This window comes from Ammospiza nelsoni, chromosome 6, assembly GCF_027579445.1.
Source record: "Ammospiza nelsoni isolate bAmmNel1 chromosome 6, bAmmNel1.pri, whole genome shotgun sequence".
NCBI classification, from domain to species: domain Eukaryota; kingdom Metazoa; phylum Chordata; class Aves; order Passeriformes; family Passerellidae; genus Ammospiza; species Ammospiza nelsoni.
Window position 1 is genome coordinate 25,343,316 of NC_080638.1, and position 117,949 is coordinate 25,461,264.

Here is a 117,949-nt window from a genome sequence, read left to right on the forward strand (position 1 = left end):
CTGATGTCTGTCCTTTCCAGACTGTGAGTCTGAAACTAATTAGACCATTTGGCTTTTCTTATACTGTTTTCCCCCCAGGAGGGCTGAGTTATATGAGAAAACTGAAGCGTTTCATGTCACTCTGCAGCAGGCTCAAGGTCAGGCAAAACCCATTGCTGATAACTGTATTGCAAGAGTTTGGCAGCATAGAGGAGATCTAAGAATAGCTGCCCAACAATCATCTGGGGCATGAAGCAGACAGGGCGCTCCAGGTGTAGGCCTTAGGGCTTGTGTGTCTTAGGGTAACAACTGGGGGGAAAGTTGTTACAAGTAAATCAGCACAGAACCCTTCATCAGAAGCCTATTTATTCCTGTAAATCATAGGGGCATAATTGTGTGGTTGTTTCTTGTACAGTCATTAAAGCAAAGGAAAACATGAAATCAGTGGGCGGGCAAATAGAACAAAGACCACACAGAGGCACACAAGCTTTTTCTGTTTCCCTGCCATCAGTCACCAATGAACACACTTTCAGCACCATGTGCAAGGGGAAGAGGAGGAAGTGAGAGAGGAAAAGAGAAAGAATAACACTTCAGCCAATAACACTTCTTTTCCCTTGAAGAAGAACCACTTGCTTGGGCAGAACCCAGCCTGAAATCTGGTTTTGTCATGTGCGAGTCCTGAGCCTCATGCAAGTGTAGAAAAGACACTATATTAATGTTAGAGGTAAAATCACTGAAGTACAGAATAAGTGTTGAACACTTATCTCTAACAATCTAAGTAAGGTCCTTCCACAATGCCTTGTTAGGTAGAGAGCTGGAGGGCTTAATAGAAGTATTTGGGTTCTGCTGTTCAGTGATTGCCTCTGTGAAGCAAGAGAAGTGAAAACCATTTTCTTGAAATCTGAAAGAAAGGGGAATGAGAAAACACAGAGGGAGCTTGCCTTCAGCCATAGAACTGGGGAGACAAATATTAAACAATTGTGTGTGTTTTCTTTTAATTTGGATTTTGATACACCTACACCCTGGAGGGGGGCAGACCTTTTGTATAACTGACAGGGATTTTAGCATAGAAGTACAGCTGGATGATGGGAAAGAAGCTGCTGGTTGCTGCAGCTTAGCTTGATAGAATTCATCAAGGATGACTTTGCTTCCTGTGATGAGTAGGCACAGGAGACATTTGATTGCTACTGTGGGGACTGTTTTTAATTCACTGGATACATTTGGGTTAAAAGGATGAGCTTTATGGGCCATCATATTAAAGCAATTTGGAACAATAATCTGAAGTATTACAGGGGAAGCTAGGTTTAGAGTGTGTTGATAATCAGGAAGAAGTGTTGTAGTCAGCCTCTGTAAAGTTGTGGTCGGAGTAGTAGGCATAGCTTTGCATGTGCACTGCATTGTATGCATTAAGCTGGGTATTTTTTAGTTTAGTAGAACAATTTTGCCTTTAAATTATTTAGCTTTAGGGCATACAAGCATGAATTTTTGGGCCGAATTCCCAAAACTGTTAGGTATAACAAAGATGCATCCAAAAAAGGCAGATAGTGGGAAATGCAATTAATTTCCAAACAATTAGCAGGAGTGCAGATATCCAAGAGGTGTTATCTAGAATGGCCATAATGTGGAAGGACTTTCTTTCAAGGTATCAGTTATTTCTTTAGGAAAAACTGATTTTTTACTAAGAAAAAGTTTTACAAGGCTTGCATTCAATATTAAGTACTTAGCATTCCAGAGGAATACCAGGTTCCTTGTCACTTTGAACAGTGCACAATAAAAGTACAGAAACTTTAATTTCTATCACTTCCTTTTGTATGCAATCTCTGCATGCCTAAATTACTTAGCAAATTGTACAGCTAGTAATCCAACACTGTGTGATTCACTTGTGAGACTTCAGGGGGATTGGAGCATACTGGGTAAGAAGTTACACATTAGAATGTGAATGTTTGGGATCTCAAGAACTGTACATTTTCTAAACAGCTTAATGCAAGGAAAGAGTATTTACGTAGTTAGAAACTACCAAATAGTAGAAATCTGATCGAATTTACTTTTCCTATAGAGAAGCAGGGAATGGGAGCAGAGTTGCATAATGAGAGTTTCTGTCCAATTATGTATGGTATTTAGAAGGAAATGGAATACAGTTTTGTACACCAATATTTCTGCTCAAAGGAGTAACAAGAAAAGAAAATTACTCATATATTATAATGAATTGAATATGCATTAGGTTCAAACTATAATTTCAATTAGACATGTGAATATCAGGAAAATATTTTTATTCTAACAGCAAAGTTTGGTGTTTGCAGACAAAGGACCTGGCACAGATGGAAAGACAAAAGTACCTTCTTCGGTCTGTTGAGTTATAGACATATAATTTAACACAGATGGCAGTTGAGTAGTATTTTTTTTAAGGAAAATTACTTTTTGAATGATAAAACCAACTTGATGTCATCTTCCATAGCACCTGTCTCAAGAGTGACAGAGAAGATGGTTTCCAAATGTAGAAGTTGTCTTCAAAATATATGCTGTTCATTTCTTTTTTTAGAATGAGTTGAGGACACTGCTGCTCTGTGATCACTGATTCTTTTCAGAAACATACATAAAGTAAATGGCTTGGACTTTGTTATAAGGGTTTGGGCTTCAGTCAAAGTTGGCTTTAACAGGGAATGAAAATAGGAGGCTGCTATTTTCCAACACTGTTTAAAATAAAAAATAGTGAAGAAATCATCACTCAAGAAATGAGACTTTATGGCTGTGTTCTGTTGAGTGGGCAGGGTAGTGTAGATGGGTGATTTATTGCAGACACTTCTGTTGTGTCATAATTCACTCAAAATAATGTGACTTATCACACATGCAGACTGGTAGCTTATTTCAACAGACAGTTAAGTGCTAAGTTGAGAACCATGGAAGTGAAAAGGCTATCTCAAAGAGCTGGGGTGTTTATATATGATTATTGGCTGTGCACAGATTTCAAGAAAGGGGATTTTACTGACACTTAAGACAGTTGAAGGAACTACCTAAGCACAGCCAGGTTTATATAAGCCCTGTGAAGAAACCCAGCACAGTGTTTGCAGCAGGCTGTGTATGTGCTTGAGGATGCTGGCTGACAAACATTTCTTCTACTGCCTTAGGCTGTCTTTGCCCATGTCCAATTTCTAACAGATGCCAAGGCAATCATTTGTGGAAATGCGCAATGAACAGAACCAGGAACCTCATCCAGGTGATGAATTGCATTTCTTTTCTTCTTTCACTATTTTTCAGACGTATCCATTTCCTAATGTGGATTTACCACATGGCAGTCTATGTACTCATTCAGAAATATTTAACAACGCAATTGAGGGGCAAGAAAAAATGTAAAAGGTTGGAGGTTACTGCTCAGACCACTGCTGTTTACATTTGTTCAGTTATATTCACAGAGGTTCACAATTTCCAGGCATGTTGTTATTGGTAAAAATAGCTTGGCAACGTGTTTGTTCTATAATTTCAACTAATAAGGAGAGTTCTTAAATCCCAAGGATGCCTGAAGGAGAGCTGATAGTAATAAAAATGTGTCAATTTACAGAATTTTAAAAATGTGAAAACTCAGACACACATAGAAATGAGGAATATGTTGGATTTCCGAGAAAATGCAGATTTTCAAATTGAAACATTGAAGAACTTAGTTACTGAAAAGATTGATCAACCCTGTAAAGATTTTTCTCAGCTTCTTTGACACATATTCTGATTAATCTCTTAGAGTGAAGATGAGGGTTTAATATTCAGATTTTTAGAAACACAGCTCAGAGATGAAAAGTAATTTTAGTTGTTGTGGGTAAATGCCCACATAATTCAGAACTTAATTCAAGGGACATGGAGGAAAATCAGAGATACATAGATATAGGTACACACTGTGGAAAGAAATAGTTCAAAATGGTTTTATTATTAGCCTAAAACAGAGAATTATATTGTCCTCATTTGGATATTAAAGATAGTTTTGTAAAAAAAAAAATCAGTTTTAATAGGCAAATTTTATTATCACTAAAAAACCTTTGAATTAGCTGTCAGTGGATACCATTTAGTTAAAATATTTACACATTAAGGAAATAATTGCTTCTCTGCTTATGTAGCTACCATCTACAAATTCTAGGGATTTATTTGGGATTCTGAATAGATCCAACTACAATGGTATTGTTAAGGTTTCCTGCTTGCATATGCTAACTGATCCTCATCTTTAGAAGCTGATTCTGGGTCAGTATTATTGAATATAGATATTAAGGTCTTGGTTATGATATTTAACTTGTATTCTAGTGATATGTGAAAGGAATAAATTTTCCAGAATATTTGTAAGGAAAAGGACAAAGACTGCATGAGGAAAGGGGAAAGCCCATACCTGTAAAAACGGTTTTCTTCTTTGGTGGTTGGATAGGAACTAACTTGTCGTTAGGCAAACTGTTTTAAAGTGATTTTCATTTGGGTTTCTTTTTGTCTGTTTGCTTTCTTGCTTGTTTCTCCTAACTGGATGAGACAGATTTGATTGTGGTGTCAGGCGATCTCTTGTTGAGTTTATACAAGATCTGTATAAGTGTCTGCAGGTGTCCCAGTGGAATTCAGAGTTGTACATCTCTCTGACATATGTCAGCTTCCTCAAACATAAAGGAAAATACTTTGTTTCTTCCAGGAGAATTTTGACATTCTTTTCATATTTGGTCATTGTGAAATGCTTGTCAGGACTTTAAGTTTCATGAAATTATACCACACCTACCTTCCCACAGAGGTTATGTGAACTATAAACATTCTGCAATTCCTATGTTGTGGGTGATATCAAAATTCTCTTTATCATCAAGAATTGTATTTTATTATTTTTCTTCTCAGGATCTAGGAGATAAACAAGTGAAATATTTCTCTAAATTATTTGACACCTTATTATGTTCCATGCACTGAATTCAAAATATATTTTTCTACATTCTTTTGTTGTCAATTTTTTGTGTGCCTGGCTGCTTCTCTGGTGGAAAGATCAGCATTTGTGTCTGTCATGTGCATCAAAATTGCAGCATTCTGCCTTGTTATCACTGTGCTGTTGGTTTCATCTGTCCTTTTTTTTTTTAATGGAGTCACCAGCAGCTATTGTTCACCTTCTTGCAAGAACGTCGATCAGATATCTCCTGAATTTTTCTGTTACATATTGCCAGACAAGCTCCTCGGTAGGTGTCTTGCTGGGAGTCTAATACCTATTCAGTAAGTTGATTGTCTACCAGATATTTTTTCCAGTCAGTCACAAAGGTTTTCTACATTCTCCTGGAGCTATTTTCTCAGTGGTCCCTGCCAGTGCCTCCCAAAGTAATCTTTCAAGAAATATTAATCTTCTCTCACTGTACACAGAACTGCCCTTCAATCACATGAACATAACTTAGGCTGCATTTCTGCTGGCATGCACCACATGCACCCAGCATCTCTTTCAGCTGGCAAGAAAAGGAAAACCCAGCACTGACCAGAGCTGTTGTTCCTTCCTCATTCACAAACATGGCACAGAACTGCTCCTCTAGAGACGTGATCATAGCTGCCCTCTGATCTACCTTTCCAAATACTCCAAATTTCAACACAAGATTTCTCTACACTTTGTTTTCTGCCATTACAACACACTCCAGACACCTGATATGATCAATGACCCTCAAGGCTCAAGCTTTAAATTCTTCTAAGGGAAATGGTACACATATCTCTCTTAAGTAGGCTATTCAGAATTATAGAAACCCAGACCATGGAAAGAAACAAACCAAAACAAAGCTCACCAAATCCCTTCAATTCCAAGAACAGTATTTGCAGGTGGGGTCTCAAAAAAAGCATTTTAGTTATTCACCCATGATAGTCATTAATTATGTCCTTTGCTGTTGAGAGACTCCACTGTAAGTCAAGTGATAACATCTGCTAAGACCTGATCATTCCATTTCCAGGTTTGTAATAAATAAGTAAACAGCAGCATCCTAATGCAGGATTTCTGACACATGGACCACCTAGGTTTATTTCTTTTTGCCTTACACTGTCCCACTATAAGTTGGTTTACATATTAGTGAGTCTTTACATATTCTTGAGGTGTTCTTTTTAATCCTTAGGCCTGTTTGAATTACTACTTACTCTGATATTTTGTATCTTTATAGTGATACAATAAAGATCAAAGCTTTAAAATATGGCCCATATTTTTTAACAAGGGTACAAGCAAACAATAAAGCAGGTAATAAGGAATATGCATACATCAACACCAGAAGGTCTGGGCTCTGATACAGTCACATCAAAGATGGCCCATCACTTTTCTCTCAACAGGAAGGCAGCAATAAAGATACCCAGAATGGGAAAACAAAGCTGATGGGCAACAGCCTTGCCTAAGATTTAGGGAGGACGAAAAATGCAAAACTGAGGTCATAGTCATGCCATGACATCTTGACTCACAGGGGTCATAAAATTGTTTGTCCAGATTGTGGTTTCTTATGCCTGATGAAAACAAACCTAAAAGGCATCCCAAGGACTCAGGAGCTTCTGTCCCCTGTCCTCTGTGTCACACACACCCATACACAGAGCCATGACCTCACACACACATATCTTGTGGCTTATGACTATGAGTGAATGTGTGAAACAGGAGTGAATGAGTACAAGTGACTGAAATCAGTTTCATTTTTAAAAAATACAAGCATCTTCTTTTACAGTCTTGAACTTTATAACACTGATTCTTATACTTTCAAGGCTGCCATTTATTAATGAGTTATGCCATGAGAATTTTCAGAATACTAACATGGAAAAGGCATTCCAATGCACCCATGGGGCTTCATGTCCTTGTGGGAAGGACTATCAGCTGCAGTGAAGGCAACAGTATGAGGTGGGACTAGAAGCTCTTTTTCTGCTCTCTGGTTTTGGGAAGTGTATTCCTTTCCCCCCACAAAACCAACTTCTCCTGCCTCTTTCCTGGGAACCCACAGATGAGGCAGCTCTGCTCTGTTTTAGCACTTTTCTAAGGAGATATAGTAAATTCACTAGCTGCTGCTGGATAGAAGAACAGTTGTCTTCTCAGCCCTCTGCCTCTCCTCAGCTGGGGCACAGGAGGCATGTACTAGCATTGCCCCAAGGAGAGAGAAAATCTGTCTGGCAGAGGCAGAACAGAGCACAGCTCATCTGGACTACACACAACAATGCAAAATATATATCTATATTATAATACTGTAGTATCTTCGTACTCAATTACTTTGACCCCTGTGGTAACATAGATATTTAGAAGGATAGTTTATCATACTGTTCATAATTACTCATCACTGCTATCATTGCTAGATGATTAAAAGGAATACATTTGTCTAGTTTATGTCCAAGATGAGCATTCTCATATCCTGGGAGTCAGTGGTCCATTCATTTCTCCAAAAGCAGTGAACTGAGTGTTGAGTAATCTGTCCTTTGAAATGTGTAAAGAAGCTGTTAAGAGAGCACAAAATCTGTTTAGCCAGCAGTACCAGCTGGATGTCAGCCCGTCCAGGATATACTCTGCTCAGCTGACAGCTGTTACCAGACCCACATGAGGGTTAGTCTCTAACTCTCTTATGTCTCATTCTGCCTGCCTTTGTTTTGCTCTGTATGAAGGAAGGAAAAAGATATAACATGGGGACAATGCAGCACCTGGTGGTACAGAGACAGGGATGATTTGCAGGGCGGCAGGTATTTAATATGATATGCACACTGTGTTAGACAAGAAGTAGGAAGTACTTGTTATGCCATAAATTGCATCCTCGCCCCAAAGAGTAAATTTCTTTCTGGTCATTCCATCTGTCAGTCCTCTTCCTCTCAGAATCTCAGAAGAAAGTTTTGTGTTTTCTTTTATTTCCCCCATTCTCTGTCTGTTGTAAGAATCAGCCTTGTGACTGGTACGTGTCTTATGTGAAAACTGATTCAAACGTGTTTGTTGCTGCAGCAGGAGAAAGTCCTGGTGCCACAAGAGGGTAAGTGGCAATGGAGATTGGATAGCAGAGCATGCCAGCACGGGGCAACAATGGCTGGACAATGCACAAGGGGAAACATTACCAGGTGCCCCATCGGTATGCTGAGTGAGTACACTGGCATTTAAATTCCTCCCGTAGCAAGTGGGTGTTGAAGGGTAAAAGACCTTTAGTGTTGGAGAGCCAGAACGTTTTTTAAACATTCACATCTTTAAATCTTCTTTTTGGAAGTCAACATTAGATTTTACAGGTTTAATAATAAACATGCTTTACAAAACTCCAAATTTGCTCTTCAACTCAGATCAGGAATGTGAAAAGCCTACTATTTTGCTGTCAGCAAAAATCAGTGGCAGCCTTCAAAGGAACAAGTAGTAGCCTTCTTGTTGTTAGGTGATGATCTAAGGCAAGCCAAGCTTTCTAGAGAGAGATACAAGCTTTTGATAAACCAAATAACACAGCTGGTCTATAGACATGCTTTGGGACTCAGAGATCTCCAGAGCAGAAGGTCAGACATGAACATGATCTTGGCTAGCCAAAAGCCTGTCGCTTCCCCCAGTCACATCCTTTGGTCTAGCTAAGGCTGTTTCCTCTCCCCCATCGGCCTGGCCGAGCACGGCCGGCGTGGGATCCCCGTCCCGGATGGCTCAGCCCGGGACTGGAGGGCGCTGCGCTGCCGCCCCACGCGGTCTGGCCGCTGCCCCGTGCCCCGGGCGGTGAGCTCGCCCGCCGGGCTCAGCCGCCGCTGTGCTGAATGAAGGGCATCGTCCCGCGGCGCCCGTCCCCCAGCGCCCTCTCCTCCCGGGAAGGCAGCGGGGCGCCCGGCCCGGCCGTGTCACAGCGCCGCAGCCTCGGTCACCCCTGTCCGTGCGGCGCTCGCACGCCGCCCCGGCCCGCAGCGCCCGCGGGCGCCGGCGCCTCCCGGAGGCCGCCCGGACTGCGGCGCTGACGGGGGCTCCGAGCCCCGAGCCCCGCCGCCCCCTCCCCTTCCCCGCTCCCGCCCGCCCCCGGGCCCTCCTCCCGTCACTGATTCGGCGCCGGAGCCCCGGGTGCCCGAGCCCCCCTCCCAGCCCCGGCCCCCGCCGCCGCCGCGGCTCCCGAGCTGTCAGTGCGCAGGCAGCGCCGCGGCCCCGCTCCGCACCGCGCTCCGCACCGCGCTCGGACCCAACGCCGCGGAGCCGCCGCCGCGGGGCGCAGCAGGTACCGTGCCGGGGGAGCCGCCGCCGCCGGGGCCGGCTGCACCTGCAGGCCGGGCGTGGAGATGGGATCCCCCGCTCGGACAGGGGCGATGGGAGCGGGGCCGCGGGCGGGCCTGGCCCCGGCGGCTCCCCAGGGGCGGCCGCCGGTGCGGAGCGGAGGGACCGTCGGGGCTCTGGCTGCGGCCGCCGCGGTTCTGGAGAAGGGGGGTGCGCTCGGGGCACCCTGCGCGGTCCCGGCCCTCGGGGCGGCGGGCAGGGCGCGGGCGGGCTGCGCTCCCTCCGTTCCCACCGAGAGGCTGGACAATAGCGGGAAATTCACGAGTTACCCTCCCTCACACCTATCATCCCCAATATGAAATGGCTGTAGAGTTTATGTGGGAAAAGGTATAAGATTTTGGCCCCACTTGTCGTGGAGACGAGGTAGGAAAACCTCCTAGGGACTCGCCATTGGGAAGAGCATCCTGGCAAATTCCCACAGGGACAGTTTCTCAGGTGAGAAATAGCAGTATTCCTGCATGGATCTATGGTTTCTTGGTGGAACAAAGTCCCGAGGGTCTTTTCAAGAGTAGCATATACAACTGAGTCTGTAATGTACGATTTTATGTTAGATAATACAATTTAGTCCTCTGTGTACTTGGCCATCCCACTGTCGTCTCCTCAACCCACTCTGTAAGAGCTCCCAGAGAAGTAGGTCAGTATCTCCAGATGATGTTTCTATTAGATGCTGGTGAGTTTCTGCGCTGCTGCCTGACTAGAAGGCAGCATTGTGACCCTTCCGTTTATGCACATTCTGAATGAGCCGAGCTTCAATTATTCATTCTGATGCTATTGCAACCTTCTGCAGTTTCTCTTCTCCAGGGACACGATGTGTAACAAGAGTTTGAAACACACCAGTGAAGCTGCAGTCCTGTCTTGGCATACGGCAGCTGTTTCCTTGTCTAGCCATTTTTAAGGGTTAGTTTGTAGCACTAGGAGGTATGTCAAGGAAGAATGAGGATTCCCAATAGAGCAGCATTACCCTGTGCATTCCTTCTGTTTCCCTCTAAAAAGCTGTAATTCAAAGTGCTGAATGGTTCATGGACTAGGCTCTGCACATGAGTTTGATATTTTCCATCTGAAAGAAGCAATGCCTTCAGAGGGCATTTGGTTGCCATTAATGGAAAACCTATGGCTTTGATAGAGAATTGGTTTAAATCTGACAATTTGTTGATGTTATAGGCATTTGCTGTTTTGTAGGTGAAGAAACAGATGCAGAAATAAAATGCATTGGAACCTGAAATTTGGCGCCAAAACTCAGAACCCTGTTTGTTGTTATTTATGTTTTAGGTGTGATGTTGTTGTTATTTGTATTTTACTTGTGTAATTGTCTATCCATTGTGCTGTGCTCTCCATTCATAAACTGTGAACTATTCGTATTTTCCAAATACAGAAGGCTGGGTGGGCCCGCAATGGCAGCAGCTATACTTGTGAAAAAACAGGATAACTATCCTGTGACCTGTGGTCATGTAGTGCATGATAAGCTTTTATAGTCTCTATTTTAATAAAAGGTGTATTTCAGAAGAGCAGCAAGGCTGCCTGTTCATCACCAGCTCTTGGAAGACTTGTATAAAATAACCTGTAACCTAGATGAACACAGGCACACAGAGAAAAATGAAATGTCAGAGATGTAAAGAGACAAGATAGTTTGAACCTTCTGTTCAACCTATAAGCAGAGCATCCTGTAATACAAAGACCAAAAGAAAAAGAGGCCAGTGCTAGCAGAAAATGGACAGGCAGTGAGCCTCTGAGTGATCACTGTCATTGTGCCAGAATTTCACCCATTCTTATGGTTAGTTATAGGCAGAAAGCATTGAAATGAACTGATACTGATAGTAACAGTAGATTTCTAAGGAGGTGAGTACCTCTGAGAATATAATATTTTCAGCTGAGAAATATCTCCCTCCAAGAGAATGAGTCAATCTCTGCATTGACTTCCAGGCAAAAGAATAGAGAAAAAAAATAGGGTTTAAAATTGCTATAGTCTTACAGATACTGAAGTAAAATAACAGGGCTTTGTTATCAGCATCTGAGGTCAGATGTTAGGATTTGGTGGCTTTTACTCCTGAACTCATCCATGAAGCTACCTTTTTAAATCACCAAAGTATGAAGCATGCATTCTACTCCAAGGTACCTAGTTAAAGAAAATAATGTTTCACTGAATTACAGTTTACTGACTAATCTATAGGGGTGAGGTTCTTTGTACTGTCTTGGAAGACACGTTAAGGCTTGGCAATTTGATAGTTCATCTTACAATATTTGAAATACTGGCTGTGATTTTCACCCAATAGAAATTAAAACCCTCTTACTTCTTGTTTGGCACTCAGAAATTTAGTATGGATCCTGTTGGCCATCAGAAGTAAAGTCAGAACTTCATTTTTCCTTTCAGCTTTTCTGTGCCTTTTGCTTTGACCCTCTTCTAGATAAGGAAATTTGTGTTCAAATGAGATAAGCCAGTACTACACAAGTGCTGTGTGCTGCTGGTGGTCTGTGAATACCAAGTCTACCCCTGGGTTCTTGTCCCTGTAAAGCCTCTTTCTAGTTGCATGTTTCCTCCAGACAGGTTAGAGAACAAAGGAGGAATTCCTGCTGAATCTAATCAAAGGTCTGAGGTTTCCAGCAGAGGTAACACTGCCAGAATCAGATGATCACAGAGCAAGCAGTAAGTGACTACTCCAGGGGCTAATAATTGATTACTAGGGCCCCACTGGGAAACAGGGAAAATTTATAAAGCCCTATTTCTCCCTCTTTACCCTCCAGCTGGTTAATTTGCACCATGCATGTTTTCTGCTGTGCTGGGGCCTCAGCCACGGTGCTGGGAAAACTGTCCATATTGGGTTAAGGAATTTGGGGACACTGTGGTAATGACTACTGGAATGAGAGTCAGGGCTAGACCAGAGAGTTAAGCCTCTGTTGTCAGGAGGAATACCACATCATCTTTATTCCAATGTACACAAAGGCTCACTGTCTGCGATGTGCCTGCTCGTGACTGTCATGGTTGGCGTTTCAGCTCTGAGGAAAAGATCCTGCAGTCACTGGTCAAGAGCAGAGGCAAAGGAAATGTTCAGTCCATTGAAATCAACCAGCTGCCTTGGTGCTGCCCTTGAAGTGTATGCTGCTGTTGTAACTACAGTGAATGTAATAAATTAGGGCATTTCTATCATACTCCTAAATCTATGAAGAGAAATGGTCACATCTTTCCCAATTATTTTGTCAGTATTCCAGCGGGTTCTGACAGAATTGACTTCAGTTTACATATTAAAGGCTATTCGTAGAACAAGAGTGAGAGATTTGATTTCATTTGGGTTTTGGGTATTTTTAATGTAAAAGTTGATATTCTTGACTATGGTTAGCACATTAATGCAAATATTTGTTTTGGTGAGGCATAGAACATAGCAGGTAAAGGAGGCTATAAACTGGGTAAACATGATTATCTGAACAGGCAGATCTTCTTTAAATATCAGAAGATTCAGAGCTCATAATATGTAGGCTTTTAATATGTGCCAGTCCTTCAGAGAGGCCACAAGCTGCTCAACACTGACACAGTAGCTGCATTGGGGTGGCCTGGATCTGCTTTTATTCAGTGTTTGCTTAAAGGACCTGGATGGTAAATAAGGAGTGGGTATATCACGTTTTCCAGGACATAAAACTGTGACACTTGAAATATGAAGGAGGAAAATACTAGAATTCAGAATTTTTCCAATAAATTGGAAGACCTTCTAGGAAAAGACCTGAATTGAATTCAGTAGGGATAAATACAAGGTACTACAACAAGGCAGAAATTACCAACAAAATAAGCACAAGGCAGAAGTAAATGACTAGGTTGCAACTCCAGAGAAAAGAATATGTTATGATAGATCACAAGCTGAATATGAGTCAATGTCATGCTGTTGCAAATAAAGGCAAACATCTTGCTAGGATATGTAAAAGAAATGGAAGTCTGGAAGACATGAAGCAATCCTTTTGCTCTGAGGCCAAAGCCTCAGCTTGGGGGCCGTGCAAAGTGTTGGTTCTTGCACTTTGAGACAGGTGCAATTCAATCAGAGGGAGTCCAGAGGAGGGCGGTAGGACTCATCACGGGTCAGAAAAATGTGACCTGCAAGATGATTTGAAATAACTGTAATTTTTAGACCTGAAATTTGACAGGGGAATATAACAGTCTTCAGATAAAAAATAGAGAAGGAAATGATCTTTTCTTCATGGTGGATGGAGCAGAAAGCAAGAAGCAGCAGAAAGTAAGATTATTTTAAACTACAAGAGTAATTTTCTTGGACCTAGGATAATAAAAACAGTTGGATATTTGATATAGGGAGGTTCTGAAGACATTTTAAGAACAGGTTAAACAATCATCTGTGAAGAATCAAATAAGGCTAGTGATCCTATAATGGGAAAGCACCTTGGACTGTTCAATGTCTTAAGTTCTCATCTAGACCATTCTTCTAGCATTTGTAGATCATTTCATGTGAATGAGATAAAAGAAGTCTGCTGGCCCTGTTCTGATATTTGTCTCATATCTAGCGCAGCACCAAGACCACAGATCACCTCTTTCTGAAAAGAGCCGAAAGAAGAGTAAGAACTTTTAGAAGACTGTTAGAAGAGGTCTCTCTTTTTAGAAGAAAGGGGAAGGAATGAAACATTCTGATTTCCCAGGAGCAGATGCTTGATTCAGTTTATGAATGCTGAAAACAATGCTATGGAAGAAGAAAAATTAATCAGGATTAGCAGTTAGTAAAATTATCTGAACTGAAAATACAAACTCTTCTAGTATTTTATTCCTTGAATGAAAGGCTGTAGTCCAAAAATGGGTTTTAGAGGTAAAATGGAGTAAATAATGGAATTCAGAATAGGAATAAAGTAAATCATAGTCCTATGATTTATATTTTTAGGCATTTATCCAGGGAGATAATCTAGGTCCCGTAGTACTCATGGTTTAACATATATTGTTTCATATAAATGGAACAGACAGTCCCCTGTGCATGGTGAAAAATCCTGGATCTCTGTGAGGAGACAGGTAAAAAGAAAAAAGAGAGCAATGATCAACACTTGGGGATGCTGAAGTGGTGGGCTGCACATAAGATCCTGAATAGAACACATTCTGACCAACCAAATAGTATTCTAATCCTCTAAAGGGATTTTTCTCTCTCTTCAGGCTTTAGACCTTTTCACTCAGAAAGAAAAGCTCTTAGAGAAGCTAAAGACTACTGGGAGCAGTGGAAGTGTTTTTATAGCAAGCAGGCAATAGGGAATTTTTTCTGTGAAAATAGGTACTCTCTAGGACTGAAAGACTGTAAAGCAACTGCTGGAAAGAATCTGTGTTGAATGAACAAGACAAGGAGAAAATGAAGAGCCAGGCTGCACTTTTTGTAGCCTGTTTTTGTGGAGCTGTTGCTCCGTGAACATATTAGCCTAATCATCTCTTGTAATTTAAAGACTCTTACACTGGAATTATCCATAAATTGATAGAAATCCTGATTTTTTGTCTAGTCTAAGATACGTGAGCACAAACTGTGACACTACATAAGCTGTGATGGATTTTCCCCCTCCCTCTCCCCATCTTCCATTACTGCTGGAACACCTTGGGAAAAATAATTATATGCTTAGAAAGCCAGTCACTTGATGCCCCAGATATTTCAAAGTGAATTCACATCCCTTCCACCCAAGGACTGAGTAGTGCTTGACATCAGCTTATACTGCTTTGCCTGAGTTTATTTCATTATTCCTCTTCCCATCCTTGCTTTTACTGTCTTTACTTCTCAGATGAGTGTATGAAACAGTCTTTATTTGAGAGACAGAAAGGGTATCCAAAAGAAGGCCTGCTGTGATCCAGTGCTAAAGGAACTTTAGCTTTGGAACAAGGTGGTTCTGGAAGAAGATCAAGCAAATATAGCTAATGTAAAAAAATCCTATTTTTACTATTAAGAGGAGACAACAAAGTGAAGGGGTTATTCTCCAGGAAACTTGTGAGGAAATCTGAGACAGACTGTGCAGAAAAATACTGAACACGCTGGAGGGGGTTCTGCAGATGGTAAATGTTTCTCCTGGTGGAAAATGTTGATAATTATCTTGAAAAGGAGAGCTGTTAGACAAAAGTACCTACAAGGAAGGTAGGTGACTGAAAGAATTTGAGTAGAGGAAGCACTGTCTTGAAATATGAACTGAATATGAATGTTTGGATTTAGGGTGCATGTCTGGAATTTCTCAGTGTGGCTGTAAGGAAATTGTGTAGGCTGTTGCAAATGGTCCTTCTTTCAGTATGAGCTGTGTATTTAATGCAAAGTAATGATATCCAAGCCTGCTTTAAATGAAGCATCTACATAGCCAGGTTCAGAGCAGCCACATCCTTCATGTTTTTTATATTATGTCCAACTAGAGTCTAAAAGTCAGGTAAAACCTGCCAATGCATTGATGCAGTTGTTATTTCAGTATTTTAACAAAATTCTTTTCCTATGAGCAAAATCAGAGGCATCAGCTTCAAGCTGTCAAAGGGAATTTTGCCTGGGAGGAACCTGGCTGGTCACGGAGATGAGCCTGGAATCTGTGAGCACTTGACAGGCACTGGGATCTTCCTCCCTGTGAATGAGGAGCTGATGAGTGACCAGCAGTGACCAGCAGTGCTTTTTGAGGGCAATGCCAAAGCCTTTTACCAGCAGCTCCCCGGAGCAGACAGAGTTTTACTGAAATAGTCACACAAACATTTCTGCTGCCATGATGAGAGGACTGATCTTTTTAAACACTGGAAGCAATATAAAGCTGGAAAGCAGATACTGGAAAAACCTTGTAAAGGTATGTGTGTATTGAGGGCATTGCTCAGGAATGCTTCTCTCTGTCCCTCTATCCAGGGACGTCGATTCTGTCTTGTAGGCGGCAGCACCTCTGTGTCAGATTGTCACAGAAAAGTCCAGGTTCAAAAACTTGTGAAGTGAAAGCTTGACTTATGCAGGGTGTTGGGGAGGAACTTCACAGTTCCCTGTTGAAAAAGATGACAAGCTGATTAAATCAGTGGACCAAAATATACTAAATGTTTTAAAAGTGGAATCAGAAACTGTGGTTTTCCTGAAGATATCAAATATCAATTCACAGCTTTGGGTTGTCTCGTTTGCAACAGCTATAGCATTCTGAGAAATAATTGCTAGTAAGATGGGTAAAAAATTGAAAGAACTCAGATTCCAGCTTTCTATAGATCTTCCTCACAAGGGATTTGGCAGGTAAGACAGAAAATGGGAACTACACCTTGCTGATTGTGAAGTGTCAGTATTAATAAGCATGACAATTACTAACCCTGACGATTTACTTTGCTACATTTAATTGTCACTATAGGTTACTATATGTATTGAAGAATTTCAGTGTTCATCAAGAACTTCTGTTCCATACCAGGGGAAATCTCTGTCTCAAGGTGTCTCAACTGTCTGGTGACAAAAATGGGGGTAGTCTCAGGCTGTGATTATTCTTTAATTATTTTTTCTTGATCTGTCTACTAATTCCCTGTGTACAAAAGCAACAGGATTATCATGGACAATAGGAAGAAATACTTTCCTGTGAGGGTGATGAAGCAGTGGAACAGTTTGCCCAAAGAGGTTGTGAACATCCAGCCTTGGAAGTGCTCAAGGCCAGGTTGGATGGGACTCTGGTCTAGTGGAATGTGTCCCTACCCATGGCAGAGGGTTGGAACTAGATGATCTTTAAGTTCTCTTGCAATCCAAATCATTCTATGATGCTATGATCCAGTTGGACAGTTGGAGAATGAGACCAGAGAAAATATTAGCATATGTGGACTATGACTGACACCCCTTTTTTCCCCACACAAAAGTTTTCATTCAGATCTGTGTCCTGACCCAGTAGGAGGAAGGGCAGAAATGAAATGCCAGTGCAGAGATGACAGATAAGTGGATCTTAATGCCTTTTATCACCTTCCTCATTGAACTAGAGCTCAGTGAATTTCCAAATTGAGATGTTGCTGCATGTTGACAATGTAGAGCAGCACTGCAGTGCAATTCAGTGTCTCTGAGTTTCTTTACAGTAATGAAGCAGCAGGGCATGAAAAGAAATGAATGTGGGTTTTTGGCTGAGTGTGATGGCAGATGTTAAAAGACAGCATGTTTTCCTGACTTACCTGTCAAGACACGCTAAAAAACTTGCAAAGAAAGCAGCATTCCTGTAGGAAACTGCCCCAGTACATTGAGAGTTTTTTCAGATAGATTTGCAAAGCCTACTGTCAGAAAACAGTAGTCAGTATAAAACATAGCATTAGAAGATGATTTATCAAGCAAAGTAAAACTAATCTCATCCTTTCTGACAGTTTTCCGTTAACTGCAGGTTGTCAGGATGGAGACCAGATTTATCCATCTTGTGAAAATTTTTGGACTGCTAAATCAGCTCATAGCAGACAGTGAATTCAGACTCAACGATGAAATAAAAATGGTTTTTGTTGTCATGGCATGTAATCCCAGCTGGCACAGCTATCCATTAATTCCCATAGGGGTCCACTGCTTCTCTCCACAGATTTATCCTAACTTGAGCTTTGATGATTAACCAGCAAGAACCAGCATATTCCCTCTAGCTTTCACTCAGGTGGGTGATGTGGCAGGTCTTAGAGAAATGACTGGAGGACAACATTCCAGTGAGTGGGGGAAGGGTTTGAAAGCAACTTCTGCAGGTGCAGAGTTCCAGGAAAAAAATTATGATTATTTGCCCACTGAAGTGAGAAAGGGAGAGAAGGTGTGGCTATGCAGCTATAAAAGCAAACAGAAAAGAAAAATCTAAATCTTGGTTTTGTTTGATTAGGATCTTGCATTGCAATTAAATTAAAATCACATATTCACTGATACAAAGTGCAGGAGCACAAACTCACAGAAGGAAAATTGAGGACAAAAAATCATTACAGAGAGGACAATGAACAAGCCTTGAGAGCGCCCACAGGTTCCAGTATCTCTTGTAATATCACCACAATTTCCAGGACAACACTCTTCAACAGGAAGATGTAACACAAAATTCCTGTAATGTCAATTGCTTTCCTATTTGCTACATCTTTGTGGAGCTTGGGTCCAACAAGTTCATATTAGTTCCTGGACAAATAACCTACTATTAACAGTTGTTTTCATTCTTAGTGAGGAAATGAGAGAAGAACATGAAAGAATCACTGCAAGATTTTGCCCAGCTGATGGTGCCATAGGGTGCTGCTGGATGACTGGGAATGTGAATGAAAGTGGAAGGCAACAGGGAACAGGAAGGAAAGCCTGCACAGCCTGTGTTTAACTGGAATATTTACTCTCATCTTGATGACCTTTAATGTCTCTAAGTATTTGTTGCAACTAAGGATTTAAAGAAAATGGACAAATACAGCATTAACTCTGAGAATAGCCCAGGAACCTCCTCTTCTGGTGAGCGTGAGTGGAGGATGAAAATATTAATTCAGCTGCACTGAAGCAAACTGGTGCTTGGGTCCATGGAGGAAAGTGTGGTTCAAAACAAGTCAAATATCTGCCTATCCTGTAGGTGTATTTACATAAGGTAAACACCTACGGATGTTCTCTGAACTGTTGCTGGACTTTCATTTCTTAGCAGAGGGAGGGGATATTTTCCTGAGAGCTAAACCTTACTTCACTGGAAGGAAGTAGTGTAGAAAGGCTGCTAGAAAGAGCTATGATGTGTAACAATAAAGAAAGAATAACAATAACAGAAAGAATAAAGGTTTTAGAATTTGAGTTGATTCCAGAGTACTGATTCCAGTGTCATTCTGCCTACCTAGTGTTTCCACTTCGTCACTCACAGCTCAGTTTACCCAATTGAGTTTAAAGCAGAGATTTTTTTTTTTTTTATGTTCCTAAGGATTTGAACTATCATGCCACTTCAGGAAAGCCTTAATAAGCTTGTGATCAGTGGGGCTGTCCAAACAGTTTTTCTTTCTGTATGAACCCTTTAAAGTCCCCATGCTTCTTGTGTTATTGGGGAAAATTATTTCTCTTTTTCCTTAAGAAACTCTTACTAAAAGAGAAAAATTACAGCAGTAGTCTGGGATGCTGAACCCATCTGTATTTTACTTAGGTTCCCAGTTTTGTCTCCAACCTAGAAAAGTATTTGGTAAACACTTCTAAGTTTTCTTCCTCATTGTCTCTTAAGAGTCTCTCATTTGTATAGTCATTGCCTTCCTCTTCTCCTTTAGCACTGCTGTGCTACTAACTGGCTTGTTCATTCCAGTTCTGTCAGATGATTAAATCAAGCCATTTTATTTCATAGAGTCATGTAATGGTTTGGGTTGGAAGGGACCCTGGAGATCATTTCGTTCCAACCCGCCTCCCATCATGGGCAGGGACACCTTACACTAGATCAGGTTGTTCCAAGCCCCATCCAGCCTGGCCTTGAACATTTCCAGGGATGAGACATCCACAACTCTCTGGGCATCCTGTTCCAGGGCTTAAAAACCTTCACAGGAAAGATCTTTTTTCTAAATATCTAATCTAAACCTATCCTCTTTCAGTTTAAAGCTATTCCCCCTCGTCCTATCACTACATGCCCTCGTGACAAGTCTGTCTGCTTTCTTGTAGCCCTTTAGGTGCTGAAAGGCTGCAGTAAGGTCACTCTGAGGCCATCTCTTCTCTAAACTGAACACATCCAACTCTCTCAGCCAATCTTCATAGAAGAGGTGCTCCAGCTCTCTGGTTATCTTTGTAGCCCTCCTCTGGACTCACGCAAACATCTTTAATATCCACATCCATGACATTCATTTTAAGTATCTTAAGCCAGTTGAGAAGTTTAAAATAAAAACCCTGTGAATAATTCTTGTTCATTTTTAGAGACTAATTTCACATTGGAATAGCCTGAATTGCTCGTACTCAGCATTCTTTCTCATAAAGTGTCTGTCATCCCAGTAGGTCTGCTGCAGGTGGAGTTTCTGGCACTGTCCTTTTGCTTCTTATGGTTTTACCATCACAGGCAAAAACACCCAGGACTTTTGTGGGAAAATCCTCCTGCTACATGGCTTCTAGCCCAGCCCCCTGGAACAAGGAAATTGCCCTCTACTCCATCCTCTGAGTCCTCTGAGTCCTCTCTCTCTAGAACTTGATTGCAGTGTGCAGTCTGCCTTTGGGGCCTTCCTCTCTCACTCTCTTAACTGAGATCTTTATGGTATTCACTGATAAAATGTCAGATAGTTTCTTTTGCCTGTCAAAATACCTCCTGATATTCCAGGCCAGACTCTTTATTAATCCTTTATGCCAGTGTGATCTGCCTCCTGGTGCAGCACTATGATCCCTGCTTGGATAGATGAAATGCTCCAATATCACCTTATTCCACAGTCTCAGCATCTCTTGTGCACACCAAGAAAAAGAAATGAGCACATAAACCAGGTTAAAAGAGGAAATTATGTTTGGGGCTGAGAAAAGAGATGGTTTAACTTTGATATTACTGTAATTGTAGTGGAATCCATGTGAAAATTTCAACTGTTGAAATGGTCTCAGTGTTTTATGTCTAAAGGTAGCAGTGTTAAATAAAACACTGCACAGCAGCAGACTTTTAGTTTTCTCAAGATGTGGTTTCCAGTCTCCTCTGGCTTCTGCTTTCACAGGAGCTGTTTGTCACTGAACTCCTTCCCATCAATGGCCAGGTTTTTCACTGTTTATTGCTGGTGTAATTTCAATGATTGCTTATCCACTGCTGCTTTAACTGCATGTGAAAACAACTTTACAGAATTCAACACATTTTATGAACTACAGTTTAAACTGAAATGTTCTAGCAGTGTTTTCTGTTCTTCCACTTCTGGCCAGTGTTAGAGTACATTTCTTTGCTTTGAAGTTTTAATCCTGTTTTCTTGACTAGTGTGTTTGTGGTGGAGAGTTGGACTTGTGTAATGTGTCCATTTAGAAAAGCATGTAAAAAATTATAACATCTTAAAGCTTTAGTTTGCTGGAATAACTCCTTGCTCCCCCCTGGGATTTATTCAGCCATCTTCTCTACTAAAACACCATTTTGTCTAAATTAATATATTTTAAAATGTAATGGTAGCCAAAAAGGCAGATGCAGTGTATCACCCTGGTACTTCAAATGTATATGACAAATTTTCTTAAATGATGTTAAAGAAGAAAAATCCTAATGTCAGAACTATCATGTTTTCATTTTGGTCAGTGAATTTACATCATTTCACATAATATCATTTTAGCTTAACCAGAGTTGTTAGGACTTCAGTTGAAATAGCAAGTTTCATCATATTCTGAAATGCAGGGTAACAGTAGTGGCTTCTGCCCAAAAAGTCTCTCCATTTCCTTTTCCTGAGTATGGCTGGAGTTGAGGCACTCGAAAATAATTTTTGCCTCTCCACAGATTTTTGAGTACACAGAAGATGGTTTATTATGTTAAAGAACTCTTCCTTGACTCAGGGAAACATTCAAAATTAAGCACTTTCTATATTAATGCCATACATGTCTGTCATTCAAGGCATGACATATACTTTCTAAAAGACATCCTGAATGCTTCAGACAATGTTTTACCTCCCAGAGTTGTGCCAGAGTTAAAAAAAAAAAAAAAACAAACACATTCACCAGAGCCTTAAGTGAATCACTGATTTTGTTACTCATGTACTCTTACACAGATTTTGCTTTTGAGGATGTGCTACAATTATTTTCTCTTTGATGCTGGAAGAACTGAAGCATTTTCATCATTATCTGATGCTCTTAATCTGTGTTGGATGAGTGGAACAGACAGTATGTGGTATCTTGGGAAAAGAAATCTCACTAACTATAGTCCAAGAAAGATGTTCATTACACAGGCTTTCACTGATTCAAATAATTGAAACATTTGCAGCTGTCCTTAAATATTAGGGTGAGAGCTAGGGAGAACATGGCTTTGCTCTTGCAGCTTACAGGATTTAAAAAACCTTTTAGTAACAGCTGAGCCAATTGTACTGCTTCAATTTTGTTTCATATCTCATTATTCAGTGATATTCCTGGCAAAACTCCCACTGAAACTAAAGGACTCTTGCATAAAGTAGGACTAGGGAACCTGGATAATTAATATTTTGGTATAAAAAGAAAACCCTTGTGGGTTTCACAAGTAGGTCTGTCCTGCAAGTGTAGAAATGGGGTGACCTTTCTATTGTTGAATGTCCTTTTGTAGATCCACGTGTCTCAATAGAAGAGTAAAACTAATTGTCTTTTCACTGGTGGATTGATTCTGTTCCAGGACAGAAAAATCACCTCCAGCAAACTCAAAGCTATTAAAATTTCCTGGGTCATGCAAATGGTGAATTCTGACTTTCTTTTCAAGAAAGTTTTGCAGCTCTTGTTCTGCTATGTGAGTCAGTGAGTCAGTACCACTTTAGCCCCTTCTTTTCAGGTCACTAATTTAATGCCAGTGTCTTTGAGAATTGTTTAGCTGCATCATGTGTTTTGTGCCTCCTATTCCAAATTAGTTTCTTGACTTCTTCTCTGTGGGCTGCTGTTCCTGCTGGTACTGCCTAAAGTAAAATCAGTAGCCTACCTAGCTTATCAGTTGGGTTTGCTTAGCTTCTTCCATGCTTCTGTGGTGTTGGGACACTAAGGAATGGCAGGGTAGGGGACAAGGGCCCTGATTTGTGTGTAAATGTAATGAGAATAACACAGCTGCCACACACTGAAGACCTATTTTCCATCTCTAGTCTGGATATTTCACTTCACTCTTCAGTTTTAAAACTTGGATCACATCATGAACTCAGGGCTGGTGCCACAGTGTCCGCAGCCAGTTTCACATCCCTGGTGCTATCTCTTCTCTGCCAGAAGAAAACTATTCCAGTAAAAGAGACTTGGGCACCATAAACAATTCTGGGGGCATTTTGGCAGCTTGATCTTTCAGAATTACTATGAGAATACTCAAGTCCAAAAGCTGTCACGAGTTGCCTCTGTTTATAGAACCCCTTCAGCTGGATGTGTCTTCCTAATGATTGGCAAATTATTCTTAGACTGGTTTAGTTTGAGAGGCAGTTATTAGATACTTTCCACATTATTTTTAAAAGAACCTAAATGGTGCTGAAAGTGGTGAGTGGGAGCTGTCAAGGAAACAACTTGCTAATGGAAGCACAGCATAATTAACTGCTTTATTTAAATTACTTGCTTTTGGAAAGAGCTGATAAATAAGGGGCAGCAGCAGAGGGTCTTTGCAACTGTACTGAGTTATCCAATGTTTAATAAGGGACCTTATTACAGAGAAATTAACTTTCAAATAGAAACAAGGATAGTGGTCATTTGAAGGCTCATAAGGTCAGATTCACTACACACTTTATTAAACTTGGTCTGTTTTGTCTTTCTGTGCTTTTTTCGGCCAGCAGTGATGTCCTTTCAGTATCCCCCCTGACTCCTGGATATGCTGAACAAAGTCTGGAGCCCAGGCAGCATTTCAGAGAAGCAGGCTTGTTGCTAAAAAGCCATATCCTTTCCTGTCATTTGTTGTCTCAAGAGCACACAACCATGTCACAGTCATCTTGGTTCTCCATGCAGCCACACCATGGTGATCACTGGAATAACAATGAATGAGTATGAATCTGGAGCATCTAATAGCCCTTAAAAGCTTGCCTTTAGGGCTTGGTATTCTAAGCTGGAATGAGCCTGCCATGCTGGAGGTAGCACTCTGCAAAAATAATACTGCTGAACCAGCTGCTGGGCTCACAAATGTGACAGTTTGGGATTTAGTTCTTAGTGAGATATTAGGGTCTACTAGTATTGTTTAAATGGCAGCAGTAGCCAAATGCTGTACAGACATGGAAAGAAAGACAGCCATTTCCCTGAGGAACACAGAAACTACAAAGTAAGCTAAAATAAAGACAGCATGGAAGCAGATGTGTGACACTTAGGTATGGATTGTTTCATTGAATATGCTTCAATTTGCTGGAGGGAAAATAGTCTGTCTGTTAGACCTGCTGTTAGCTGGTTAATTCCATGTAAGTGCCATGGCTAGGGTTATTAGGGAGTGAATTTTAAATGCAAGGAGTAGTAGCTATGGGATTCAGTTACAGACTCAGGAATCATGACTTAGGAAGTCTCTAGTCCAAGTTCCTGCTGAAAGCAGGGCCTCAGGAATCATGACTTAGGAAGCCTCTAGTCCAAGTTCCTGCTGAAAGCAGGGCCAACACTGAGTGCAGACTGGGTTGCTCACAGCTTAATCCAGTCTTGTTTGTAAACTTCCAGGGATGGAGATCTTGCAATCTCTTTGGGCAAACTGTTATATTCTTAGTTGCCTCATCATGGAATTATTTTGCTTATATCTGGTCTGACTCTTCCCCTTCAGATTTAACGATCATTGTCTGTTACTCTTCCACCATGCTCACCAGTGCAGTACCTCGCACTGTCTGGAGCCACTAAAGGCAGTGAAAGGCTGCTACTAGGTCCCCCCAAAGTTTTCTCCTTTCCATGCTAAACAAGCCCAGTTCAATCAGCCTCTCCTTGTTGGGCAGGTGCTTCAGACCTCAACCATCTTGGCTGCCCTCTTCTGGAATCACTCAAGTGCCAACTGAAGAGGAATAATCACAGTCTGTGGTTCCTGGCAGTGTTCTGTTCTGCACCCCAGCGTGCTGTAAGTCTTTAGTACCTGCAGGGCACAGCACTATCTCAGGTACAAATTACTGTTCTCCTGAAGCCCTAGATCCTTTTCAGATCCTTTTCAGACAGAATTCCAACCAGTCATCCATCTGTACCAACTCACAGGCTAGTCCATCCAGGTACAGTATTTTGCATTTATCATCACTGAATTTCTTTTCAGTCCATCCCACCAGTCTGTCTGGGTCCCTCTGAATAGCAGCTGTACCTCCAAGTATGTTGGTCAACCATCTGTTTTGGTGTCATCTGCAGACTGATAAGTGGGCATTCTCTCTGCTTCTCAGGACATTGATAAATAATATTGAAACATCTGAAATTAAACATTAAATACTAGTTCTCAAGCCTGATAATCCAGTCAGTTTTTCACTTATTTAGTAGTCCACTTATCTAACATCAAAATTTGGACAGAGGAATGCTCTAGGAGACTGAAACAAAAGCCTTGCTAAAATGCAGGTGACATCCACTGATCTCTTCCCACAAGACAGCAATCAGTTTGATTAGTCTATACTCAATTAAATAACGTGGGCTAAATTGCATGTCCTTTGACTAAAAATATGTTCTAAGAAGGACACTCCATGATTTTCCCAGGGATCAAAGTGAAGGCCTAACTTGTTGACCACCCTGTAGTTTTGCAGGTAGTGTCACTTGTCCTTTCTGAGTATGGGTGCCACATTTGCCTATCTCCAGTCACCAGGGACCTCCTCTGATCTCCCATCACCTTTCAAAGATGATAGAGAGTGGCTTCAAATTGACATCACACAGCTCTCTCAGCAACCTTCATTGCAGCCCGTGGAGGCCTGAAGGAGCAGGCTAGGTCAGGAAAAACATTCTGAATTCAGGGGCATGGAGGAGAATTCTGAGATGTCGCAGGCAGAATGGAAGCTGCAGACAAAGTTTATTAGAGAAGCCCTCCCTTCATGAACAGAAGCCACAAGGTACAGAAAGGACTCCCTTTCTAAATCCTTTCTGAGAGAGGAACCAAGCTACAGCTGGGCACCATCTCAGCCCCAGACTTAGTCAATGGTTTATATCTAAAGAGTTACACAGGTTTAATTGAGCTTTTATGCACCTTCATCCTGCAGAATTAAGGATGGCAAACCAGATATATTTCTATAAATAAAATTATGTATTTATTTTAATTTATTACAATAATGATTAGAGGGAAAAAAACTTAATCAGAATAATTTCCTGCACAGTATGGATTGCTATTACTAGTGATTTAGTGCGCTGTTTTTGAAGCAATTATATTAAAGCGATTATATTCAAGGTAGCAGAATAATTGTTAAGCAGAGATTGATGTTACTTACCTACACCAGCAACTGGGAAAATCTGTGTCGTTCAGCCTCAAGGAATAACCTTGAGAAGTGTCCCCACTGAAGGGAAGGATCTTCACACACCTTAGGGAGGTATGCTAGAAATCTTTGCTGTGCTAAAGTGACACTGGCCTTTTATAGCATAAAGTGATTGACTTTAATATGCGTTCAAAACAGGCATTTTTTAGATTATGTGTTCTCAGGCTTACTCAGCAAAATATGCTTTCTGCTGAAAAATGTGTTGGCAGCCTTTTAGTTCCTTCTCTTCACCTTCCAAATCAGGACCTGCACATCCTTGCTGCTCCTAGCCTTGATCAGGGAGCCTCAGTCTTGCGTGTCCTTGTGGTGGGGGTGGGAGTTTGGTCAAGCTGGTCTCAGCATTCTTCAGCGCTAAGAACAGCAGAGTTATCCTTGCTCAGTGTTATCACTCAGTTATCCTTGCTCACTGTTTTCACTGATCAGCAGCCCGTCCTTGCTCCACTGAACAGCAAACTCTCCTTGCTCAGCCCTTCACTGACAAACTTACAAGCCTGCTTAGGCTGAGAGCCCTGCTACAGATGTCTGTGAGAGAAGTGATCTAAGGTAAAACTGGGACATGGACGGATATTTCTTTTAGTCTTTGCTAGTGTGCCATTTTCATGTAATTGAGAATCTAATTTATTCTTGGGTTCTTAGGTATTAAAGCTGCACCTCAGATTTCAGTTTTATTCTCAAGTGTGAGAGAGCAGGGTTCGAGCTGAATTCCTTCTGGTGAGTGATTCTAGGTATCACATCTTGCCAAGTAGGATCCCATTGTCACCTCACAGTCTATGTTCATTCTGTGTGCTTTACTTCTATTACTAGGCCATCTCAGATGATTCAAATATTTACCCCTTTATCCTTTTTAATGCAGGATTTGTCTTCAACCCTCCCCCACCAATGAGTTGCATGTTTTGCTTCTGTTCTGTTGCTCTGTGAATGCATTGTTTGCAGGCTGGCAAGGCACCAGTTTTGGTGTGACAGATGGAGCAGACTGCAAACCAGGCAGTTGCCTCCTAGCCTGAATGATATTTTAATAAGCACCAAGAGGTGACAGAAAGAGAAGCTTCTCACTGGAATGACTGGCAGTTTTGTTTCTAGCCTGAAAGCACTAATAGATAATTTTTGGCCTCAATCCAAAAAAAAAATTTAACAGAAAATCCTATTAGCTCCTAACTTTTTTAGGGGTCAAAGAAGTTTTTATGTCTAGTCCGTTATCCATTTAGGGAGTTTTTTCCCTATTTTTGGTATTTCAGTTCTCTCTCAGAAATTGTACACTTTAGGAGAGTTTCCTTTTACTTACCATTTTGTTTTCCTTCTTTTTTTTATTACTTGAGCAATTTTCTCCATTGTCTTCCTTCCCTAAATATTCCTTCTTCTTCATATTTCTTTATACTTTCCACAGATTCATGTTGGAATAATGGGATCTAACAGCTTACTTGGCTTCCAGCTTCCACATCCTGTGAAACAACTACTGTACTGCGAGGCAATGGCATCTGCATGGGAATCTCTAGAGCATATGTCCTCTTCTCCCTGCCCTCCAGCTGTGTCTCCATTGTATAATACAGGGTTTGTGTAGGGCTTTGTTTCATCCTTGGTCTTATGAATAAAAAAAGGCACAACAAAAGGGAGCTCTGGCAAATCCCCAGCAGGCTCTGAGATCCCTCTGCAATATGAGCAACATGGTGTTTTGCAGTCAAGCTGTAGGATAGTCAGGCTTTCAAAGGAGAAGATGCTTTTTCTTTCCACAAGAACAGGTTAAAAATGGTCCAGCTCTCACTAGGAAAATATAAAAGTGGTGCTGGGATCTGAACTATGGTGTGGTCCCATACACTGCTCAAAGAACACACTGGAAATTTCTCAATATTTGGACATGGATCTTCATGTTTATTTAGCAATATTCAAGTCTGGATTTCAACTCATTTGTGAGCTGTAAATTAATGCTATTCCTGCTAAAATATGCTTCTTTTTTTTTCCAGATACAATGATGACACTGAACGTTCAGATCATCTTTGGCCTCCTTTGCTGCATGATTTTTCTTCCTACAGATGGCTTCCCAGCAGACACCAGTACTGAATTTCGCTCTGCCTTCTCTGTGGCCAGAACCAGCAGCATGGAAGGAAGCTCTGAGATGGTGATTACCTTTGACAAAGTATATGTGAATATTGGCAATGATTTTGACCCCAAGACTGGACTGTTCCGCTGCCGGATCCCAGGAGCCTACTACTTTTCCTTCACCGTTGGGAAATACCCAAAGAAAAACTTGTCTGTCATGCTGATGAGAAACAAGAATGAGGTGCAGGTAATTGTGTATGATGAACATCACCGCAAGGAGCGCAAGGTGGCCAGCCAGAGTGCCATGCTGCAGCTTGACTACGGGGACACAGTGTGGCTGCGTTTGCACGGAGATCCCAAGTACGCTCTTTACAGCAATGTGGGGCCCTATACAACTTTCAATGGCTACCTGATCTATCCAGACACTTCTGCCTTCTTCCAGAATGCTCTTGACTCTCAAGAGCTCGGGCCACACCCTCACACAATTCAGCAGCTCCCCAGAGAGCAGAATGAAGCCTCACAGCGACGCGTGTTGTCTGACCAGCCAAAGAGGGTACAAGACCCTCGCTCTGCGTTTTCTGTTGCCCGCTCACAAAGTCTCCTGGGGACAGATGAGAAGCAAACTCAGCACGAGCCAATCACATTTGATACAGAGTTCGTGAATATTGGAAAAGATTTCAATGCCTCCACTGGCATCTTCACGTGCCGTATACCTGGAGCATACTATTTCTCCTTCACCATTGGCAAAATGCCCTTTAAGACTATGTCAGTGAAGCTGATGAAGAACCACAATGAGGTGCAGGCCATGATCTATGATGACAACCACTCCAAGCGGCGGGAGATGCAGAGCCAGAGCATCATGCTGCCTCTGCAATACGGGGACACCGTTTGGCTCTACAGCCATCAGCATGATGGCTACGGTGCCTACAGCAACCACGGCAAGTACATCACCTTCACAGGCTTCCTCATCTATTCAGAGGCTCAGCCAAAGTGGCTGCCAGGTGCCAGCTCACCTCAAGAGTCAAACAATTAAATGCAGATGTGAAAGGAGCATAAGAAGAGCCAAGGTGCCATGAACTTGGGTATAGCTTCTCTGAATATCATCCTCTACTTTGAGCATGCTGTCATGTGTCCAGTGCTTTCCTTACGCTGCACGCTTGTGCCCTGTCTGCAGGGCCACTGCTGTGTGTGCCATTCATCCATAGAGAGGCCTTTCAGGTTGTAGCTGTGTGTCCCGTGTTGGTGTTTGATTTAACATAAAGCATGAGGTAGTTTTGGGGCAGGGGGGGCATTGTAGTGAGATGCTGAGGATCAGAGAACTACTGCAGTCATGTTACTGAAGATCTCCAGCATCCAGAGAGCAAAGGGTGTGGTGGCTTTCCTTGTTTATCCAGGGAGGGAATAAATGTAATGAAAATGAATGTAATAAAAATACAAAATATGAGAATGTTCTCAGTTTGGAAGTTTTGCTACTTTGTGAGACTTGCGTGCTTGTCACTGGCTGAGGTACCAGCCAGCACAGAGCTCAGGTGAGAGAGATGCATGGAGACTGTGTGAGCTGATGATATGTTACTGAGCCAGTCTGTGTACACTCTTAAATCATTTGTGTGTGTGTGTGAACGGTTGGTACCTCTTATGGTTTTATTGCAAGTTTGACAGTGGTTTGTGCTTTTCTTTATCTGATGTAGATGAAGTCAAGAAGCTGCAGTTGAGAATCTCAGCTTCCGTTTAATGTAAAGAATACATTTAGAAACAAACAAAAGCAGGCTTCTTGTAGTGAAAGATAAGGGCTCAAATCTGTGAATGGACCATGCTCTGAAAGCCCAGAAGCAAGGTAAGAAGAATAAGAAATGTGTTTTTAAATCTGTAAAGATTTGGATCAGGAGCAGGCTCGTAACACCAAGTGTGAGTAGTACCACACAGCAGTGGCACTGCTGACTGCAGGGGCGATACCTTCCCCAGGAATGGGCCCCTTGAACACAGGGGTGCTGCTAGCCCGCCACATGTGGCACTGAAAGCCTCCTGCAGGCAGGTCAGAGGGAGGAGGAGGTTTTCAGCATCCATGTTCCAGAGGTTTCGTATGTGCCGAGTTCCAGCGAGAGTTTTCCCTGTGGAGAGGCTGCTGTGGCTGTGGAGGACGCTGCTGTGTTCCTACAGCCTGACAAACAGAGGAGCGGGCGCCCAGCGGGATCTGCTGAGGAGGTAGAGGGAGCACAGGAGGCTTCATTGTAGCGCCACTGGTGCTGTTTCAGTTGAGCTAAACCCTGGTTTGTACCCCAAAAATACATAAACTGCAAAAGTGCATCATCTTAAGCATCTACAAAGCTTCATGACATCACTTCAGTGTACTTTATAATCTGTTCAACAGGCAGCAATGCTCTAAAACTGCTCCTAACAAAATCCTGAGTTCAAAGCAGTGTGTTGGCATCTGAGTCACAAGCCAGCCCACTCAGCCTTTTTCCATATATCCGTATGGCTCGGGCTGTACATTCTCCAACAAGACAGTATTTTCATGCACTAGTGCCGTCTCAGCTCAGCTTTTTGATGATACTCTGCTCAAAATTGGCTTGAGTGCAGCTACTCACTGCCTCTGTCACTCCATACATATCCTAGACATTAAAGACTGGGGACATATTTGGCAAAAGGGTGAAGGGTAAAGACTGGAAGTATGTAAAAAACTAGTGTAAGAATAACAGAACATTAGATGAGACAAGAAGTTTTACTTCAAGTAAAATTATAATTTTAATTCCTATATCCCTTGGGGTGAAAAAAAAGCAAAGAAACAAACAAAAAGAACCCCATAGCACAAACCAAAATTAAACAAGCAAAACAAAAATCCAGCAACAAAAACCCTGCTTTAAATCTATCTCCTTCTGTCATAACCCTAAGCTGACCTCTAAAACCACTGTCTGCAGCATCTTGCTTCCAGGCTTCTTGTTCCTGCCTTACTATTTCCCCTCTCCATCTGTTGGGCTGCAATGGCTTGGAATAAGATTAACTAGGTCAGAAGCTGCAGTTCCCACTTTGAAGGTCGCACATGCCTCTTCTGTCGAACATGGAAAAATTATATTGATAGAAAGGGAATTGTGGATCCCACTGTCTAAGCACATGCATGGAATGTTCAAAATTGATACCTATAGTAGTAGCAGGAAATCTGATAGAAACAAGAACCAAAATCAAAACCCTCCTGAGGAGATAATTACATTTATTTAATTCCACAACACAGTGTTTAAGACAGACAAATGTTAATGATGTCTTTCTGTAAAATAATTACATTTCTGATTTTGAGGATAGAGACTATGCATTTATTATGTTTGGCTTGAAAAATGCCATGGCTGTAAAAAAAATTTTATAGAAGAGAGGCAAAATCTGCTGAAGAAATAACTAGGTCAGGATCCTTCAGAATTTAAATGAGATTTCAGGAAGTATATTCCAAAATGATAACTGAAACAAAGCTGTGTGTATGTGTAAATATGATATGCAAATACTAGAAAGCTTCATGGAATACATACAATTTCAGGTTGCTTTTTGAAGAAAAATGAATACATGAGATGGGAAATTGCTGTTGACACATAAAATATGATGGCACATAAAGACAAAAATGAAATTAAATATGTGACCTATATCATGAAACACAACAAAACCTGCTTAGTTGCTGCTGGAGACAAGATCTTTTATTTGTCTGAAACCACAGGGAGAATATAAGGAGAGAGAACTGAATTATCTGAAATGAAGATAATGCTGATCCAGCATAATATCCTGGAAAAATACTTCCATGCCATCTCTCCTAAGTGATCAAGATAGATAAGACATCTAAATAGCACAGCCCCTTCAGCACAGCCCACTTAGCAAAAAATCAGAAAATGGAGAAATGCTCTTTACAGTTTTGTCCTTTTTTCATTTAAAAATAAAAGCTTGTGCCTAAATCCTGAGAGGGTGGCCAGCACTGTGCAGAAAGCAGGACAAAAAGGTGTGGCTTATTTATTCAAAGTCCTGTACACTGTGGAAAGCATTGAAAATAACCAAGGAGGCAGCTGAAGCCAGGTGTGCCCTTTCCTATGGAGGGTTCCCTCATTAAGTGTCTCTCTTGGTCCTGGCCAGGTTAGAGCGATAGAAATGTTTCAGGGATGCTAAATGTGAAGGCTTGTCCTTCCAAGGCCAGGAAGCCTGGAGGAGAGTGGTATTTGCAGGGCAGAGCCCCTTGCACAGGTCACGAAAGATTTCATCAACCAGCTGAGAGAAAAAACCAATCCAGGGGTTTTTATCCAAACCCTGCACGGAGCGAACCTGATAGGCACTGTAAACACTGGTGAAAAGGAGACGGTCAAACTCCGTTGCAGGCAAGGGAGTGTCAGTCAGTGAATAATATCTCAGATGCTGCTCAATCTCTGCCGGTGTTTTGGGAACTTCCTCCTCTAAAATCTGCAGGAAGCGCCGTGCCGGGCGTAGGGAGGCCAGCTCTTCATCCCGCAGCCGGATTGTCCCGTTGGCCTGAATATCCAGCCTTCCCCAGAGCATCTGGAAGAGGGGAGCAGCGCTGTCACGGAAAGCCCAGCACAACTCCATCACTCCCGGGCGCGCTGCGAGCAAAGCGCTCCGCAGCGCTGCCAGACAAACCTCGGGCGGGCCCAGAGGCGGCCGCTCCCTCACGGCCGGCCTGGTCCCACTCCATATCCCTCCCTCTCTGCCGGCCCCAGGCCCCGTTTCTGAGCAGCCCCACACCTCGTTTCCCCTTGGGACCAGTGCAGCTCTTGCCCCCATCCCTGCTGTTCCCCCGCAGTCCCGCCTGCAGCACTCCCCGGCGCGGCCGCTCGGGCGGGGGCTTGCCCGCCTGCGGGGCCGCCACCAGAGCCGGCGGGGAGGGCCCCTTGTGCCTCCGCGGGCACCCCGTGAGGGCCGCGGCTGGGGCACGGCCGCCCCGGGCTGCACCCCGCTGTGGGAGGGAGCACGAATGCCATTAGGCATCAGCGAGGCCTTCTCCGGGAGCTCCTGGAACCCGTCAGGGGTGAGAACAAACAGAACGGGTGAGTTTTTACGTGCAGGCAGGTGGGGGCATGGGCACGAACAGTGCCTCGGCCCAGGGCCCCCAGTGCTCAGGAGACCTCTAACATGATGCCAGCGTCCTCTGGGCCACGACGGGCTCTGTTGGTGCCGCTGTGAGGATGTTCATCTGGAAGACATCAGACAGAGCTTGGTAGCACAAGACCTTCCTGTTTACTGTTTTTGTCATTTGATTGTCAATAACGTCTTCAACATTCCTGAGCTACCACTCAGCTTGCCAAATATGACAGATGCTGACCACGGGATTTTGATAAGCAAAACAAGCTTTTTAAGAGAAGCATCAGTGGTTGAGGCGAGGTTTTGGATATCACCGCCCTTAGTGCTGCCAGCAGAGCTAAAGCATACAGCAGCAAAGGCACTGCTTTGACAGGCAGCAAGGATCCTCTCACACCGAGAATGCATGGGGTTTGAGCCGATGGGTTTGGCTGGTTAGCAGTTTTTGCTGGAGAAAGTAATGCTGCCCAATGAAAGGAGTGTGCTGGCAAGCTCCTCAAGCTGCTGCTAGAAACACAAACTGATGCTTATCCTGGTTTTCTACTTCTTCCCTAAGATTCTGCCGCTGGAAGAGTGTGAGGATAAAAGAAACCTTGTCAGATCCGGCTAATTACTTGCTGGGACACATGACATCATGTAATTTGGGGAAAATAGGTATGAGGCCAGAAGAATGGCAGTTTTTGAATATGAAAGTCACATTAATCCTAAGAATTGTTTGATTTTCATTTCCTAATATTTACAGTGCTTTAACTGTCTGCATTTATTTTATTTCTTTTCTTGTGTGTGTATGAAAAGTGAGACACAAGCAGTCTTGGTCCAGGTCTGTGAGAGAGAGGCTGCATCCCTCCCTCCTCTGTGTTATCAGTGCCATGAGGTAGCCAAGACCCTCTTCTACTTCTTACAGACTCATCCTTCAGGTTAAGAAACATGAATTTGAAAAAGCTCATATAAAATAGTAAGCTCTCTAATATATTCATGGTGGGGTTTTTAATATTTTTTAATGGATGAAGGCTTTTTCATATATATATTTTAAAAAAAGAGGATTTACATTGAATACTCCATAGTTAAAGTCAGCAGGTGCATATGAAAAGTAGAAAAATTATTTAGTACTATACATGTGTGATGACTGCTACCAAAAGACACTTCCAAATCTCCATTTTTGATTAGACCTTTTCAGGGAGATGCACGAGCTGCCTGGAGAAGTGCACTGCCAGCCCTCAGCTGCAGAGGTTTGTTCCTCTGCACAGCTGCAGGCTCTGTGATCCAAGCCAGCTGTGGCTTTGGAATGTGAGCTGAGATGTAGCTGTTTTTTCCTACTCCTCCACAGATGTACCAGTAAGGCTTTTAGCTCAGGTGAAAGTGTTATATCATCTGAAAATTTATTTGGTGGCACTATCTGCAGTAACTGATGCTCTCGGCTCACAGATCCCCCTCCTGAGAGATGTCTGACTGGCTGCAAAGTCAGTGCTTTTGTTGAATAGATGCCAAACTGCCTTTAGAAGTAACTGCCTCATAAATATTTTTGAGTAGAGAAAAATTTAACAAAGCATAACAAATAATGTATTGAAATAATAACATAAGTATCCTCTGGGGAAGGGAAAATCCTTACTTATTTTATCACTCAACAGGGTTGGGTGGGGTTTTGTTTCCCAAAAAGCATATAAAAAAACCACAAACAGTATTGCAGGAGATTATTTTTTCAGCAGAGATCCAAGAAAATCCTCCCCTTGCCACCAAACACAGCAGCAGATCTTCAACCTGCAAGGAGGTAGCAGTGCCCCGACCAGCCAACCCCCCCAGCTGGACTCCAGCTCTATCCCGTGCCAGCGCAGCTGCCTGAAGCCTCAGGCCACATTTGTAGGAGCAGCAAAGCATCACACAAACGGCGTTGCACAAAGGTTTGCCAAGCCAAGGAGCCGTGTCCCTAACAGATGTGCTCCCTACCTGTCAGCCTCTGGGATGCAGCAAACACACACAGGAGCAGCCAGGAGCTGAGCTGTGCCTGGGCCATGGCAGCGCTGCCGAGCAGCTGCCACCCTCTCCGTGACAGTGCCGCGCCCCAAGCCACAGCAGCTCGCCTGGGGCGTCTTCCCGTGCTGCTTCGGATCCCAGCAGCCTCTCTTGGAATGGACCCATCTTTCTGTGTTTCTTTCTGTCACAGCCCTGGGAAGGGCTTGCAGTTCAACTTGTTGACCCCGAAGGATATTTTCCGTCATATTTTGGAAACTTGGAAAACTTTGTTGTGATGTTTTTGGCAGAATTGTTTAAGCTTCCTTTTCAAAGATTGACTTTCTGCTGCAATGGTTATAGGAAGCTTTTCATTGCAAGAAATTGCACTATGTACGTTTTCCTCTTAAGAAGTGAGGACCCCCTAGTCCCTTCCATCTCTACATAGTGCCTCTGTCACATTTCAGTTTTCCTTTTTCCTGGGTTCAAAAATCTGAAAACAATCCTGGAATGTCACAAACAGATAAAGCTAGCAGACTGCAGATTCATGGAAGGGCAGTAGCAGCCAAAACATACAAACAGGCAGAAGAAATGTCACTGGTTCAGTTCTGTATCAAACCCCCGGAGGGAGAACTCAGTACAGTGACCTAACAAACACCATGTATCAAAGTGGCTCAGGCTTTAGCACCCCATCATCCTCTCCTGTGAGTGGACTTCTGGGTTACAGTGAACACAGTCTGCCTTAGATATTCTAAATGACGTGGACAAAACTTCATTTGATTCACTTTACAGCAGGTATCTGTTCTCTACACACCTTTACATATTTATTAGTGCCAAGTCCCCAGTCAAACTGTTCTGTGTTTCTGTTCTGTATTTCTACTCTCTATGGCACAGAATGTAAAACCAGGGTTATACAAATATGCAGTAACATGTATAAATGAGGCCTAATAGCCTCTCTCTCAGGGTAAAGGGAGAAGTCTGCCTAGAAAAGAGAGAAGGTGAAGCTGAAATGCATCTCTTGCTCAGCAAGTTACCGGACATCAGTCAGGACATCCTGTCACCAGATAGTGCACTAAGGGCTGGGAAGATGTCCTGCTTGCTACTACCTCCTGCACATAATGGAAGAGCCACAGAGGGGCCCACAATATCCAGAGCCACTCTTCCCCTCAGTTTGGATTCACAGCAAGACCTGTGCTTTCTGTCATAGGCTTAGGTATCTGCAGGTCACACTGCACTGCTTTCATTTTTAGTTATTTTCCACTGCTTACTCTTCACGTGGGTTCCTTTCTTCTTTTATTAAACTGCATCACAAGCTACCCAAGAGGCAGACACTTACAGCCCATCTGTGCAGTGAGATTGATGTGCTTTCTGCTTTGTGCCAGAGTCCCTTTTAGGCCACAGGGTACACATGACTTTGTCTAGAAGCCACTGTGGAAAAACCTCTGTGTTTTGTGGGCCATGAAACAGCCACCCTTTAACTTGCAGCACATGACATGAAGAAGATTGCCCAACAGGATTTTGGCCAACATCTGTGGGAGCTGCACACGATTTTGTCAACTGGAGAATTTCCTAGGAACAGCTTGCAGCTGAAGTGCCTGGAGGAGGACAGCCACATCGGTGGAAGGGAGAGAGAGTTGGCTTGGGGGCTGTGCTCAGGTGACTGACACAGTGGCAGATAAGGGACAAGTATCAGTGTGGGTGCTGCTTTGAGCCAGGGGAATTTTGTGGAATTACCTCACTATCCTGCAAAGAAAGACAATTTCAGAGTGATAAACATATTCCTTAGCTGTTTGTACAGCAGCAATACTTGCTCAGAGACAAGGCTGAGTTTCTGACAGCTGCACAAAGTCCCTGCATGTATGACTGCAATGTTAGGCAGTGCACCTACTCCTCCTGAAGGATTTTGTCCTTGCCAGGTACTCACAGCTGAGCACAGCCCTGCCACTCTGCACTCCCCTGGCCATACCGTCTGTTGTTGGAGCAGTTTCAAAACATCACAAGCCAGGTTTATGCAGGGACAACTTGATTGGTTTCTTCTTTTTCACCATGACCTCCTGAAGCAGGAGCATGGGAAATGAGAACAAGAGAAGAGAGGTCAAAAACTGCAGGAACTGGTTGGATGCTAATTGGGGCACAAGGTGTGGCCCCTTAAAGAAGAGCCTCTTTAAGAGGGAATTTTCTTTGAAGTAGGACTTCAGGGAGATAGCACATTCACAAAAGGGAAATTCTGCTTATAGAATTGAAGAAATCACTTGCTTCCATCATCTCACCCAGAATTTGGGGAGATTGCTCCCCAGCCTGGGGCTGTCTGGCAGACACTCAGGGAAGGAAGAAGATTGAAGAAAGAGGGGAAGGAAGAAAGACATAGGTGGCTCACAGAAAAGGTGATATTTGAATTACTGGAGTGGAAAAAGTAAGAAAACCTTGAGGGAAGCAGGAGTGAAGCACTGACTGTAACCAGACAGAACTTCTGTAATACTGGTATTTTCCAGGTATGGTGCTGCCAGTCCTTACAATGATGCTTTTCTTGTCCTTTGGTTTCAGTTTGTGAGCAGCATCTACTGCTTGAAGGAGTAATGAGCTGTGTAAAAGTGACAGGGAGGGCCCCATCCCACTGTACCTGCAGCACATGAGGTAGGTGGACACCCTGACACTGTCAGTAGTCACATCCTCAGAGAGGACAGTCTGCTTGCCTGGCTGTAGGGAGAAATGCCAGTGTCCTGGAAAACACCAGCAAGACCTACTCAGCTGGAGAAACTCAATGTGGTGACTGTGAGTCGTCATCTAAAATCTATCTGTCCCTTCAGTACCAGAAAATCTCTCTTCTGTATGGTATGTCTGTAAGTCAGCTACATCTGACTTACATCTCATCCCACATCCTCCTGCATTAGGGAATCCAACCCAGGCAAACAAACCTGGCTGAAGCTGGCAATACACAACAGGAAGGGACAGAGGATTTGGAAGACAGCTTTGTGCTTGGCCAAGTTGACCACAGCCTTGTCCAACACAAAGCAAGTGTCCACCAGCCACAAGAATCCCAGAGTGAGCAGGCTCCATGAGCAAAATGGCCTCTGGAGCTCAGGAGCAGTGGAGGAAGCAGAGTGCACAAGTATTCTGTGAGGCTGTGTAACCTCTTGTGCCCTGGGATAATGAACCTGGGTGATGCAGCCCTTTCTGATCTCCCAGGCTTCACTAATGAGAAGAGATTCAGGTCCACTTGCAACTGTTCCACATATTGAAGACCTGCTGGAGCCAATGCCTGATCCCACAGGGCTAGCTATTTTTCCAGTACACACATTCTTGAGCAAACCTTGCATATTTTCTAACATGACAGGCATCATGTCTGACATTTCTTGATGTCAATCAAGTTCTCCTTCTGCACAAACGCTACACTAATTTTCAAAGGCAATTTCCTAGTGTTCCTGCTACCATCAGTCTGACTTATCATACTGGGAAATATGTATTTTTATAATATATAGACCATAAGTCTTGATGTGGTGTCTCAAGCAACCTGAGATAAAGGAGAACACGGAGAGGAAATGTGATTTATAAAGAATTTTCATGGTGATAGAAGTAGTACCAGGAACTTTTGTCTTGCACAATAGGCATCAGCATGCTATGTGAGCCACTGCAAAGAAAACAATCAACTGTGGAACATCTCGTAGGAAGAGCTTAAAAGTTCATTTCCTAGTTAATCTGCTCAATTAAAGACAGATCCAAAAGAGAGGTAAGAATTGTATAAAACCCCAAACTTCTGCTGATGTGTTCACTTCTCCTTCCCATGTAGAGCTGTAACTTTTAAGGTGAGTGGCAAATGCTATTTATTTTAACAGTGTTAAAATAAATAACAAGAACACTGTTGAGACACATCCCAAACACTGCTGGCCACAGCAGCTAAAACAAAATTTTTAAAATTAAAAAAAAAATAAAAATTAACCAGCCCATGCTTATAGGGCTGGGGCGGAAACAAATATGAAACCCAATTCTTAGAATACAGTTCAGTCTTTATTCTTGAAAAGAGATCTCATTCTAGCCACAGCAAGTAGGGTTTTTTCCCTAATTGAATTTATTATTGTTGTATCCCTTCCTCCATCCCATACCCTCACCTCCCCCAAACCCTTATTTTAATTAGTGCTTTTACAATTTAAGAGCTTAAGTATCAATTCAGGGAATCTCTACAAACTGTTTGGGAATTATTTCATAAAATCTCTTATACAACTAGTTTTCAAATCTTAATGAAGTCTGTCAGCTTTCTGGTGCAGAACAGCATTATGCATTTTCTGGACCAAGGAGAAGGGACATTATTAATTGATGACTGCTGTAATGTAATCCCATTCAAACAGGTGGTGGGTGGACTGGAACTACAGCATTCTTCCAGCTTTTTTGGAAAAAAGAGATTTTCCACAAGAGCAAAGTGGTAATGCAATTGTATCATAGAGCTCAAAATAATTGGAATACTGACAAAAAAAGACTCTTGTCTATGAAACAAGGGAGGGGTATATTTTTGGCTGCAGGAAAAAGAAAACACACTCTGAAGATGCTGGAGAAAATAAAGACTGCTTGATTGTGAAGAAAAAGCCAGACTGAGGGAGTGTCACTTCAGAAGTCATCTGCAGCTCCTTCTGTTGGGAGAAAAGGCACTGACCTAATTCCCATGGAAACAATTGAGATTTCCATACCTTGTTTTGGTCTGGATCCACATACATTTGTGTTGTCCTGACAGGAACTGTATTAGTAGCATTTACAGGCTTTGCCTTTTGGCCATATTATTACCATCTTCCCAACACTCACCCTGGAGCTAAGAAACTGCTGTCCTATTGCCCAAACTCCACAGCTGTTTCAGTGCAGCCTCTAGGGAGTGCTCAAGTTCTGATTTTTACCTGCTTACCTGCAGGGACTGCTGGCAGTACTAGTGTTCAGAAAACACTAGGCCACAGGCAATGCCTGCACTCTGTTCAATTTGCAAACCAAAAAGACAAATCCCCTGTTTTACAATGCAGAGCACCAGCTAAACATCTACCAGTAGGATCATAAGGATTGTCAATTTGCATTCCAGGCTTTGTGCTTTTCATCTAGTTTGAAAACATTATTCACGAGATCACAACAGGCAAGTTTCTCATATTCTCAATTTTTATTATTATAAATACTATATTGGAACAGAAAGGATGGTGCTGCACATCTGCTTCCTTCTGCTGCTATTTGGCATCTTCCTTCTTGGCTCCTGCTTCTATTTTCAGGGGTTCTGGAGCTGGTCGATAGGCAGGAAATGCCTCCCATGGGCTATTCAGATCGAACTTGCGAAATTCCTGAGCTAGCTCCACAGGCTCTGCCACCACCCGTTTGACTTCATCATCATACCTCACCTGCAACAGCACAAAGGACACAGGCCAGTCATCTGCACCCTGCTCCTGCAGCATGTCTGCTGAGCACAGCGAGCCAGTAATGACCCAGACCACCCTCTGTGCAGACAACTCTACTTACCCACGGGAAAACCACAGGCCCACAGGCCTCTGCCACAGCTTCAGTTCTCATTACTTAACAAGAGCTCTCTAGATGCTACTGAGACCTCCGGAGTGTCCAAGAAAACCCTCCTCTTTGTTTTGCTGCCATGCCCCTCAGGTGTCTGACTAAGCACCCAGAATTAGGAGCACCCACCCTAACAGTCCACATGAAGTTTCATGCAATAGCACATTTAATATGAAATTTGACAAAGGGATTCTTCCTGAGTCACTGAAATACGATGGGCCATCCTGGGCCTGCATGGCTGAGGACCACACTCATGAATCTTTATAACATGGCATTTGTGTGGTTTTAATTGTTCTAATTTTTTGCATAACACTCAGAACAAGGGGAGAAAAAGAAGACAACCAGGATGGAATAGCAGCTGAGTACCAGACACTTCTGACTGGCTTGCTTTATCCTCACTGTGCCAGTCCAGATCTCTGAACTCTAGCTGAGGAGATGCTGCCTCATCCTTGCTTGCAGGATTTTGTTATTTCTACATTTCTTTAAACAGCCTCTTTTTTTGCAGAACTTCACTGTTTCCTTCTGTGACTCAACTCAGTCTTAACACTGCACCAAATACACCTGCTTCTACAGGGCAGTCATCTGAAACTAGACAGATACCAAATGCTCCCATTTCACCTGTGGTTGACATACAGAGGTAAATGGTAAACAGCAAGAGTCAGTTTAATCAGAGCTTTATAATCTGGGCCTACAACCACACAACAAAGTGAAGTTCTAATCGAATCAAGAATCATTCAGTCCTTTATCCTTCTAGACAGCTCAGTTTTGCAGTGGAAACTTTAACCTTCCAGAAAACGTGCTGAAAGCAGAAACACATCCTCTGCCTGGCAAGTATCTTTGCTATACAGCACATATCATTTTTTCTATTTCTCCAGCCTTAGGCTGCCTTATTATGGATGATATTATGTGTGATAATTCAAATTTCTATGCAGATTTATGCAACTCCTCTGGAATACAGATAAGTGATTGTAAAGCAGTCGCATCTTTGTACTGGAACTCAGAAAAGAGCATTGGAGAAACGTGGTAACTTTAAACATGACTGTATCTCCTACCTCCACATAACCAGAGAGTGGGAAGTCCTTCCGGAATGGATGGCCCTCAAACCCATAATCTGTGAGGATTCGTCTTAGATCAGGGTGGTTGGCAAAGAAAACACCATACATGTCCCAAACCTAAATGAAAGGAACACAAGTTCAATACAAGTTGAATTGTATTTGAAAAAAACCCAAAAACCTGCATGTGTTATGTCCATAAAATTTCAGTTACGTGCTTGGCTTTGTACAGTGCCAGCAAAACTGATGCAGGAATTAATTCAAAAGTAAATCAAACACCATTTTATCTCCTACTCTGTAAAGGCAGCCAGGGAAACACTTCTCTTTCTTCCTGAGGGCGTTGGGGAATCACTTAAATTGGGAAAATACAGCCTCTCTCCACAAAGACTGTTCCCGAGCACACCAGCACTCACCTCTCTTTCATACCAGTTTGCTGCCTTGTGCACAGGCACTGCTGAGTCGATGGGTGTCAGCTCATCGGTGTACGTCTTCACGCGGATCCGGCTGTTGAACCGCAGCGACAAGAGGTTGTACACAATCTGAACCAGAGAACAGGCAGCATTTATGGATCTCCCTGCACTACACCACTGCCTAAGCAAAGCCACACAAGGACTATTTCAAATATTCTTTATGAGCAGGATCGTGTTCAGCACTTCAGAGCTGGCCACTAAAAGACACTCCTACAACTGAGGTTCCAACAGCTTATCACTTTGGTGCTTAGAAGTGTGACGAAAGCTATGAGAGACTTAGACATCATGGCTGATGACAAAGAAGTAAAGACATACTAAAAAGAGAGACTACTGGAGGGATGGAAATACTTGACAATGAATGGTCTCTCAAAGAAAGTGGCCATCAATCACTCTTGCAATTGACTATCAGTGGGAGAAAGCTAAGAAAAAGAACACTTAATTTTCAGCAAGTGAGTTGGACACCAGGGAACATTTCCAACATCTATGGTGATGAAGTCTAGTACAAAAGCTGTTTATGACATACTGCAAGCAGACTGAAAAGAAAATCCAAAAAATTTATAAGGAATTTTAAAGCCTTGTTTGATACTGCCTTTGTGACTGGAAAAGATGAATAAATTAGGGACTATATTCCTATGAATCTACTACCTTGATTTTTGAAAAAAAAATATTGAATTAAAAAAAATATTCCACTTCTTCAGCAGCTGGAGGCCTTTGACTTAAAGAATTCTATCTACAACTCTTGAAACTTTTTTCTCACTGCCGGGAACCAAAGAAAGTGGTCAGAGCTGCAACAGCACCTCCAGCCATCAGCACAAGTGCAGCCATCAGCACTTGTGAAGCCCTCCAAGCACTGCAGCTGTGAGCAGTTCCTACCTCAAAGCGGTACTGCCGAGATGGGACATCAACAGCAGTCAGGTCTGCCAAGGATTTGAACTGGGCATTGGTGTGATCACGAAGGAAGGTCAGGACAGGAATGATCCCATCTGGATGGATCAGAAGCTCCAGCTCATTGAAACAGGTCACCTGATGAAAACAGAACAGTGCATGAGTACAAACACCAACAGGACAAAACATGATGCTGATTTCAGCAGAACACGCCAACAAAGAGACACAGCAGACTCAAAAAGGCATCAGATCAAGGGGCTTAAAAACAGCAGTACTTCTCATGGAATTCTGACCATTTTTCTTTCCCAAAACAACTTCTCTCAACAGGTAACAAAAAAGTGGTGTGTTCACTGGATCCTGTCCCGCCCCAAGAACAATTTCTTGAAAAGCACCTACCTGTACTTGTTGGATATACTTGGGCAGAATCTCAGCCACATACTCCCCAAAAGCACATAACTGCTTCTGCTCTACTTCATTTTTTGGTCTGACAGTAGCTAAGGAGAAAAATAAAGTTTCCAAGATTATGACAAGGAATACAAAAAGCTAGAGAAAGAAGAGTAGTAACTCCCTTTAACCAGTCTAGCTGTTTGTCAGAAACTACGCTATAGCAACGTACTTGTGTTACACAGAAGGTGGAACTAGACACTTTGATAACGAAGGGAATTTATGCCAGTGCTAAACTTTTGTCAGCTCTGAAGAGCAGCATGAATTGTTCAACAAGATGATGGAAAAGTAAACAGCCAGATGAAAAAGAGGGCAGCAGAGATGATAGAAGAAACCACTCATGTCATTCAGCCTGGGTCTAGAAAGGGCCTTGTTTTCTGGGTTTGCTGGATGTGTCAACATCTAAGCAAGCCCCTCGTAATCAAAACACTATTGGAACTCACGTTGGAGTGGGTTTTTTCACTATTACGACAAAAGCCCTTAAAGGTCAGGGAGATGAGGGGCTAGGATGCTGGTGCCCAGGCACAGCTTAGCACAGAAAAAGCAGGCTTGGCCCTGCATCTGAGAGGATGCACACAGGAACCCAAGCAAGCATGGGAACCCTCAGCAAGCACGGTTTCCACCACCGCTGTTTTTCTGCGCAATCGGGGTTTTCGGGTGACCGGACCGACCCTTTCCCGGCAGGCTCACTAAAGCGGTTCCACAGCCCAGGAATGTCCGTGGGCCGGTCCGGTGCCCTCCCGCCGGCCGGCAACGGCACAACCGCAGGCCTCGGGCCCCGTCCGCCCCGCGCCCCCAAACCGGCCCCGCACTTACGGCGAGTGTCCACGGCGGAGCTCCCCGCCAGCCGGGCCCGTGCCGCCGCCGGTGCCGCGCCAGCTGCGGAGAGAAACGGACACGTCTCATCGACCGCCGCCAACCGCCCGGCCCGGCCCGGCCCGCGCCCCCGGTACAGCCCCGGCACAGCCCCGGCACAGCGCCCGAGCCTCACCTCGCAGCGCGGCCCGCGCCAGGCCCCGCGCCGCCGCCGCCCACATCCCGCCGGGACACGGACGGGCAAGGGCACGGGGCGGAAGCGGAAAGCGCCACCACCGCCGCGCTTCCCCCGGGTGCGGAAGCGCGCGAAGAGCTTCCCGGGGACGGCTCCGGGTCGGTGGGAGGAATCGGCGAGTGCCCGGCGGCGCCTGGCGCAGGGTGAGGGCCGGGAGCAGCCGCTGGGGCAGCCCGGGGCGGCGGCATGAAGGGAGGCGCCGCAGGTGGGTGCCGCGCGGCGCGGCCGGGGGAGCGGGGCGGCCGCCGGCCCGGGGACGGAGCAGCGAACGCGGGGGGATGCGGGCGCGGAGGGCGGCGGAGCCCGGCAGCCCCCGGACTGAACCAGTGCTGAGTCTTGCACAGCGTCTGCACGGCCCTGCTGAGAGGCTGCGTTTCTCCGAGGGTCAGCCTCCCTTCCTGCCTTCCCCCGGCCCCGGACCGCGGGGCCGCTGTCAGTTGTGCTTAGGGGTTCTCCGATCCCGGGCGCCGCCGTGGCATCCGCGACTCTGTAGGAGCAAGGAAAGAAGGAAGCTGGAACACAGGTCTTATGAGAAGCGGCTGAGGGAGCTGTGTTAGTTTAGCCTGGAGAAAAGGAGGTTTAATGTTGGCCTTATCACCCTCTCCAACTGCCTGGAAAGAAGGTGTAGCCAGCTGGGGGTTGGCCTCTTCTCCCAGGCAACCAGTGACAGAGCAAGAGAACACGGGCTTAAGCTGCAGGCGAAGTTTAGGCTGGACATTAGGAAGAATTTCTTCACAGGAAGGATGATTAGAGACTGGAATGGACTGCCCAGGGAGGTGGTGGTTGTGCTGTCCCTGGAGGTGTTTCAGACTGGATGTGGCACTCAGTGCCATGGTCTAGGTGATGTGGTGGTGTTCGGCCACAGGTTGGCATCGATGGTCTCAGAGGATTTTTTCAACTTAATTGATTCCCTGACTCTGTGAAGGAGGTGTATTAGCTATTGGTTAAACCACTGTCACTGATAGCTAGGCCTGTGGAATGCTTGGAGCATACAATTTGGCTTTATGGGACAGTTAACTGTCCTGCATGTCTCTTTCTTTATAGCCAAGACACTGTGGGTGCAAAGGGGAGCTTAGTCTGGGTGTCTACAAGGAAGATGTGAGATTTATTTAGTATTTAGCTGCTTCTTGGCATTTCTTTCATGACTTGGCATCAGTCCTCTGGGAGTTGTGCAGGGCAGTGTGGGCAGCTGATTCTGCCATGCCAAGGGGGCAGAGTAGTTCATCTGTCCATATCCTGTGCTCTGTGTGGTCTCTTCTGCATTCTGGGCTGAAGTTCCTAAGCACCTTGACTGTATGGATAAAGAGCTTTAACCAAAGTGGAAGCCAGTTTGCAGGACAGGCTTATACTTCGAAAAGCTGGAAAATAGTACTGATGTGTTCTCTGCTGACTGCAGTTCCTCTGTCTCTTATAGACTAATGTATAGGTACTTTTCAGACAGACCAGAGCTACTGTAAAATTGAGATTAGAGTATAATTAAGGCAGGCTATCACCAGAGATGAGATGGACTTGTCCAGCCAATTAGGGATGTAGACACTACTTCCCATGAACAGAATTTGAGCAAAGAACTTAGGAGCCCTCCTCATCAAGCAGAGTAATTGTAAGAAAATGCATGTTTGACAAGATAAACCATGGAAGAGTAACTATTAATCTGGTGTAGAAAAAAATCACATCTTTGTGAAACATTGTTCTTGAAATAATGTTCATTATTAATTGAAGAAAATTCTGATATTAGACATCATGGCTGGTAGTTCAGTTGTAAAAATAAGTCTAAAGTGAATGCAGGTAGGCAACTGTTCTTAATGCTGTCAAGAGCCATGGTCAAAAAGAGCTCCTTGCTGTAGTACTTCTCTGTTTCAGAAACTTTTCCGACCCACAAACTACCTGGATGTGCACTGCAGAGATCCATGGTACATGCTAAGAGGTGTTTTCTTTAAAATTTTGATCCCCTTTCTATGTGGGAAGCAGTCTCTAATAACATCTAAAATGTTGTTTTGCATGCTGAAGTTGACTGGCGCATTAACAAACAGCATAGTCATCAGTTATCTCATTTGGTTAGCTTGAAGGACTGGTGGTTATGTCAGGCCAACATCTTTGTGCATCTTTTTGGTAAAAACAAGTTCATCTTGATACAGATTCATCATTGGGTTTTGACAGTAATTAACACCTCCTGATGATATGAACTGCTGCCTGTGCTCTTTTTTAGTATGATGCTTTAATCCTTTTCACATCTAGTCCAGCTATGCTGCTGCTGCTTTTTTTGGCTTTGCAAGTTTCCTCAGGCAGTTGCTGGACTTTCCACTTGAATAACTTGCTGCATTTCTTTGTGTCAGTGAAATGAGTGGTGAAAAGATATGCACGTCTCCCAGCCCCGCTGGGATGTGATGTTCACTGTACTGGAAGTTTGGTGTATATTATAATTTTAATTATGCCATCTTCTCATTTGCTCTTTGAGATTCTGAAGCTCATGCACAAGTTTCTGGCTATTTATGTTAAGTCTATTTATGTTAAGTCTAAAATATGCTGGACTCTTACCAATATGTTTGATTTTTCCCTGTACCCTGAAGTACTGCATAATCTTGTTAGTGGTGAGAGAAAGCCGTATAATTATTGTGATTTTACAGATTGCTGGAGGTCTGATTTGTGCAGCACCATGGACTCGTCAGAAGAGACTGGAGGCTCCTCTGCAGAAGAAAACTACTTTGTGAACTACACCTTCACTGACCGCTCCCACTCGGGCCGCGTGGCCCAGGGTATTATGAAACTCTGCTTGGAGGATGAGCTTTTTGCTGATGTTACAATATCAGTGGAAGGCAAAGAATTCCAGCTGCACCGTTTGGTCCTCTCAGCTCAGAGCTGCTTTTTTCGTTCTATGTTCACTTCCAACCTAAAGGAGGCGCACAACCGGGTGATAGAGCTGCAGGATGTTAGTGAGAGTGTCTTTCAGCTCCTTGTGGACTATATTTACCATGGAACTGTAAAGCTGAGGGCAGAGGAGTTGCAGGAAACCTATGAAGTGGCAGATATGTACCAGCTGACTGCCCTTTTTGAAGAGTGCTCCCGTTTTCTGGCCCGTACGGTGCAGGTTAGAAACTGTCTGCAGGTCATGTGGTTGGCAGATCAACACAGTGACATGGAGCTCTACACAGCTGCCAAACACTGTGCAAAGTCACATTTGTCTCAGCTGCAGGAGACAGAGGAGTTCCTACACCTGCCTCTCCGCCTGCTGACAGACATCCTTACAGGTAAGGAGTTCCTGAAACTACCTAGGATGTGGATGTAGAAAGAGACTTTCAGAGTCTGATCAGGTAGTGAATGAAATAGATGGAAAGATATAAATTTTCATAATCACTGTCTGTTCAGAGACTTAGCTAAGCAAGGCAGAGCAAAACTGCCTTCTGGATACCTTTATCAGAAAAAGCCCCAAACTCTTGTTACTGGACATGAAAACATCTAAGCTGTAGAAAAGGGACATACAGGATGCCAGAAATTCACAGCAGTTCCTTAGTCAACGGGTTAGAAGTGTTACACATTTTTTAAACACAATTCCAACAATTTGTTGTAATTTTGTTTGCGTTTAAAGTAAAACAAAGAAGCCTTACCAGAAATACACATCTGATGAAAGTATTTTTTATCCCTTTAGCTCATAACCATTTAACATAGTAATGCAGTAACTCAACATCTCTAAGAATGAGCACATATTTTAGATTATTTTAGTGTTATTCACAATTGTATATAATTGTTAGGATTACTTAGGCACTCAACTGACTGAAATAGAGGCATTGTAACATCTTGAGTAGTACAGTAATTGCCGTTTTTGTGAAGGTAATAGCCTTCCCCTGTAATGGATGCCATGACTCAGAGTTGTGAAGGACATGTCAACACATAAACAACTTAGTCCAGTTTCCACCAATCCTTATAGATCTGCTGCCCTAGTAGGTACAGTCAGCACTTGTTACCTCTCCAGGAAGCTGCAGTCACAAGTCCATTCTTCTGCAGTTATGTATCATTGCTAGAGGAAGCAAGAACTTAGAAGCAGCTCATACATCCAAATGTGCCTCTTTCTTGCTTTTAATTACTCTTTGTAACTGAGTAACTAACTAGACTTTGTGTGTCATGTGTTTTATATGCAGTTGCAAAAATAAACCTATCATGACTGGCTTCTTTGGAACACTGGCAAATCTATCCCTAAGACTTAAACTAGCCTTTAGAATTGATACTGTGCATATGAGGGTCTTTACAGATATTGTATTAAATTATCTCTATTGCATCTAAAGAAATTTACAGTCAAAAACCTATTGAGTAAATGTACTGATAGCTCAAAAACTGTGATAAACTTAGAGTAATTTTGATAACTGTCTAGGTAAAGTTTTTTAAGTAAGTTGCAAGTTCATTTTAAAAACCTCTAAAATCATGAAATAAAACTGTAGAGGTCAATCACATTTAATTTCCTAGGGATTCCACATAAAAAAGAGTTTTAGCACTATGGCTTTTAGCACTTGTGGTCCTAAATTAAAACAATTGCTCAGTATAACTTTTTTCTGTGCATTACCTATTTTCATATGTAGATTCACATTACTCAGTATTTTTGCCACAACTTAGCTCATAAAATGGGTTAAAATCTGAAATACTTCCCTACTGCTGGTAGGAAAAATCCTTTTATTTTGCCTTTCCTGCATCTTCATTTAGTTAATAGGGAATTAAATAGAAGAAACTTTTAGTGGCAAGGATTAAAATTAATTTAATGAAATAGTTATTTATTAAGTTTACCTTCTGTTGCGCTCTAGGACCAATTTCAAAAAGTTTTTTTTTCTATTTAAGCACTACGTGTGATGGTTAGCTTATGCAATTCCTTTTAAACAGAGTTGAAATACCTGCTTTTGTGCCACACTTTTTTTGCTCCCTTCCACTATAGAGAAAAGCATTGGAATTTGTCTGGTGCCTTCAGCATCATTGAATTCAGAGTTTGTCATGAGAACAGACTACAAAATCAGAGTCTTCATAGGGAAGCTTCTCAATGAACACAGGCATAATTGCTGGCTTTCAAACTGGAAGGAAATACCTAAAATCTTTTAGGTAATGTACTGACGATGATGCAAGACTTTGTGGTTTAACCAAAACTTCCAGTTCTGTCTTGAAAGAGACTTAAATCTGATGCAGTCTCTGGAGTGTTTCCTACTGTCACACAGCTAAGAAAAGCTCTAGTAGCTCATTGGGGATTTCCAAATATTAAGAGGATAGCAGCAACACCAGATGTTCAGTCATGAGCGTCAGCTGCCCGACAGTGCTCAGATGTATTTTGTAGATGACTTTTGCTAGACAGGTTTCTAAGACCAGCCAGAAAGAAAGGCAGGTGCTGAGATTCTCAGTAGCAGAATCTTTTTGCCTAAATGATTAAATAAGAAAGTATTTGTCATCGTCACATAGCGTGTAAGTTCTCTTTCCTGTCCTATTTCTCTTGGACATAAATTCCTGAATAGATTGCTGAAACTCATTCAAAGTGTTTAAGATCTGCAGCCATCTTACTATAGTTACCTAAATTAATTTAATGTATTTGGCTGGCTGGTAGTGCTGATCATGCTTGACAAAATCTATAAACATGTCTGTCTACTTTTCATCTCTAGAAAGTAGGTTTTGTGGCAGGAGTGGGGGGAGGCAGCCACAGGAAAGGGGTGTTCCTGAGTATATACACCTTTGTCTAGACATCATAAACGCCTTTCTGTTCCCGAACTGCAGATGGCGTTCCGTGTTCTCAGAATCCAACAGTTGCTATAGAAACCTGGATAAACTTCAACAAGGAGGAGCGAGCAGGCTTTTCGGAGACTCTGCGATCGAGTCTGAAGGTATAAAGAGACCTTATGTTCTGGGGCTGATGTGGCACTTGCTTGGTTTCACACTTCTCAGGGCAGGGTATTCTGCTCACCAGTCTGACTTGAAAGTCACAAAACACAAATGTCATTGAAATTCATCGTGCTTGTGAGAGGATACTTTCAGTGTCATAGATAGCAACCCCACGGACAGCTTTTTTTTCATTTAACCTGAGGCTGCTTTCACTGGTGATTGGAGCAGTGCTACAAATAACTTATTTCACCTCATTTACCAAATAAACTGTTCAGAAATCTGTATTTGGCATTCCCCTTGTAACAACTGTACTCCATCAGTGATGTAACTGGCCCTTACCTAAACTGTGAACACTTGAGTTCCAGTGACATCTGTGGCTATTTCACTGTGTCAGATATGAATGGTATCTTGGAAAGGCCTTGAGGCTCTGAATCCTGAATGTTCTAGGGTGGCAGGACTTGGGAAGGAGGTTACACACCTCAGGCCCACAGGTGGGTCCTAAACTGAAAAATTCAGTCTTGAGCATCACTGATGTTTGTGTGAACAGATCTAATTCTGCTGGCACCTTCTACTTTCGCTCAGGTGATTGGAGAAAATGTTCACATCTACCTGATTGGAAAGGAGTCATCGCGTACCCATTCCCTCGCTGTGTCTCTGCACTGTGCTGACGATGACTCCATCAGTGTGAGTGGCCAGAACAGCCTGTGTCACCAGATCACCGCGGCCTGCAAGCACGGCAGCGACCTGTACGTCGTCGGTGGCTCCATTCCACGGCGCATGTGGAAATGCAACAATGCGACTATAGATTGGGAATGGTGTGCTCCTCTGCCCCGTGACCGGCTCCAGCACACCCTCGTCTCTGTGCCAAGCAAGGATGCAATATATTCACTGGGGGGGAAAACTCTACAGGACACTCTCTCTAATGCTGTCATATATTACAGAGTACGAGACAACGTCTGGACAGAGACCAGCCAGTTGGAAGTGGCAGTCTCTGGAGCTGCAGGGGTGAACCTTAATGGTGTCATTTACCTGCTGGGTGGGGAGGAAAATGACTTAGACTTCTTCACCAAGCCCTCTCGGCTCATTCAGTGCTATGATACCAACACAGAGAAATGCCATGTGAAGCCATACGTACTGCCTTTCGCAGGGTGCATGCACGCTGCTGTGCACAAGGATGTGGTGTTCATTGTGGCCGAGGGGGATTCGCTGCTCTGCTACAATCCCCTGTTGGATAGCTTCACCCGGCTGTGCCTCCCAGATGCCTGGAGCTCAGTACCATCCCTCTGGAAAATCGCCAGCTGCAATGGCAGCATCTATGTCTTTCGCGACCGCTATAAAAAGGGCGATGCAAATACTTTTAAACTTAACCCAGCCACCTCTGTTGTAACAGTCACAAGTGGCATCAAAGTGCTGCTCACTAACCTGCAGTTTGTCCTGGCCTAAAGAGGCCCAGTGATAGAAAGACAGCAACAATGTCTTGCTGTGCTACACCTACGACCCTCAGCACCGGTCCCAATTACTACAAGCTCACAACATCCAGTAAAGACCCCATCCTCTGTACCTGTGCAGGGGAAGTACAGGCTTTCTGACTGTGGGCCTATTCTTTTACATAGCACTATTGAAACCGTATTGAACTGTTGTATCCTAGATTTCAGATGGACTAAATATTATTACTTTGATTCCTTGATGATAAGCTACTTGCATTTGAGGCCCAAACAACAGCAAATGGCTATTTTAGCCACCACTAAAAAATCCTGTGGCATATGGAGAACTTTTTACCTTGGCCCAGACTGCTAGTTTTAACTGCCTAGGAGACTGTGTGTTGCTGCTGTGTCAGTCACAGAGTTAGATGTGCACTCTGTCCCCCAGGGATGCTCCCATTTAAACATTCCTGTGTCCTATTGCAGAAGGAGGGCCTGGCAGACAGGTTCCAGAACTGACTCCAGGACCTTTAGGTTACATTCAGCACTTCTAGAGGAGTGGTAACCAACTGAGTACTTGCTTACTGCTCTGTCATCACCTAGTATAAAGAGAAGAGGGAGATCGTTTTTAGAGCACTGGCTTCCTTTACTGTACAGGAATTCCCCACCTGTAATTATAACATAGTGTTGGTGAAAAGACAGAAATAAGACCACTTCCTCCTACCCCTCTCTGTTGGCACTGTAACCCTTTGGGTAAGAATCTGAATAAAGTCTCTACTGAGACAAAGTATTTTGTTTTTTTCTCTTTGCTTCAAATACAAATATTTTGAACTTCTTGTGAATTGCAGTTCTGCTCAGCACTGATGTGTGGAAAAGAACTATGGGACTCCAGGAGATCTAGGATATTAGCCATAAGGAAAGAAATAGCCCTATTTCACCTTAACTGTAAAACATTCTTTATTGATAGTCAAGAATGAAAACCCTTAAGCTTTTGTTAGATCATAAAAACTTTTTTTATAGCAGCTGAAATGAGGATTTTGATTCTGATTTTGATTAGTTTTTACTAAGCTATGCAGTTGTCCCACTGATCATATTCCTGTGAAATTTCTCCAGGACCTGGACTTGCTTGTGTCGAATGAGGATGTGGGGACGAATCTTGGCAATGGCCTCTATTGCTTCCTGAGGGCTCCAGTGATGCAGCTGAAAAGGCAGAAACCCAGCAAGTGAAAATCCATTCCATCCTTGCACCAGTTAATGGAACCCTCCTGGAGGCCACAAGGCAATATTAGAGGTGTTAGAAAGCTTGCTGCTGCTTTGCCCCTTCTTGATGTTTACTTGATGTTCTTCTCAGAGAGACCTGCAAGTCACACATTCATGAAATGTGTCCCTCAGTTATAGAGGAATCATTGCTGCCTGGGCCCTCCATGTTCCATCTTGCTCATCTTGCTCACTCTTCCTTCATATTGTGAACGGTTTCCTGTCCTAGCCCCACTAGACCAGAGCAAAAATGCAGCTTGCTTTTTTTTTTTTTTTTTTTAATTCTACCAGTACTCCCATCGCATTTCAGCACTTAGTGAGAAAGTTTTCTTTTCAACAGTAAGGGCAAATTTTCCAGGGAGCACTTAGTAACGGCAAGGGAAGAATCCACAGGTGGGATTTTGTTCTTAGTGCTGGCTTCCCCCGTTGGGTTGGTAGAAGAATTCAGAAAACAAGTCAGTTCTCTTGATCCTGAATTGTATTTATGGAAAAGCGTAGGAAGGCTCACCACTACTCCAGTGAACCAAGAAGAAAACATAAACAACAAAACGTATGTTTATCTGCTAAGTGAACCTGTGCTCATGAGTGACTTGTTATTCCCACCTCAATCTGTTCCTCCACAGAAAGAATTAAGAAAAGCAGAATAATTCATTATTTGCATTTGCATTCGAAACAAGGTAAGTTTGAGGCCTCTCTTAAAATGGGTGACCAAGCTCTGTAAAATCATGGAATATTAACCTGTACATGCTCAGGTATCCTGAGCAAGAGTAAACTATAAATGTTGTCTGCATTTTATTTCTATTTTTTAATGAAAATTCACCCCATTTAGCAGAGACTTCTGACCTGAATTAAGTATGCTGCCACCATGGTGGCACTGCGGGAGCGTCCTGCCTTGCAGTGCACATAGACACTGTTACCACAGGCCCGGTGTCTCAGGATGAACTCCACGCCCTTGTGCAGGTTTTCCAAGGTGGGGACTCCAGTTAGATCCACAGTGCTAAGACGCAGTTGCTCCACTCCCATTGCCTCCCATTCCTGTAACAGACATAGCAGATTTGGTCAGTGAACTTTTGGGTGGTTTTTTTTTACTGAAAGAAATTAAGAACCTGTTGAGACAGTTGGGAAATTCAGAGAAGCTGTAAAGAGACTTTGAACATCAATCCATCAAATCAGATGTATGAAAACTTCAGTCCTGGTCATCAAAGGTAGTAGTTAAAGGGGACTGAAATGTGTTTCAGCTAAAGGAAAAGAGGGAGGTTGGGATCTCTTCCCAACCCAAAGGCATTCCTGTATAGTGATGTACGTGGCTTCCGTGCTCCTTGTCTTTCCCTGCCACTGCAGCTACAGTTCACTCGCATGCTCACATTTTACTGGTTTGTCGCATCGTTTTTAAAGTCGGCTTAGGTACGAGTAGTCCCGGTTTGCTGCCACAGGACTTGGCGGTGGCTGCCGGGATGACAGGAGGCGGCTAAAGCCTCACCTGTGCCGGGACAGACAGTGACGAGAGACCTGGGCGGGGGGATACACCAGAAATCCCGGGGCTCACCTGGGGAGAAAAACAGAGGAACCGGGTCTCGTAGTCCTCGGTGAGGGTGACCACGCCGCGCACGTTCTCCTCCGCCACCAGCTGCGGGCACAGGCACCATAAGGAACCTCGGTTCCTCCCGGCCCGGCCCGCCCCGCCCCGCTGCTCCCGCCTTACCCCGCGGATGCGCCCCCGCAGCGGCAGCGCCCCGAGCAGTACGACCTCGTCGATGCGGTGGAACCAGGGCCGGCGGGACCCGGGCAGCCGCGCCCGCGCCACCGTGTACAGCAGCGACGGGTAGAAGAGAAGCCGCGCCGCGCCGGCGCCCAGCGCCTCCACCAGCCCCATGCGCGCTGGGGCCGCGCAGCGCCGGGCCGGGCCGGGCCGACGGGCGGGGGGGCGCCGCGGACGCGCGCACCGGGCGTCACCAGAGGGGTCACCCGCGGCGGGGTCGGGCCGCGGGCGGGAGGCGCCCGGCGGGGCCGGAGCGGGGCGGGGCTGGGCGGGGCGCGGCGGGGCCGGCGGCGCGGGGAGGGCGGGGAGGGCGAGCGCACCGCCCCGGCCCCCCCACTCCGCGCCCGCCGTGGTCTCTCCCGGAAGCGCCGCCATCTTGCAGAGCCGGCCCGAGGCGGCGCAGGGAGCGGAGCGGGGCGCGGGCGGATCTCGGGGCAGGTGAGGGCGGTGCCGCCGCCGGGAGGAATTCGGGCCGCGCACGGCACGGCAGGGACGGCACGGCAGGAACGGCGCGGGGCCGAGCCGGGCCGGGCCGAGCCGAGCCGGCGGGAAGCGCGGTCCGTCTCGCGCAGGTAACGGCTCCTTGCCCCTTCTCCCCCGTTCCCCGGCGCTCCCGCCGCGAGGCCGCTCCTGCCGGGCCCAGGCGGCCGCCCCGCTCCCGCCCGCGGGGGAGCCGCCGCCGCCGCCGCCCCGTGCGCGCCATCCCGGGGCGGTGCCGCCCCGCCGGGAGCCCCTCCGGGGCCCGGAGCCCGAGGCTGCCGGGTGTCGTATCTGATCCGAGCGCTGACAGCGCCGCGGGCGGTGGCGCTGCGGGTGCGAGCTCGGCCCGCGGCGGCGGCGCCATTGGGGGCGGGGGGGCTGCGGCGAGGCCGGGCGGACCCCGGGGCGGGGGAGCGGCTGCCCCGGGCTCGGCTGCCGTCAGCCTGCCGGGCTGGGCGCCCCGGGCACCTAGAGGAACCTGGGGTGCGGTTGCTGTTGTCGGTGCGGTGCGGGGCTGGCCGCTGGAGCGGTGAAATGTGTGCTGGTGCGCCGGGGGTGGAGGCGAGTCAGGCATACGAGAAGCACGGCCAGGGAAATTGCAGTTCAGCACAGTGTGAGGATTTGTAGTCCTCAAGTATGAGAAGGCGTGACAGACACTGCTGGAATGAAGCAGGAAGAGGAGTATAAAAACCAGGAGAGACAGAGTGTAAAATGGGTGATAAATACATGAAGAAGCAGTAAAGGTTGATAACAGCGTGCTTTTTTAATAGGATTGTTACGAGAAGGAAGTTGAGAGGCAACTTTAGAATACACTCCTTTAAATTCCTGAGGAACTGTGGCCCAGACATTTTCACCTTTAAGGCACAGGCATTCTCTTCTGCCAGAAGTTGTCGGGGAACATTTTTCAAGCATTGCAGCTTTCTTGTATATCCTGCTTGAGTGTGGTCGTTGGGTGTGTTTCACCACTTCGCTGTATTTAGAAAAGTATTTGGTGGGGATTTAGATCATGAAGCACACTAGACTTCTGGCTTACAAGAGCTTGTGTTTTCTTGAAAACTATCTTGAATTTGTGTTTTTATCTTTTGTGTATGTCTGTCCTTTGAGTCTTACTCTTTGTACCAGTGATCACAAAAAATACTGAACTGTTTCCTAGTGTCTTTCGTGGTCTCCTCTATTGTTTTTCTCTAGGTTAGTTCATCAGATAGGTTTTACTGCACTGACTTGGCATTGCACAGCCGTAATAAACCCATCACATTTTTATTCTTTTTTCCATTCCCCTCGGCTACGTTGCTGTGTTCTTGGGATCTCTGCATAATATGAGATACTGTATCTTCCTAGAATTGTGTCTGGACCTAAGCCTTGGAGAAGCAGCATTGTTGGAAATACTGCTGCTGTGGTAGATGTTTAAAATAATTCTTATGTCTTTAGATTGAGCCAAGAAATGTTAGGGCAGGTACAGCTTGTATCTAGCAGCTTAATATGTTCACTTGCATTCCTGCTGCTGAAGGGCCCCCAGGACAGGAGCACAGATCTTATTCCTGCTCAGAGACATGGGTGCAAATGTGCATACTACTAAAATTCTTAAATGGGAATTTTTAAATAGGGTGATGTAAATAATTATTTTTTCTTTAGGTGGTTACTGTTCTCTTTCAGCCTCTGCTCACATTCAAAATTATTGCTGATACTTATTTTGGGAAGGTTTATGCTGTTCTGAGGAGTGCATTCACCATTTCTGAATGATCATTCTTGCATGGCTGTCTTTATTCTGGTTTTCCTTTCCCTAAGTTTCTAATGTTACATTGGGGAAAATCAATGTGTGATCCTAACTGCTCTGTTGCATGTTTCCCCTCTTTGTATCTGTTTGTTTTTTTGTTTTTTTTTAATAGGTAGCAAAATAATTCATGCAAGCCTAGGACATTCTGTTTAAATGCAAAAGAAAGCAGGAACACAGCATGTTTAGAAAAGCAGACAATTGAAAAGTTGACTGTTCTGAAGTCATGAACACTAAAACATGAAGATTTATGTGTTAGGTAGTTTTGTTTTGAAAGTGGACTGCCTTTCAAAGTGAGAAGAATGTACCAATCTTTCACTATGAGAAACAGGGTAAAGAAATCCATTTGTAGTACTATTGTGTACTTCTTACTGTATCCATGTTTCTGCCAGGCCTCCAAAACTTGATGCACTTGTAGGATTATTTTTGCACAGCAGGGGGAAGGTTCTTTTAGTTCTTCTGCTATGAGCAGGGGTTCTGAAAACCTGCTCCCTTCTCTAAAGGCACCACTTCTCTAAAGGGGAAAGCAGGAAATGTGGCAGGATCATCAGTAGACAATAGTTGTCTGTCTCACTAATAATAATTCCATGCCTTGCCAAGTAACCTGTGCATCAATTGGAGAATCATTGGTTGAAACAAAATATGATGCTTTGAAATAAGGGAAATATTTATAATGTTGTGTAAATTTTCTTCTAAAGTCACATTATCCTATATTGGTTGAATTTCATAAAAGGTAGAACCTTATGTAATTCTTAAATATTTAGATTCACTTTGAGTTAAGTGAGATTCTACCTGAAATTCAGTATCTAATTGAACTTATTGGGAAACTTTGTTGTGAGCAAGTTGCTCCTTAACTATTTCTTGCATATTTTTCTGAAATGTGGCTATTGATTATCAGTTACTGAGTCATCTGCCACAAATCTCTTCAGAGTGCCCACTCTGATTTTTCCTTTAGTGCCTGTTTTAGAACAGGTGGGAAGTGTGACAAATTGTCATAGTTTTTGAGATTTCCTGGTTATTAGTCTTTAGCACTGAGATCCAAGAACCCACTGTTCTGGCTGCTGAACTGGAGACTGTTCTTAAGCTAATGTGTCCAGTTTTCCAAGACATAATGTGAGTTGGTTACTGTGACTGCTGCAGTAGTCAAATGCACTCAGATCTATATTTCTCCTTTCTTATTTTTCAGTCTTGCCATGAATGTCTGAAATGTATTACTTCAGTCTGGGCGTGTTTAGTATTGCTTGTCCTTCAAGACTATGTGCAGAGTTATTCAATGCCTTCAGGCAAGAAGTTATGATTTTTATCCATTGATCCATTTGGCAGGAGGAAAAAATAGTATAGAAGGAAGGAAGTCTAATATATTTCAGTATTTATTAGAATGGGGATTGTAAGTTGAGGAAAGTTACTTAGGGCTTCTAATGGGTATTTCCCAAAGTATCACAGAGCAGGATCTTGAGTGATGATCCTGTTACAAGATTTCTTGAGGCAAGAGAGATTATTTTGATTGGAAAAAGTAACTAGTACTTTTACTGCCCTTCTTCCAGTCATCAGAGATACTTGTTATATGAATAAATGCTAGATACCACATTTCTACTACTGTTCTCTACAACCTGTTTTCTAAAGATGCCAAGACACTTTGTGTTTGGGAAATAAGAATGAAAGGAGAGCATTCCCATTTCAAGAGGAGATTTCCCAAACATCACCTGATGTGAGACTCAGGCAGGTAGAACTAACATACACATTGGGTCAAAGCTGCAGAGCCACTTAGTCTGCAAGTGCTTTGCTGTAGGGAGGAATAGCTCACGAGTCTGAACAGTGATGGACAGAGCAGGCTTCTTTGTGTGACAGCAGTAGAGTGCAGCACAGTCATTATCCCAAGGAAAGGAAGTCATCTTTGACATCTTGAGTAGCTTCAAACTTCTAGCTGTCTTAGCTCTATGCTAAAGAAAATGCATCATTGCTAGCTGAGTTCAGGATGAACAATGAGCAGCTAGAAGGCTGAACAGAAATCTTCAGTAGTTTCCAACTCTTAGTGAAGAATTTCAGTTTAGATGATGCAGTTTGTGTCACAGGTATATGTAAGTGAAAGCCTTATGCCAGAAGAGGGATCCTTGTCCACAAGCTGTCTGGTTTGTCCCATGTATGCATGTTACCTTTGTATCTTCAGTATACTTAGTATAGCATGGGCTGTCATTTTGTTTTTAGAAAAGGTGTGCTGGCTTTCTGGCTGCTCTGTTAGAGGCAGAGTATTAGTGGCAAGCTGACAAAGTACAGGTTTTGGTAAGTCTTTACCAATTTAGAGTCTTTACCAATTTAGAGTAGATTTATAACTGGTTTAATGGCTTGGGTTGCAGTGGTAAAGTCCCAGGTAGAATTAAGATTATGTAAACTGGGCTTAAAACCATATCGCTCTGGGATTTTTACAATGGTTTGACTAAATTGCTTGTAATACAGCATGGAATAATTATTTTGAGTATTGATGAAATCCATGCAAATGAGCAGGCAGTTTGGGTTCTTTGTTGTTTTCAGCAGCACACCTCAAGTAGATCTTGAATGAGCATGTGGATGAGAGGACGGGTGTTTGTTGAATATCTGGTGTCATGCTGCTGTGGTATCTGGCAGGCTTTCCTTTGCAGAGCATTTTTTTTAATGCTTACATGCTCTGTGTTCTCTCAGAACTGGATGCTCTCCCAATTCATATAAGAACCCAGGTGAGTGTGTTATATTGTTTTTACTTTAAAATAATTGGAGTTTTTCAGGACCATGGCTTCTTTTTTTCACCGCTATCAAAAGTGTTCTTTCGGGTATCTTTCACTTCTGTCTGCTGGTTGTTTTGTACTGCACCTTTCATGAAAATAATGTAGTTGTTATCCACTAGATTTCAGTATTTCACATGTCAAAGTAAAACTGTTTTCCTTCAAACATCACTTAAAATTCAGGCTTTCACTGAACCCATGCATATTCTCTGCTATTTTTGTCCCAAACTATGCAGTTCAAAAGATATTCCAATGTAGGCATGCAATCCACAAATTTTTTAGATTCTGTTGGAAAGGGAATATTCACGTTTGCTTTTTCCAAAGCAGAGGAGTTTGTAATTCAAATCAAGCACTTAGCAGACAATGTCCAAGTCTACATACAAAAACGGTAGCATCTTTCTTAATATATGTGGGGATTTGCAAGATGGACACCAGGCATCTTATTATCTCTGCAAAATCTTACAAGATACAATTTTGATAAATGTTTCTTCAGAAGGTAATGAAATATTGACCTTTCAGGAAGAGAGAATGTATTTTGAACATCACATCTAGCTTTTGCATTTTGTGTAGGCACAATACACTGTAAAAGTAATTCTCTAATTTATGGGTTTGTATTCCAAAGCAGAGCACCATCTGAAAACATTTTTTGCCTAGTTACCTGTATTACCTTATTTGTCTTCAAAAATTTTCTGTCCTCCATTTAAAATTCTGAATTAAAAAATACTTGGATGACAGTATGATGAGTCATTAGTGATGAGTTGTATTTCTTTTTGGGTTTTTGTTGGTTGTTTTTTCTTGCATGTGATTGTTCGATGAATGTGGAGAACAATTGAGGACACGTTGAAACAGTAAAAATTACTTGCACAGTCCTAAGTGACATTAGAAGTGATACCCTTAAAAATATCAAAATCTTTTTGGGGAAGAAAAAGGATTATATATTTACTTCTCTAAAGCAGTTTTGATTGCTCGAAATCCATGATTATATGCATTGGAGACTTAGGAGAAGTTAAGTGAGTATTTTGTGATACTTATGGACTAAAGCCACCATGTTACACTCTGGATTGTGCATTCAGTGCCAGAATTTGATCACTATCAGAGACTGGCTGTAGGTGGTACTGTCTATATTTCACAGTGTGGAAGCTGCTATGACACTAATTGTCTGATGCAGAATTTGCTTTGTAATTCCTTTGGATTTAAAATTATTTTGTCATTTAATTCAAGACTAAGTTTAACAGGTATTTCTTGGGGAGCAAGACTAGGACACATAGTCTTGATCCCTATCTGTAAGGAAAATTATTTAGGCTGTGCCTAGGTGTAGAGCTAATTCTGCATATTCTGTTATCTTCCTGAATTTTCAGGGAGCCTAAACCATTATCTCAGTAATGAGAAATTTGAAAAAAAATCAGGATTGTTGGTTTTAATGCCAGCACTTTTGTGTCTACTAGCACGTGACATTAACAAAACTCCCTGACTAGTGTGCTTCTCTGAGTTCTGAATTGGCTGCTGCATTCCTGATATAGCTGGAAGTTGCAGCTTCCACTTACTTGTATGACAGAACTTTTCTGGTAGCTCCTCTAAGGTAGTTTGGTATCACCACATAAGTGTGGAATACAACAAGGAGAAGCAATAGGCAGCAGCATGTGGTAATAAATTGCTTATGAATAATGATGCTTTTTTATATAAATGAGGCTGGTTTTGAATAAATGAAACTATCTTACTTGTGCAGTAAAATAAAAATAGACTGTGCTACTTGTGTAGTTTTCATAGTTTTTTTTCTGTGAAGACCTGTGGATTTGAGTCTTCAATTACACTTACTCTGCTCTTTCTGTGCCAGAATGTGAAAGGGGTGGGGTGGGTGGAGAAAGAAAAGGATGCTGCACAGAAGTGCATTTCTTCTGTTTTTAAGAAGAATGCATAGGAAAAGTTTTAGTTAGTGTTTAAACACTGGCAAAAAGGACTACAGGGATAGCAGACAAGATGTGGCAGGTCACCATAGTATTTAGTATCAACCAATGAGAAAGGTCATGCTTCCTGGTTTAGGACAATACTTGAAAAAGGAGAAGGGTTTAAAAAGATTTCTGTAATTCAATTTGGGCTGGAGGGGGGAGAAGGTCAAACCGAGAACTTAATATGTGGTTGTGTGTGTCCAAAAGCAACAAGGAAGGCTTCACTAGTTCAATAGTTACTGAAATGCTGGTGGGTGTGGGGATTCCCTGGGAGGAAGATTTTTGTATTTTTCTGAGTTGCTGCCTAGATTTTGTTGGTGAATATTGTAAGATATTTGTGCATTATTAAGGTGGGCACAAGAAAAGTGGAGTTGGAACTCATTTCAAAACAGGAACTCTCAGGTTCGTATGCTTTAATTATTTTCTCTGCTTGCACTGTGTGACAGGGAGTGAGGGTGTGTGTGTGTAAAGGAACTTGTCTTAGCAATAGTCTCTTTCAGAGACCATGTATGGCTAAAGCAGTTCGGCTGGTTCAGCTCCTGCTCCTCCCTCTCGGGGAGCTGAGCAGAATCTCTTCTGCTGAAAGGCTTGTTCCACTTTCTGCTTTCTATATTTGTCCAGCAGAGCACACTGGCTCACCAGGCAGTGGCTGGCCTGGTGGGCATTTGCTGAGCAGAATTGAGAGCCAGGGCTTACAGTCTCTGTTATGTCCATCTGTCTGTCTGTCTCTGCGTCTCTGGGATGGCTAGTGTTCCAAGTGAAAGGCGATCTGTTTGTGGTTGTTATCTTTTTTATAAACTGCAGTTTATATATTCCCAATTTGGGAATCTAGGGACTGGAAATGGAGGAGCTGTCTTGCAGGGGCAATTTGTAGTGGGTGCCAGTGGCATCAGAAAGACCCAGACTTAACCTCCAAAAGAGCTGCTGTCTTCTGGGATGAGGATTTTAATCTCCCTTCCTGCTTTGGGGAGTGATTAGCCAAGGCCTGTATCCTTCCATAAAAGGTCTGTTGTCACTGTCTGCCTTGAAGATTAATGAAAGCTAGATCCTGTCCTGGAAGATCTGAGTGCTGTGTTTGCTAGTTATGGACAATGGGGATTAATGAGGAGCTAGACCCTGGCCTGCCTAGTTTGGAATCAGGAGTTGGTGTTCCAGGATGGGGCTTGTAGGAAATACCTTGTTAGGATGGGCTGGAAACTTGCAGCTAAGACTTCCCTGACTGTGTGCTTGCATAAACTTTGTATTAAGGCACTGCACACATTGGGATTACTATTCACAATTGCTTTTTTAAATAGTAAATCAGGTGAACAAATAGTGCAGAATGTCTGTTAGCTGCTACACTGTAGTAAACTGTTGATACAATCTTCGAGTAGCAGAAAGGTGCTCAAAATAGTGGCAGCAATTGAGTACACCATTAACTGTGGCAATGATTTTTTGAGAGGGAGAAAGAGGGCAATTGTTTATGGGACACTTTTTCTAAATTTTAAGAAATACTGTCCCCTTAAAAATTATGGTCTTTTGAATATCTTTGCAAATAGGCATCAGTCTTTTGTTTCTTGAATTTGAGAGAGAAAAACATTGTTTCAGTTGTGAAATTGATTTTAGCAAGAGTCTGCCTTTTTTGTTGAGGGCCATGTTCCATAAACTCGGTTTGAATTGTCTTTCTTGCTACTGCAGTGTCTTCAGTGTATTTCCTCCTGAGAGAGCTGTGTGTCTCTTGGATTTGGAAGAAGGACGTTTTGGAGGCAAATTGGTGGATCTCAGCTGCCTGGCAGTGTCAGGATTGTACTGATGTCTGCAGGCAGGGACTGCCATTGATGTGTGACAGAGGGTCATCTTCTTGAACTGATTAAACTCAAGCAACTGTGTTGTGTGGCTATTTTCTGATCATTCTTTGTTTAATGGAGACACACTGCAGTAGTTTTTTCCCTCTTCATGTGGAAATCCTGCAGAATTTGTTGTAAATATGCAGCCTGTGGGATGTTAAGCTTGTGACCTGAAGTATCTTGGTATTTTGCCTAATTCTGGTATCCTCTGCTAGAGTTAGGTCCTCTGCCCACCTGTCTTCTCACTTTGCTGCTTGCTGTCTCCCTAGCTGACAACCTTTCATTTACATGAGTTACCAGTTAAAAGAAATTCTTGGTACTGTTAGAGGTCAGTGACTGGAGTTTTATGATTCCTCAGCTTTCAAGTGTTTTCTTATAGCATGCTCACCATTTCCTCCAAGTAGTCTTGGAGCAGGAATATAATGGGGCAGTTTTAAAGGCCTCTTGGAATTACACTATTGCATGTTTAAAACTACTGTGTGTCTGTTCTGTGAAAGATGCCATGATAAATGGATAGAACTCTGAATAAATAATAAATATATGTGCACCAAAGGCATTTGAGTAGTATAATGGCATTGGGGAATTTCAATCATGCCATTTTGTTGTAATCTTCCTAAAGGCAATATGTGAGAAAGTGGCATTGTTCAGAGCTAAGCCAAGCTGTCAAGACAGGAAATCTTGTGTGCTGTATATACTTTTGTTTTTAAGGGAGAATACCCAATAATCTGTTGTATCTTGACTGTTACCCTGTCTGCAGAAAAGGTTTAATCAGGGTATGAGACAAATGAAAAATTAACTTTTGTCTGATGTCCTTTGAAGATACTGAAATTCCACAGGAAAGCATAATTTTTTATTTTCTTCTTGCCCTACTGCCTGCGTTTTCAGGTTTTTTTTACTAAAATAAGCCCTTTTAAAAAAATACTATAATTATGCAGTTGAGTAATAAAGTTTGGTTAAGGGTGGATATATGGAAAGATTACAGGAATTGTAAATTAAGCCCAGTGTGCATTTCAGATTGATGAAACTTAAAACTGCTATTGTGAAGTATTTACAACTCCAGGAAGAGTGAATGAAAGTTGGAAAACATTTACTCATGATTTCAAGAAGTTAAATCATATTGTTTAACCAAGAATTTGAAGTGACATGTCTGTAATATCTGAGGCAGTCCACTGACAAAGAATTGGAACAGTGAAGATGATTATATGGAAGGACATGTGTGTAGTTCTTACAAACAGTGTTTTCTTAACAGAAGCAGTGGAAGCCTTGTTTATCACTTGAGGCCTTTAGAAAGGATCAATCAATAGTGATTTAATTGTGTGAAATTCAGTACCTAAATCTGATGATCTAGTTCCATGAGTAATTTAAAGGAGCATCTGCCAGTATTGCTCTGAAAGAGGCTTGTGCCATTTTTCATGTGTTTTTCCCTTCCTTTGTGCTACCAAGAACATCTGTGTGGTTGTGAGGTGAATTGAATCTAAGAGCACATCTGGGTTAAAACTATTATTTTCCTGTTACTGGTAGTGGACAAGATCACACCCTGACCATTTCCTCTCTCAGGCTTCTTACACAGAGGTAGGCATGGACAGCTGGTGAGGAAAGAGTTGTGCACTATTCTTTTGGCAATAGCACCAGCTTAAACTGGATCTATAGCAGGAGTATCTCAACCTATTCCTTTTGTATTTCTTCCCCATTTACGTTGAATGTTAATGGAGAGCTCTTATCTAGTTTTCTCAATTGTACAACCTGAAAATATTAAGTGAGAATTGTTTGCCTGTGTTGCCTGCTGGGGTACATCTAATTTGGTTCTAAACAGGGAAGTCCTGAATGTTATCTTAACATACTTCTTAATGAATGCCATATTTGGTACACACTGATGCTGCTCTACAGAAAGCCTGCTATTCATTTGGGTAAAAATTGGTGAGCTTTTCTTATGTGACGACAGAGAGAAAATTATGTGCCAGGTATACTTCCAAAACCTTACATGTGACAGTCTAAGATGCCTCCCAAATCTAGGGACAAGGTATAGAGAATTCAGAAAGATATTTATTTTATGTCCATTCTGCATGCTTATGCAGCCAAAGCTGTATTATAGCACTTGTTTTTGCCATAAAGTTTATGGAGTCTCTTCCTGCTAGCACTGGAAAACTGCTAGCAGGTGTCATACTGTGCCTTTCAGTAAAAGTGATGGAAATGAATTGATGGATGAGTAAGTGAAGAATATCTGAAAATACATGAATAAGACTTCAAGCAAGGACTAAACCTCTAGCTCTTGGCAAAGTACATTGACACTCTTGATCCTTCTCCACCCATCCAACTAAAATCTAAGATCAGGTTATGGATCCGGCCTTGTACAGCAAGGAGGGTTTCTGAGGCCTTGGGAAGAGAGAGGAGCAAGCAGAGTTTGCTGTGCTGATGCAAGAATCAGTGAGCATCTACCACCAGAGGTGAGCAGTCTGGAGAGGGTGTGTCAGGGTCCCAAGTGGACCAGGAAGGGAGTTTGTGGAGTAAAAAGCTGCTGATACCAGCAGGAAAGGCATTCTATTAGTTGTATTCACATGTTTGTAACAAGGAATGAAAACTTCTTCAAACAGAGGAAAGTTCATGTGAGGTGTGGCATTACATTTGTGATTGGTAGACACACAAAAATGGTGCTTCATGGCATGTGTTCATGTATTCATGTGTGTTCAGCAGATTGTAAATGAATGCACTTTTTTTTTAACAAGTTTTTCTGTATTATTTACAGTTGTATGTTTCAGATACTATATAAAGATATTGAAGAGAGGAGTAAATGTTGCAAAAAAGAAATCAAAGTATATACAAATGATGTTACAAATGATGACAAATGAGAAGCCTTCAGAGATCTGGACTAGAAGCTTAGTAAGAACTGCTTTGCAGTGAAATGGTTACATTTTATTAAATTTGTGTTTTGGAGCAAAATTGGAACATTCCTAAGTTGATGTTCCCACAGCAGTGCCAGCATTTGCCTCTGATGGAGAAAAAGAAGTAGTATGAAATATTTTTTAAAGCTTCAGCTCTATACACCCAATATTAAATCTCTTCAAGTGTTAACAAAAATTATTTGCTGTTAAAAGTGATTTGAATCAGTATTCATTGGTTATAATAGAGCAGTAACTCCAATTCTTTGCAGATGTAAATGAGTGTAATTTGTATCCATTTACTTCTGCAAAGGATTTACCATGTGCCTGTTACAAAATAAAGATAAAAATAATTGAGCATATTTTTACTCTTTGGTTTGCAGGCGTGGCAATGGCAGATTCTGCACGGTAGAGTTCATGACAAGTATTTGTCTAATATAAGCCAAGCAAGAATCATACAAGCTTCAGGTAAATCAGTCTTTCTTAGTTGTGCTTCTTTGAAATAAGATATAAATGTTTATTCTTCAACATTTTTCAAATACAGAATTTCAGACCTACTCAGAATTTTGTATACAGTTCAATTCCGATCTTTCAAAATTGAGACACCTCAAAATTATTTTCTCCTAAAGCAAGCAGTAGGTGCTGGAAACAGCCATGTACATTGCGTCCTCCTTTGGCATTGTAGGTGTGGCACTACAGAATAGTGATTGCATTTGGGGATCTTTGTGGGAAACCTGTAATACATCTTTAATCTCTGTTTGCTTTTGAATCTATTCTCTTTTATACAATCAGAAAAAAAGGTGTGTTAGTATCTTGAATTTTTAACACAGAGCTATGCTAGCTGTGTCTGTGTAAGCATTGAGCAGGGGTGCTTTCCCCATTGAGATTTTTTTATCTTGCCTTTAAAGATAGGTAAGTTGAAAGTGTTAGTGTTTGAATCTTGTGGCTGAGATGGATGAGGTTGTTAAAGTTCAGCTAAAGTTCAGTTGCTTCTAGGAGTAGGCTTAGTGGTTAAGCTGAGAATATTGTTTGTGCTCGCTAAAACTCAATCTTATACCCAAAAGAAGGCCAAACTCTGCTGTATGTGTTAGGTCTTCCTGTGGCATGTAGAGTCTCCATAAAGCAAAACATGAATGTGTGCTTTCTGACCTTCATTAAAATAGTAAATGAAATGTTGCTTTAGTTTGTACCTTCTCTGTTTGCAACTCCTAGTATATTTTGAGAGTCCCTTAATACCATAATCTGGAGAGAAATAGTAAACTAAAGTCTTTTGTTGGTGAGATTGTTTTGGATTTTATTAACAGACAGATTTTTTTGGAAATTTTTTTTTGTGAAGTTGTTTATGAGGTTTTTAGCTGAGATGCAACTGTAACAATGTGATGATACCCCTGACTCTGATTAAATACATTCTGTCACTAGTTTTCAAAATTCCTTTTCACAAAGAAATAAGATTACTATTTCTTTGTACATATTTGTCCATATTGGACAAATAGACCAAAAAGTTGCTATTCAGCCACATAGTTAATAATAAAAGTTTTGTCTTCTAAGCCCCAGTCCCACGTTTTCAGCAGTAGATCGTGGGATAGCTTTGTATTGTTAAAGAGTGTCTTTGAGGCTTTCATTGTGGATTGTAAGACTTAATGATCAATCTTAGACTGTAATTGCTGACTAGACGTGGAACAGACGTTGCAGATATGATCAACATCCCAAATCTTAAGACATCTTATGATGTCCTGGTTAGAGTAACTTGAAGCATAACATTTTAAATGTTTTCCTGTCCTTTCATCTTTATCTGCAGTGGTCCCGAAATGTGCACCTCTTCTATTCTAAATTCTGTTCTTTGAGTTACATCTGAAGTTGAAAAAACTTACATTTTTATAGTAGAACATACTATCATGAGTAATTCAACTTGCTAACTGTATAGTTTGTCTGCCACTCTCTATACCCCTTAGTATTTGTGCTGGCAGTGCTGAGAAAAACAGTATTTGACAGCTCTGTCTGCCAAAATAAATTGAGCAGTCACAGTGACTGAGCTGTGGCCTCACATTGAACAAGTAGCTTGTGGTGCTGAGAGGTTTGGGTGGTGTAAAGATTGCAGTAGAAGGGCACTTGTCAGATTAAAAGGTTCCTTCGCTGGTAGGGTTTTTATAGGGTAGGAGTTTCCCCTTGCTGTCTCTGTTGTGTGTGGCCTCATTAGTAAGGGTTGCTACAAAGTGACATTTCTGTGGGTTGTGGCCTGGGCTGTGCCGTGATTGAAACTTCCTCTGGTTTCTGTAGGACTCTCGGTTCCTAATCCGTGTAGTGCGCTTGCTCCGTCGCTCTTTGATGCATCCTTATCTCCCTCCTGTACTTCTTCCAAAGAAATAGTTCTTTCTGTATTTTCATTATTGGTCACATGGATTCCTAAAAGTATGTAAATCTGCAGTGAGTCCAGACTGAGCCCTGATTTATGTGAGAGACTGTTGACGCCAGGCTGTATCTGAGGCTGACCTATGTGGTCTGTTTGATCTGTTGGCCTCTTTAATTGCCAATGGTAACCTTGACAATCCCATAAACATTAGTTCCTGGAAAGCATAATGAGAAATCAGAACTAGCTGGTCTAGACAAAGTGCTGACTATGACAATAATTTCATTGATCACAATCCATTAAATGATCTGGTATTCTCTTAGATGGGTCCCGGGTGCTGGTGAGACAGAGGTTCTTCCACTTAGTAGAAAAGCAGTATTACTGGATTTATTGGGCTCATAGCCATTGTCTAGTACTTAGTGGATAGAGCCACTTGTTTTCATTACCAGCTGTAGTTCTGTTTCTATTATATTGCATATCAAAAGTTGCAACTGTTCATCAACAAGAGTATATTTTGTCACCTTTAGATCTGGCAGGGCCATTAAAGTTAAGCGTTAAATCTTTGTTTTTCTACATGGAATACTCAGGTAGTTCCTCCCAGCTTTGTGCAGTAGTTGAAATTGACAGCTGTACTCAGCTGCAGCACCTTAGTCAGGGAACAACTTCAGGAAAATTTTTATAAAAGCTGTGGTGAGAGATCTGAATTTACCGCACTAATTGTTTTGCTGACTTCACTAAGCACACTCATGCTATGAAAACACCTGGCTATCAGCATCAAATGCTGGCTGGGGAGAACCTACTTTGCACAAGAGCTTGCTGACCCATCAGTTAGTTACAGAAGTGACCGTGCTGCACACATGGCTAGCAGCACCCAGCTGTGTGTATGTATATACCTTAGTCTGAGGGATCCAAGACCCAGCTTTTCCTGAGAGCAAACGCAGTTGTCAGATTCTGTGGCCTTTGGGCCAGGTTTGTCTGATGTATAAACTTGGATAAATTATTCAGTGTATTTGTGTTCTGCATGCAATTAAATAAACCATACTAAAACAATTTGTGATTTACTAGCACTCTCCCAGGCTTTCTACAGGTGGTTACAGATTTGCTGCTTGGTTTTTGAAGTTTTTATTGTCTTGGATTTTGCCTTTGATTCAGTGAAGTGTATTTTTTCCCAAAGGTATCCAAGTGTTATGGGTTCCTCTGGGTATGTTAGTTAGCTGCACTTTTGGTTTCTTTGAAGTTTTTAAATTAATTCACTAGAGTGTTACAGTTACATGTGCAAAGTGAAGGTCTTTTTAACATCAAAAAGTTGCTTATATAGATATTCTTAAGCATTCAAAAGATCAAGTAACTGTAGGTTTCATTTTATCTGAAAGATGATTATCTAAGGAATATAACGTAGCATATAAGCAAAAAATTTATGGTACATGTTGTTTTGAAGACATTAGAAGTTAGGCATGAAGAAAGTCTGTTAGCAGGAATCTAAGACCCTTTTTTTGGCCATAAACAGATATTTTGTAATTAACTTTCGAAAAGCAGAGGAATCTGGCTCCGGTGGAAGAACCGTCTTAAGGTAACGTTGGCCTCAGTCATGAATTAGAGCTTTGTAATCCAGAATGTTGTTGTGAAACAGAACAAAAATAAGTATGCAAAGTGTTCTCTGAACAATAGTCAGTTTTGAGTAATATTTTAGGAAAGAAAAATTCATAGTTTTGAAAATACGCATTTCAGATAACTGCATTATGTTTGTCAGGATTCATAGTTTGGGTTTTGTTTTCAACAAATATCATAAGGAAATTAATTTTGTTCTTGTATTTAGGATCCTTTATTCCTTTAGATGCTTCAGTACTTTATTAAGTAAATTGAACAAATAGGAAAAATTTAGAAGAATTGAAATTTCTCAAGAGATCTCCCTTTGAAAAAGAGGGCATGAGTAGATGTGATATACAACCAAGTATATTACATGGCAAGTTAGAAGAGGATGTGGCTCGCTTATTCTTGCTTACTAAAAAAAATGTAGAACAAAGGTTAAGTAGGGGCCTGAAAGCAGTCAAAATGTGGGAGCTCAGATAGCCTTGTATAATTCTGCTTGCTGGTGGATGCAGTTTTTAGTTTGGTAACTATAGATAAATAAATAGATTTGGATTTTCTGTAAAATACTGCTAGACTGACATGAGTGTAGTTCTGCAAAATAACCCAGGAGGAGGCAGAGAAGAAATTATTTGAGGGGGGAAAAAAGTCAAGAAACCTCACAAATGAAGAACCCCAAGTTTGTTTTTAAATACAGACTGGCTTGTGTTGAGCGTCTGTTACTGAGTTTGCAAAAAAAGAACTTTGAATCATGAAGTAGCATCCCCTAGATATGAGGTGCTAGTACAGAAAATCCGTATGGTTCCTGGCTGGTGATTTGCTTAAGATGTAGAAATAACATTTTTCCTTGTGTTGTTCAATTCTGTGTTCCCTAATTCAGTACTTTTTGAGACATCTCCATTTATGCAGTCATACATTAGAGTTCCCCTCTGCAGGTCCATGGTCATCTGTTAGTGCTGCAGCTGTCAAAATAACATCATATAGGAGTTTAGGATTGTGGCTACTGTTGTGGTAGCTGCTGCTGTTGTGACAGTCAAAAGGCCAGAGAGGTGTCATAAGTCCACTGAACATTGCTAGGAAGCTCTGAGCCTTGTGTTTTCAGCCAGGTTGTGTTTGCAGTCCATTTTTGTGCACCCTTTCATTTACCCTGTATATTTGAAATATGTAGCTTCAATTTTGATGCTATTGAGGGTTGTTACCACCTCATGATGACTTCTGTTATTAGAAATATGCTTACTTTCCCAGTCCTCAGTGCTTTACCAGGTAGAGTTCACATAATGCTTGTTATTGTCTGATGTTAACTCTGGAGTCTTCAATGTGTGTTTTTCCTTATCTTTTAGAGTGAAGACTGGAACAGCTGGACGGAGGTGCGTAGCTGCAGGTATGAACCAGCTACAGTTTGTATGCCTCAGTTGCATAGTAGAGCTTCCTTATAAAGGTTTAGAGAGATGTTTTTACATTCAGTGATGAAAGCAGTCATTTTCCACTGCAGTGAGCAGTGCTCCCTGAACCTTAAACTCTGCAGTTTCCTGCCTTTGTACTGCCAAAGGGGGTTGGGAGTGTTGACAGTTCAGGGCTGTGAGTACTGAGCCAATAGGCATCTTTAACTCCATCTGTAATTTAATAATTTTAGAAACATAACTGCAAAGTAGAAATGCATGTCTTCATAGTAATTTCTTGACCAGAACAAATCTGCAGTATTCTGTAGTACATGAAACCCTGAAGGTGAGTATTAATGGAACAACTCCTGGACTGAGACAAATTTGATTATGTGCAGTAGAACGGGAACGTAGTCCAGTATGAAAATGCATGGAGTCAAATGTGAGGATCTTTTGGTGCAATTTTCTTCGTGCTAGAAGTCCAGTAAGGGTGTAGTTTCATGTGTCAGCTGAGACAATTGCCCCTTCTCAGTTCCCAGCTGAGAGTTTAGTACTGTCTCCTTTGGTTATGTTTGGTTCTCATGGTAGCTTGCGTTATAGACAGAGTCAGCTTGACAACCCAGTAAAAAGCTCTTCTGTGATCTAGTTGTTTCTCTGGTTTAGAAAGTTGGAATAATTTACTGTGTGGTCAGAGGAGTACAAAAGAACGTATCAGACTGTTTGTACTGTGCACCTCAAGAGTTTCAGTTCACTTCTGAGACAATTGACCTGTAACTGCTGTGTTAAGTAACACTATCAGTATCACCACAACTGAAATTTGGTGATGTTTCTTCCCATGAATTACCTCTGCTATGGCAGAAATATTTAAGGTGTGTTTTGGTCTGTAGACAACCAGAGAGAATTAGGTTTTTATATTGTCTTGAGGAAAGAGTTGTTTTCTGCTATGGACAGACATTTGCTACTGTTTGCATAAATATATTGGGAAGGATTTGGTTATGTCTATATCAGAAAGAAAAACAAATTGTCTTTAAAGTGCAGGATATCCTGTCTCTCCATATGTTACTCATCAGGGTAGAAAGATCCAAAGTTGGTTTAAGAAATCCAGGATCACCTTCATTTTCAAGTGATTTTTTAGAGAATTGGTGACTGACCTCTGTGTTTGGAAGTACCACTTTGAGGACATTTGCCTCCAGGCATTGTGTGCATTGCAAAACACTCAAATTCTATTCTAATATCTGATGCTCTGTACTTTGTGCTTCCTGCTCCTTTGCTGTCCATTAGGACCATACAGAAGACTGGCAAGAGAGAATACTTATCATTATGTTTGTGTCTTTGTGTCTTTTTTCTGAAGAATTTGCATCTTTTGAGACAGACTAAACTGATTTGGCCTAGTTTTTCAAACTCATGGGATTTTCCACCCACATCCAGAATCAATATATTTGGATTACTTAAATAACAAAACAATCAGATATTTCAATAGCAAGATAATCACCACGTTTGTGGTTGATGAAAATAAGTCACTTTGATTTGGTGCAAGATCCGTGGTTTCTCATCTTAAGAGCAAAGTTGAATTCATCTGCCTAAATGTGAATAAGAAAGGTGACCAAATGGAAGAGGATGAAGTCTTTTTTTGAACATCTAATAAAGGTATATAAAATTCTTTGTATATGTTCCAGTATGAAATGTCTCATCTTGGTTAACACTACAGAGATATATATCAGAATATACAGAGATATACATCAGAATAAAACTGATGGCGTTCTGCTTCTGGTCTGGTACAGAGAATAAAAATAAGGAGGACTCAGCTTTGCTTTAAGACAAGGAGTCAGTTCTACCTCTGTATTGACTCTTGTCATATACACATTTACCATGCTGAAACATGTCTGTGTTCAAGTAAAATTTCTGCATATGAGATATGAGCCCCTTCCAAATGGAAATCTTTGGCATGGAGATAAAAATGGGCATTAAAAGATTGTAGATTGTCATCTTAAGAGTCTTCTCCAACCTTAATGATTCCACGGCTAGAGTTTAGACAGAGACTAGACTCTTGACATGATGCCATGACAGAGTTCAACCATTAACCTAACACTGCCAAGTCTGTCACTAAACCTATCCCTAACCCCCACATCTACACTTTTTTCAAGTACCTCCAGGGATGGAGATTGTAACACTTCTCTGGGCAGCCTGTTCCAATACTTGACAACACTTTCCGTGAAGAAATTGTTCCTAATATCCAGTCTAAACTTCTTCTGGTGTGACTTGAGGCCTTTTTGTGTGGTTTTGTTACTTGGGAGGAAAGACTGACCCCCACCTCAGTACAACGTCCGTCCTTTTAGGTAGTTGTAAAGAGAAGTCTCCCTTCATCCTCCTCTTCTTCAGGCTGAACAACCCCAGCTCATTCATGTTCCCCCTGTAAGACTTGTGCTCCAGACCTTTCATTAGCTCCGTTGCCCTTCTCTGGATGTGCTCCAGCCTCTTGGTGTCCTTGTAGTGAGGGGCCTAAAACTGGGCACGGCTCTTGAGGTGTGGCCTCACCAGTGCCAGGTACAGGGAGACAATCGCTGCCCTGCTCCTGCTGGCCACACTGTTGCTGATCCAGGCCAGGATGCCATTGGCCTTCCTGGGCACTGCTGGCTCACGTTCAGCTGCTCTCAGCCAACCTTCCTAGGCCCTGCTCTGCTGGGCAGCCTTCCAGCCCCACTTCCCCCAGCCTGTAGCGCTGCTTGGGGTTGTTGTGACCCAAGGGCAGGACCTGACACTGGGCCTTGTTGAGCTGCACACACTTGGCCTCAGTCTGTGGATCCAGCCTACCCCGATCTCTCTGCAGAGCTTTCCTCTCCTCTGGCAGATCAACACTCCCACACAGCTTGGTGTTGGCTGCACACTTGCTGAGGATGCACTTGATCCCTTCACTCAGATCATTGATAAAGAGATTAAACAGGACTGGCCCCAATGCTGAGCCCTGGGGATCACCCCTGGTGGCCACCCATCAGCTGGATGTAACTGCAATCACCACCACTCTCTGGGCCTAGCACTCCAGTCAGCTTTTACCCAGCAAAGAGTACACCCATTCACATCATGGAAAGTCACCCTGTCCAGGAGAATGCTGTGCGAAACAGAGTCAAAGGCTTTACTGAAGTTCAGGTAGACAACATCACAAGCCTTTCCCTCATCCACTCAGCAGCTCACCTTGACATAGGAGATCAGGTTGGTCAAGCAGGACCTGCCTTTCAGAAACCCCTGCTGGCTGGGCCTGATCCCCTGCTTGTTCTGTGCATGTTGTGTAATGGCACTCAGGATGATCAGCTCCATGACGTTCCCCATCCCAGAGGTCAGAATCACAGGCCTGTGGTTCTCCAGATCCTCCTTTTAACCCTTCATGTAAATGGAGTGTAACATTTGCTAACTTCCAGTCAACTGAGACCCCCTGTCTAGGCTACATTTCAACTTTCTTTGTGTAACGCACAACAAAAAGCTTTCCTTTGAATAAAATGAAATGAGAGAGATAGTACTACAAAAGTGACTTTGGCCAGTTCTTACTTTAAGGTTGTAGTTTACATATGCACAAAATGTGCTGCTTGCCTTAAACTTAAAAGTGTTTTTTGATTCAGAGGTTCTCCTCCTGCAGGTTAATATAAATAATATAAAAATATAACGATCTTTGTACATGGTATTGTCTTGGAATTTTACAGCTGGTTCTGTTGCTCCCCCTGGGCTCAATATGCAACCACACAGCCTTCTCTGTGTAAATGTAGTTGCCTTGCCTGCTGTAATGCTTTATGGCATGTTTGGCTTGAAGACAAGCAGACTATTGAGAGCTTTCCAAGAATGACTGGATTTCCAGCTCCTTACTAGAGAAATAACTTCTGGCTCTGTTTCAGTGTCAGAAGACTGCCCTAAAATGTGTAGATTTAAGAGTCCTTAAAAATCTGGTGAATACTATAGAGATTGCAAAACGTTTTTTTCCAGTATCTTTTTGACTAAGTACAGAGCTTCAGATTCATGTCATACAGGAGAGGACAGGAAAATGCAGGAGTATCTGAAACCAGATTTGTAGGTACTGTGTTTGTATTGACAAGGTAAAAAAAGTTGAAACAAAGTTTTCTGTTCCATAGAATTGCTTGCAGGATTGTTTCTTGCACTAAAAGATGGCCAGGAGTTTACCTTCGGCTATATCCATCTTCAAAAGGAAAAAAGCAAAATCAAACCAAACTCAGAGGCAACATTTAGGAGAGAGAAAGAGAGCAAGGACACTCCTAAATGGAATCTGTACCTTGCCTTCAGCACAAGATTGCTTCCAAGCATTATTCTCTTGCAGTAGAGATTTGAGCATTGAAGTGCAAGTGTGATATGCCTTCTGTATTTCTGTCTTAGGGTCTGAATTCAGTCAATAAGCAAAAACAAAGGGTGCGAGGGGAAACCTCAAACCTTGCCGCTGCCTAAATTGTTTCATCCTGTCCCCTGTCCTTCCACAGGGTAGAAATGTGTATCCTCTCCTCTTATACTCATTTCCTGCTTTGTCTCCTGTGTCATACAGCTACCTTCATTTCCTCTTACTATTGTTGTGACCAAGCCACTTTTCCTACTTTCTCAAGAAGTTTTTTCTGTCTGCAATGCCAAAGTGTCTATAGGTCTTTCCGATCTCTCTTAGATATTTAAGGTTTCCATAGTTTTTTCTCTTGCAAAGTGTAAGAATTTTTATGTTCTAGCAATATGATTAGAAAAATTAAAAATGCTGCTCAAAATCAAACTACTGGAATGTTTGGGTATCTTAAAAAAATACAAATTTAAAGTGATATTTTCTTTACATACCTTACTGTAGGGCTTAAGCAGTACCTGAAATAGACATTTCACATATACTTATTAAAAAAAAAAAACAAAAAAACAAAACAAACCAGAATCTAAAGGTAAGGATAAAGAGCTTTAATGTCTTTAGTATACTAGAACATATACTAGAACTAGTACACCAGAATGAGGGGAAGAAACCTGTACATGTCTGCTTTGAAAGCAATTGCCCTGGGATACATCAATGCTTTTTCCTAATATCAATTATTAATTGTAAAATGTCTTGCAAAGAGGGTTAAGTATGTGATGTTTTCCCCTTGCCTGTGATTTGACAAAATTAATTTTTCTAAGGAACTTGCATTAAGGCTTGTTGTTGCCTCTTCTACAGGTATTGGTTCTTTAAGGGGTTTTCCTGCATTAATTGCTTCAGATTTATTATTTGGTCTTTTAGCAGTTTGTTTTCTTATATGCTTTGTGTCTGGTACCTTTAATACAGTGTCTTCTCAGCCAGGCTTTTATTGTCTTTTTTGCATCACAGTAAGTTTTCCTGTGTCCTGTGCCTTAGTTTTAAATTCACAACTACAATTTGCATTCAAAACTCTCTCTGCATTCCCTTAGTCTGAAAAAGACACAGAAATATGCAAAATAAACAAAATGTATCAGGGAAAGACAGAAATGTAACATAAATTTCCGATCACTGTTCTGAAGGTAACAATTGAGAACTTTAATTACAAAATGTAAGCTAGCAAAAGAAAATATATTACAATATAAGGTAAAGAAAACAATCCAGGTACCTCTTCTTGTATTTCTATGAAGATGAATGTACGTATGTAATTGTTGGGGAACGGGTATATGGAGATAGTTCCCTAGAAACTTCATATTCTCTTTGGTGTTTAATTGTCTTAATTTGAAGATTTTACTTACATATAGGCATATTTTTCCTTATTTCACTGAGCTAATGTGTTAGTCTACTATTCTTGTGCTGCACAATAATGTCCTTGAAAGCAGGGTGAGTGCATACTGTATGCCTTTGGAAAAATCCACATATACTAACTAAAGTTTTTTATCACTCTGTACATTGCACTATAGCAGACTGAGGTATTTGAAATTCTTTGGACTTTTTTTTATGTAAAAAAAAAAAATAGGTACACGTTCTGGAAGGAATAGTTGGATATTCCTCAAGGTAATGCCTTAAGGCTGTCAGCTTTCATACTCCATATTGACAATAGGGTAATGAGAAATTTTATGGTCAGAGATGGATGTTTTAGGTCCCTGTCAGGAGGCAGTCTCATGGCCAGGCTAATTCCATTTTTCTCTCTTTGGTAATGCCTGTGCAAGCCTTCGTAGCATCATCACTGAAGCAGCAGACACAGCTGCAGCAGATCAAGCACTGGGTTAGCAACCTCATCCAGCTGTGTTAGCTCTCAGCTGTGCTCTAAGAAAGTAAAGCTCAGGGTAGCGTCATGCAGCTGTTCTATCCTAGAGAAGCAGATCATTGTCTGCAGAGCTGTGGCCTGCTCACATTGCAGAATTCCAATAGCCACAGCCCCATCAGGATATTCACAGGACAATCCTGCATCCCCTTACAGGCAAGCAGGTGAAGAGGCAGTGTATCAGAAGATGAGAGGAAAAGTTTGTAGGCCACTGCCTTAAACTTTGTGGACTTCATACATGTGTTATAAGAGGGTCCTAAGACTGGTAATTCAGCTTCTTGCAAGTTCTCATTAGACACATTTAAAATTGCTGTCAGTACCAGCCACTGGCAGAGCAGGACTCATTTGCAGTTTGGAGTGGGGTTTTTTTTTGGTTTCTCAGATTTGAACAGATGTTTGTAACCTGTTTCCTAGTTGATAAGCTCTCATATTGCAGAGCTGCTGTCTGCCATTTGATGTAAGTTGTCCTCGGGAGTGAGCCAGATATCGAGTATATCACAGATTGAATTTGTTCATCAGGTGTGTGGTGGCATTGTGAAAGCAATTGCAAGGCATTATAAAAAGAAAGGAAAGTGTATATACTGGTTGCTGTCACATTTCCTCAAGTCCAGAGGTGTGGGGTTTGGGTTTTTTGGTTGTGTAGTTTGTGGCGTTGGAGGACCTCTTGGGGAGGATTTAGTGTTACTTACTAAAGCAATTGAATATAGTGCAGATATTTTAATGAACATTTACATCAAGTTCCGTTCTTGAGTAGCTTTTAACAGGACAACTCTTCCTTTTTTTTTTTTTTTCTTTAACATAGTTTGGTTTGTTTTGTCCTAACACAAATGCATAGGCAAATTCCCACTCTTTGGTATGATCTAGGCCTATCATTGCCATTCACAGAGATTCTGTGTGAAGTGTATGTTGTATAGCAGGAAGAACAGATAATCATATGTATTTGAGGAGGCCCATAAACAATTTGAGACAAAAATGTACCTGTATGTGTTTCTTGTCTTTTTATAAGCTTCACTGTTTAGAATTAATTAGAATAACAAATTTCCTCACTTTACTGCAAAGTTTCATCTCCTTTTTCAAGAAAAAAAATCCCTAACTTTTCAAAATAAATTTTATATCATTTACTGCTACAATTTTTCTTTACTATCAAAAAAGGTATAGCTTAGCTGCTGTTTCATTTTTCTCTTTCTAAGAGTACTTAGGCAGAGAAAGCCTCATTCTGCAAGCCAGAAGACTGGGTCACTTGCTGTTTCATCTGCTGGCAGAGAGCTGGGAGTCCTGGGGATTCTTCAGTCAGACGAAAGTTCATAATTCATTCCTTTTGAGCTTTCACAGAGTTAATTGAAGTAGAAGCTGCAGGACTTCATTCACAAGCCAGAGAAGTAGGTCAGGAATGTATTGATGTACCTCAAATACTTTTCCCCAGAAATATTTTGAGGAAGGCAAGGGGGGAAAAAGCTTATAGTAGGATCTATTTTTAGAATTAAATTTATTTACCTGATTTGTAAAAATTCATCTGCATCTACATCTCATTTATCTGCTCTCAGATAAATGCATAAGAGGGAGCACCACAAAACTTTGGTATTTCCAAGGTAAAGGCAGTTGTCTTCCCCTCCTATCCTTTTTCTCCATGTTCTGGGAACTTCTACCAAAGTTCACATCAATAAAATGTTTTTCAGTTAATTTAATCAGAATTGTAGGCAGCCCAAAAACTTCATGTATTTTGATGGTAAATTCAGTATTCTCAATGTGTCAGATTTGTGTACCCACAGTGCATAACAGTCAAAGAGATTGGCAGAGGAAGAAATTGCAGTTTTGGCAACTAGGTAAGGGGCTTTTTGTACCCAGTGAGGCATGGGGAGACAGTTTGGATTTCAACACAAGCAGAAAACATTCTGACCACATGCTTACACGATCAACAATGAAACAAAATATTGACAAGCAACTGCTGTATTTTGATGCATGTAACCTAGAGGCTATCAGTGTAAAAACAAAACTGCAATTCAGCAGCACTGTAAGAATCTAGATATGCACAGATAATACAAGGGGAAGTTTATTCTAGGACCTGTCTCCTTCAGAGCTTCACAGTGTCTGATTTCCCCATAGCCTGTATCCTTTCCCATAGCTTGCTCTCACCATGCCAGTAGTCCCTCAGCTTCAGATTTGTGTATGCTGTCTGAGTACAGAATGTATAAAATAAAAGGTGGTATTATCTTCAGCTTTCAGAGTTAATTACTCATTAAAACTAGGCTGTCTTAGGAAAGAAAATATGATAATAGATTTTCGATTTTGTAGTGAATTTTCACGATTTTTTTGCCCTGGGATGTGATGTAAATTTAAAAAGCAAAAAACTTTCAACGTTTATACTCTGCAGTCTCTGAGGAGCACATAAGGACACATTCTGCAGCATCATCTAGGGCTTCAGAAGTGTAAAAATTGAGATCTAATGTGTAGTGCATAGAAGTTTTTTAATGTTCATATTGTCAGATGAGCACAGCATTTAAATGTGTAGCTACAGTCCACGGAGCTTGGAATTTCAGACATTGTTTCTGTTATCCTTTGAATAGAAACAGTCAAAGAATGGATCTGGAAGCCAGCAGGAATTTGACATCTGAGCAAAAAACAAGTGTGTTTAGCTCCCTTATTTTTCTTTCTTTGTGAGAAATGGTTAGGATAATTTCTGTGTTTTTCTAATTTCAAAGAAACACTTTTTCCTCATTTAATTCTTATTTCTGTGCAGTAGTGAAATACCATGTTTTTCCACTCCTTTTGATATTTTCACAAGTGAAGTCTGTAAGTCTTTTAACTTCACTAGCTTGAAGCCTTCAGCTAAATAACAGTAAACCAAACCCGCTTGTACACTGTTTTGTCACTGAAGTTGCCATCATTGCTTCAGAAGTATGGCACCCAGAGGCACTGAGTCTTGGCTAACATATCTTCAGGTATTTATTCACCATTCTAGTATTAATGCTTCCTTTCCAACAAATTGTGCCTATAGCATTGCAGTTTTGTCTTAATGGAACAAGAAGACAGGACCTTGATTTTGAGGAGCAGAGGGATGTGGGAAAGGGTGGGCATAGGATCAAATTGTAATGGTGTAGTGATTTTCTTCAGCAAATCAATCTCAGTAACATTTCTAATCAATCTCAGTAACATTTTTAAAACCCATCTTCTAGACAATGTGTTGCCAGCATTGTCTTTCATGGAACCTACAGTGAGCATGGCAGCTGGGACATTTTACTGGCTGATGTAAAAAGCTAAAGATGAGTGAAAGACCAGAAGGAATGAGTTCTGGTCTTCCTGGATAGGGCCAGAATTTGCAGTGTTGGTCTATAGATTCATCTCATATAGGAATCACATCCTGTAATCTGTTGTTCTAATCACATAAACCTGAAAAGTTTTTCTCTGCAGTCTCATTTTAGACAAATGCGTGAAATGGGCTCTAGGATCATTTTAACATTTGAATATTATTGATATGATGGACTTTACTCAACATGGCATTTTTCAAGTGGGAAGCCTGTAATATGTGTCTAAAGGTAGACAGAGCAATTTCATTTATTGAAAGCTGAAAAATTGACCTGTGCTCCCTAATGCCTATTTGCATGTTCTTAACAATGGTGCTTAGCAGATAGCTTACACCTTTTTCTTTAAAGAGAATGCTTTCTTGCATTTATCACATAGTAAGAGCATGCATGAAGTAGTTACTGTTGAATATCTGATGTGTGAGAAATGTATGTCCTCTCTTATTTTGCAGTGTATGCATATCTCTTTGTATTACAAGGCCTAGCTCCTTTAAATTAACCTCACTGCTGGCAAAAGATAAGAAAAGTTCTCTTTTAAAAATTTTTTTCAGGGGTTGGAAACATTACTTATGAAAAAAACCAATTGACATACTGTAACTGTGCAAGCTTAAATAAACCTATGTATACTGGCCAGTCAGAATAACTGCAAGTACCCATTGCAACCATTGACAGAGGAGAAAGATGTAATCACAGCTGCTCCAGCATGCAGTCCTTGATGCTCTGAGAGGTTATTTTGTGGTTATAACAACCATATATAAGGGTTGCTGGTCTCATGTTAGACTCCAATTAACCATTCCTCCTGGAGTGCTCCAACACACTCAGGTGCCTCTGCACTGAGGCACTCACTCCACTCAGTCAAATATTCCTGCATTTCACAGTGTATCCAGTTTTATCCATATTATCTCCCCATTAGTTTGGGTGTTGGAGATTTAACAAGAAACCTGCATTGCATATATAGATGCATCTCACAGTTCCTTGATCAACATGCTATATCTGTTTTAATGATGAAGCAGCTGAGGTGTTCTGATCAGTGTTCTCAAAGACTATAAAATGGTTTTCAGTAAATCACTGAGTTTTTTCCCTTTCTTGGTCATTTATAGACTCTGTATATCTGGATTTTTAGACAAAGTATTGTTTTCAGAACAATGTATGTTTTACTTCTATAAAAGGATTCGGTTTTGATGTTCTGTGGTTGTTAAGGAATTTTTGAATAATCTGACCTTTTTTCTGGCAGATTTGGAGAAAAATTGTAATTGGCATTTTGTGCCATAGAAGTTGAGAGTGTCAATAGTAAAGCACAAGGGGAAGAGAGTGAAATCACCTATTAAAAATGTTTATGGTGAAGAAACCTCTTGACTTCACACCTTAGTATTGCTGATTTGGAAAGTGCTTGTCTGAACTTCAAGGCCTTGGTCTGCCATTTTGGGAGACAAGGAGTTAGGTGGGGGTGGAAAGACTGGAGTTTGTATTCTTTTTGCTCTGTTACCCATTGCTATCTTCATGGATCTGACACTCTGTTTATCTGACAGTGCACTCAGTACTGCTTCGCCAGGGAAAATTGCACAAAACAAGCCTAGTGCATCAGCATTTTCATTGTGTACTAAGCTGAGCCTCCCTTCACATGGTCACATCCCCTTTTTAATCTGGGATTCCATGTCCCTTTCCCAGTCCAGCCTGTTTCTGTGGTGTCTATTGCTGGTCTCCCTGAGCTTCTGTTTCTGTGGTTTGAGTGTTTTTTGTGTGGCTGAGTGTTAAGACCTGCAGGACTTTTGGAAGTGGTGTTGTTGGGGGGTTAGGCAGTACATTGATTTAGTGTTAGGAGTTTGTCAGAGACTGAGGTGATGGCCGCGTTCAAGTTGGATTTCCTCCCAGAGATGATGGTGGACCATTGCTCCTTGAATGCAAGCCCTGTGTAAGTATTTTCTCTTCATGTCTAAGTTCTAACTAAAATGATAGCTGGAATTGCTGTCTCAAGGCCCTGCTGTCTGTTGGGACAGAGGGGGACAGGAAGGAGAGATAGGACAGCCTGCAGTTTGTTTTCTTGAAGAAATCCTAGTGGTCATGGAAGATTGATGTTGGTTTGAAGATGGGGGGAAAATGGTCTGATAATTGTGGTGATAAGGACTAAGGAGGAATAAAGCTGTTTGATGACACTGCTTATTGTATGCTACAGGTACTGATATTATAACATGGATTGTTGAAATCATTTGTGGGAAGAACTGTTTCTGTTCTTCCCTATTAATGACTCCAGACTAAACCTTTTAATTAGGAGTAAAATATTCCTTGAATACTGTTGAGGTCATATTAAGAGTTGCCCAGTTAAAAGGAGCCATCTTGTGCTCTTGAAGCTACCCATGGAAGGCAGGGCTGAAAATTATTATTGGATAGGGTAAACAATTTCCAATTGTTCTTAACTGAAATGAAAAGAGGCAGTTTACATGTTTGTAAAGGGTGTTGTTTCCCTTGGCTGTTTGGAGAGGTGCTGACCCTTTCTAAATGGAAAGGTGAAGAGGAGTGAAAGCATTTATGATTATTCTCTTCCCTTCTAGTAAGAAGCTTTGTTGCTTTTGAAGTCTGTTCATACAGCTATAAAATTATGAGCTTTCCCTAACATCATTTTTTTCCTTAGGTTCTCTTAGGTTCTGAATAGCAGTTTATTGATGGGGAAAAATACTAAACAGTACTGGGCTTGGATTTTTTTAAAATTCTTTTCAGGGAGAAATGCAATTTCAGATGGACAGTGAGGAATACTGTTTACTATCGTGCAGTTAAAAAGCCATTCAAACTGTCTTCAAAGGAGCAAAGCAGAGATGAAGAAAACTGACTGCTCTGGAAGAAGACCACCTTCAGCAAAGAGTTTGGGGCGGGGGGGAATCATTGTATAGTTGCTGTTCCACTCCCCATGTCCTTTCTAGATTATGAAGGGATTGGTCAGCAGTTTTAACCAACTAGTCACTATAGCTACAACAGGGTGTTGTTACAGTCAGACTTCTGCAGGGAGGGGTGCTCTGGTGTACCAGGCTGGGGGTACTGATAACAGACATCACACTGCACCTAACAAATAATGAGGTGTCAATACAGGGAGCAGTGAAGGACTTGTCAGCTGGCTGGGTGGAGCATAACACAGCTTTTATTAATAGGGTGTAAATGCTCATATGGCTAGACAGAATGCCTTGGAACCTATTGAGGATTCCAATACTCAAAACTTCCATGTTGTTGTAGTCTAAGAAGTTACTTTTTTTTTTTTCCTCTGTTAGAACCCTGACATTATTGAACCTGATTCAGTCTGTGACTAACTGGATTGTCCAATCCCAGCCTTTTCATGTACAATTTAAGCCTCATTTTTTGCCAATTATTGTTGAAAGCTCCCTAGTTTCACAAAGAAGTACTTCCTTGTAAACCTTTAAAGAAACTTACCATTGGATCAGTTTTTTCTGTTTCTGTGTTTTAAGATGGAACTTCACCTTGGGAAACAGTTACAATTAGTCTCATGTAAAAATGTAGTAATAACATTCTCTCATTTTCGGTGGTTACTGATAACTTTGGTAGATTGTAGGTAGACTGAGCTTAGGTTCCTTCAAGTTCTGGTTTCTTTTTACATGGCTGAGCTAGTGTTAGTTTTCAGTTATCTCAGCAGATTTATATCCTGAATCCCAGATGTTGACTGCATTATGGGAACAGAGTTTTAAACAGCTGTGTAGAGTGTGTTTCATTTCAAAGGACATAGCTTGCCCGTAAATGTGAGTGTACTCTGGTATGCATACTGGGAATGTGCAAGAGTTCCTTTTTATATGTATATTTTCATCATACACATTTATATATGTGTAGAAAATTATTTTTTCTTTAATTTTGCCATAGGCATGCTTTTGTTTAGAATTTGTAGGAAGATATAAACCAGAATTTTTTGGTTTTGTTTTTCTTAGTGCAAAGAAAATGAATGGCACACTGGATCACCCAGACCAACCTGATCTAGATGCTATCAAAATGTTTGTGGGTCAAGTCCCACGGAGCTGGTGTGAGAAGGATCTCAGAGAACTTTTTGAACAGTATGGTGCTGTCTATGAAATCAATGTCTTGCGGGACAGGAGCCAAAACCCTCCTCAAAGCAAAGGTGAGAACTTCTGTACTTCTCTTGTGAGACTTGGGATTTCAGCCACTTTCACATAATTGCAGTCTTAGTTGTATGCTTATTCAAACAGCCCTGTAGAGCTCTGTGTGACCAGATATGCATGCAAGCCCAGACTTTATAAAACCTTTGTGTTTATCTAATTATACTTGAACTGTGATCCAGTCATTAGCTGAGCTCAGAAAAATCATAATTTTTTTTAGAACTCAGCAGTGATGGAGATGCTTGAGGAGTACGAATTATAATTGCAAAGCAGAACATCCAGTAATACTGTGTTGCTCCAGAGCATCACTGTGATGATGTCATATGATCAAAATAAGGCTGAATGGGACTCAATTTCAGATAAATATGAAATTGGGGTTTTAGTCATTTGTGTTAATCAAATACTTGTAAACATTACTAATTTTAGTGCCTGCATTTGCAGTTTGGTTATATGCAATATTTCCTATGAAGGTAGGTAGGGTTTTGGTACAAGGAAATAATTGAGTTTGAAAATGAAGTAGCCAACAGATGTATCTGCTTGTTTTAATGGGATATTGGGTTAGTTCTGAACATATTCTATTTTATTACACTTGGAAATCTTTCTTAAACTTTCGCAAACAGTAGCACCTACCTGTTCCAGCACCTAACCTGTTCTTATCATACATTTTCCATTGGAAGTATGAAGTTGGGCTTGCAATTTCTGTACAGCGCTCCAAGATTGGGTGTTCATTCCTCGTTAACATTTTGTTTCAATTGCAGGGTGCTGTTTTGTTACATTTTATACCCGTAAAGCTGCACTAGAAGCACAGAATGCTCTTCACAACATGAAGATCCTCCCAGGGGTAAGAGCAGAGCCCTGCTTTCTTCACAACTGTGTCTTGTTTCTCTGAGCTCCAGCACCACTGAAGCACAAACACATTATGTTGCCCTGAAATAATGTTGTAAAAAACCTATTCAAAAGATCAGTGTTATGAGGTCTATATAATAGCAGAACTTACGGGAATTTTGGAGTATTTAAAATAATGATATGGCAGTGAAGTGGGTGGAAATGGCTTTTATAATACTCTGAGGAGGAATGATAGCATATAATTAGGAAAGCCTTTTCTTGGAATTTTGTAGTGTTATATATGCACCTCTCTTGAGGCAATTTAAGCTATAATTTCTTTCTTTCACAATTGTTATGGGACGTATTCCATATAGTATGAAGTGGATGTAATCTGAGATTAAATAATCTTTTTACATTTCAGATGCACCATCCTATCCAGATGAAACCAGCTGACAGCGAAAAGAGTAATGGTAAGCTTTACTAAAGTCCCAGTTTGGTGTCATCATTTGGGCTAGTCCGGAAACTTGAGGATTTCCCTTTTGCTTAACAGCTTTTGATGAAGTCTTGAATTGGAGGCCTGGTTTTTTAAAAGAAAAAAAGTGAAATCAGAAAGGTGTGTTTTTAAATAATAGGTAGCGTGAGTGGTGTCTCTCAAATTCCATGACTCAGAGTATCTCTCTTGCTGCTGCTTGTGGTAGAACCATGTTGTCAGTTAGGGAAACATCCAGTGAGTTCTTCTTTGTACTAAGGTGGTTTAAATCTTTTTTGGGGACATGGGCAGTGGGATTGAGTGCATCCTCAGCAAGCTTATCGGTGATGTCAAGCTGAGTGCTGTGGTTATACCCTAGAGGGAAAGGAAGCAGTCCAGAGGAGCCTTGACTGACTGGAGAGGTGGGCCTGTGTTGACCTCATGAAGTTCAGCAAGGCCAAGGTGCTGCAAACATGGATACAGGCTGAGTGATGAGTCAATTGAGAGCAGCCCTGAGAAGGACTTGGTGGCTAAAAAATGGATATAAACATGCAGTGTACACTTGCAGCACAGAAAACCAGTCATATCCTGGGCTGTAGCTAAAGGAGGCATAACAGGTTGAGGGGTGATTCTCCTTCTGCTGTTGTAAGACCCCATCTATTTGCACTGCATCCAGCTCTGAGGCCCCCAGCATAAGACATGGACCTGGGAAGCATGTTCAGGGAAGGGCCATCAAGATATCCTAGGGACGGACACCTCCCCTGTGAGGACAGGCTGAGAGAGTTGGGGTTGTTCCACCTGGAGAAGAGAAGGCTCCAGGGAGCCTTCTAGCAGCCTGCCAGTACCTGAAGGGAGCCTACAAGGAGGATGTGGAGGGATTGTTTATCTAGGAGTATAGAGATAGCACAAGGGATCACAGTATTAAACTGAAAGAGATTTAGATTAGATTTTATGAAGAAATTCTATACCATGAGGATGGTGAAACATGGGAACACGTTACCCAGAGGAACTGTGGATGCCCCATCCTTGGAGGTGTTCAAGACTTGTCTGGATGGGGCTTTAAGCAGCCTGGTCTAGTCAGAGGAACTAGGTGATTTTTAAGGTCCTTTCTACACCAATCTATTCTATGATTTTATGAAATCTAGAAATGCTTTTTCATGTGTTTGTCCAATGTGAAGCAAAGTCCATTGCAGCTGGGGTGGGAATCAAAAATACTTCTTGTAGCATACAAGAGAGGTTGAGAATTAACAGCAGTTCAGTAGAGAAGAAAAACTGAATATTTCTGCACATTGGCCATTTCAGATGGATTAAGAATTTCTTCAGATGTATTAAGAGTTTCTCATCTACCACGGGGTAAATGATCATTTATCTATGCATTTCCTTGTGAGAAATGCCTTTCCTTTATGTACCTACATACATGGATGTTCAAATGTGTGTGTATCTGTATTGCTGCAACCTAAGCAAAGAAAGCATTTAGTATCCTATAGTTTCAGCCTTTCTAGGCTCAACCAAATTTTATTTTCTTCATTTGCAGTGGTTTGTGTTGCATCATGGAGAAGATAGTCCTGGTTTGAGAACGTTTACCCCTTATTAACATAATAGAAAAATAAAAGATGGAATGTATGGGTGACATATAGTAGGAGTAATTCCATCTGCAGATTTCTCCATGGGTATACAGGACACGTTCCTGTGTAAATATATCTAGAAAGGAGTCTTTTGAAGTATTCTTTTGAAGTATTTTTGGGAGGAGAACAGAATAGGTTCTCTAAACTTAAAATGACTTCACGTTACATAGAAACACACATACAAATATCCTGGGAAAATAATGGAAAGTTTAAAAAACTTCCATCCTAAGTGGAATTTTAGGATGTTATTTCTGAGGCTATTATTTAACTCTTGAGTGTTAATAAAAAATGAAGGTGACAACAATAAATAAGAAAGCATTAGTTAGGAGAGTATTTGAACTTGCCACCAAGACAAGGGATTCTGGATCTCTTGGAACTAAAATGGTCTGCTAAAAGGATTTGAAAGCAGCTTTCTGCTCTAAGACCAGAAAATTAATTGGGTGCAACATTAAGATTTAAAGGCCAATTATAGTCATGTCTGCTGGAATAGTTTGGTGTCTTCCTTTCCAGCATCATAGAAGACTCAACAAGTAAGTTGGTTTCCCTTCACTATAGCATTGAATAGGAGAATGTTGTATTCTCATTGTATTCATATTTTTCAAGTCCCATACTGCACCAAGCTGTTCTTCTCTGCAGCACAGTCCTTCATGCATCTTCTCAGGGGCTCCTCCTGGGCTCTTGACCCACCCCTATTTATTCCAGTTACCTTCACAAGCTACAGCTGCTGCCCAACTAAGGGCTTGGCAGCTGTAGCTCGTTTGGAGTAACTAGGACCCACATACATAGATCTTAACAGGGACTCTCTCCATAACGATACATATATTCAGGCCCCCACATTTCCCCCCTTTTCTTTTAACAATTATACAATTACAATACACATACAGTCCCAGCTCTCAAGCTGCCACAGCTCTCAGCTGTCTTAGATACATACAAATCCCTAGATGTTCCAAGGCTCTTTTCCTTAAAGGCCATATTCTTACAGCTTTCTGCTGTTACAGCTCCTTAATTCAAAGGCCATATGATATGCTAAAGTCCCAGCTCTCAGCTGGCCTTTCTTCCATAATATCGGAGGGTCCCATACCTTCTCTCAATGTTTGGCTGCGTGTTCTTCATCACATCGGGGTCACCAGTTGTTGTATTCGTATTTCTCAAGTCCGATACTGCACCAAGCTGTTCTTCTCTGCAGCACAGTCCTTCGTGTGTCTTCTCAGGGGCTCCTCCTGGGCTCTTGACCCACCCCTATTTATTCCAGTTACCTTCACAAGCTACAGCTGCTGCCCAACTAAGGGCTTGGCAGCTGTAGCTCATTTGGAGTAACTAGGACCCACACAGATCTTACAGGGACTCTCTCCATAACAATACATATATTCAGGCCCCCACAGGAGAAGACTTTTTTGAAGCTTCAAAATGTGCTAGAGTGTTCATCATTTTATATCGTGATGAATGTTGTTTTATATTTTCAAGTGATATTATGAATAATTCACTTCATCCTTTAAAAGGAGGTATTTCAGAGGTGATCAGCATCCTTAAATAAGTAAATCAAAAGTATAAAAATCTGCTCTGAATTTAGATTTACCCCCCTCACTCAAGTGACCTTTAGCTGACATTAGTAACAACTAACTGAAAAATGAAGGGAAATGCCTTTCTGAACCAGTTATTTTAAATGGTCTGCCCACTGAAAGGTATTCTTCAGCTCTAATATATCTAATAGCATCAGTATTTAGAGCCAAAAAACAGTACCATGCAGTCCGTGGTTTGATTTGAGGTGTTATTTTTGTGCTTTTGATGCAGATCAGAATGGGCCTATCACTAACAGAAGTAAAAGTGTTCAGTTTTAGCAACTGCTGTTGCTTCCACTGTTGAGAGAGGAGCATGAGGAAATTGGCATATCTAAATTTAGGTGATTGGCATGAGGCTAAAAAGAAGCTTTCTAGAGTTCACTTGCTTGTTTATGTACAGTTAGGTATATGTTGGTAGTCTAAAGATAGAATAAGCAGAGGAAAGACAATGAAAGTAGTACAATAAACCACATTCAAGCCTTGCCTCACCTAGAACTGAAGAGATACAGGGAAGTGCTGAATCTGACATACTTTTTTTCTTCCTTTTTTAACATGTCTGTTGTTCACAGACTTAACAGGCTAAAAATAATCAGCAAATCATAAACATAAAATCATAAAACATCTGTCAGGTTCATTGAAGTACCTCATATGCATCCTGTTGAACTGAAGACATGGTCCATTACCAGGAATCTGGTTTGATAAGCACATATCCTAAATACAAGGGAAATAACTGCTGTTAACAGAGAAGTCCTAAGATCTAGTAAGCACATATTTGCTGGTAATACTCTTTATCTTTTGCTTCCTTAGCAGTAGAAGATAGGAAGTTGTTTATCGGAATGATATCCAAGAAGTGCAATGAAAATGACATTCGAGTGATGTTCTCCCCCTTTGGGCAGATTGAAGAATGCAGGATATTACGGGGCCCCGATGGCCTGAGCCGAGGTAAGCAAAGCAAGAAGCTTTTTTGGCAGTTTGAGGATGCTGGATGCTGCCTTTTGCATCTCAGCCTGGCATTTGAGCTTTTTCTGTGATTCCCACCTACACCTCCTCCCTACTCAGTAAGCATTTTCATTCCTGTATTCATCTCAATAATTGTGGAGGTAGTGAACAACTTGATTCCTTTTTGTTCTTTCCCCAGGTTGTGCATTTGTGACTTTTACAACAAGAGCCATGGCACAAACAGCAATCAAAGCAATGCACCAAGCACAAACCATGGAGGTAAAACAAGTTAGTGGGTGTCAGGAGCAGGTGTAATTGTCAGGCAGTCACTATGGAGTTTCAGGGACTAGAGAGCAGAGAGAAGGACAAGTGCAGTTCTGTGTTTCTTCATAAAAACTGCTCCTGGACCCCTTGTGTTTGTTTTGCTCTATTTTTAGAGTCGGAGATAGAAACTTCATCTGCAAAGAAAATACTAAAATACAAAACAGAATTAAAAGCAAACAAGATTTTAAACCTTTGATGAAATGTTCTGTTTGAATATATATATAATATAAATGTCTGTATCTATGCATAGAGGAGGAGGGGAATGATTCCAATGACTGGGTCTTAATTCAGTATTTTTGTGACTGCTGGGGATAGCAAGTATGTAATTGTTTGAATTGCTATTTGCAGGGTTGCTCTTCTCCCATTGTTGTAAAATTTGCAGACACGCAGAAGGACAAAGAGCAGAAACGAATTGCTCAGCAACTTCAGCAACAAATGCAACAGATCAGTGCTGCCTCAATATGGGGGAACCTGGCTGGTCTGAACACACTTGGACCCCAGTACTTAGCAGTGAGTTTCTGATTTGGGTTCTTTTCATCTCTTCAGGAATTGGAGTGTCTGACTGTCTTACAGTGTTTAATATATTCATTTTTAGAAGGCTCCTGGAAGATAGGAGCTGGGTTCTTAATCCCCATTTTGTGGATCAGAAGGCTGAAATCGTGTTATGTGCTCTCATCTAGTTGGGATACTTTTATAGGACGATTTCAGCCCCAGTCAGAGTAGCCCTAGTTACTGAAACTTTGGGTTTTTCTCCTGCATTCTGTAGAATGCGCTTTTTCTGTATATAGTATTGACTAAATGTTTACCATATAAATGCCCTTTTCAAGTCTCTCTGATGACATAGTTATTGTATTCCTTTATAATTTTCCTTTATTTCTGTTGTCCTCTTCCAGTGAAACCTGGAACAGTACTTGGTACTGTCCAGATAGAGAGGATGATCAGATTTGAAGCAGAGTAAACCCAAACAACAACCAACCAAATAAAAGCAAACCCTACAGAAAATAGAGAGGAGCTATTCTGTTCAGCAAAAATGATGTAACAGAGGGTAGACTACAGTTTCATTTCAGTTGATTTTGCTGGGTTCCTGAAGGATGAACTTTTCAAAAACTGATATGCTTTTGTTCAAGAGAGTTGCCAGAGTAGGTCTGACAACTGTATTCATGTAATATTAAGTCTGAGGAACAGAAAAGGAAAATTTCATTTCATTCTTGGTATGGTGTATAGTTGAAATGGGACAATTCTCTTACTACTTTTTTAGTTTTGGTAGATTGGAATTCTTTTAATAACAGCTAGTTAATAGAAAAAGGATTTGGAGATCTCTAAAAATCTTCTGAGCTAAAGCTTGAAATGTCTTTTATGTCTGCTGTGCATAAGGAGAGTAGAGGGGGTTCCCTCTCCTGGTGGCTCTTTCATTTTGGTTTGGCATTGCCATTTGGCCCATGCTGGCAGTGTCAGCTGTACAGTCTGTTTTGAGGTAGCATATCCTTAGGGTTGGTAATCCTGCCTTAGGTGCTTTGAATAAGAATTCTCTCACTACTGATTCTGCTGGTTTTGTCTTTGTGTGTTGGCTATAATTTTCCCTCAGCACTGCTCATGTTGAGTGAGGAAAGCATTGTGCTGTTGCTTTGGCTGCAAAGTGCTGCATGGGCTACGTGGAGCTTCCCTGTGGTGGTGCTCTGGCTGTGTTGTTCAGGGAATTCTCTTTATGCTTTGCTGTGATGTGGTGCATGGGCTGCAGGAATTCATTTGTGACGGCGCTCTGGCTGTGGTGTGATGCATTTTCTCCCAGAAGCAGAGCCAGCCCTCACTCTCACTCTTGTTTTGTTTTTTGGTGTAATGTCTAGCTTTATTTGCAGCTCCTTCAGCAGACAGCAGCTGCTTCATCTGGGAACCTGAACACACTGAGCAGCCTCCACCCAATGGGAGGTGAGTTTTCTTCAAGCAGAAGACAAATTAAGTGCCAAACAAAAGAGAACAAGGGTAGACAAAGTAGCCAAAAGGCTGTAGGCATTTTAATCTCATTTAAATAAGTAGTCCTGTGTTTGCCTACTCCTTTGAAATGACAGGAATTCTCTGCTACAAGTGTGGCTGTTCCTTCTTAATCTTACTTAACTATTGTCCCCAAGGTAAGTGGTGGTATCTCCCCAACCTCTGGCATTTAAAATTGTCTTCCCTTATGGGTAGCAAAAAGAATGCTCTCTGTATTTGTTTTCATCCAAACAGGTGCATATGTGAAGAGCTGTTTTTTTGAAATAGGCACTCACTAATGCACATGTTTTCAATGGTTCTGGATTCTTAGTTTTCCCATTTTCAATACCCAAGAACAAAGCATTTACATTGGAAATACATTGTTGTTAGGAATGTGAGCTAGTGCTTCATTCAGATTCTTTTATTCATTCATTTGAATTACAGTTCATTATGCCATTACTTTTAGGGAAAATCAGCTTCATAGATAAGAGCCAAATTCCTTGCTATGGACTACTAGTCAGAATATTCACTGAGTATAGCAGTCCTGGAGCTGTAAATTGGTTGTCCCTTTTGTCTTCACGCAGTTGGGAATAATAAAACACATGTTAGCAACTCCTTTCACCACATTCTCTAAATTCTCCTGCTGGCAGAGAAATCTATAGTTTTGATTTTAATACTGAAGACTTTCAACTTTTCAAATTGCCTCCTGGAGTTTAATGGTAGTTGCCCGTATCACGTGCCCTTTCTGTGCAGAAGTTCATCCAAAAGTGTCTTTGTAGATCTGACTTGCATTGGCTGGTGCACCCATCAGTAACAATTACAGGTGTTTGCAAAGTGTTACATTTTCATTTGTAAGAATTTTGATTTATACTGGAAGTTGATTCTGAATTCAGCTTGCTACATTGACTTCTTTCATGTTAGACCTCTTCAGAGCTTTTAGATCCAAGACCTGTGCAAAAAGCAACTTGTTAAAAAACCATTTCACTGATATGCTGTGTGGGGATGATCTATAAATTATTTTGTTGGGCACATGATCCTGCCTTTCCCGCCTCTTGTGTCTGCTATAAAACAGGATGTAATAAAGAAGAAATTACAGCAGTAAGCACTGGGGCAGAGGGAAGGGCATAACTGTCTGAGACTGAGAAGTTTACAGGGTAATTCTTTCTTCACTATTAAAGAACAAAACAAAACAACCCCCTCAAAAAAAAACAACAACAACAACAGCAAAAACCACCACACCTTCAAACCTGAAATCCAGACATATAAATAGTGTGTTACATGGTTATTCCAAATCTGATTCCTTACCAAAAAAGTTGTAGTTTTAAGGTCTTGATGATATCTCAGCTGATCTCCTTTCTTGAAATTCATAGAAAGAGAAATTAACTAGGTTATTAGATCCCACACTTACCAGACTTTGCAGACAAAATTTAATCTCAACGCTGTTTGAAAGCAGATGGGAAAACAGTGTGATGACAAGAGGACAGGTGCAGCGTGCACATGACAAACTGCTTCAGTAAGGAACAAGCTGCTCTGTTCTTCATTAGCTCCAACACTTGCACTTTTAACCCTCTGTAGCACAATAAAAGCAAAATAGAAAACTTCTTTAGCTTTATGCTTTTATGTTACAATTGAATCTTTAGAATCTAAATAAAGGCAGAATCCATTTGTTTTGGATACTAAATTTGCCAAAGGAAACAGATCCTGCCACAAACACGTAACAATTGAAAAAGAGTTTAAAAAACCAAACAAACTATACTGAAGGTATTAGAAGTACTTTAGAAAGTAATTTGTCTATCATGCATTGTCACATTCTTATGTTGTCAATTTAATGTTTAAATTACAAAACTGAGGTTTTAATTATTTGAGATGTGTGCTTTGCTCCCAAGGTCTTACTGACTATCCAAAAGATGAGATACTATGTCTGCTTAGGATGTTCTGATGTTTTTAAATGAAGGGTGATTAATTTAGTTTTGTTTCTAATTATGTTGGGAATAAGTATTAGGGATTGTCTGAAGTCAGATGAAGAGAGAAGGAATTGTTTAAATAATCAAAGGTAGAGACAAGAAATGGAAAATAAGGGAAAAGTGAAGGGAGGCAGAATTGGAAGAATAGAGCTAGTCTACCAAAGGATGGTTAAAATTCAGGAGGATATCCATTCTAATGGATCCTCTGGCAGAAAAAGAGCAAAATACAGTCAGTACTGACCAAATGGTTTCATTCAGAAGCAGTGGCTCAAAGTGAAGGTGAATCAGATTAATAAATTGACCAGTAAAATTCATAAACACAGGGGTCCCTTGCTTCCCACACACAGCATGCCTGAGGTTTTGTTTTACTTTCCAGTGGGTTTGACCAGCCTGCACATACGTTGGTTGATCCTGTGGTCATGAGTTGCCACTTAACAATTGTCTCACAATTGACTGTTACTTCTTGGCTGCCAGGGGGACCAAACAAAACATGCTGATGCTCAGCTGATGGTGGGTTGAAGCCATGCCTTTGTGGCCTCTGTAGTGTGAGGCCTTCATGAAGGAATTTTGCAGTTAGTGCTGTCCACATACAAAGAGTGTGGAGGACGTGAGGGCGGGAGAAGTTGTTGGCCTGGTGTCTAGGCAACTTCTGTAGCTTGCACATAAGCTCTCAGACCCTGGCTTAACTCCTATGTTTTGTTGACTGGAGAGAACACTGCTTGAAAATGTCTGTCCTTTGGAGTCTCCATCTGGCGTAATGACTACCTGGCCTTTTCCAGAATCACATCTGTCTGGGGAAAGAGAAAGATGTTCAGTCATAGCAAGGAGCTGCAATGTAGGAAGGATTGGTAACTAGTGTTAAGGCTGTTGCTTTTAAGCTCGCTGCCGTTGGTCCCTGTGATGAGCTTGCTGTGTGTGTCACACGTGGGTGCCGTGGCAGTGCCAGCAGACCCTCGCATTGCTGCCTGTGTTGCAGGACTGAACGCCATGCAGTTACAGAACCTGGCTGCCCTGGCAGCCGCGGCCAGCGCGGCTCAGAACACACCGAGTGGCACCGCCGCGCTCACCTCCTCCAGCAGCCCCCTGAGCGTGCTCACCAGCTCAGGTAAGAGACTGCCCCTGCTCTAGCCTGACCTGCACTGCCCTGGAAGTCCTGTCACCTGTTTGTCTAGCCCTTTTTGTCACTTTCATGTTGATCTTTAGTAGAGAAGCAGTTTACTAGTAGATTCACTGGCCTCTGTTTAGGATAGATATCTTTGCCACTAGCAAAAGCTTTTTTGCCTGCTGTGTCTCTTTCTCCAAATGGTCGGATTAATTTAGAGTAAAAAGAATTTTTGAGGTCATCATGAAGCAGAAAGGTAGGTGACCTTCTTCCAGTCATATTATTACAATCTCATCACATACTTGGTTTATCTGTGATTTTAAGCAGGCACAGGTAAATACACCCTGTTCCTCTCAATATGGAAAGAGAAAATGCCTTTAGCATGAGATAAAGCATTCTGTGTGCTAGAACAGTACAGTTTATATTCCATTAATGAAGATAAGGATATTATAACTTCCTCATAAAAGTAGAATAAACAGACACCTAGCACTTCTACTGGAAAGTGGTTGTATAGAGTGTAGTTAATGAGTTGCACATAAAAATCAGTATCTTCCTTTTGCCTGCCTTTTTTGTGTTTTGTTTGTTTTGAGTTGTTTTTTTAAACTTCAGGTTATGTACATTAACCAGAGATACTAGAATGTCCAAGTAGTGTTCTTTAGCTGCCTTATTGTTAAATGTGATCATTAAATGCAAAAAGCAAAAAACTAAAAATAAATTCAGTTGTGTTTATGGCAGACATACTAAGTTTTTATCACAAATGAGGATCAGTATTCTGCTCAGTTATTTCTATCCTATTTTGAGTTATTACTAAATCCTGGCATGAGAAGGGAGACCCTGTATTTTCAGGGTGTCAGTTTTCCAGCATCTCTGGCTTCTGTCCTACAGAGTTGACATCCTCACCTGTGATTGTGAGAGACCAAAGAGGGTTGGAGGAGGGGGTTTTACATTTCCACAGGTAGATTTTGAGTTGCGTAGGAGGACCAAGGAGCCAGGCTAAGAGATTATAAAGAGATTACAAGGAAAAGCTGTTTAGAAAACCTTCTGTCACATGATTGGAAGTTAAACCATGGGTGCTTTGCGCAGTTTTCTACCTAAAGAAATCCCAAAGAAAGAATTAGTCCAAAGAGTGTTCTGTTGCAGGACATTTTTTTACATAGAAACTTCGTGGTCTGCAATTGTTAAAAGATTGAAATTGTTGAACTTATCTTGACTCACAGCTGTGTATCCTATTCTATAATTTAAAAACAAAAGAGAACAAACAAAAAACTATGAAGAGTTCAGACTACAGAAGCACTGCATTCATAACCCACTAATGCTTCTTCATCATAAAGGAAGCATGAAGGTTAATGTATCTGACAGTTTCTCCTATATTTCCTCATGCTTTGTCAGGTTACAATTTGTTGAGATTGGCACTTAGAACTAAGATTTCCCTATTGGTTGTCTCATCTAATGACTGCAGCAAGTTTGTTCTCTGTTTGTTGAGGTGGAGAAGGGCTGGCAGGTTGTGAAGTTCAAATGTCAGATGTGCTAGAAAAAGCAGGGACAGCCTCTTCTCAGAAGTGTGCAGTGAAAGGACAAGGGCAATGGACACAAGCTGCAGCCAAGAAAATTCTGATTAGATAGAAAAATAAAATTATTGGCAAGAGTGATCAAGCTCAGGAACAAGGTGCCAGAGGGGCTGTGAAGTCTCCATCATTTCAGAGACTGAGAATTCAATTGGAAAGGACATTTTCAAATTCAGAGGTTAGATGAGCTCTGAGCAGACTGTTAGACAGGAAAATCTACAGAGCTCACTTTCAAATTAAGTTATGCTACTATTCAGTGATTTTTTGGAATTGGCTTTCCCTCTCTGAATTTTGGCTGTTCCACAGAACTATGCAGGTTCCTTTTTCCTTGATGAGAGACATACTTCAGGACTCTTCCATTTTTTATCATTCTCATGAAGGGGCTCAGGGATGGGGAGCAGCCCATTTTCTAGTACTTTCTGTGCTGAATTCAAATACCCTTCTGATTATCAGTAATATCACTAAATGGTTTTGTGTCAACAATTCAGTTATCATGGTGGATCGTTTGTATTAATATCCTATACAGTTTATCAATTAACTCTTCACAGACCTGTAACATGAAGCAAGCCCTATTGGCTTCCTCTCTAAACCTAATTTCAAATATAATTTTAAAGAGTAAAAATTAGCTTTGTTCAAAATAAATAAAAAGTTTGAGAGCATGTTGTCTGTAAGTACTCACTGACATCAAATTCTGAAACAGTTCTAATGCCTTTTGTTAGAGGTATAAATATGCTTCACCTTTTAGGACTACACTCAGACTGGGATGAGAGGAAGCCTTAATGTGTACAGACACATTCAATCCCATGATACTTCCTGTAATTGTACAGCTTTTTGACTCTCTAGTCTTCAAGGAAACTTGAGATTCTATTTTGGTTAATATTCATATTGCATTCACTCTGTATATGTTCACATAGAAGGCTGTTGGGCTCCACACAGAAAACATCTGTCCCTCCTGAACCACACCCAGACCCTGAAGAAATTCAGTATATAGCAGTTCAATACCATGTGTTAGTAAGTGCCTGCCTTGTCTGAGGGACATATGGCAACATCTACTGTGATAACCTCTTAAACCTAACTGCAGATGAGATGACTAACTCCTTGACTTCTCTCCATCTGTCATCCAAATGTTCACCTGATGCTTACTTGGACATCTCTGCTCAAATTGCATAATTGGTGAAAAAATCCAGACAGTCCTCCTGCATAGTTGCTTTCTTGACTTTCTTTCATCTGCACTGATACCATTTGTATCTGGGGAGCTTGGAAGTCTACACACATGGACTTATGGATGAGTTACCTGTTGGAATGGTGGAACTCGGGGGAGTTATGTATTGTTGTTGTGCTGCCTTCCTACTCATTTCAGACAATTTTTTTTAGATCGTTCCAAGCACTATCCAAGTTGTGTATTTTGATGTAGGATGAGGTGAAGTAAAACCTTCAGCTTGCTGAAGATCAGCTTGTGGAACTGAACAGTCTGCTGCTGTTATGTAGTTGTTGTTGCAGAGACCATGGCTGTAGATAAATTCAAACTGCTTGTGAAAGGAACATCCAAGGAAGTACTATAGAAATATCTCAGGTTAGGAGTGTCTTGTCTGCCATCTTTTTGACTTAAGCACCAATAAGAGTTATCTGCTTCAGAGGAAAATGAAATGGTTGCAAACACTGAGGTATGTTTCTATTTGTCTTCCTTCTTAAGGCAGCCTCAAAGCTTAGGTGATTTTCCTGGACTTGATGTGTCTCTGGCAAAATTCTTTTCAGAGATAACAGAGTATTTCTGGTTTTAATGAAACTAATTCAGGTACAGTTCAGTCACATTCATCACCTGAATTTAACTTTTCTTCAGGTCATTGATTGGATGCTACGTGGCTGAATTAGGACAGACTTAGTGTTGTCTCAGTTTACCTACCTCCACAAGTTGTTACTTGATGTCCTTGTCTGAGTTTCATTTTCTTTCTAATAATATGTCTTTCAGTATCTTTCTACTGTCCTTTATTACATATTCAAATTTTCTTTAAACCTTCTTAAGCATTTTCAGCTACTTCTGTTAGAGTTCACCTTTTTGACTAAATATAACTCAGTATATGGATTTAAGAAAACATAACCTTAGCAGCAAGAAAAAACCCAACAACCCATCAAAAAACTGCACAGAAACAACATTAAGAATTAGGGATAGAGTAAAGAACATGTATAAAACAATATTGATTTCCCATCCCCATTACTTTGTTCTCTTTTCTGATCTAAAATATAACACAAGAAAAACAGAACAGAAATGTTGACTAGAACAGTAGAACTCCTTTACTATTAGGACTAGTCTGAAAAATAGACTACAAATACATTAGTGTTGTGATGAATAGGAAAGAACAGACATTAGATATTTCAAGAACAGAATTGCCGGATATCAGGTCAAGTTGTCACCTGATCATTTAAAAATATAAAACAGCTTTTTCTTAGCATAGTGTGTGATTAAATTGCAGAAGTTGTGCCTTAGAACATAGTGGAGTCCAACAATTTGGTTTTCACATTGTGCTGAAATTAATGAATGAAAATTGTAACTTTATTACAAAGACATTGCCTTTGGCTGAAAAAATCCTAGATTCACAGATGGCTCTGGTGGTATATAGGCTATATGCAGGAAGCATTCCTTTGTAATTGCCCTGTATTTCTGCTCTACTGTTATTTATCTGCCTTTTGTCATCATCAGAAATGCGATGCTATCTTCAATTCCTATGTACACAGGATAAAGAAAATACAGACAAGTCTTTTGTTTTCTCAGCATTTTCAGTACTAAAGCATTTCTTGTTTTGCCTGAAGAAGTTTCTGATAAAGGCAGCTAAACTAAAATAACCGTGTGATCAGCTTTTTATAGTGGTTTAACTTAATTTATTTAAAATCACAACCTTTTAAAGTAGGGAAGGTATCCATTTTCCCTCTCACTTTGTTCTCTAGCCGGTTTTTACCTTAGCTACTGCTATTTTATTTGGGATAGATTTGGAAGGGATTTTTAAAATTGTGTTCTCATCTGTCAAATATAGTGTCTTTTTGAATTATAAAGATCAACAATGAAATGTTAGAGAAACAAGTGCTATTCTAAAATCAAGGTAACTGTATGATTTCTGAACTCTGGCATTGATTCAGTCAGCTGTGCTAATTTTTCTACCAGCTTGACGGTTATACTGTAACTTTTTCCCTGTGTTTTCCCAACATTTAATATGCTATTGATAGTAAGGCAGGAAGTGTGTCCTTTCATCAGAGTAAGCATCTTAAAATAGTTTGGGACATTATCTCTCAATTTTTGATTTAATAGGACAGTTTGTCTTAAGTACTAGAGGAGGTTTGTCATTCCATCTGTTATTACAAAAAGTGGTATGAAGTGCAGCCCTCTGGTTCTCATGCAGCTTTGGTTAGGTACAACTATTTTAGTTAGAGGGTTTTACATAGTCTTTACATAGTTCCAATATCCCACCCCAGCAGAGACTTTGTGCCATAAACATGAAATGGTAAATATGTAGTGTGGGTGAAACTGCTTGAAAGATGCTAACAATTCTTTGAAAAGTTTTAATTGAGCCTAATTGAGAATCACAAAAACATGAAGAAAATTGAAAATGCCTCAAATTCAGTTCTTCTCTTACGTCCTTGGCCAATCTGATAAATTCCTCCTGCAAACAGATTACAAGATACCTCTACAGCATCAGTCTTCAGTATCTTTTAATTTTTAGCAGTCATAAATATTTTCTAGTGCATCTTGTGCAGGAAATATAAACATCTTGGTTAATAGCAATACACATAGCTTTTCTTCTGCAGTAGTGTACAAACCTGTTAGAAAAACCACTGCTATATAATCATAAAAATACTATGCATTTCTTATTTTATCATGTCCATAAATCTTTGTAGCTGATCTCAGTGTGAACTTCTTTTTCTTTTGACATACCAGCTTTTTTTCTCATTATTTTGCTATTGATTTCTGTAGAACTAACTGTACCTGGTGTAGAATTTGGAGAGCCATGTAAGCTGTTACAGTCCTAGGTACTATATTGGTAGACTTCTTTAACTGAATCAATGTAGTTGAAGATGTTGCTGGAATAGAGGACAGACTATTTATTTTTGGATGTACATTTCAAGACTTCTCTCAGTCCTAGCCGCAGCTGTGGCAGCAGGATTTTTAATAGAAAATTATTTAATGTGTCAGAATAATCTGGGCATGTGGTGTTCCTGTTCTGGCAGAAAACCGTATGTTCAGCTTTTTGTAATGTCCCTAGTACCTATGTTTGCAGGTCTTTTTCACCTTGAGTGATGTTTCAAGGATATGTGTTAATACATAGCAAGTGACTCTTACTTTAGGCAGCAGGAAACAGGGCATCACTGCTGATTATCTTATGTTGAGATACAGAGTTTAGCCAACATTTATATAATGTCTCAATCTTACATGTCTTACACTTACTGACATTATTATTGCTACAAAGAGTAGATGTTATGATGAAGTAGAAATTTTTAAACATGTAGGAAGGGCTTAGAACATAACATATATGTTCTTATATTAGAACATGTAACAGTATGATCAATCAAGTTGTGTGGGTTTGGGGTTTTTTTTTTTCTTTACATAAAGTATTCTGTGTTGCCTGGATCTGTTCCTTATTAGTTTTTTTTCTACTGGAATAACTTAATGAAGAAGTTGAATTATCAGAACTAAAAATATGAGTTGAAGCTTAATTGTTTTATTTTAATAGCAGGTTCCTCACCTAGTTCCAGTAGCAGCTCTTCTGTTAATCCAATGGCTTCTCTTGGAGCTTTGCAGACACTGGCAGGTGCTACAGCAGGCCTCAACGTTAGCTCTTTAGCAGGTAAGTTATGTCTAGTGCTGATTCTCATTCCTCAGCCTGTGCTAGGTCTCTGGGGTGATTTTTTTGCTCCCTGCTTTCTGTAATTGTGCAGAGCATTTGAAAGGTTGTTGATCTGGCTCAGTGGAAGCACTCAGTCATCTTTTATTTCCTCTTTCTTATACAGGAATGGCAGCCTTAAATGGAGGACTTGGCAGTGGTGGTCTCTCAAATGGGACAGGTAGTACAATGGAAGCCCTCACACAGGCTTATTCTGGAATCCAGCAATATGCTGCTGCTGCACTGCCCACACTCTATAACCAGAGTCTCTTAACACAGCAGAGTATTGGTGCAGCAGGAAGTCAAAAAGAAGGTAGGCAAAAAGTTGTAGAAACTACTTAAGATGGGTTTTCAAAGGGGCAGGCTTAGCCCTTGCACTTACTTTACCTGCAGATTTTTTTATTTGGTGTCATATTTTAGAATCCAGGAGTTACTGAAGACAAAAAAGGTCTGTGGGATCTTTCTACTAAGGGCTGCCCAAAGTAGTTTTTATACAGAATGTTTCTCATGGAGTTGTTCTAGTCTTAAGTGTTTCCTTAATTGTACTCCTGTATGTTCTCAGAGGGAAGGAGAATATGAGTGTACAGCCTGACAGATCCCACTGTCAGAGAATCAGATGTGGTTTTGTTAATGCTGTTTTCTGGGTCCTTCACCTCTTCCAACACCCAGCTACTTATGCCAGTCTTTTCACTCTAGATTCAGGTTAAATTTAATATGTAATGTAAAGTAATATAGAATGTAGGAGTAAGTTTCCAGCAAAATGTTTATAAGAGAATCTGTCAGATTACAAACAATGTGATTATTTGTATTTTGTTTGGAAATTTACTTAGTTGCTTTGGGACCACAATTTTTACGTAGCCGTTTTTTGTTCAGTCACCGTCTAGCATTCAAACTTACTGTTCAGTTGTCATTACAGCAAGTATCTGTGAACCAGTTTTGGCACAATGTGTAAAGTACAAACAAAAGTGGTCAGAAAGAGCTAGAATTATTTGAGTGATCAATCCCAGCAAAGGGCCATGCTCATTTATTCTGGAACTAAGTGCTCTGCAGTACTGTAAACAGCAGTTTCATTGTTTTATCTAGAAAATCTGTCTTGACTGGCTCATCCACCGTTTTTTGTGCAGTGGGTATGTGGTATCCATGCTCTTTCTGAATTTATTTTCCTACTTGTTTGAAGGTCCAGAGGGAGCCAATCTGTTTATCTACCATCTTCCCCAGGAGTTTGGGGATCAGGATCTGCTGCAGATGTTCATGCCATTTGGAAATGTCGTCTCTGCCAAGGTTTTCATTGACAAGCAGACCAATCTAAGCAAGTGTTTTGGTATGTTTAATCTACAGCTTCCTTCAAGGGGAAGCAATGGGGCAGACATTGATCTCTTCTCTCTGATGACCAGTGACAGGACCCGAGATAAAGGCCTGAAGCTGAGTCAGGAGAGGTTTAGGCTGGATATTAGAAAAAGGTTTTACACCCAGAGGGTGCATGGGCATTGGAAGAGGCTCCCAGGGAAGTGGTCACAGCACAAGCCTGACCAAGTTCAAGAAGCGTTTGGAAAGTGCTCTCAGATGGACAGTGTGATTCTCAGGGTGTCCTGTACAGGGACTTCAGTGATCTTTCTAGATCCATTCCAAATCAGGATATTTTGTCATTCTAATAAATCATTATCTGTAAAAAGCTGGCTTTTATAGTAATCTCTTTTTCAATATATTTCCTAGTCTAACTATTAAGTAAGTTGGGAATCTCTATATATTCCTAATAAATAAACCAAATGCTACTTCCAATAATAAACTGTATTTTCCTGATTTTCAGTGTGACTTTTTGCTTTTCACAATTTCTTTCTATTGTGCCCTATTATAGTTTTCTGGGCCTAGATATTTCTCACTGAGGTTAGCTCCATTGGTTAGAGTACTGTGCTAATAATGCCAAGGTTGTGGATTCAATCACCTTTTGAGCCATTCACTTAGGAGTTGGATTCCTTGATCCTTTTGGATCCCTCCTAATTCAGAATATGTGATTATTATTTGTGTTTGCAGACTGTAATCCTGAGATAGTTCTTCCTCTTGCCTCTTCCTATCTTTTCAATAATTTCAATAATAATTTGTATATATTACTCAGTACGTTTTTGTTATTAATTATTTATATTAATATCTTTATAAATAACTATTGTGGGTACCATATTGCTTTTTTGTAGTGCTGTAACCTCTCATGACTGTTTTGATAGATGGAGATTTCTTGTGATTGAATAGGAGATGTATGCCTTTCTCTATAGTTTTGATAGCTTTGTGTCTACATAAAATCATTAATTTTTTCCTATTTGAGCCAAAAGATGTGGACAATCTGATGATTTGTGAGAGCACAGAAATATGCTCATCATTCAGCTATAACACCTGTATATGGACACATAGCCATTGACTGGAGTGGGAGCTATTCTCACTTCAGACATTGAATGGAGTTATTTAAAATAGGCTCCTTCAAAACACTGGAGAAGTTTATTTTCAGGATAATTTTTTCCAGGAATGATATGCAACCTCCCATCTGAGAGCAACCTAAACACAATAGTGGTACCAGTGTTACCCTTCCTTGGCAACTATTTCATTCCAAACAAATCTTCTCCCATAATGTCATGAGTGTGATTTCCATCTTGTATCTTAAATGAGCTTTTGCATCTGGATGAACATTTTCCAGGTTTGGTATTCTCCCAGGTATGAGTTCTTATAAACAGCAGTACTCATTTTGTTGATTGACTAAAAGTTGTTAATTTCCTAAGCTGTGTATATCTTCTGGCCAAAATTCCATATGTCAGAAAGCAATGCTTTTTTTTGAGAGCCTTTAGAAGCTGTTATATGGAGTCTGAAACAGTTGTGAGCTTCTGAAAGTGGCACTTCATGCAAGCCTCTCTGACCTTGTGAGAGCCTGCATTTCCAGTTGTGAATAGCTGTTACAGGCAGCTCTGGCATGGAGTAATTGTGTGTTTTCCTCTCCTCAGGTTTTGTAAGTTACGACAATCCTGTCTCTGCGCAGGCTGCCATTCAGTCAATGAACGGCTTCCAGATCGGCATGAAGCGGCTGAAAGTCCAGCTCAAGCGCTCCAAGAACGACAGCAAGCCATACTGAGCACCCCTCCCCTCCGGGACTGGAGTGAGAAGGATCTTCTGGTAAGTTGGAGAGGAGCGCACTTAGTGATTCGAAGCCCTAAGGCTGTGTTTTTACAGTCCTGGAAGCTGATCCATGCCTTCTATCTGGCACATCTCCCCTTGAAGACTCTGCTGCAGCCTCTGCTGAGAATCCTGCTTCGGATGGAGGACAAGTTTGTGCTTTTGTTTCCAGTGTTTTACTTTGGAGTTTAGGTGCCATATCGCTGAGGTTTTTTTGTTTAGTTTTGTTTTTTTGGGTTTTTTTCCTCCCTTATTTGAAGTTTGCTGTGTTTGTAACCAGTGTGTGTTGAGAAGGACCAATGCCAGCTCCTTGGGGGTGGGGAGAGAAGGTTAAAGGGAGCAGCAGAAACTGACACCACACTGCCTTGGGGTAGAGAGAAGGGAAAGCAGAAATAACACAGAACAGCTGATGAAAACAAAGATGGGCAAGGAGAACAGAGTCCTGGGTGAGAAAAAATTGACTCCATGTAGCCTTTGTCATGCCCCATCTGCTCTTTGAAATTTCCCTCACTGTATGCCACGGTGGGGATTTACTAAATCATCTCTAAAGCAAGAGACGGGCTAAAAGGGTGAACACATTAATAAGCCAAAGGAAAACTGCAGTGATTTTTTTTTTCTTTGCTGTATATAAAATGGGGTTTATATAGCAGTGTGAATGTACACAGCACTTTATAAAACTATTAGACAATGTCTCTGCCCAGAAAATTTCACTCTCTGTCTACAGTGGAATATTAATGAGATGCAGTGAATTTCTCCATGTATAAGAAAACTTAACCTATGCACTTCATCTAGGTTTTGTGGAAAGGTAGAGGCAGCTTAGTCTGGATGAATACATCTGGGTCTGAAAACAATAAACTTTAGATCCCTGGTAACCTGCAGAAATTTTTGATGATTTTTCTTCTTAACAGTTGCTCACATTACCCATTTCTGTGGAATAATGTCCTTTTTTTGCAGAGATTGCTATGAATTCCTTTTCATAAGCATAATGTAAGTGCTGATTGTTTATTGAAATGATAACTTCCTGTTTTGTTGGGGTTTTTTGTTGGTTTTTTTAATGAACAAAATTCATGCAGTGACTTGTTCTAGTAATCTCTCTGCTGCAGTTTTCCTTTAAGGTGGTGTGTACCAGTGCTAAACAGGCTAAACCAGGAGCTGTGGAACCAGAGTATTGAGCCATTCAGTCTTTTTCTGCCCTTTGGTACAAGCTGTTATCTTTTATATTGAAGGAAAATGGAACGCACCCCTTAACTGAAGACACACGTCTGCACACCAGTGAAATTGCTAGTGCATTGCTAAGGGCCTTTGATATTCACTGGGTTTAGGGGGCTCAAAGGACTTTTGACACTCTGGCCTGAGCTGTTTCAAGAAATCTGTGTAGAGTTCCATTTTATAACCACCAAAATTCACCTCTGTCACAAGAGGAAGTTTACAATTTCTGTGTCTTTAACAGAAGTTCAATTTACCTCATAATATCTCTTTTTCCTTGTTTTCTTTGTATTCCTGAGTTGTAAAGCTGTTTCCCAGGGCTCCAGCTAACACTGCAGTCTGGGAGCCAGCTGCTAAATTATGTGTGTGGGTCAGACGTGGGGTCAGGGCTTTGTGTTCTGCTCCAGCAGGAGGAGCACTAAACCCATCAAACCTGAGATCTCGGTCCGAATCCCCACTTGTGTACTGTGATCTGCTGGGAATCTTGGGCATTTCCAGGGACTGGGGCCCCTGGGACCTCAAACCTCAGAATTACAAGGCCTGATATGTAACATCTGAGGGGAGCCCTTTCCAGTTCTTAAATTGAAAATCAAACTGTTAATGTCAGTCTGTCCATATTGATGGCAGACAAATAAATCTGTCAGTATTATTTAAATAATTTTGTGGTGGCAAAGTTTCAAAGGCCAGATTGCCAAATTTCCCAGTTATGCTGGCATGTGGTACCCTTCTATGTTAATTATTTGAATCTCTCTAGAAACGTAAGCATACACTGAAGTGAACCATGTACACTTGAATTCTGCACCATAGGAAAGATGTGTCCTGGTTTTCTGAGAAAAGAGTGTTGGAGTGTGAAGGCCTCCAGGGTGATAATGGGATTTTTTTATATATATATATATAAATTATATACTTTTCAAAAAAAAGGAAAAAAAAACCATAAAAAACATAGTTGGGAGCAACTGCTCCAAGTGCAACCTGCTGTAACCAAGAATGTTGTTTCTATTTTTATAGAAGTTTTATACCGCTCCGGGGTGGAGAATATTTATTACCTAAATTATTTCACTGGAAAAAAAGGCCAGGGTTTTGTAGAATCCTGAATGTGATTGTTTTACACACATAATGATGTGCATGATTGAAACTACTGATTTTCAGTGGCCTGTTTGCAGCCCAACAACTGCTAAACGAGGAAGATGAATGCTGTGAACCAGTGGAGGAGAGCACTGTGCTCTGGGGTCTCTACAGTCACTCTTACCTTCTTTGCATCCTACCCCACTGTAATATCCAAGACCTTTGTCCTGTTTTTCTTTTAACCTGATGCTCTGGCCTCTTTACTAGTCATTTCAGTTGCCCAAAATTAGATATTTTAGCTTCTTCATCCCATACTGTGTCCTTAATACTGTAACTTACAGATCAAGCTTGGCATTGTTGCAAATAGGTGCAACTCCTATTAATTTTAGGAGATGCACCAGTTTACTCTGTGGCTTAGTTTGATCAGTGGCTCCTCCCAGACATAATCACCTTAAGACACCTAACTTGGGCTAGCTCTTGTGCCTTACTGGCATAACTATAAGTATTGCCAAAAAGAAAAAGAAAATAAATCTATGCAGGTTAAATTTTAAAAGATGTGATCCTCAGATGGTTTGAATCAATGCAGTTCAGCTCTCTGAACGCAGTAGAGCTGCATGAGTTTTCACCAGCTGAAGATGTTGCCCTTTTTGTGTATTTGTTTCACATTTCCCTTTCTTGGTGTATCAATGTGTATGTTGCCAAAGTTAATAAATGTATCAAGTTTATGACTTGGGCAGATTTTTTTTTCTGATAACAAAACTGATCAGATAAAGTCAACATTTCTGTGTCTGTTTGGTGGTTGCTGCTGATTGTGGGGATTTAGGCTGCTCTTGCCTTTCAGTCTTAAGCCAGTTTTCTTCCTCACTTATTAGCAGGAAAGTCTGGGATTCTGGGGACTTGGGGCTTTTAAATTTTTAGTTCGCATCATGTTCTCATTCAAGTAATGAAGTCAGTGTCAAATGCTCCATTTCCTGGGTAGTAAGATGGGAGTTGGGGGAGTTCAAATAAACTGCAGAAGGTTGGCTGAAGCAGCCACATGGACAAAGTATGCTATATGCTTAAAACCAAAGAACCTGATTTTCTACAAGAAAAGCTAAAAGAACTTCAGATAAAATAGAATTGTTTATTATATGTGCCACCAGGAAATACCTAAAATATTTTTAGTTTACAAGGTGGACATGGTCTTCTTCATAGATTTATTCTTTTTCTCAGGAGATATTTGATTTTACTGCTGTAACAAGGTGAAAGAATTATGGACTTAGTGTCAGGACATTGTCAGTACTATAGTAAATAAAATCAACATTTCTTCAGTCCCCTAAATAATCAACAGTCCAAAATAGGATATAGCTCTTTGTAGTTTAGCTTTTTATAGTACAAAGCTGGCATTATTAAAAAATACCAGCTCAGAAGACTCTCACTGGCAAATGCGTCTCTCAGGAAAAAGCTTTTCACCTGAATACTGAAAGTCACATATTATGATAACTCTATCATGCAAGCTGAATCTAACTGAACTGGTAATGGCTGTGGATTAGGGAAGAACAACAAAGCAGATTGAATTTGTTCCTATTTTATTTGGAAATACCTAAAACCAACTTGGATAAAGGAAATTGCAAATGAAGGATGCAACTATGAACAGGTAAAATGCTTTGAAAGCTTCTTTTGCAGACATTTAAACATAAAGGTGATTGATATCCCTAGCAGACCTGTCACAAAATATAAAACACAGAAGGCAGAATTATCATTATTGTGAGAATAAAACAAGAACAAACTGGAATAACTTTCTTCAAGTCTTTAAGACCTTGTCCAGCATCTCATGGTTCTGTTTTTATAGGCCAGTCTTTCCATAGGGCTTTGATAAAACTCAGTCTTTGCCCTCAACATAGCTGAGAGAAATATTTGAAAAATCCATATCAAGAAAATCCCCAGACAAATCACACAGAGGGTATTGGTGGTGCATGCTAAGATGTCACTTGATTTCATGCTTCTTGTTGTTTCTCATGCCTCAGTTCATGATGAATTTGCTTTTCTGGTTTAAGAGTGAAATCTTGCACCTATCTGCAAATTATCTAGAGTATTTCTTGAAATACAGAAACAAGTGCAAGAGTTGCATTGTACTCTGTTTGCTGGAGTTGGTTTAAACTCTGGACTAAAGTCCTTTCCCTTTATTGGAAAGCGTGAAAAGCAAATTAATCTCAGCAGTTCTACTAAGAGGAGTGTTGCTGATTTAGTAGACAATGTGTTTCTTGTTGCTTTGGAATGAGAATCAACACTTGCTATTCTCAAATTATGTTAGATAATATGCAAATCTCACCTTGTTCTAGTCTGTAACCAGAAGCTTTGAGATGTGAAAAAGATTAAGGCCACTAACAGGAGCTAAAAGGGAGTTGGGGTTGTGGGGAGGCAGAATAAAAAAACAAACCATATCCTCTCTCTTCTGCCTCCCACTCTCATCCCAAAATGTTCCTTGTCTCTTGCAGCTCATAAGCTGAGGGGAGGGAACAGAGATATTTATGTCACTTAATGTAAGAATTATTTTTTTATAAACTCTTCAAGAAAATTTCAGGAAACACATTTTTTCTGCTCATCAAACTGGCAACAGTGACTGTAGAGCTTCTCAGAGCCCAAAATCTCCTCCTCATGAAACCAGGGAGCTGAGGGCTGTTACATAAAAGGTTGGGAATCGAAAATCCCTGTGCAGGTCTAATGGTATGACAAGTGCTCAGCTAGGACAAGTCTTAACTTGCAGTCAAGTCTTAAGGAATTCTTCTCTGATGTGTGGGCTTTTTGTCTTGTATAATCTTTTTTTTTTCCCTTTTCCAAATCACCCACCCCCAGTTACATGGGCTCCTAGGGAATGAGAAGAAACTGTAGCTAAAGGAAAGAACGTGGATTTGCTGGGCTACTACTGCCTAAGAACTTCCCATGTTAGAGTGCAAGAAAAGTCTCAAATGTCAAACCACCTGTGAATCCCTTGTGTCCTCTGTCTTGTCTCTCATGGTCTCGGTATCTGTGGGCAAGTATTTGCCCTGCAGTCATATTATTGGAATCGGTCTCCTGGGGAGGGAGTTTACTCTGTTCTAAACAGAGGTAGTAGACACACTGGGCATGGGGCAAGGTGACTGCATTCTAACCAGTGTGTCACTAGGCTGTGGAACACTCCACAGACTGGGTGCTGAGAGGGAAATCCAGGCCTCTGCTTCCATTTGGTTTCTGGCAGTTTGATGTTTACTTGGTGTCCTTCATGTACTTTGACTTTTACTTGTCCATCGTTGGCATGTGCTGCCCTTCCCTGTCAACTCCCTTCCCCAGGAGATCTCATTGTAAGTGCCCATTCTTGTTCTCTCTCTCCGTGTTTGGATGTACTGCTCTGTGTAACTCAGTGGGTCTCCCTCTTTCTGGTTTGTTTTTTTTTCTAGATTCCTGCCGTTTGTTCATCGTTGTGCCTAAAGCATGTCGATGTGGCGTTCAAGTACATCGTCCAAATCCTTGTCTCTTCAGCTTCTCTGATGCTTGAACTCTCACCTTTGACCTTGTGTTGACCTTTGATGCTGATGTGTATTTTTATTATGTTTGTTTCTTTTCTTTTTTTTTTTCTTTTTTTTTTTTTTTTTTTTTGTGCTGCCAAATTGGTTTTGCTAGAAAGACTGCTGAAGGGGAATATTTAAACTTGCATTTGAATATAAAAGAATTTCTATTTTTCTAGACCTTCGTAAGATAACCACTTGATTTTGTGAATCTGATTCTTTGTAATTTGTCTTCAGAGCAGCCTTGCTAGCATACCTTGTGGATTATTTGTATTTCTGTGAACATACAGCCAATCACTTTCTAGGCTTAGTTTTTTTCTGTGTGCTTAGTTTTAAAAAGACAGTTCGAAGAAAAAGTCAATTATATGGTGTGACTCAATCTTTCAGGAGACTTCCTAGTCACATTTTGCTGATCTGGTTTCTGTGCTTGAGGAGACAGCATGTGTTTTTATGAGTTCAAACTTGTGACTTGAAGTGGCATCAGCAGAAAACACTTGAACTACGTTTTCCTCTGATTGTAGCTACATTTTTGCCCTGACATTTACTGATTTTTTTTTAATTATTATTTTTACTTTTTCCCTGCTTCCCTGTGTGATTATCAGTCTGCAGTGAAAATTTGATCAAAATTGGTGTTGTATTTTGTTAAGCTCTGGCATGCTTGGTTTTTTTTGTAACTACAATCTCCTCAGCAAAATGTGATGTTTTTTTTTTAATCTTTCAGACTAAGATAGTGCCCAGAAATGTTGTGCATGTTTCTTGCTGTTTTCTTCACACCCTCGTATATATCACCTTCACCTCTCTGTTTTCTATAGTTTGTGCAAAAACTGAGCAATTTAATGGGTTTCAAAGGTATCCTTTAAATTGGTGGTTTTGGTGTGACAAATATCTGATCGGAAGCCACCTGAGGGCATCTACCTGTGCACTTAGACTGTCTGCCTGACAGAGCACCTAGACCTTGCTCCATCTCCAGTGCTGTCAGAAGCTCTGAGGGTGCTTGGTTACGCTGTTCCCCTGGTGGAAGTTTTGGTGGAAGGGGATAGCTGGGAGCAGGAAGTGGGGGAACTCACAATATTTCTGTTTCCAAAGCTGTCAAAGCTAGGGCTCATTTCAAACACTGAGCATTTTGCACAACTCAGGGCACATTTCTGTGAAGTCCAGCCCTAATCTAATACCATCGGTCAGAGTTTGGTGGCAGGATTCTGGAAGGATCTAGGTTAGCTCATGAAATTAAGTGTTTTAAATTTCCCAGAGAAAGCATTTGTAACACTGGTCCTACAACTGCTGGCTCTTTTCCCAAACGACAAGCACAATACAACAGCCTCTGAAGCTGTTACCTGAACAGGGTACCATCCCCAGCTCTCTTTTCAAGGGCCTTAGCTGGGGAATCTCTGCGGAGATTTTTTTAGTTTTTGTTTAGTTTTTAATTGGGTAATGAGCTGAGCAGTTCTGATGGCTTGCAGGACGAACTAGAACAGGTTACTGCTCTCTGGGTAGCAGGCTTCCCCTGCCCTACGTACCATCTGCACAGGTAGAAACTGGGAAGTAGCTTCTAGATGAAGGCACCTGAAGAGTGTGTGCTGAGATGAAGTTTCAGTCAGAAGCAGCAGCAAGCTAGTGTAGGTATCTTAACAGTTGAAATAATGTGAAATGGAATTCCAGGAGAAGGGGTTTTGCTGAGAAAACAAGAGTTTGATTGGATAGAAATCTTCATTTTGTCCAGTGTTTGGGATAATGTAAAGATGCAAAGATTGTTTTCTATCCTACTTCTGAGTTGGTTGAGGATACTGTATTCTCACGAGGTGTTGACCAGAGTTGTGTAGACAACTTAATCTGCTTACAAAAGAGAACAGTTTGAATATGGTACATGTACCTGGGAGTGAATCGTGAGGCTGAATGCAAAAAGGTAGAGACTGGTTTAATTGGGAAGTAGGGTTGGGGGCTGGCTGCTGTTAGTCCCACAGTCTGAATGCACAGGGCTGTGTGCCAGGGGGCACTGATACCCTGCAGTGTGTGGAGGAGCTGCCAGTACGTTTCTGTACGTGTGCGTTTGGTTCTGTAAGGAACCTTGGGGAAGCCTGTGGAAAAATATCTGAAGAAAACCAAAATGCCAAATGTTGGGTGTTTCTTTCCTTTCTTCTTTCCTTTTCTTCCTTTGGTTGTTTTAATTGTTCTGTGGTGGTTTTAACGAATTTGAGACAGTGGAGCAGCAGCTGCCTTTCTGATTTTTGGCTGCTTTTTGTGAATAATTTAAAAAGAAAATTTACATTTTGGAGACAAACCTGTGGGCTTTTTTATTGGTACAAACATTGTATTTAACACTAGGGGTTTTGTACAGTTTTTTGCCTTTTCTACTAGAAAACAATGTAAAGTGATTCACAATGTGATGAGAAAACAAATTGCCACTATGACCAAATGTAGAGTCTGTTCTGCAGTTAACGGGATTTAATCAACTCGAAGTCGTGGTTCAGTCGTAGAAATGCTTTTCTTTACCTTGTTTGAGCTGTTCCTTTTTTTTCTTGTTTTGATTTGCAAAACAAAATGTCTTTTTGTGTGAAATTGTGTTGTACTCTGTAGAGAATTACAGATTTTACTTTAATGGTTTAAAAAGCAGAGGAGCGCGTGTTGCTTTTCTGATCTGATCACAGTTTGTGTAGTGGATTTAAAAATGAAAAGATTTGTTACAAGTTTGGAACAAGCGAGTATGTGTTAAAGGAATTTTCTTCCTTTTGTGTGTGTGTTTTTTTTTCTTTTTGTCCCAAAGGGCAACTTAAAGCTGTTTTAATTGCACAGACACACCGACAACAAGTCATTTTGTATATGCCAAGTGTGGTACCTTCCTTTGTTTATTTGCTATTAAACTGTTTGAGAAGAGTCCTTGTGTGTTGTATTTGTGTCTTAAGCTTGAGGTTCTTTTTGGGGTTCAAGTGTGAGAAGATGAAGAGAAAGATGAGAGACCTATTTTACAGTTTCCTAGTTGTGAGACACAAAAATATTCATGGCCCAGTACCACTTGTTCTGGATGTACAATATCACACTGGACTTTTGTTTCTGTGTAAATGAGCTACTTTGAGTGGAAATGGAAAACGTTTTCTGGTTTATATATGTCCATTTTGGATCATTTGAGAGTCAAGTCCTCCTTAGATATGTAAAAGCTGAGGATCTTGGATTATGCAGATATGTTCAACACTTAGGAGCGAGGAGTGGGCATATCCAGACTCACAGAACTGGTGCCAAGCAGTCATGTGCCTGTCCATGCACTTGTGCTTCGGGGTGTTTCAGGGGCTCAATACTTTGGGCAGAGCAGCAGCTCTCAGCTCTGCAGGAGCAGCACCAGTGCGTGGGGCTGTGTGGGGTTAGAGAGGCACCAGTTTATGCCACTCTAACAAGCTGCTCACTTGCCACTGCCTCCTTCCCCTTCTAGGAGCACAGCCAAGCTGGCTGAATCTGTCCTGGTACTGCAGCATCAGGTACCTGGAGCCTTCAGCGCTTCTCATCCTGGAAACACTACACAGGGAAACTGCAACTGGATTTGGATTACTTACTAGTGATAAGCAAAGGCTCCCTGCTTTGCTCTTAGAACTAAGATACATTTTATGATCTTTCATTTCAAATTAATAAAAAGTATTTGGCATAGCAAAAGCATTTAGAAACCTGCCACAATTTTGACACAATTATTGCCTCTCTCAGAAGGAAAGTACCGCAATGGCCATGATTTTGCTGGCCATTTCTGAAAGCTCCTAAAATTCCCTGATGTTATTCCTTCCTTCTGCTGTCTTGCATCTTGGAGACTTGCAAGCGTTTTTAGGACAGCTGTGTTTCTCCTCTGTGTCCTTTTCCTGTGTTATCTGGGATACTCTGTTTCACCCCATCACTTCCTACATGATTGTAAATCTGAGAGCACTTGCAAAGCATCAGGATTCAGTGCTGCATTCCTTGCCCTGAGCGCACCAATTGGGGCACGAGGCACAGAGCCACCTGTTACAGACTGCCCTGGCATCCCTGCAGTTAATTTGCAGCTGTTGAGGAGAGAGGCTGCAGGGGTTTCAGTCTAGATACAACTTGAGGCCAAGGTTGGAGAGAAACAATTGAATCAGAAAAAAAGGGTTTGTTTAGGCTGAATGGAAGATTCCAGCTTGTGCAGAAAGTTCAATCACCTTGTCTTATACAATCAAAGCTTTGCCAGTTATATCTTACAGAACTGACACCAGATCTTTCTTGGGTCTGAGGGTTTTTTTTTTATTTTTTTAAGGCTTTTTATTCAATTTAAAAGGCCACCACCAATCTGTACACAATCAAACTGCACCTAAGAGCCAGTATAATAATCTCTGAAAATAATCAGCATTTTCACATGGGTTGTTACATTTATCAGCATTTGTAGGAAATACATAAAGTTGTAGATGAAATCCTGATGCTGAATGTTCTAGGAGAAATGTATTTCCTCTCACATCCACCTCCACCTTTCACTATTTGTTTTGACTCCACTCTTCCTGATTTTACCTGCCACATTCTGCTCTCTTCATGCGGCCAGGAGTCACTGAGGGCCTTATGGAGAGCAGGGAGAGGAGGAGAAGCAGGTCAGTGTGGTCACTGAAGAAGTGAGTGCATGAGCCACTGCGTGTATGACAGGTCAGATTCCCTAATTTGATGTTGCCAAGCACCATTCAGGCTCATTTATTTGCACTTCCTAAGGAGAAACTGTGCATCATTGATGGTAGAAGCTGTACCTGCATCTTCAATGAATTACAGCTACCTTGAGTCACAGACAGATGCCATTGCTGTTTTTGAAGTAGCACAGGCAGGCAATGTTGATCTTTTATCCCTCCTTATTTAGGCAGCTGCAGCTGGGCTCAGAGTGGTATGTTCCATATCAGAGCATGTTCCTGGATTCTTGAAAATGACCCGTTTGAACTTCCTGTCTGTAGCCCTTACTTTACTAGGGTGTTTTTATCTCAATAGGCGAGTTGCAAATTGATTCCTAAGAAACTAAGCACTGTTTCATAGTGCTCAAAAGCAAGGAGCTAAAGTGAGGTTAACAAAATGCAGGGCAGATCATCTCCTGTTAGATGGGTTTTGTCAGGCTGCAAGGCACCCTCTTCATTTTGGCTATGCTGCGTGGGGAAGGGAACAGTGCTTTGCTGACCTGGTCCAAAAGAATCTCAGGATGAGTTTGTGTTACAGGCAGCTCACCTGTGGAAGGTTAATTTTGCAAAGTAGTCTGATCTACCAAGAATGATAAAATTTTTGTTTTCCCCATTCCTGAGTCCTGGCTTGATTCTGTTACATGGCAGGCTCCAGTGGCTGCTTCTCCAAGTCTAGAAATCTGAATGGCCTCACCATTGTCATTTTCTTCCATGGGGACTGATCTGCATCTTGTTTCCATCCCACCACCTACATCTAGAGAGACACAGAAGAATTACTGCAAGGAGGAGAGATTTTTTAATATTGTGAATCAGACTTTTATGCAAATCCTAAAATCTATAAAGTACCTAGCTAATAATTTCAACAGTGATGCTGAAGTGATTTTTGCACATTAACCAGCAGTGCGTCACCATTAGTTTTCTTCAGGTTCAGCAGATTTTTCCCATAATTTCGACTTCCAGAGTTTGAGACTACATATAATCTATGCTGAAATATCATCTAGCACATTATATCTCTGAAAAACAAAGCTAAGTTAAATAATGCAAATATCATACTGTTTACAAGCTCCCAAAAGAGAATCAGTCTTATTGTAGCAAAATTCTTCTACAATTTAAAACATTTTTCTTTTTGAAATATTTTTTGAGGGAATTTTGGATAAAGGACAGATGTAACCCCTTAAAATCATGAGTGCTATGATGTAAAGACTCTGGGTAGACTATCGTTCTTTATTTTGTGTCCTGCTTTCTTTAAGGATATTACCTCAGGAAGGCTCCCTTGGGTTTTTGTTGACAGGCCAGGATAGTCTGATTGGTACCCTTTGAGGTGATTCTGTGGGTATTTACCTTTGCTTGGGGAAGAATTGCAACCAAATTCACCAAGAATCAGGGAAGCAGCTGGAGACATAACTGGTTTTGCAGGCAGGTCTGTTGAAACTTCAAATTGCTTCTCTTTGCCCAGTAAAAGAATCACAAATTGGTTCCTGGAACTTCTGCATCTGAAAACCATTCAATATCCCTGTAGCATTCTCCACCTGCCCCCCTCCTCCCAGGTTTGGTGTATGTTATTAAGAAGGACTGAATAAATCTCTGAACCACCAAGGCTGCAGCACGTTGGTGAGAGTATTAAATGTGACTCTTAGAGGAACCAGTCTGATTTTTTCAACAGAGTGTGGGAGACATAAAGCTATCTTTTAATGGGGCTAACACCTCTCCTGCAACCAAAAAGTGCAGATACCTATTGTTCTGTGTCTTTATTGTTA

The 117,949-nt window shown here is 41.4% G+C and overlaps 6 protein-coding genes across 20 annotated transcripts; 3 read left to right on the forward strand and 3 right to left on the reverse strand.

Annotated features, from left to right (window-relative positions):
- The first annotated feature begins 8,952 nt into the window (after positions 1-8,952).
- On the forward strand, positions 8,953-29,529 carry C1QTNF4 (C1q and TNF related 4). 3 transcript variants are annotated; one of them, XM_059475355.1, is made up of 3 exons: positions 9,028-9,116; positions 24,564-24,682; positions 28,016-29,529. In XM_059475355.1, the coding sequence occupies exon 3, from the start codon at positions 28,021-28,023 to the stop codon at positions 29,122-29,124; it is 1,104 nt and encodes a 367-aa protein (XP_059331338.1). In that variant the 5' UTR covers positions 9,028-9,116; positions 24,564-24,682; positions 28,016-28,020; the 3' UTR covers positions 29,125-29,529. The 3 variants fall into 3 exon arrangements, with proteins under 3 accessions (XP_059331337.1, XP_059331338.1, XP_059331339.1); XM_059475354.1 differs by lacking the exon at positions 24,564-24,682 and having other exon boundaries at positions 8,953-9,116; XM_059475356.1 differs by lacking the exons at positions 9,028-9,116; positions 24,564-24,682 and adding an exon at positions 9,442-9,607.
- A 1,749-nt stretch (positions 29,530-31,278) lies between these two features.
- Positions 31,279-35,227, reverse strand: FAM180B (family with sequence similarity 180 member B). The gene is made up of 3 exons (XM_059474375.1): positions 35,091-35,227; positions 33,194-33,261; positions 31,279-32,609 (listed from the first exon to the last, which is right to left on the reverse strand). The coding sequence occupies exons 1-3, from the start codon at positions 35,155-35,157 to the stop codon at positions 32,166-32,168; spliced, it is 579 nt and encodes a 192-aa protein (XP_059330358.1). The 5' UTR covers positions 35,158-35,227; the 3' UTR covers positions 31,279-32,165.
- A 4,978-nt stretch (positions 35,228-40,205) lies between these two features.
- NDUFS3 (NADH:ubiquinone oxidoreductase core subunit S3) lies at positions 40,206-44,565 on the reverse strand. Its single transcript, XM_059474798.1, has 7 exons — positions 44,462-44,565; positions 44,287-44,349; positions 43,423-43,520; positions 43,015-43,164; positions 42,085-42,210; positions 41,672-41,791; positions 40,206-40,456 (listed from the first exon to the last, which is right to left on the reverse strand). The coding sequence occupies exons 1-7, from the start codon at positions 44,505-44,507 to the stop codon at positions 40,289-40,291; spliced, it is 771 nt and encodes a 256-aa protein (XP_059330781.1). The 5' UTR covers positions 44,508-44,565; the 3' UTR covers positions 40,206-40,288.
- Positions 44,566-44,611: 46 nt separating this feature from the next.
- Positions 44,612-52,571, forward strand: KBTBD4 (kelch repeat and BTB domain containing 4). 2 transcript variants are annotated; one of them, XM_059474796.1, is made up of 4 exons: positions 44,612-44,726; positions 47,146-47,766; positions 50,258-50,364; positions 50,945-52,571. In XM_059474796.1, exons 1-4 carry the CDS (start codon positions 44,708-44,710, stop codon positions 51,803-51,805), a joined length of 1,608 nt encoding a protein of 535 aa, XP_059330779.1. In that variant the 5' UTR covers positions 44,612-44,707; the 3' UTR covers positions 51,806-52,571. The 2 variants fall into 2 exon arrangements, with proteins under 2 accessions (XP_059330779.1, XP_059330780.1); XM_059474797.1 differs by having other exon boundaries at positions 44,632-44,664.
- Positions 52,572-52,715: 144 nt separating this feature from the next.
- PTPMT1 (protein tyrosine phosphatase mitochondrial 1) lies at positions 52,716-54,959 on the reverse strand. Its single transcript, XM_059474799.1, has 4 exons — positions 54,743-54,959; positions 54,587-54,667; positions 53,884-54,075; positions 52,716-52,983 (listed from the first exon to the last, which is right to left on the reverse strand). Exons 1-4 carry the CDS (start codon positions 54,911-54,913, stop codon positions 52,852-52,854), a joined length of 576 nt encoding a protein of 191 aa, XP_059330782.1. The 5' UTR covers positions 54,914-54,959; the 3' UTR covers positions 52,716-52,851.
- A 233-nt stretch (positions 54,960-55,192) lies between these two features.
- Positions 55,193-111,643, forward strand: CELF1 (CUGBP Elav-like family member 1). 12 transcript variants are annotated; one of them, XM_059474588.1, is made up of 14 exons: positions 55,193-55,237; positions 71,729-71,769; positions 85,208-85,395; positions 86,152-86,234; positions 86,640-86,688; positions 90,679-90,813; positions 91,010-91,089; positions 91,483-91,644; positions 92,979-93,060; positions 96,043-96,171; positions 102,455-102,568; positions 102,732-102,917; positions 103,782-103,925; positions 105,589-108,753. In XM_059474588.1, the coding sequence occupies exons 3-14, from the start codon at positions 85,218-85,220 to the stop codon at positions 105,714-105,716; spliced, it is 1,470 nt and encodes a 489-aa protein (XP_059330571.1). In that variant the 5' UTR covers positions 55,193-55,237; positions 71,729-71,769; positions 85,208-85,217; the 3' UTR covers positions 105,717-108,753. The 12 variants fall into 12 exon arrangements, with proteins under 12 accessions (XP_059330571.1, XP_059330570.1, XP_059330572.1 ...); XM_059474587.1 differs by having other exon boundaries at positions 55,233-55,371; XM_059474589.1 differs by lacking the exon at positions 55,193-55,237 and adding an exon at positions 70,330-70,371.
- Positions 111,644-117,949: the final 6,306 nt, after the last annotated feature.

Coding starts and splice junctions, on each gene's coding strand:
- CELF1 (XM_059474579.1), top strand. CDS start 83,126: ATGGCCGCGTTCAAGTTGGATTTCCTCCCAGAGATGATGGTGGACCAT. Junction 86,689..90,678: donor TGACAGCGAAAAGAGTAATG/GTAAGCTTTACT, acceptor TTGCTTCCTTAG/CAGTAGAAGATAGGAAGTTG. Junction 103,926..105,588: donor CAATCTAAGCAAGTGTTTTG/GTATGTTTAATC, acceptor TCCTCTCCTCAG/GTTTTGTAAGTTACGACAAT.
- NDUFS3 (XM_059474798.1), bottom strand. CDS start 44,507: ATGTGGGCGGCGGCGGCGCGGGGCCTGGCGCGGGCCGCGCTGCGAG. Junction 43,165..43,422: donor AGTATATCCAACAAGTACAG/GTAGGTGCTTTT, acceptor TGTTTTCATCAG/GTGACCTGTTTCAATGAGCT. Junction 40,457..41,671: donor CACTCTCTGGTTATGTGGAG/GTAGGAGATACA, acceptor GTGCTGTTGCAG/GTGAGGTATGATGATGAAGT.
- FAM180B (XM_059474375.1), bottom strand. CDS start 35,157: ATGGCCCAGGCACAGCTCAGCTCCTGGCTGCTCCTGTGTGTGTTTGCT. Junction 33,262..35,090: donor TGCATCCCAGAGGCTGACAG/GTAGGGAGCACA, acceptor GATGTCTTCCAG/ATGAACATCCTCACAGCGGC. Junction 32,610..33,193: donor ACGCTGGCATCATGTTAGAG/GTCTCCTGAGCA, acceptor CCCCTCTTCCAG/ATGCTCTGGGGAAGGCTGGA.
- PTPMT1 (XM_059474799.1), bottom strand. CDS start 54,913: ATGGGGCTGGTGGAGGCGCTGGGCGCCGGCGCGGCGCGGCTTCTCTTC. Junction 54,668..54,742: donor TGCGGGGGCGCATCCGCGGG/GTAAGGCGGGAG, acceptor CTGTGCCCGCAG/CTGGTGGCGGAGGAGAACGT. Junction 54,076..54,586: donor TCCTCTGTTTTTCTCCCCAG/GTGAGCCCCGGG, acceptor TGTCTGTTACAG/GAATGGGAGGCAATGGGAGT.
- KBTBD4 (XM_059474796.1), top strand. Junction 47,767..50,257: donor GCTGACAGACATCCTTACAG/GTAAGGAGTTCC, acceptor CCCGAACTGCAG/ATGGCGTTCCGTGTTCTCAG. Junction 50,365..50,944: donor CTCTGCGATCGAGTCTGAAG/GTATAAAGAGAC, acceptor ACTTTCGCTCAG/GTGATTGGAGAAAATGTTCA.
- C1QTNF4 (XM_059475354.1), top strand. CDS start 28,021: ATGATGACACTGAACGTTCAGATCATCTTTGGCCTCCTTTGCTGCATG.